The 144,179-nt window shown below is 41.8% G+C and overlaps 1 protein-coding gene across 1 annotated transcript; it reads right to left on the bottom strand.

Annotated features, from left to right (window-relative positions):
- Positions 1 to 60,574: 60,574 nt before the first annotated feature.
- On the bottom strand, positions 60,575 to 142,788 carry FSHR (follicle stimulating hormone receptor). Its single transcript, XM_033055649.1, has 10 exons — positions 142,637 to 142,788; positions 114,034 to 114,105; positions 87,611 to 87,685; positions 87,146 to 87,220; positions 79,644 to 79,715; positions 77,377 to 77,454; positions 74,028 to 74,096; positions 73,847 to 73,921; positions 68,872 to 69,057; positions 60,575 to 62,129 (listed from the first exon to the last, which is right to left on the bottom strand). Exons 1-10 carry the CDS (start codon positions 142,786 to 142,788, stop codon positions 60,902 to 60,904), a joined length of 2,082 nt encoding a protein of 693 aa, XP_032911540.1. The 3' UTR covers positions 60,575 to 60,901.
- Positions 142,789 to 144,179: the final 1,391 nt, after the last annotated feature.

Raw genomic sequence — 144,179 nt, 5'->3', positions numbered from 1 at the left:
TAGCTTTTCATACATTTTGATTAAAAATCCTGAAACTCTTAACCTCAAATGATATGGGTTCTTTGTTTTGTTCCCCCCCACACCATAGTCCAATCCTTTGTGTAGTCCTTGGTCCCAGTCTTTCTACTCTTTTCCAGGTGATTGCAGGCACTGGCATTTTATTTTTGGATTGTGTAATGGAGATAAATACAACAGGGTGGTAAATTAAACTTCACAGGTAATTTCAGACTGGAGACTCCAGTCAGCACCTCTTCTTTTGAGGATGTATCTCCACTTGACCCACGAGGGCATCTCATTTTGTGTCTGTAGAGCATGGCAGCTTGGCCAGACACAGAGCAGCATCCCATGGCACTTAGCACCTGGAAATACGTTTTGGTTTCTAAGACTGATAAAAGTCCTTGGGAATGATAGCTCTGGTGAGCAGCAAACTTTGGAGATAAATGGTACATTGACTTTGCCATTTGCATTTACTGTGCAGCTTGAGATGACTTTTAATTATTCAAAAGAGGCAGAATGTTAGTCACATCTATCTTTGCTTCTCTCCCTAAAGCAAACCCACTCTGTAAATTTTCCTGTGGCCACTATACCAATATTTCCCTACTGCAGCTCCTTTGACTTTCACCTATTTTTTTTTCCTTTCCTTTGAAATTTTTGTTAGATGTTTGAGATGCAACAGAATTCAGCTACATTGAGTTTTTTTCTTATCAGCTAACTCAGAGCAGATTGATCAAGTGTATTCATGCAGCGAACAAGGAGAGGAAACTTTCCAGTGCTACAAGCACATATGTAGAAAAACGATGTATCAGTGAAACAGCCTTGTGAACACTGAAAAACTCCATCATACTTATTCATGCTGGGGAGAGCAGGTGCTCAGTGCCAGCCTGCACACACACACACCTGGCAAGGGGAATGGGAGGGTAGCCAATTCCTCAGCATGTTTAGAGACTTGACCTCTGTATCTCTTCCTTTGGGCATGCACTGCTACCATCAGCATGGGCACCTTCTTTGCCCTTTTCTTTGTAAGACAGGATGTTATTTATTGCAATATTAGCCAATTTTTTGGAAAATGCACTGTGAGAAATATGCAAAGTAGAATGGAACTGAGTGTTCTTGATGTCAGATTACAAATATTTTTGGCCAGTCCATTTAAGCACAGAATGGCATTTGTTTGAGAAGCTTTGAAGGAAACAATGGAAACCATATAATCCTAAGAGAAAATTCATATTTTAATTGCCCAGGAGTGAGGTATTTCATCTTGCACATGCTCCATGAAGGAAATGGTTTCAAGTATTTACTTCACATCTGTGAAAAATGCTTCCCCCACCAAAAAAACCCACCACCACCACCAACCCCCCCGCCAAAAAAAACCACTCCCCCAAAAACAAAACAATAACAGAGAAAAAGATTGGAAAGAAAAAAAATAAATCACAATTTCTTAACAGAAGTTTTAAACACTGTAAACCATGTGGTGGTGCTAAAGTTACAAAAGAAGAATCCTTACAGACACACTGACAAAATGTGCAGAATGTGGCCAGATGAGATATGACAACAAGTACAAATTATAGCAGTGGCAAACCAGTAAACATGGAAATCTGAGTAAATCAGTCATTTCAAATCTATTTGCCAAACTGTGTTTATCCTCTGCAAAACCTCACCATCTCCACAGGAAGCACTTCAGAGCAATCTCTGCAGGGCATTTGCTGGGTGGAGTAAGGACTGGGATATTCCACAGCAGCCTTTTTTGCAGACATGAGAGCTGATCTTTCAGCCTAATTGAAATGAACAGTGATGATAACCGCATTTTTTTCCAGCTAGAGTACCCACTTCCCACTTTGAAATTGCTGCACAAGAAGACACTGGAAACTAGGGATAGACAGATAAAATGTTTATGGTTTAAAAGTCTGTAAAACTGTTAAAAATGTTGTTATTTTGTTTGTGTGTTTTTTCCTCATCCCTAAGCTACATGGATATCTTGATATTTTGCAACAAAAAGAGTATTTTTAGCAGATGTCAGGTTGATTTTTTTGTGGCTTCATCATTACAGTCTCATCAATTTCAGTGGAGTTCCTCTTGTATGTGACAGTGCAGGATTTGTCCTGCAATCTTCAGCTTGTTCTTTCTGTCCCACATTTCTCAAATTGAGAAAGTGCTTTGTTTAGAGGTTAACCCTGTGAAAGACCAAGACTCCCTTCCCTTCCCTTCCCTTCCCTTCCCTTCCCTTCCCTTCCCTTCCCTTCCCTTCCCTTCCCTTCCCTTCCCTTCCCTTCCCTTCCCTTCCCTTCCCTTCCCTTCCCTTCCCTTCCCTTCCCTTCCCTTCCCTTCCCTTCCCTTCCCTTCCCTTCCCTTCCCTTCCCTTCCCTTCCCTTCCCTTCCCTTCCCCTCCCTTCCCTTCCCTTCCCTTCCCTTCCCTTCCCTTCCCTTCCCTTCCCTTCCCTTCCCTTCCCTTCCCTTCCCTTCCCTTCCCTTCCCTTCCCTTCCCTTCCCTTCCCTTCCTTTCCCTTCCCTTCCCTTCCCTTCCCTTCCCTGGATTTGTGAGCTGGTTACAGAGGTCCTCAGTGATGAGAGCTGACACGGGCCAGTTAGCCTTTTAAAATATATTCTGTGACTAGGGCAGAATAATTGCATTTAAAATCCATGTTTAACATTCATTTACAGGCTTACAGGGAGGCACACTGTGTGTCCCATGCCCTAATTTGTTCCACTCTGGGAACATTTTCCCTTGTCTCAACACCTCGTGTTGCATTTTGTAGACAGAAGTTGAAGATCTGAGCACAGACCTGTTTCTGCCTTCGACTTCCTGTGTAACCCTGGGCCAATTACTAAATCTCTATGTATCAGTTTTTCCTGAGTGGTGGCTACTACAAAACCTGTCACGAAGGTACCTCGGGCTCAGCAGATTTAGACGTGGATGGAATATATCTTGGTGTTAATATGATATTCATTTTTCACTAGACTCACCAGAAATCTTCCTTTTTTCTGTCCTTCTTCCCTCTGGCTATGGAGTTTTCCTGCCAGATGGCCTAGAAATGTTAGTAGTGTTCAAGATATAGTGGGGCCACATTGGTTTTGATTGTATTCTTTCTTTCTGATTTACAGTAATTTCACGATTATAAGCTGCACCATTTTGACTAAAATTTTGGTCCAAACCTGAAGTGCGGCTTATAATCAGGTGCGGCTTATATATGGACACAGAACATAAAGTTGCTGTTTTAGTTTGGAGGACAGGTGTCTGCTGAGAAAGGCAGGAGCTTCTCTTTGAAATGGAGAATGTAAAGCCCCTCCCTCCAAATTATTATAATTTTGAAATCAAGAGGCTTTCAGGCAAAGATATGGGAATTAGGAATAACAGTTCTTTACTAGGGAAATAAAAAAAAAATACAGTACTACAAAGAAACAAACTCCAAACCCTGACAAAGTCAGAGTACAACCTGACACCCTGTCAGGCAGGGTGTTGGCAGCAGTCCCATTCCATGGTGGCTGCATCCTCCTGCAGTGACAGATGTGGCTCAGTTGGAGCAGTGCTCCTGTACAAGGTGCAGTTTCCCTCCGGAGGTCCAGTGGTGATGTGGAGAAATCCGGTTTTCCTCTGGAGTCCAGTGGAGAAAGGGGCTCCCTTAGTGTCCCAAAACCTCTGTTTTTATCTTGGTAAGGAATGTTGGGCTCTTCCCCCTGGCTGGAGCAACTTCCAATGGGATGCAGTAATTTTATCAGTCCCACAGTGGGACTCAATGGGCCATTAGCAGAAAATGACTGGCTGGAGGAAGGATGGGTTGTGAAAAGATAAAGAACAATGCCCTGCCTGGTTTCAATGGATGGCCCATTAGCAGAATATCTGCCATGGAGATAAGGATCACTGCCCCCACCCTCAACAGATGATGATAGAAGAGATACCTTTTATCACACTCTGTATTGTAACGTGCGGCTTATAATCAGGTGCGGCTTATGTATGGACAAAGAATGAAAAGTTGCTGGCACCCGGAAGTGCAGCTTATAATCAGGTGTGGCTTATAATTGTGAAATTACTGTACATGTTCTGAATTACCTACTTGTAATGAACACTGAACCATATCTTTATCAATGATCTATAAGTGCACCCTCAACAAGTTTGCTGATGACCCCAAGCTGAGTGGTGTGGCTGACACATGTGAAGGATGGGATGCCATCCAGAGGGACCTGGACAACTCTGAGAAGTGGCTCAGTGGAATCTCATGAGGTTCAACACGGCAAAGTGCAAGGTGCTGCACCTGGGTCAGGGCAAACTTGGTACCAACACGGGCTGGGGGATGGGTGGCTGAACCACTGGGCCAGGGGTGGCAGATGCCCCACACCTGGGAATGCTCAGGGTTGGACCAGGCTCTGAGCAACCTGGTCTAGTTGAAGATGTGTCTGCTCATTGCAGGGGCCTGGACTGTAAAGGTCCCTTCCAACCCAAACTATTCTATGATCTGCCATGAACCCAAGATTTTACTCCTCATGGTAGTGGGCGGTAAGCCATCATTTTATAAGTGAGGTTAGGATTCTGGGGTTCTTTTAGCTATATATTTTTTTCCATGTGTACCTGCACTGCATTTCATCTGTTACTGCTTGGTCACTCAGTCTGGCAAGGTCTTCAGGAGATGTTCTTCACAGACAATTCACCCTTACTACACTGAATATTTTCTTTCATAACTTATCACTGAGTTTCATCAGAAAACTGTGCCAATCCATTGCCTCCCTTTGCCCTCTACCTCCACCCCATTTCTCCTTCCTTCACCCATTTCCCAGAGCAGTTATGGACATGTTGGACAGCACAGACCCAGCATAGCCCAGCTTCCAGGAGAGCTCTCCTACTGACTTCTCCCTATGGCTGAGCTGACCTTTTACTGCTACCTGTGTTTCCTGTCCCTTAATCAAGTAATAATTCACGCAGGGGGGTTTGTTCTTATGCAACCACAACCTACTTTCCATAAAAGCCTGTGGAGCAGGATTTTGTTAAAAGTCATTAGGAAGGTGGATAGTATCTGCCTGGACCATGTACTTGCTCTTCCCTTCAAATACTTCCAATGGGAGCTTGAGAACTGGTAGTAATGAAACTTGATGATGAGGTCATCACTGGGTTGTGTTCCAAAATAGTGCTTCAGATGTTGATCAGCAGCTGATGTTTCAGAAGGTGATGCATGGAACCTGTCTGTGTGCATAAATTCTGCATGGCACACAAACTCAAGATGTTGCAATTATTTTACCTCAAGGCAGGATCTATCTGAAGGAGGAAGTGGAAAGGGGGACAGGACACTCTGAAACTGAAAAATACCACACAGAAGCTTGATCCTAAGAGATAGGTAAATCTGGAAAAGCAGCGCTTGCAACCTTGACAAATCGTCTATGTCATGATGGCTGGCGGAAACAATTGGAGTATTTGAACTTTTATAAATAAGCACATGTTTTTATTGATGAATATGTGCTTGTGCTTATATGTACTTTTTTGCTCATACATGAAGTTTTTATCTATTCTCTCATATACGAAATTATGGGGAAGTGCCTCTAATTTACCAAAGCACCAATTTCTTAGAGAGCTGCTTTGTTCTGAGATTTCCAACTAACCTGTTGTGCTATGGGCAACACTGAGAAACCTATCTGTGGGGAATTTCTGAGTCAAAGAACTCATAAAAAGCTCAACTGAAAAGCCTAAACAGGGTTTCATTTCCGTTTGATTCCTTTATTAAAAACCATATCCTGGATGCCCAGTTTCCCTACCTTTCCCCTGATGTGCAGTAAAAAGTCCTCTTATTTTCCTGGGGAGAACTGAAATCATCACTGGAGCCAGATCAGACCTTTCATAGGTCTTTATCAACATATTTCCAATATGCTTTATTTCAAATAATTTCCCTAAAGATAACATTAGGGATTTAGATTTCTGCTGACAATTTTTACCATACCCCACTCAAGTGGGAGATTTAGAATGGGGTACGACTCACTGACATTATAGTCCAGGTTTGCACTCCCTGTTTTCTGTGTGGTACCTACAGCCAGCATTTTCCAGGAGCAGAGACCCAACCTCCCCAGACCCCAGTGCGAGCAGCCAGCAGCAGGAGCACGCAATCACACAGCAGCACGCTGCCTCGCACAAAAACCTTCATATTCATAATGAGGGGTTTGTTGCAGAAAACATTTGTTTGTGGTTTTTACTCTTTCTAAAATGAGGATTCAATTACTGCTGGTTTTTTTTTTTTTTACCTGGAGAGCAACTGTTTTCACTGAGAAGTTATTATTTCCCTCAGCCTTGCTGTGGGATTGCTTTGCTACAAATATGCACCTTGGTGTCCCCGCCTTGCTCAGGTAGGCTTTTTAAAACCATGAGCTGCCTGAGTAAGTAAAACAAATTGAAGTAATAAAATGGAGTCCATGTCTGGCTGGCGAGTGCCAGTCGCTGTATCAGCACCTGCTGTCTGCTCAATACAGGTTTTTATTGTGTTTCCCACACATTGCAAGTGTTTGGCTTCTGTGGAACCATCCTCCCAGACCTGAGCCGTGATGAACCTCCCGTGCTCTTCTGCACAGCTTGCTCCCAGCAGCCCCCAAACCAGCTCTACTTCTCTTGTATGGCTGACAGCAGCTCCATAATTTCTGCACTGCCTTGTGCATTCAATCCAGCACCAACTCATGAGCCCATGGATTTTTTGGTCAAGCCACAGATACGTATTAATAAAGTGGAGTTTGGTGCTGCTGAATATAGCAGTGACATTTGTCTCATGTTTGTCGCTCTGATTGGATAAAACTCTGGCAAAGGCCTTTCTGAAATGCATCTCAGGCTGTGCTGAGCGAGATGTGAGCTGGGCTTTGTTGGCTCGGTGAGCTGGGGCACCGTGACAGACGAAAGAAACAATTATCTCACACTGCCAAAGTAATAGCTTTTGCTTATTCCTCAGTGCGAGCATAAGGGCCAAGTCCCCAAACCATTGAAGTCAAGGCAAAGATTCCTGTTGTTTCACACAGCTTCGGATCAAAGCCACTGTGCAAAGGCACATTTTTTCCAGTAGGTTAAAAAGAAAATAAGAAAATACTCTTTTTTTTTTTTTTTAAATCCAAAGAAAGAGAGTATGGACATGCTATTTCTAACTCAGCTATGCTGCAATAATGAGAGTGAAGAAGTTTAAGGAAAATTCAGATGAAGACATTTGGAAAAATAATTTACTCATCAAAATCCAGAGTTTTAGGGTGACTATTTATGTGTGGTGAATTCGAAAAAAGGACTGGGCAAAGGAGAAGTGTGGGGGGATTTATGCACAAAAATTTGTTAGAAAAATAGCATTTCATTTAGAAATGTTGCATGGTGCAATTTAAAAATAATAAAGCAACACTGGCTTGACCCAAGCACACTGTAGTAAATTATCCCCTTCCCCCAAATGATGCTTTAGCCTCCTTTCCCAGCTTCCCAGCCTAGCCATCAAAGGAAGGCAGGAGTCTGATTGCCCAGCTGTGATTGTAAGGAAAGGACTCAAACTCCGCAGTCGCTGTTGCCTCGTTTGTGTGAGCCAGAGGAGAGAGCCATGAGCACTCCCATTAACTGGTAGGCTAATCATTTTCTGCTGCTTGTTATGGAGAGAAACGGATGTCTCTGCCTAATCGGATGAAATTCTGAAAGTGCTTTTTGATTCCCGTGGCTTTCATCTTTGGTGCCAGGGTTTTCAGCCCTCAGTGGGAAGAATTAAGGTGCTTCCTTTTTTTGGCTCTCCAGAAAGGCAGATTGGTTATTACACCTGGATGCAAATTGAGCCATCTGCCTTTACTGGGACAAAGAAAATGAGAAGGAGCAAAAGGAACAAAAGCTCCCTGAGGTTGGAAGGACTGGCTCTGGATGTATGTGCAGGGGGCTGGGGGTGTGGGTGTGTGAAAGCAGGCTGGCTTCTTATGGGCTAAAAGGATCCATCCATCTTTAACCATGCCCCAGTCCAGCACTGCTCTGGAATGCTCTTGGCATTAGTTGAGAAGTATCACCTCCACTAACAGGACCCTTGCTGGGCTGTCTCCATCACCTCCTTTCATTCCACATCTGCCTTTTTGGACATGTTCAACCTTTCCTCTGCCAGTGACTATAGGAGATACTAAAGAAAACATTTTGAGAAAAAATATATAAATCAATTACCTACCCAAATTTCAGCCATCAGAAAGGCAGACATATGCCTCTCAATCCTCCAGTTTAACACTGTCAGATAAACTTTCTATCATGGATATTTATACTTTCAGCACTTTCAACATCCTGTGGTGATGAGATCTGTGTTTTAATTTTATACTATGTGAAGACAATACTTCCTGCTCTGTGTTTTAAACCCTCTGCCTAATAATTGTATTAGGTGCTCTCTAGTTCTTGGGTTATGAGCAATAGTTGCTAATCTTTCCAGATTGGCTTTACTGTGGTTGAACATGATTGCCAAGCTTAACCTGCCACATATGTCCTCTCTACCATCCTTTGTCACAGATTCTTTGCAGGGGCCTTTCCCTGTTTGGGCACTGCCATGAGCTTTGATGTTCCCAGTGCTTCCTCTTCTGGGGAGAAAAAAGGGTAGCAGGACCTCATGATATCCAAGATATGACCTGAGATGAAGGAATACAGTTTGGAAAAATGCTGGGATTTTAGTCCTCTCATTTCCTTTCCAAATACTGCAACCTTTTTGATCCCTGATGGTAACCTAGTTGGTATTTTCACAGAACAATGCAGAGCAGCCTTACATAGAATTAGCCAATATCCTGTTGTCTTACATTCATCCCTGGAGATGTTTTCTCAACATCCATAGCTTCATACATCTTATGACAATACTATCAGCCCTGTACAGCACTGGACTCAGAAATGGCTGCTGCGTTTTTTGTGATCAGTTTTCTCTCAGTGGTTTTGTCAGGAAGTCTAAAGCACACAGACTGGACAGAGGAGGAAGTGAACACACAAAGTTATCTGACACCATCACTCCCAGACCTGAGGGTGACAGGCACTGTAAACCCAGCTGAAAGCTCACCACAATTACCAGCATGGCTCAAGGTATTTTAATATAGATTTTTAAATTTTTTTGAGAAATAGGTTTATTTTTTTAAAGCAGCCTGAGAAAATACTGGAAATATATCCATTTCTCCACATAAAATAGCTATCTTTTCAGAAAAAAAAATAAATTCTTTAACTTTGTGTTAAAGTGTTTATGCTAGTCTAAAATCACAATGAGAAGTATAATTTGACTGAGTATATAAGCATGTTTCCTTCAGGAACAGACATTAAAATGAAAATCAGTTTGCATTTTAACCAGCTTTAAATGTGGTGCTGTGAGAGCAGAATACTGCAGAAACCATTTCTCCAGCACTGTAGTCATCATCTTCACTCCTGACCTCACAAAGTTTTTGGGCAGAGAGAAGAAAGAGCTGCATGTGGGTCTTGTGTACCTTGTGTGAGACCTCTGAGCCCCGAACTCTTGAGGAAATGGGAAAATGCACTTCTCTTCTCTTTTGAGGGGAGACTGACCTCATAAATGTGCTTTAGCTATCTTTAGGGAAAGCAGGCAGGGAATGATGAGTTTGCTCCCAGATCCCAATGGGATTCTAGAGGTGTTTGGGAATACAGATGCGAAGATTCTCAAAGTTATCAGGACATACACCCCTCAGAGGATGCCGTGAAGCCTAAAGGAAATTTACTGACAGATGTGGAATAACTAAGTTCTGAGAACCTGGGGCATCTCCCCGGCAAGGTGGAACCAGTGACTTTGACCAGTGATTTTGAAGACATCCTGGTTTTGTGCTCTGTGAGCCTAAGTCCCCTTGCAGATCAAGGCCTCACATGCAAACAGGGATGCTCTGTGGAAGACTGCCAAGGAGTTTAAATCCACTAGAAAATATAATGTATAACTGGGTGCTTAAAGACTATGTCACACAGAGCAAGGACTGGGATTACATGGATAAATTTAAGTTCAGGTGTGCCTGTCTTTGAATAGAAGCATCATAAATTTTAGCTCTATTGAAAATATTTTTGTGTGATTGATGGTGGTAGATAAGGAAATGTTGCTGGTTTTGAACATAAGCAATATTTATTGTAGTGGCTTTCTATGAGTCGAGTCTTTTCAGGATAGGATCTTCTGGTTAAACAGCAAACATCATGTTCCCTCATGTTTTCATTAAATGTGAGAGTACGATTATATCAGTGAGAACAACGATAACACTGTACAGCTTGCCAAGTTACGAGTCTTACAAAAGGCTTTAAAGATAGCAGTACACAGGGGGTGTGGGAACATGAGGTTTTCCTTGCTTTGGACTGAGAGGCTGTTTTCCAACACTCCCCAGTCCCCTGCTTGCCAGCGGAGACACTCCCAGGGTCACAGCACACCTACTGCAAAACGCTGTCTTGTTCTGAAGAAGGGGACATCTCAACCCTGATGGCAAAGGGTAAATATTCACCTCTCACTGCTTGCAGAGAAAAGGCTCTTTCGTTTTTTAAATCTATTAGGCAAACAAGAACAGTTGCCAGAAAGATAATTTTCCTGGGAAACGGAGTGTTGGAGAAGGGATGCAACGTTTTAAAGCACATATACAGTAAATTCATGAATACAAGCCTCACCTGAATATAAGCCGCTCTGTGGTTCGCAGCGAGGACCCGCGTGCAACAAAGTTGCCAAATACTAACAGAACCACGGCATGGTGGGGGGTTTACTGGCTCAACTAAGGCTGTGCAGGCTCGGCCCGCTAGGGGCTGCTGACGGGGCCAGGTGGCCCAGCCCGGCGCTGCCACTCGGGGCTGGCCGCCGCCTCTGGGTTCGCTCGCCCCGGCCTCACTCACGCCGCGGCGCTGGCCGGGCACAGAGCACCCCCTGCTCCCGCCACGGCGGCGGAGGACGGGGGCAGAGCACCCCCCCTCCTCCCTGGGCCGCAGCAATGGCGGCGCGCCCCCCGCCACCGTCCTCCCCGAACCGTGGCAATGGCGGCACGGGACCCCCCCGCTCCTCTCCGAGCCGCGGCAATGGCGGCGCAGGGTCCCCCCGTCTCTCCCCCGGGCTGCGGCAGAGGAGGGAAGAAGAGAGCTCTCCTGCCTCTTTCCCCGCCCCCCGTGCTGCCTGCAGGGAGCCAGGGCAACACAGTAACACTGTAACAATCGCGGAATGCCGGCTTTTACTGGCAGGTGCTTGGCTCAGCGCCCTGGCTGGCAGGTCTGGGGTTGGTAATGTCAGAAAATTATTCACTGATTAGCCGCCCCCGACTATTAGCCGCACTTCCGGGTTTCCACCAAAATTTTTGTCAAATTGCTGCGGCTTGTATTCGTGAAATTACTGTACTACACCTGAGCTGAGTTGTGTCACCTCTAAATGCTTTGGAATAGCATCCTCTAACCCACCCCATCATCTAATTATGAGTATTAATGGAACTTTCCAAAGTGCATCCATGGAGAAATGCACTGCATCTCTCTGTTTGTTTCTTTCACCATGACCCTGCTTGGGCACACTGTCGGCTTTATTGGCAACAGTTCTTCTTCATTTGAGATGTGTAAAGGTATATTCACAGTACAACGGTTTTAATTACTGATACAGAAGGGATAAAAGGAAAGGAAAGAAAGGGATGATCCATAATTGCCTATTTTTGTCTCTGATCACCAGGAATTTCATTAGTTTCCTCAGAATTGTTCCCCAAAGGAATGAAACGTATATAAATATGTAAGATGAGTTTTAATTACTGAAAATGCATCAAAAGCAGTATATGTTTCCATGACTAAAACCTTTCCTGGAGTCATGATAAGCATCCCAGAGAAAAATGGGCCACTAATTAGTAAAGAAAGTAAATTATAATAATGCATGGCAAGATCCACGCTAATGGAGTTGGAACGTGCCAGCGTTAATTTTGTAAGAAAGGGCATTTTAGGACTTGAGCTGCCACATGAACCTCAAATGGCCAAGGATGTGCTCCAGGATGTGCTAAATCCTCTCTGGTGACCATTGCCATCAGCACAACAAAGGTAAATCCTGCCCTGTTGCTGTAGTGGGAGATTTAGGGCTAGGTTTTAAGGGATGTGAAGCACTTGCTGCTCTTGGTGAAGCTGGCATCCAAATATATCTGCTTTTCTGGTGAAAACAGGCAGCTCACTGAAGCCAAATCCCTTCCATCTGGAGCAGATGAGAAATCTTATAATTTTATATAGGAAGGGAAAAAAACCCTCAGTAGTTCCAACCTTCCCAAATCTTTGTAAAATATGGAGGTGTGTCTGCCCTAATTCAGAACAGGAGCGATTTCTTTGAGAGCATAGAAACATCTTTAGGTCAGAGGAATTGTTTCCCACACATCTCTACTTATGAATTTATTTCCAGATACAAGGCAATGTTGTGTCTCTAGGTATTCTGGGAATGTGGGCTCACTCTCAAAATGTTCCTTTTTTTAGCTTTGTTTGCATGAGTTTTCCTTGTATTTTGTAGTTGATTAGTTTAGACTGATGCAATTAGTGTAATTAAGTGTAATTATGAATTTTGGTGCAAATTCATGTAATAATATATTTACAATGTGTAATTAGGTAATTGCAATATATAATTTGCAATATAAAATGTAATGTCATTGCACAATGCTGATTAAATTTCATATAAAAAAAGATATCCTGGCACAGGGAATGGATGATCTCAAAAGTTCATTCTTTTGGAATATCTTTAGGAAGTCCTTTCCAAATTTTCCAATCCCTTCTATTTCCCATATGGAACTAGAACCCTGCAAAAATCTGATTTTATAAAGCAAACATATTTCCTCATTTCACTGTAGCCAGCCAGAAAAAAATGCCCTCACCCTCCACCTACATTTTCCACCCTCTTTTCTATGCACAGACTTTAAAAGTAAAACAGACGAGAAGAGCTCCAATAAAACATACCAACAATTTGCAGCAGCAGCAAAAGAGCAGTAAGAAAGAGATTTATGTTTTGGAATTGTAATGATTTGTGCTCTGTTTTATCAAATCAATTTTTCTATGTAATATTTAATCTCCAAGCAGGGCATTTAAAATGCAGCAATTAAATGCCTTTATATGCTGATGCATCTCTGAGGACCAAAGATGAAATAAATGGATTCTGCATGTGGATACTTTGAGGATGTCTTCTGGGAAATGCAATCTCCATTTCCTTATCAGCAGTAAATATTAACTGAGCACCTTCACAGTCCTCTGTGGTGTGTTCAGAGAGACTGTGCATCCCTGTGGATGAGGACTAAAGGAATTCCTGTTGTGTTTGACACACATCTTCTCATTGAGGTCATTGGTCAATGGATGTGATGAGAGAAAGGAAAGTCACCCTCATGCTAACCTTGCAAACTATTGATAGGTCTCAACCTCTGCATACAAAAAATCCAACTCCTGGGATTTGGCAATATCCCAGCAGGCATTGCCCTCCACCTGAAAGACCAAAAGGCTCTTTAAAAACATCTCAATCTCTCATTAAGGTGTCTTTAAGCCTTTATACTCCAAAGTTCTAGCAGAAATCTCAATAATCTTTACAAATTATTATTGCTTGGGTAGTATCACAGCCCCATTTCTACTGAGCAATGAAACTACGAAACTCAACATGCTGAAGCTGCTTGTTGTCTTGGAGAAAATGTGATTTAATGTTTATTTTGGTCAAATCACCCCCCTATTCATGGTAAATAATTGAAAAGACGACAAGGCGCTATAAAATTTTGTTTTAAGTCTGATGTTTCTGGTTAGAACGGGCACAGGCAGAGATAGTTTCATCCATGCAATGGAACATCTTCCCCAAAACTGCAGAGCTTCTGCAGCGAAGGAGCAAAGGGTTTCATGAGTCCAAAAGGGGCTTTGAGGTGCTGTTCAGAATCTTGAGAGACTTTGGACACCTGCCAGCTTCTGGTGCCAAGCCCTCGGTGTAAGACAGGGTATATTGGGGAAATGCCACTGCATCCTTGCTAAAAAGTGATGTGATTCCAAGCAGGCATGAAGCCAGCAGCAGAGCCTGAAGAACAGCCGTGTCATCTGCTGCTCCATGTTGACAGATTTCCACTGCAATCAACACCTTGGCACAGCCAACACTTTGCTGAGCTCTGGATGAGAGCACTACATCTAACCTGACTACAAATCCTGCTCACCTTGCCAAGGAAAATAGGTCTCAAGTTCCCAACAATTGCATTGTGAACCACTCTGAGGAAATACCTTTCTTCACTGATTTCCAGTGGGGTCTTCTCTACCCTTGAAACAGAGGTTTGAGCAGAATCTGGTTTTGACTTTTATTAGGGCTGAAAATGAAGTATGAACAGGACCATAAGAAGAGAATAAGAACTGCTGAAAAGAGAGAGAAACTCATCAGCTGGGACACTGCTTCATGAAACTCTTTGAAAAACAAGATAATTCACAAGCTCTCACTGGTGCACAAGGAATTAATGCCACTGGTTTCCATTAATGCCTGTGAAGATTACCTATGGAAATATCCACTGCACAGATGGGAGAGTAAATTATGTAGCTCTCCTGTGAAATAAACGTGGAGGTTACCAAATAAAGGATAGGTTTGTGCATAGATCCTGTAAAAATCATTCCGTGATGTCTGAAGCAAGTCAAAGGGTTAGGTGAAGAGAGGATTTGGAATACAAATAAGTACACATAATTGAAATAAAGGGGAAGGGCACATCTTTTGACAGCAGAAGTACATGCTAAGATAGGAACTACCAGGGCCAGGAATTGCTTTTCCAAGATACAATAGAGTCCTTCAAAATGTCTGTCAAGAAAATAAGATTATCAGGATGGCTTTATCATTAGAAGAAAGGAATATTAAAAGACCTCAGGTCTGAATACAAAAGACAAATCTAAAGTAAACTGGCATGGAGTTTATCCATGGTTGGGTTTGCTGTAATAAAGTCAGTGAAGGTATAAGCTGTGTGATTTACAGGCAGTAAGCTTCTGTAAAATTTACAAACTGCTGTTATAAAATGTCACCTTTTATGATGCATTCCTCTCAGCCTGCATATATAAAGGGCACTGCAACAGAAAGAGTAGCAAAGGCAAACCAGTTTTCTCTCCTACTTGGCTAGCTACCTTTTTATGCTTCTACAGCAGCAGCAGAGATCTATCATCTGATGACCCCACAATAAGTTTTTTCTCATTAGTTTTTCTGTTTGTGTTGATACACTGATGGCCTTGCCACTGTTAATAGAAAATTTAGGGTGATTTAAATGAGAGTTTTTTGTAATATGCTCATGGAGGAATGAAGGAAGACTCCTCCCACACTCATCAGTGTTTATATAAAGAAGGGATTATGACAGAGTTGGGTAATTATCTGTTTTTTCTGCATTGATTTAGTTGCTTGGTCTAAAGCTCTGCAAAGCTTAGGTGTGATATGCCAAAATTAAACTTTTGGTTGATGCTCTGAGTTTCACCAGAAACTGGAAACTCAGTATCCATTTCCAGGCTAGCTAGTTGAATCTAGAAAACCTCCAAGCATGCCCCTCAAGGTGCCAAGTGTGCTGCAAGGCTTTGCTGGCTGGGTAACCAGGCATTTTCACCACACCTTTGGGACAAGTTCAGGTGTCACAGACAGGGAGAATTTTGCCTGGTGTTACCAGGTTTCTGGTCAGCCTGGCCAGACTGAGCTCCTTGCTGGTGGTCTGTGGTGACTGAGCTCCTTTGGAGTCACAGCCCAGACCCTGCTTCCTGGCAGAGACACACAACACATTCCTCTCATTTTCTGTGTCGACTGAGGGGGAATTCCTGCCCAGAGTTTCAACTCCAGATGAAAGCTTAGATATTCCTTTGTTGGGCTCTTTGCAGCCCAGTGTGAGTGACACAGTTACCTCTGACCTAAGGGGAAAGTCCTGATACTCTTATTTCAGTGCCAACATAGAAGAAATACACTTAGAATTTAGATTTTAATAGGGCTATATTCTGGAAGTTCAGGAAAATAAATCAATAATGGTGGTGATAAAACTGCAGTTTAATGGTAGCTGTTATAGTAAAACAATAGTCAGTGCACATCCATTTTACCACCCTATGGCAATGGTTTCTACAGTTTACTCTGACAGATTTATGGTTACCTTCATTTAATAATTTACTTCTCTTTAGCACAACCACCACCGTTATAACTTTAAAATAAGTTCTTTTTAATTTTACTGCACAAAACCCAATAGAATATATATCTACTGCCTCCCTAGGAAAATATTTGAATTTCAAACTGTTCATAAGCAGAAAGACAAATAAATACCGCTTAGGAACCACCTCTTTTGAAGGAAATTGGATGAGCCTCATCAAATTCAGCAGAGAAATGTGTCTGAGAGCGTGCAGGATGGAGAGTCCTGTGTCTGTGAACCTGCCAGCAAACTCCAAGAGTGTGCTGTGCAATGAATAACAACTAGCAAACTGGTTTAAATTCCTCATAAAGTTGTATTGCAGTAATTCAGATCTGGAAGTTAGGAGAGTACTGGCATATGGGAGAATCTGGAGTGTCCTAGAAGGAACAGTTTCATATTAAGTCTATAAAGAAAATACAGACCAAGGGTCATGCCAGTACCACTCCACAGTTTCGGATGCCAGGGAGGACTAAGAGTGGGATCATTTTTCAGCACTGACTTTTGTGGAAATACTGTGATTTGAGGTGGATTGAGTCACATATGAGTCAGAGAGTTACATGACAAGGACCTGGTATGCAAGCGAGACGGTGAATAAATGCAGTATAATCAAGTGGTATTAAATTAAGAAAAATTAGAAAATCAAAATGGGTAGGTGCTGTGGCTTTTAATGAAGACTTTTGAGAAGCTTTTTGAATGAGAACTTCAGCATTATGTGCTCCTCCTGCTGATATCAGTACTAACTTTCCAGGCAGTGAAGCTGCTATAAGGATGGACCTTTCAGGTTCTCATGCACACAAAGTGCTCCTTCTCAAATCATGCTTCAGGGGCTGTGCTGCTGCCTTGCTCTGCAGAGCTGCCCTGGGGAAGAGATCAGATTTGCTAAGTGCTGTGCCTGGCTGGGGCCAACAGGAACTTCATGGGTAAGGATGTGTCCTGTGGCAAAGGTGACAAAGTTTGGAGGCCGAAAAGTCCCAAAGAAGGAAAATTGTGTGCATCTCTTGGCATTAGCAATTGGTGTTTCTTCCTGCACTATCCATATTTCCTTGGATTTTGAGCTTTTGTGATATGTTTTGTTCCTGGTCTGGGGATTTCAGTGTGATCACTGGAAGCCAGAAACATGTTAAGTCTTCTAAAAGGGCTGACAGTAATTTGTGGAGCAGCCAGGTGAGCTTATAAAGCACAAGATTAATATTGCTGCACCACAGATTAGGTGACTTAAATCAGGATTGCAATGAGGCTCTGTGTCAGGACTAAAAATAGAGAACAGGCCTATGGGTCCCTTTTGCATAAAGCCATCCTTCTTCTGTGAATGTGCTGGCCTGGTCGTGTTGAAATAAATCCCAGAAATTCCTCTGATTTTAATGAGTCAGAACAGAACATGAGCATCTGCTCTTTCAGGTCTGTCTCCTGCACTAATATCTAGTTTGGATTTCCTTCTTCAGCATATGTTAAATGCTTGATAATAAAATATTTGAGCAAATCCAGCATTTTTTCAAAGGAATAACATAAATTAATGATGCATAGTTTAGCAGAATTATATTATTTCATCAGCAAATACAGAAAGTTGGCACTTCAAAGCACAAAATATTTAGTACAAATACATGTTGTACCCAGTTAGAAAGGCAAAGAAAAAAATCTTGATGTATGTTGGAGCACTTCTTCTCTGTACAGAGTTGCTCTAAAAAAGTCTTGAACACTGACCAAACTCCTTCAGCAACAAAGAACTTAGCACATGCCTTTTTAGAATCAAGTCTCTTTCCTTCCTTACTTTTGCTGTATTAAGGACTAAATAATATTAAGTTGTACTAGAAAAATGAATTTGAAACAAACTTATTTCTATACTATTGGGGACTGAAGCACTGCAAAGCCATGTTTGTGGGATAGATGGGCACAAACAGTTTTAGAGGTGATGGAAACACGTGTCTGATATTATTTCTTTTATTTCACCTTCCTATCCAATTATTTTAAGTCCCTTTCCTGTAAAAGAAGAAGTTAGAGAATTAGACTGCCTGTCCAAATCCAAATATTGAGTTTCTGTGCAATATGTACATGCCTGCACACTGTTTTTCCACAGGTTTTCCATATCTTCAGTGCACAGAAGAGTGGTGCTCAAAGTGGATGAGTGGATGTTTGCTAGTTCTGTTTTTCTCATTGTTCCCTGAGCAGCCCCATTAATTACTTGCACACACCATTCAAACCTTACTCAGCAAGCAATTGTAATTTTCCTCCTGGGCTCTCCTTTAATGTTCATTGCTACAGTATCTAAATGCTTCAAAAATATTAAGGTACTTATTTTTATCATTCACCTGGACATGCAATAACTCCACTTTTCTGATCATAAAATACAATTCAGGAAAAGAGGTTAAAAATATCCCCATCTGCATACCCAGATGGAGGCATGGGAGTTTGGTTTTCAGCACACCCAGGCTGTTCCTCCCAGCTGGAGCTGCACAAGCTCCAGCCTTCTGTCAGCACGGCTCCTGTGCCTTTCTAGGCACCTGGGGGTGCCCCTGGCACCAGTGCCACTGGAAATCTGCTGGGCAAAGGTGGGGAGGGGGTGCAGCTTTTTAAAGGGGCAGGGAGGCTCTAGCCCTTCTGGGTCTGAAAATTGGGTGTTGAGATGCCTTGATGTGGTATCACCCAGCCATGATCATGTAGATAATCTCACAACTTCATTAATCCCTGCTCCTTCTGCAGGAAAACAAGGAATAAACAGCTGGTGAGGACCCTCGTTGCTTTTCCTTGACACTGCAGTAGTGTGTGGCTGCTCAGTTTCCATCTCAGTTTTGTGGTTCAGCTCCAGATAAACTGGGATAATCTAAGAATATTTGAGAGGAATTCCAATTAATATACAAAACTAATGGAGCACCTGTGTTTGGCCTGGATCAAGGCGCCTGTGTGTGACCTTGGAGACGGTGCAAATAGTTTCTATAAGCACATCTTGAAGATAGATCAGCTCTTGTCAAGCAGAAGGTTGGATGTTCAGGAATGCCTCTTGCTGTGTCTCCTTGTTATACTGTGTTCAGTGCTCAGAACAGTGTCCAGATGGCTGAATCCCTCAAATCCACTGCAAGATCCTTTTCCAAATAAACAGCCCAGAGTTGCTGCTGAAGCCATAAAGAAATCTGCAGGCTGACATGTTTTTTATGTGGCTGTGGGCTGCAGAAAAGCCAGAAACAGGACTATTGCAGAGTTGATACCACTCTGGAAGAAACCTGTGGGTTAAAACTTAGCAAATAAAATTTGTAATGCATAAGATCTGTTCTGCTTACAGGATTTTTCTCAACAGCTGTTGGGCATCCACACTGACACATATTCCCTCCCATCAGTTACCAACCCAATGTGAATTTTGGACTGCACAATCAGGCAGAATCACAGCACCAGGCAGAATGGCCTCAGGCCAGTTTCTGCAGCCCGGTGAGCCTCGCACAGGCTCTGAAGTAATTTCTGGGAGCCTTTGAATGACTTACACAGAGGATATATTAAATATGCCTTAGGGGAAGAAAGGCAAAAGACTGAATTATTCCAAGACCTGCAGAAGTAATATTCAAATGTCTAAGGAGTGCTCTGTTGTCCTGAATTGAACCAGAGGAGAGGATCAGTTTTATCATGGCTGATGGGTCTCAGACATCAGCTAAACTTTCCCTCTTGCTCCCACACAGGAAAATAATTTTCTTGGCTTGGATGGGGGGGGAAAACTACCTGAATAGTAGCAATATTTGCACAGGGCAGCTAGAACACTTGCTAAAGGGATTAAAATCCCCCACTAAACTCTGTGACCATCCGTCCCCCCCCAAAGAAATAAGATGGAAGTGGGATTAAGGTACTTTAGGAAATTGACTGGTGGTTCTGAAGACATTACAAAAACCTCTGTCTCTGATATAATCTGTTCAAGAGGTAAGCACTTTTTTCCCCCAAAAAACGGGCTTTTGCTAACCTTTTATACTAACCAGTGAAAGGAACAGCTGTTGCTAGTGGTGACAGAGGAATTAGTCAAATGGTTGGTTGGTTGTCTTCTGGAGAAGCCCCTTAAAAGCATCAATGGTCATCCAAGAAACATTTAATTTTCATAGTTATCAATGAGAATTTGGACCAAACTTGTGAAAAGATACAGCTTTAAAACATAATTATCTGATAAGTTAAAAGGATAGGGAAAATAGACATTGGGGTGACAACCAGCCAGGATTTCTGACAAGAAATGGCTGCTAAGACAGAAATAATAAATATCAAAACTCAGTTTTGATATCCTGAGACTGTCAGCCTTTTTCCTGACTATAAAACCATTCTGCATATGATTATTTGATTTAATTTTTCAGGGTTAGAGGTAGTTTCTACCACAAAGGCGGTTACTGTCACAAAGGTTACTATCACAGAGTTACACAGCAATGACATGTTTTCACTGGGGAGGATTTTAGTCCGAAATTATTTATTTGGTGACTTTAGAACCACAAAAATTGATCGTATTAGGGAATGTGGAGAAGTAATAATGCAGACAGCTCTGCCAGGTGGCTCCTTCTGGGATGAATTTGAGGGTCATCATCAAGAAAAATCCCTTGGGGCAGCAAGATCCTTCTGCAGGACGTGGTAAGCGGGTTCATCCTGTAGAACAGATGTTAGTACAAATGTAGTACAGGCTGAGAAAACAAACCAACTCGCAGTGTGAGGAGTGCAGGCAGTGCCTGGATATGTACCCATCTGGCAGCTCATGGAGATGGGAGCAGATTTGTGGTGTTCTTGTGTAGTTTCAGCCCACTTGTATGGTGAGTGAAGAAGTGGCTTCCCTCCAGCTGGGCTTGGCAAGTGGCTCCATGTACTTGAAGTGGCTTCAAGTCACAATCAGTGTCAAGGAACCTGCATGTAGAAACACAGGACATGGTACCTTTGGCAATGATAGGTGAAGAAATGTGTGGGTGACAATCCTGTTTTTTTGTCAGGACTGCAGAAAAATGTGTTGTGCCATATTGCAGTAATGACTTATATGGAATCAGCATTCCTGGATTTTTGCAGTCATGCCATTGCTGAAATGAGAGGGTTTTTCTGTCAATGTATTCTTAAAAGTTTTTCTTTTTTTCCCCAGTCTGAGCTAAAGTGTAGATTTTGTGTGGATTTCAGACAGTTCAGTCTCAGTGTCTCCTGTTGTAACAGCTCAGTCTCACTGTCTCCTTTGTGTAACAGAGCAGCTACCTTAAATGGAGTAGTTTCTGGCTTCTGGCTGGGTAATTTAAAATTCTCAAATGGAAAGACTGGAAGATAGCATTTGCTAAATAATTAATCACATGTGATCTTGTTTACAGGCTGAATTTTTTTCTTGTGGGGATAAACGTATGCTTGCATGAAGAACAATCCTTTTGCACTAATCTGTCCAGACAAAACTTTGCTGTAGCCAATATCAAACATCATGGGAAATCAACATTGCTGCAATGAATAGCTGTTAAGAATATAAATGAGGGTGCTTAAGTTTTTTTTTTTTTTTGGTTATCTGAAATCCAAGCTGAATGCAGCAGCAACCCTCAAAGAATGATTTTTAAAAAAATATAAATAATTCACTGTGCACAAAGCCTGCATTTTATTTCTATTTAGCTTTGGATTGCTCAAGTTTATTTTTCTAATGTTTGGGAGGTGTGGAAGCATAGTATTGGCCCTATCTTTGCAAGCAGAGATGTAATTCTGGGAATGGTGGGAGAGCTTGACTCATGCCATGATTTCTTCCACAGAGCTTGAACCATGACAGCTTTTGATCTGCTGCTCGCTCCACTCACCCTTGAAAAAAGGCAGAAAGCAGGAAGAGTATTTTATGAACAGGGAGGGGAGACCAAGGACTTTTTTGTGCCCTGTGATCCTGCTGAGGGGAGGCAGCCATGGCTCTGAACAGCTCTGGGCAAGAGCTCAGGTTGCACTCCTCCACTCCTCCAAAATGCATGGCACACCTTGCAGCGCAGCAAACAGGCAAACCTCAAAAAGGGAAGCAATATGCTGCCTTTCCTCAAAGATCTTATCAGCTCATACAAAGGATTTCAAATAACTTTGGGAGTTTTCGCTGGTACTCCAACTTGCTATTCTCTTCACATCCCCCTTCAGTCCCCAAACAGCATCTCGGAGATCTAAAAATCAGAGTCCCCCGAACCTCCTGCTAGCATAATAAGATTTGTTTCCTGTTTATTTGAGTGTGTCTGTGCGTGTTTAGAGCACTAAGGCTGGGAGCAGGGGGCGAAGGGAGCCGATGTCAGGCTGAAGAACCCGTTTTCTGCTAAACTGCTGGGAAAATGTAATTATAATCAGCGCCTTAAAATTTCAAAGCATCTTTCAGAATTGCTTCCACTCCATAGCAATAATTATTGCTGTACAGTCATGAGGAAACATCACATTCAAGAACGCTTGGTGTAGTTCACTTGATGAGGACGTGTATTCAAAGACTAAAAGAACAATAAATGGAGTTATTCCTCTGAAGACATTGAAATTCATTTGAGCTGATGGCCTCAAATGTGTGTTTGTCAAATACAGGTAATGTTCAGTTGTGCTGTAAATCACAGACTACCAGAGCTGGTGCATACTGATGTTTCATGAAAAGGATGTGCTAATTCTGCTTCTGTGTGATTTTGTCAGTTCTATTTAGCCTTATATTGGTTGTCTGTCTAAAAGTGGGCTGAACCTGTATAATTTAATGTGTTTTTCCTTATTAAATGTAGGTTTGGTTTGGCTTGTGGCAGAGGTGTGAGAACAGGTCAGGCAGGAAGCTGTCTCAGAACCTGAAGGCTTAAGCTCATTTCACTGTTCCTTATCTTTTACCAAAAATTAAGCAATCTATCCTTTTGGTCTGTTCTTATAGTCCTGAAAAGGTGGTGAGCTGAGCTAACACTACAAGTCAAGGCCTTAACCATCTCCTGAAATAATTGTGCGTTTGCTAACACAAAATACATATAATTAAAAGGTTGAGGGTTTATACAACCCTCAAATAGTGAGATTGCTTCCAGTTTTTAATCACGTTTTTGAAGTAGAAATGGAAGAGTCTGTGGGAGTTTATTTTCACTGTAATAAATATTTCTTCTGGCTGGTTGTTCTAGGGGCTCAGAAATTGAGTGGGCTTCTCTAGGGTTTTGGTACACAGTTTATGTGATCCTCTAAGATCAATGTGATTAAAAACTGGCCTTGAGCTTTGTTCCCTACCAGTAACCTCCAGCATTGCTGAAGCCTCCTGCAGACTCCAAAGGGACTACTGGCCATGAAAAGGCAGCGTCTGAATATCTGAATCACTGGTGTAGCATTTGTCCCACTCCATTTTGGCCTGTATTTAAATACCATGTCTGCTGAAATGTCTTCTCCCAGTGTAAGCTGCTTGGTCCTGGGGCTGGAACAAGATGTCCCTTCCCAAATGAGCCCAGGGAGGTGCTTGGGTGAGCCCCAACCAGAGCTGAAACACACAGAGGTGAGATCTGGCAGGCACTGCAAGGTGCTCAAACAGCCATGGTTTTCCAGGACACAAGCAGAATAAATGCATCTATCCTTTTGGAAACAGCCTGGAAATCTAGTGAAAGGAGCTGGTAGTTCTAGAAAAGAATTAAATAACCTAGAAGTGCAGCTTTGGCTACCAAGGGAAATATTAAATTTTTACTTTTGAAAAAGAATTTTTACGCAACATAATTTTGCCCGAAGTTTTCTCACACTGTTTCTGCTTTTGGAAGAGGGTATGTGGGAAAATCAGGTTCTATCCAAGTATATGAGATTGTCTGAAGGCCATTTGTGAAAGTGCATGTCACTAAGAAAGCACTGGGTTCCCTCTTTATGGCCTTCTGCCTTTTACTACCATAAAGGAAAAGCATGAGATGTGTTTAGCATTTGGAGTTTTTGTGTGCCAAAACTATGAAAAAAAGGGGATGCAGAGAGGGACCAGACTGCATTACCCTCTGCAAGTCTTGCAGTATTTTGCCTCCACAGACACTGCTGCTTAGCTCAGTTTCTTGGGTTCATCAGTGCAGCTGTGTGACAAAACTTTACAGGAGGTGTCCCTAAAGGAGTTTGGTTTTGACAGTAACCTGCAATAAGTTGAGGAATCTCAGTGAAATGGTCTCCAAACTGTCAGAGATAAACAATTAAGGATAAAAAGGTTTTCTGCTTTTCTCTTGTTTTTTTTTGATATATAATTGGCTTCTAATTTTAACGTTTTGAAGCATTTTAAGCATCCACCCTAATGTTAGTTGACTCACAGTTGGTAGCATGATGAGCAGATGCCACTTACCTGTTCCTTGGCACCCTGAGCAGATATCACCTGCATTCTACAAGGCATCATAAACAGATTCAACCTGTTCACTGGCAATGTGAGAGAAAAACACTTTCTGTATCCCCTGGAAAAATGGGGAGCTGCCACTTGCCCTCTGCTTACTATCTTAAGCAAAGAGCTTGCACACACTTTCTGCCTTGTGTCATCAAGAGAGATCAGAGATTGCAATTTATCTCAGGTGCATTCTCACCTTTAGGTTCACTCATTTTTAAAGAACAATTAGTTGTAGAAATCATCTCAGCAATAATGATAGTGCTGTATTTGTGCCTGAAAGCCCAGTCTCAGCTCTGTTCATGAGGCTGCTGGATTTTTCCCTAAGTAAAAGTTCAGGAAAGGTGCAAGATGAGGTTAAGTAGTTTGTCATAATTTGAATTGGCTTGTGAATTGAGTTTATGGTAGTGTTGTACAAAGCTTGGAAGATCTCTGAGTGTTTTGGTCAGGGGTTCTTGATGCTTTTGAGATTTGCTTTCTCCCTCAACCAGCTAATCAACTGGTGACCAAAACAGGAGTTCAGGCTGCAGTGAATACAAATTTTGGCTGGAATGGGCCACTGGTAGCTCCTTTGCAGCAAATGAAACCTGGAGAATTTGCTGATGCCAGAATTAAAAGCTTGAACAGTTATAACCCTAAAAGTCTGGAGAAAAAACCAGAGTGACCTGGAGGTGTTCTAACTGTCCTATGAAATGATGTGAGAAGGACAGAATTCATCAGGGATTTTTCCAAATGAAAGATCCCGGTTTCACTCTCATCCATGTAAAGTATGCAAAATGGGAAAGCACTCTCCGTTATTTATGTCTTGCAGGTATCAGTCCCTGGTGCTGTGGCAGAGAGAATTTTCTTAACCAATCCCTTAGGCTATGTATTTCATTTTGTCTTTCTCCACAGCTCTCCCTTTGCTGTCAAGCAGTAAATACATTGTTATGTGTCCTCACTTCAGTGAATGACAGATCTTACTCTTAAGTATTATCTCTCATTAAGATGTCACTCCTGCCTCTCCCGCCCAAGGCAGCAGCCTCCAATGCCTTTGCCTTACTGGTGCCGCAAATGCTCCCCTGTCTTCTCCCATGCTGCCTTTCATTCCTGAATACGCTTCCTGTAAAAATTCATAAACCCCCTCATTATTTTCCTTTAAATCCCTTTTAAAAGCTCTCCTAGGCCATGTTACCCACAAGAAACTCCTTGATAACAGACCCCTGGGTGCAGAGGCCACAGCTCCTTGCAATGACCGCGGCGTTTTCTCCCAGCAGGTGACACAGTTCTGTACTGCCTTCATTTCTTCGGTGTGAATAGTGGAATTTGGATATGACCCAGGCTGGATAGAGCTCCTGCAGATTTGACTAATGGAAGTATTTGCCTCCTGGAGATGCCAGAAGAAGCTCTGGGCAGCACCAGAGCCTAAACCAGAGTGGCAGCCCAGAGGGATGGCAGCATATGCCTTGCTTGAGCCAGGACAAAACCATCTCAATTTGTTTTTTCCTGTTGTCAAGTTAAAGCTCAGTTCCAGCTTTGCTCTTCTACACAGCTGTTACAATTAGGAGCTGGGGCCTCTAAATGACTGACGAGGTTTTCACTTTAAACATTTGTGATGCTGGCAGAGCAATGTTAAGCTGTGCAAGCCATGTGGGCAACAAGATGCAGCTAATACAGAATTTCTGAGGATGCAGGCATCTATTTGAGCAAGCTCTTGGGCACATCAAACTGTCACATAAGATTTCCGTGACAAGTTGGCATGAAATTCAAATTATGGGCAACTATTACTTTCCAGTCTGATGACAATTTATTGGGAATCGCTCTGAGTCTCTGCTGCAGGCCATTCCTTTAGCTTAACATGACCTGACAGACAGTACCCAGTGCTGTGCTTCATGACACAAAACATCACACAGTGCCTCTGAAGAGAGAAGGGGGCAGTCCTGGGGGTAGAAATGCTTTTTAAAGGTTTTATAGGGAAGGAGGAATCTTTATTCACAAACGCTCAGGATGGAGGCACTATGCTTTAATTCCCCTCTATAACCTCAGGAAACTGGTGATGTGCTTCCAATGCAAAAATTACCACCAGTACTATCCTGCACCATGGGTGATGCTTGGAACAGCAGGATATTGAATGACCAAATCTGTTGCTTGCCTTGTGGCAGCACAGTGACACCCTCGGCCCAGGTGACAATCCTTGGGGCATTAGACACTGGGCATGCCCCAAGAGCAGCAATTCCCAACCTGGGCTCTTATGGCTCTCAAACTGAAACATGCCTCCAGCCCCTACTTCTGCAATACAAATGTGAATTGCATTTAAACTCTTCTTCCTAATTTAATTAGGAAATAATATAAATCTCTACTTTCTTTCCAGGTCAGAACTGAATGTGCTGCATCAGGAAAAGACCATGCCCAGAAGGGTAGTTTGGCACAACCATCTCCTTTGTGTATGAAATATCTAACTGCATTTCAGTCTTCATTATAATTTATCTTGCTCTTCCATTCTCTTCTTTTCCCCCATATATTAGGTCCTGCAAACTCACACAGCTTAATATGCGATAAAACTTTTTGCCACACTCTTTCACAAGCAAGTTTCAAATTAGACCAAATAAGAAACTTAGCTGACTCTGCCCAATATCTCAGCGAGCTTGGGTCCTCCCAGAAGGTCTGTACCTATAAATACCACGTTACTGCAAGCTCAGTAGCAAAGCATAGACATGCAAATGTGAGCTGGCCTCCCTCAACCTGGCGGTGGCAAGCACACCAGCTGCATTTGCAGGCAGTGGCATTGCATAGTGAGTAGGCACTTTGGAGCAGCTCCACTTGAAATTATCTGGGAAAGCCACTACCCTCTGCCTGACCACTGTGCCAGTAGAGATGTTAGTGGGTCTCTGGAAAGAATGAGCGTGCCTTTTCCAATTTCACCACAGCTGTGGAAATAGAAAAGCACAGCACTTTGCTGGGCAAGGGGATGCCAGCAGTTCAGCGCGGAGGGATGAGGAGCTGCTGGTGTGATTAGAGCAAGGAAAAGTTCAGCGCCAGTGGCCTTGCATGCAAAAGGCTGCAGGGCTGCAGGAGGGACAGAGTGCTCTGCATTCAGCAGCTGTGCTGCTCTGTTTGTGCAGAGAGTGGTAGCCTACAGGTCTGGGGATGTTGGCTCGTGATGATGGGTTCTGTTCAAAAGCAGAGTCACAGTAAAGTGATAAGGGAATCCAGAGGCACCATTCTGACTGAGTGGAATTAAGGTCTTAGGCGGATTTACATTCATTTGCCAACTTTGGATTTTCAAGATGTGTCTTTTCCTGAATTTAAAAGTTTCATCAACCAGCCTCAGCTCTTTGCAAATCAATCCCTCCTTCTGTCTAGTGAGAATGAAATCATTATTTGTAAGAGTTAGGATTATATAGGGAGCTGTAATTACCATCCATATTTTCAGTTCATGCTACAGCAGGGGGGAAAGGTCCATGTAATTTTCGAGTGTTCTTCATCCTCTTCTGTTTATACTCTCCTGGTAGTGAAACATGCCAAAATCCTCTACAGACCACTTTCTCCACTTGAATAGTCCTGCCTGTTTTACTTTATGGAGGTGGTGATAACACTGGTACAGTAATTTCACGATTATAAGCCGCACCATTTTGACTATAAATTTGGTCCGAACCCGGAGTGCGGCTTATAATCAGGTGCGGCTTATATATGGACAAAGAACAAAAAGTTGCTGTTTTAGTTTGGAGGACAGGTGTCTGCTGAGAAAGGCAGGAACTTCTCTTTGAAATGGAGAATGTAAAGCCCCTCCCTCCAAATTATTATAATTTTGAAATCAAGAGGCTTTCAGGCAAAGATATGGGAATTAGGAATAACAGTTCTTTACTAGGGAAATAAAAAAAAAATACAGTACTACAAAGAAACAAACTCCAAACCCTGACAGAGTCAGAGTACAACCTGACACCCTGTCAGGCAGGGTATTGGCAGCAGTCCCATTCCATGGTGGCTGCATCCTCCTGCAGTGACAGATGTGGCTCAATTGGAGCAGTGCTCCTGCAGAAGGTGCAGTTTCCCTCTAAAGGTCCAGTGGTGATGTGGAGAAATCCGGTTTTCCTCTGGAGTCCAGTGGAGAAAGGGGCTCCCTTAGTGTCCCAAAACCTCTGTTTTTATCTTGGTAAGAAATGTTGGGCTCTTCCCCCTGGCTGGAGCAACTTCCAATGGGATGCAGTAATTTTATCAGTCACACAGTGGGACTCAATGGCCATTAGCAGAAAATGACTCTCTGGAGGAAGGATGGGTTGTGAAAAGATAAAGAACAATGCCCTGCCTGGTTTCAATGGATGGCCCATTAGCAGATAATATCTCCCATGGAGATAAGGATCACTGCCCCCACCCTCAACAGATGGTGATAGAATAGATACCTTTTATCACACTCTGTATTGTAACCAAAGACAATTGCCAACACCCGGACGACACCCGGAAGTGCGGCTTATAATCGTGAAATTACCGTACTCGATGCAGGTGTCTCTGCCTGGTCCTTGAAGCCCTTCCTTCCTCTTCTGCCCTGACCCCAAGAGCTGAACCCTGCTGAGAGCAACTCTCGTTTTCCCTTCCTGACAGGGATATGACAGAGCTAGGGTCAATGCTGGGGGATTGAATTTCTAACTGGAAACAAGGTTTCATTGTGCAACTCAGTCTGGGACACATGGGAAAGGATTTTCCAGATCTAAGTCTGTGGAGCTGCAAGGATGGGGCTCAGGGGTGTTCCAAGGGAGGGGACACAGCACATATAGCACATGTAGGACATGAGTACAATGTCACAGGCATGTGCTTTCCCAAATCCAGCTCACAAAAGGGAACAGAAACCTCTTTGGAGTCAAGGACACTGATGTCCAAGATCTTACAAGAAACCCCCACCCTTTTGTTTGTCAGTTAGAGGAAAGTAGAGCACAAAAGTTGCTCTGCTGTTATTCTTCCTATCTTGCTTGGCTTCCTACTGTTACATTGTTTTTAAGCTATTCTTACCCTTACATGCCCCTCTATTCTTCATGCGAGACCTCTGAGTTTTTCAACCTGTCACACATCCTTGTTTTCTCCTTGTGCCCATCCCACATTTGCCTCCCCTTCCCTAATCCCTTCCTGCAAGAGTTTGTTTGTCACTTTCTCTTTGAAAAGACTTCTAAGCATCCTCTGTTCTTCTCAGATCACATCTCCTACAGATAAAATTCTGTAATAAAACCCCTTTTGACAGAGTTAGATGGTAGCAACATTAGTTTTTCTTTCCCAGGGTCCTGCCAGCTCTCCAATGTGAGCTGATGCTGCCTGGGTGTAGGTCAGATTTGGTGGCTATTGCATGTGCTCCCAGGCTACCCAGTGGATGTGAAATCTGGCGGCTAGACAGCCTTTCAGCTATTTGGCCTACACTAATGCAATTAGTTTGGTTTATGAGCACCATGCTCCATCTCTCCACAGAACTTATCTCTTCACTGGGTGCTGTTGGAAATGGTACTGTCATCAGGTGTGTTGTAGATGCCATTAACTGAAGTAATTGTTATTTGACCCCATTTGTGGGAAGTGTTCAGAGTTCAAGGAAGCCTCTGAGGATGACTGGGCTGTCACGGTGACAGATGGAAAGGATGAGATCTGACTGCCTGATTCTTGGGTCAGTATTAGAAGGACAGTGCGGTGCTCTGTCAACCTGTCACTCTTATCAGCTGTGCTCTAATGTCTCCAGGTGGAGCTCAAACCCTTTCTTGTAGAGGTAAAATAAATTAGACCCTGAGTTCTTTGAATACTGACTTTTAAACAGAAGAGGTTGTTCCCCTTAACTTGATTAGTGCACCTTTGCCTCTCTCTTACAACTGGTGTTTTCCTGTAGTGGTACCAGTCAGGCTTAGCTGGGGAGCTGTGTTAGGAATTCGGAACTTCTAGAGATCTTCTCACACTTCTGGCTGTGGTTCAAATAAAGATGCTGACTTTGGGACAGATTTACTATCCCTATGGATGATAAAGATAAAATTAGTGGAGTGGAGGGAAATGAGCAAGTGGATTTCACCCATCACAGGGTCTCTGGAGCCATCTATGATGGTGATAGAGCTCCTTCTTTAAATGGAGTGTTTGGGTGGGCACATTTGGTGCCCAAGGCAGAGCCTTAGGATAAACCACCAGCTTTACTGGTCTGGAAACGATATTTGGAGTCCACATCCAGCGTTTTACCAATGTGGTAACTTAGCTCAAATTAAGTTCATTAACACAAGTGATAAAATCTGAGGTAGATGCACTCATCTATATTCCTGACTGTTCATGAAAATTGAATGAAATAAAAACATTAATTATTTTATCCTATTTTATAGTTTTTTCCATCTAGATGATAGCAGACAATAAGAATGATTGGACAGTGGACTGGATAATGAATGTCATCAGTAACACCCAAAAAGCAGGCCAAAACCTCCTCCTTCCCTGCATTTCAAAAGTAGCAAGTCTTTTTCTCAAACCTATTCATGTGCAAGGGCTGTGCATAACTGCAGGATAGTGGAGGCAAGAATCATATTCCTGAAATACTCCTGATTCCTTAAAAGGCTCCAAAATTAATTCCCAATGTATATGTATCAGTTTATATCTTCAGTTTCATAGTCTTGAGCTGAGTGATTATCAATAAAAGAGTGAGTGATTGACTTACAGATCAAAATCTGTGAGTGAGGTATTGCTGTCAGTGAGGTGACCCCTCTACAGCTGGCTGGAGCTTTTGGCTTTGGATTAAGCAATGTCACCTTATATTCTTGTTCTTCACTATTTTCTTTCACTTTTTTTTTTTTTTTTTCTTTTTTTCCTTCCTCCCTCTCCCTAATTTCACAGTTCTTCTCTGGTTATCACTTCTGTCCCCTTAGTTCTGGGTCACCTACTCCTTTTATACATTACATCTGTTCTCTTGTGATTCTTCACTTTCTCCTCCACAAACTAGCAATGGACATAGGCAATCAGCTTCCTCTCTTTTTGCCCGTGAAGTTTCCTCTCTTCCAAGTACATATTTTAGAAGAAAAGGGGCAGACAAAAGCGATTGGGATCCTCCTTTGCTATCTGGTGAGACCATGATCTACTCTGGTGGGAAGGAGATGGGTAGGCAGTGACCAGGAGGGAGGCAGCTCAGAGATCCCTCCTTGGGGCATCCCTGGAGACTGGGAAGCAGAGCTTTCTGCTTCTCTCTGTTTCTGTGTTCTCCTGGAAGCCTTTGCTCTTGGTCCCTGTCAGAGGCAATGAGCTGAAGAGCCCCTGGTTGGCCAGCAAGGCCAGTCCTGGGGCTGCCTGCCTGCCTGCCAGCAAAGAAACTGGGCTGTCCAGATCACTCAGGCACTGGAGGGGAGCCAGACTCTTGGTGAACCATGATATTTCTTCCTCAGAGGCAGAAAGGGGCTCTCAAGTCAAGCTGTGACCTTCTGCACAAGCATTTTCAGCCACATCCAGGCAAAGTTCACATGGATGGCTGGGTCTTGCAGCTCTTTTCATATTAGAGGGATGCTTCTGCCTGGCCACAAAGAAATGATAGAACAGGGAGAGCACAGGGAAATACTTGGTTTCTTTGTTCAAGTTGTCTTCTCCTGGCCCTGGGAATCAGAAATGGTACAGTGCAGTGTATGGGACTGTGTTTTGTTTTGGGAATAGCCCAGGGAGAGTGAACCTCCAGGGCAGGAATGCAAGCGTGAGACATCAGCTGGGTGACCAGGGCATATAAAAAGAAAGCAGCAGCAGAAAAATTAGGAAATAAAATATTCTGTTTTAAAAGAAGCTCATGGTGTATTAGAAGGAAAACATTAAATTTATCAGATTTGGATTCTAACCTACTAAAGTCAGTCCTGCCAATATCTGCCCAAAGAAAACTACAGTACTGAACTTTCTGCAAAAGAGACAACCACCCACTGATAGTTCAGAGCCATGGTCATCCTCACACGTTAACAACTTTTTAATATGATACTATGTTACTATCTTAGCAAATATATTACTATGTTCTGTATAGATGTAGAAAACAGGACTTCGTTGCAAAAATTTTTTTCTTTTCCCACAGAAATTTGCTATAATCAGTAAATTCTGACCAAATATTTAATCTACAGACTAAAACTGATTTTCTTCCAGAATTAAGGCAAAAACTGGGTACTCAAAAATAAGCTTATAGGCATGGTTGTGATAATCTGATTTTAGATTTAGAACTCATAATTTTCTTTACACTGAGAATGATCGACAGGTAAGAAAATAGCTTGGCTGTAGCTCTCTATTCCAGCTGGCAGAAAGAATTCACTTACCTTCCACTAGAATTTTCAATAAATCTATATTTAGTATCGTTCACAGTCTATCACTTGATGAAATTACTTTCCTTCATGAATGTGCAATAAAGTTTGACAGTGAAATATGTAAGAACATTACATTCTCAATGGCCATGTTGTGAGCAAAGGTGATGTAACAAAAATAATATACTTTAAGGAGCAGACAGAAGGGCCTGTCTCTGATCTTATTGACAAGGCTTAACAGTGGTAGACCTCTTTACTTTAGTAAAATCATTCATTTATATGGATGTATGCGAGAGAAGCTTTTTCCACAGATGTGCTTCTCCTCTCCCACACAACCTTTCAAATATTTGATTCTACAAGTGTAAAGTGTATTATATTTTGTTAGATCACCTTTGTTCATGAGGTCTAGCTCAGTGTAAAGCCAGAGATAGAAATTAATAAAAGAAGAGAACCAATTAATTGAGTGATACAGGTTGAAAAAACTATTACCACCCCAACCAGAAAAAATATTCCCTTCAGGTAGACTATGATTTCCCCTATGCCGTTCCCTATTTATGTTTGGAAAACTAAAATTTGTTGTTTCTTATAGAGAGGAGAATTTTAATGTTGGTAGTCAAGTTTCTCTGAGTCCCTGGTGGTTATTATCTACTCCTCTGACGTGGTTAATAATCTCCTTCTATTTTTAGAAGTGAGAAAAAGACTAACATTTACTTCAGGATTATGGTTTAAAGTGATTGATGTGCTCATGTGTATTTTCTTATAACTGGGTATTTTACATATTCTCTTATTATCTCCACTCTCCCAAAGAAAACTCTCTGTCCTTGCAAAGCCTTCTGCTTTTCTCTCTCTCTTTAAATGGTGTGTGTTTATTGGATTTCATTTCTGGAGGACCCCTTACAGAAAGGTTTTTTCGTATCCTAGTTAAAAGGTGCTACCCTTTTATCACCCAGCCAAGGCTGAAATCAAATTTGAGCCCTCCTGTGTGGTATTCTTTATTTATGGTATCATTACAGTTTGTTTCAGAAGAGCAAACCCTCTGCAGAACTTTCAGAAAACTTATCTAGCAAGCACTGTCACCACACTGTGGCTGGGTCCAATCTGATGCCTTAAATACCGGCCTCACACAAAGATAATGCTTTTAATCAGAAAAGGGAGACAAGTTGTAAGAACTTGTTCGCAGCATCTGTCAGCAGGGAGCTGCAGTGGAATCAGGACAGAATCTTTGTTTCCAGAGAGGTTTGTTCCTTGGGCTCTGAGGGTTTATTAAACAGCAGGGCCAGGCAACTGCAAGGAGAGGAAGGGGAGCCTGCACTGCCCAAGCTTGTCCTTAGCAACTGCTGGACCCTGCCCCACCCTACAGAAAACATCAGCTGGGGTCCTCAGCTCTAGAGAGACAAGAGGCAAAAGCAGGGGCTGGGGTGAAGGCTGAGGAAGTGCTGGGGAGGTGAAGATCTGCTCTCCAGCACTGCTCAGGCACCTGCCTTGTGGCAGAGGTGGAAGCTGATGAGCCAGCAGAGCTCGGCTGAAAAGTGTCTGAGGTTCATCAGCTGCTGTGGGAATTATGGGCCAAATTTTTTATTCCTCTTCTTGTAAGCCAACATTGGATTTTCAGAGGAAAGGTGTTGGTTGAGGGAATTTGGAAATAGCTCATTAACCTGGTTGGTTGACTGCCTTTCGTTTGCAGCTGACATTTCCATTGTGGTACTCCAGGTTTAGTTTCAACATTTCCTCTTCTATAAGGGATCAGACAGGAACAGACAGAATTACTCTTTGCATTAGTGCAGGATTTACACATATGACTGTAAATTCCTCACTGGTGCATATCAGCCACTTTTGCATTGTGGTAATTTCTACAAGCTCAGAGTGATATACTGCTGATGTACGAAAAAAATTCTTAAAAAAACCCAGTCAAATACCTGACCCAAATTTCCAAAGTAAACATAAAAGCATAGTAACTTTCCTAAGATTGATTAAATTCTGCTGGAGTTAAACACTTCCTCACCATCTCTTTATTTTCCCTATAAAGGAGTATACAAGGAAGCACAACCCTTACAGTTTAAAAGAAGCAACTTTCTGTGACAAGATAAGGATAATTTTGCAAGTTACAGTTTTAAATATGTAGAATTCATTCATGTTAAAGCCTAGCTTTAGCCTTCTAGAAAAACAGAAATATTAATTGACTTTGAACAAAGGACAAATCAAAAGATGCTATCCTTAAACCCCACCTAGGTTTAGGTATGTATTTAGCAACACGCATAAAAAAATAACAATTCTTACATAAAATATCCATAATGGTCAACATAAAATTCCAAACCTTGCTGCCTTAGTCTTCACAGGAGTTTTTAGTGATATGGAGAAACAGAAATGCTGATGATCCATACCTTATTAAAGATGCTCCATTTTTAAGAAGACATGCATTCAAAATTTACAATTTTATATCAACTGCAACTTGGCTTGCTGTATGCCTACATCATGTAAAAAAATCACTGTAGAAGACAATATCAAGTCCAAATGAGAAAGGTAAGCACTTCCCACCTAATCACAGAAACAGGGGAAAATGCACCTCTCATAGCAGGACTCCTAAAAGATATAATCATCTAAGCAGGGCAGGAGTCACGTGTGCAGGTTTTAAAAAAACCCATTTCTGGTCGAAGTGATGAGATATTGTGTGGCCAGACCTCTCCCCGGGAGTTTGCATGAATCTGAGCCTGCAAAAGAGTTATAATGGCTCTAGGTTCACAAATGTGTGAGAGGTAGAAATTGAACTGGAGGTGTGAAGACATGGGAAAATTCATAGCACGCCTGGATGCTCTCACTCAGGAGTTTTAAGTGGCTGTAGATCTCTGTGGTTTATGCCTCAGAGAATTAAATTATAGTGAATTAAAAACTCTGCTGCACAAACTCCAGTGATTCATGTGGGGAAGATTTAACCGATTATCAGGCTGTTCCCTCCTCTGGAGACTTCTTCCAGCAGGGTCATAACTTGGCCTGCTTCCATCCTCTCCGCAGTGAGTGCAGCAGTTATCACTCTGTCTTATTAATTGCTTACACAATCAATTGCAGTTTGGATCAGCTCTTGGGGCAATGAACCGTAGCACCAGGAATTAGAACTTCTCCATCACCTGCACTTTTGTTTCGGTGCTGGGAATAGACAGAGAGGACAGGCAGGTGGAAAAGGCAGTGTCCTCTGTTATGCCAGCTAAGTCTTGCAGAGGTAATGTGTTAGGACCCTGAGGCCACCTCAGCACCTTCCTGCAGACTGAATGTGCTTTGAATGATGTGCATCCTCTCCTGCCTGCAGCAGGTTTGCTTTGACCTTCCTGAGTGTGTGTGTAAACAGGACCCTAAAAAGGAGGCACTGCCCTAGCCAGGCAAACGGGACGGGGAGGACAGCTGAGTGTTCCTGTCACCTCTCACCCCAGGAATTGTCATGTGGGAATGAACAAGCAACTTTGCTGTTTGCCTTTTTATGTTGTCTGGTTTTCTTAGGGAAGCCTGTTGCTACAGGCAGGGATGCAGAGTGACAAAGGATCTGTATTACCCACTTCAGGGTAAAACATGCCAGGGTGTGGTGGGTGTAGGAGGAGCTGAGCCCCATGGGGGTGTAGGTTTGGAAGTGTCCGAGCACAGCGTATGGAAGGAAAGGAAATAAAAGGGAGTGAGGGCATGAATAGACTCATACCTGATCTGGAGGGGCTGCTCTGCCTGCAGTGGCAGGAGAGGAAGATGCTGTGGCTGTGGTGTCTGTCTGTGCCTGCTGTTTCCCATGGAGGGATCTGCACTGGCTGTGTGGCAGAAAGCAGGACAGCTCTCCACCTCTTCTGCAGGTCAGGAACAGAAGTTCCACATACTGGAAAGACCAAAGCAACCAACAGGGCCACAAGACTGCCCTGAGTTAATTCTTATTTGAATTACAAGTGAATCTAAACCAACTGTTCAACCTTTAATGCAACATTTTGCTGTGGTGGAGAATCAAATTTACCCTTGGGAAATTGATCCAGTGATTTAATACAAATATTGTTTAAAAATTGTCCTGGATTTTGAGCACCATTTTCTTTAAGCCTCAGGTTCTAGCCATTTGACTGCTAGATAGGAATTTTTAGAATCTATCCAAGTAACCCCTCAGGCCTGATGGGGTAAATAGCTGGATCCCCTGGAGCTGGTTCTTTGTAAGCATACTTTCAAATCCTCCCAAAATTTTCAGGAAATTTATTAGATTCTTTTCCAACTTTTCAGAGTTTTTCTGAGTGGCAAATGCTCTATTTCCATCACAGATGGGTAAGTCTCATATGCAGAGAAAAATCTAAGCTCCCTGCTTCTATCAATAACCTTTAATTGTGCACCTAATGACCAGGTTTGTCCAGGGCCAACATGCTGTACTAAGAATTCACTGAACTGATTATCTGAAAATCTGTCTGCTGAAGATAATGTCTATTTGCTGTAGAGAGCCAGGGCAATGTTTATCTCACTGCTGCCTTAAAGCACAAACACTTTTTCTAGGTGGCTTTGCTAAAGCATGCAAGATGCCTCAGTCAGTGAGCCAGACTCTCTAGCCCAGCCAATATTCTGCACTGACTTGTCCGTGTTTTACCATGTGAACACAGGGAGGCTTTTGCAAGGGTGCCATGTGCCACACTTGGTCTGTGGACACGAGAAAGAATTTAAATAGGTTCATAAGCACCGAGGGAACAGAGGGAGACACAACACAGCAACTGGCACCGCTCTCACTCGATTTCCTATAATGGCTTTGTTATCACGACTAGATGGACTTGTCAAATTTCCTCTCCCCTGCAGAAAAAGAGAGAGAAAAGCTGACAACAGTACATCCCTGAGGGCTGCACACCCCGAGCTAATCTCTGCATCTCATCCCAAGGCTGTGAAGAGCTGCCTGAGGAACACCAGTTTGTGAAGGCAGCATAGCCAGCATGCAGTTTATTTATAACAGCAGTGAGACCAGGAGGAGCAGTGCCTGGGGGAGGGTAGAGCTCTCCATGTGGGTTTCATATAATACAGAATGAATATTTAGTCTTTCAGGCCACTCTTGATGCTGTGAGTTTGCATTGTGATAAGGTGGCTTGCCCACAACCTGCAGCTATTAGAAGAGAAGCAGGTCGTATCCTGGTGGTCATAATGCCTAACATCCTGGGGAAATGATGTGATTAATGGGGCTGGAGACACTTCTTATGTGCTACAGCAGTGAATTGCACAAACAGTCGTCAGCAAAACCAGCACTGTTAATAATTTCAGTGTAATAGGTGCATGCCACCGTGCTGTATGGGCATCCAGAAGATTTCTGCAGTGAATGCACTTGGGAGGAGGAAGGGACAGCTGGGCTTAGCATCATGAAATATATATTAGAGACATGAAGATACAGGAGGAAATATATTTAAGAAGAGGTTTGGTCATGAGATTCATCCCTCTGTGTGCTGGCACTGCGGAGCTGTGAGTGGCAGCACACCAGAGGGATGGCAGGGCAGTGTCTGGAAGATGTGTGCCTTGGGACTGAGACAGCTGCCATCTTAAAGCAGTGTACAAATGAGAGGGAATTAGGAAACACTAGCACAGCACATTTGCTCTGGCTGTGTTACTTAAGATTACAGTAATTTCATGACCATAAGGCGCACCGGACTATAAGGCGCACCCCCTGGGAGTCGGCAAAATTCGCAACTTTGTAGATCAGATAAGGTGCACCGGACTATAAGGCGCACTTTTTTTTTTGCAGCCAGGCTCTGCCCCCAGCTCCCCCCGCGCGGTTCTGGCCAAGGCCCCGCCTCAACCCAGCAGCCATGGGCCCCGGGCCTGTCTGTACCCGGCTGCCGCAGCACTGCTGGCTCCTCCCACGGCTCACGGCTCACACTTCCGGGGCGGCAAATGTCGCAACTTTGTACATCATATAAGGCACCGGACTATAAGACACACTTCCGGGTTCGGGGGAAAAAATTTAGTCAAAAGGGTGCGCCTTATAGTTGTGAAATTACTGTACAGCAGTGTAAAGAACCAGCGCACTGAAGCATTTAAAGAAAAGTAGATCTGTAGCACCCTCCCTACCAACACAAGAAGTTGGGCAGTAAATAAGAGGAATTACATGTGAAGAGAAATTGGATGCCCTCAGGAGTACTGAGAGCTATTTGGAAGCCCAAAATACCTGGAGTGCCCAAATACTGAGCACAACATCTGTAGAAACATTAAATTGTGCATTAAAATGTCCAGAAACATTAAGTGTGTGTTTTGGGTGCTTGTGACAGGCTGGAAGCAGCTCTCTCTATCTAAAAGGCAATTTGTACCCCAGAGTGACCTATTTCTAAGAGTTCTTACATGCTGATGGTCACAGTGTAGATACAGAAGGGTGGGAGGTCACTAAGAGGCCACCATCCCCTTATAACCTGAGTTAAGCAGAGGGAATAAGCAAAGGAGGTAAAATTTTAAAGCACATGTACATTCTTCCATTCACACCATTGACCTTAGAGCTTCTAAATATGACAGGTAGTTTCCTAAGGACAAAGAACCCCAAACATATTTAAAATATCATTTAAGAAAGCCCCAGTTGCATTTGCTGATCCTAACTGGAAGGCAGACATATCCAGCAATTTCCTCTCTTGCTTCCTTTCTGCTTTAAAAAGGAATTCTCAAAAGACAAAATGATAATGAGAAAAATTGAAACACAGAATACACACAGTAATAGAAAACTCTTCAGGAAATATTTATTAAATTTCAAGCCTCTGCAATTCAGCAGTGAGGGAAAAACAGGCCACAACCTCCTGCCGGTTAGACAGAAGAGCAGTGATTGTAAATGAAACCAAATGGGTGTAAACACATTCATACACATGCCCAGATAGGAAATTGGAATGTGGGGATCCTAAATTTAACACAAAATTCAGAATGTTGATAAAAGAGGGTAAAGACACTGCTGAACAGCCTGAGGAACAGATGAAACTGTAGCATTGGTACATGGAGAGTCATAGATAAGGATGATAAAATTTTCTTGACACTAAAAAAATGGAAATCTTTATCATGAGAGTGCTGTTGGAACCACGGTAGTTTAAAGATTTAGGTAAAGCATATTTTTCAGAAAGTGATAAAATCTTGTATTATATCTGCTATCAGCATGATCAAAACTATTTGATAGTTCAACAAAGATATTGCTTCTCCCCAAAAGCTTTGCCTCAGGACAGCTCAATAATTGTTTGTTCTTTGCCCATAAAGAAGGAGAATAGTTTCATGATGGTTTAATGTTAAGAACATGTGTGGTAACGCTTTCTCTTAGGTTCTTAAACAGCAACTACTGAAGTTAAACATTTTAAAATCTCAGGATTACAGTGCTTATATCCAGAAGCATTGGAAGTATTGCCTGAGGAGATTTATGAACTGATTGTGCTGATTTCTAGCAAGTCTTGGAGCAAGAGGGCTGAGGAATGCCAGAGCTAATATTATGTCACAATTTAAAAGGGTAAATCAAATGACCCAGCAAATTACAGACAAACTAATCTAGCAACTCTTTGGTGGAGACATAATGTAAAAATAGAAGAGGATCCATAAGAAACGAAAAAAAAAAATAATAGCAGAAGTATTGCTTTAGGTTTATGAAATATCAGTTTGCTCACCTTAATGATGTCAACATTTTGATTTCTGAAAAACAACAGGAACTTGCCATATTGATGGAAACAATAGTCTGGACATATTGTGGAGGGCCCTTTTTGAAAAAGAGAGATTAAAGTTGTTTTTATTACTAGGGTGTGTCTCATCCAAGGCAAAGAGGTAAGCTGTTCTCTGTATAAATCCTGCACTAGCTAGAGGAGAAGCTGCTGGTAAAAGCCAGCTCTGTAATGCAGCAGAAGAAAAGAGTAAGGACAGAGATGGGAGAGGTATTACTCAGGATGGACATAAATATATTAAAGCATGCTTTTCTTTCTTTTCTCTTCAAAGTGAGATAATCACCCATTTTATGTTGGGGTCACTTAGACTTCTACCCATGCTTAGGTACCTTCCCAGGGGACTCAGCCAAGCTCTGAGTTTGCTGCAGGTGCTGCTGGGTGAGGTTGTGCCAAACAGGTACCACTGTCAGTATTGCTTTCCTGGTCTTGACATTTTAGAAATGAGGACTGTCTCACTGGTTTAAATGAGCAGGGGCCTCAGTCTGAAGAGGTAAGCTCAGCTGGCAGAAAGCTGGGAATCTGCTGCAGGCTTGGGTGTAAGGGCAGTTAAATACTGTGAAGGGTTGGACTCTTTGGGCAAAGCATTCATTGGTAAAGCTGTTTACACTGACAGAATCACACCATATTTGTTCTCCTTTAGAATTCTAATCATCCTGTACAGACGTAACTTTGCAATTATGGGAAGCTGGTTCTTTGTTAAGAACACAAGTGCTCAGCTTGGAGATCTCAAGCCACCTTTACAATCTTCATCCCTGCAATAAAAATCTCTGGATGGCAAAAGCTGCAGAATACCCATCTAACTTTTATGAAATCAAACCCTTAGGCAAAACTCATTAAAAACAACAACAAAAAAAGCAATTGGGAAAGAATTATTTTATTTTGAAGTACTTTGCATTTTCCTATGCATAAAAGTATATTTTGCACTAATCTATTCCTATATTTGTGAGCAGGATCTAAAAAGAGATAATCTCACGCATAGAGCACAGTGACCTGATATGTTTACAAGAAGCCAAATGAAACAAGAGTGGTTTCAGTTCCATGTCAATAAATATGTATTTTAATAACAGCTAATGTCGGCTCATAAAGGGAAGCACACTAGGAGAGTTCTTTAAGAGAAGATTATACTCTCGGTGCAAAATCCACTTTCCTAGAAAGTGATTGAAAAGAAATATGAACTTACAAAATATCATCTCCAACACAGAACAGTCTCAGCTCCATTTCTTTTCTGGCTCCCTTAGGAGAGTGCAAAGGTATTATTAAGGCATATCAATCAATTTTGGTAGCACCTTTACTGCCTAATATTATCATTGTGTACATACTGATAATTTCTCCACATACTGTTTACATAGCACATTTTACCCATCCCCGATTCCTCCTTGTAACAATTACCACAAAAAAAGTGCATGATTTGAATAACGCATGTGCACCAAGTGCTCAGTGGTACTTTGACGTTATCCACCACTGGGAAAATCCATGAGAGATGTAAAGAAGAGATGGTCCGTTTCTCTGTAGTACCATAACCCTCACTGGACTCCTCACTGACTTCTCCTTCAGATTGTACCTTTCAGGAGAAATGCGTCACACAGTGGCACTCACAGAATAAATCAGAGGTGTAACTAGAAATTTAAAAACCTGCACTGTGTCACAAATCTGCTGTCAGAGCCTGGGTTCGGCCAGTTCAGTCCTATTTGATCTGAGGTTTCATCTTCACTCACTGCAGACTCAGAGTCATGTTCAAAACTCTAAGTGGTTGTTCCAGCATCCCTTTGTCTCTTACATTTATTGCTTGCTTAGCCTGCTACAAAATGAACTGAAGGAATGTAGTGGAAGACCAAAATCTCCAAATCCAGTGTGTCACAGGACACCTGAGGGCATTTCCAGAGACCCAAGACCTACAAAGATGAAGTTTTAGCTGGAGAAAAATCCCAGACTGCCCTGAAAAGGGGCCCACACCATACAACAGAAAAAGATGGAAAACAAGGAAACTGAAAACAGTCAACCAGGAAACAATGATTGTTGCAAAGCGATCTCTAGAAAAAAAAGGTTTGAGTCCAAACCAGTTGATGAATTTAACCCTGGACTAATCTGAACCCACCTGGAAGGCTTTAATATCACTGACCACACACTGCACTGTCTCCTATGGACAAGCTCTCCTGCTTCAGAAGAAGATGGAAAAAGATCAGCCCCTCAGAACCCATGTTGTTTGTGTATAAACACAAAGGAAAAAGGAAAAGAAGCTCCCACGCCCCTGTGCCTCTGAGAGATTTGAGGCATGTGTAAGTGCAGAATAAATAGAGTGTGAATGAGCACTATCAACAAGGGACATCCAATCCGCTCCCTGCTCTGCAGATATTGAGAATTTGGAAGTTTGATACAGCAATCCCTTGTCTTAATCCCTTCATTATACAATCTCATTAGTATATCATCCTCCTTTCAAAACACTGGGAGGTCCCACTTCCCACTGTCTTCTATGTAAGCTATTTCAATTTCCTTTTTTTTATTAATCAGAACCAGTTTTTGGATTCCCAGTCTGAACTCATTCTGATTCACTCATGGCTACTTGATTTTATCAGTACAGTTTTTAAACTATTATTATTCTCTTGCCCATTTAGAAATAATTATGACAATGGTGATGTCACCAAGAAAAGAGTGTTTGAAAAACAGAATTGGGACAGGCTGCCTCTTCTAGCAATGAGCAGTAACTCTTGACTGAGACTGTGACTACTCCTGAAGCTTACATTTTTTGGCTAGTACTACTGAAACACTCAAACCATTTCACAATAGGCCTCTTGCAAGTTGGAAGTGAGAAAATTATATAAGTGAGTCCAGAATTAGCATTTCAGAGACCTGGGCTCTCTTAGGACACAAAATGCAGTGTCTGCATTAGCATCTTCAAGCAGAACTGGAGTGTGTTTTGAAATTAATTTATGGCCCATTTCTCCTCACTTTACCTTTAATTCCCACTGTGGAGGAGTTTTGGACAACATGGCCTTTTCAGAGCAGGCACCTGATGTACTCTGCTTGTGAATGTGGGTCCAGCTTTATGGGCCCAGACCAGAAATAAATGCACAGCAAGGATTATCCATGTGGGTGCTTTGAACCCAACACAAATATCATGGACCTCTTCAGATTTTTGTCCCCACAGCTCCACTCCTCCTGGGCTGTGCTACTTGATCAATTTTAGATGTCCTGCATGACCACAGAAAGGTGATTTCGGGGTCTGTGCCCCATGTTTTCCATCTGTAAGACAGGACTAGCTTGTGTTTTTCCTTGAGGTAATTACAATTATTGGTGACTTGTACTAAGTGCTTACAGTGATGATCACAGCAATTTTTATGACCTCTTCCTCTTTGTGGTACCAGAAATTTCTCATTGCTGTTAATTAGCAAACAACTGAGCAAAGGAAAAAACCCAAACCAATGCACTGAAAATTAATTGACTGGAAAAAAAATAGGTGATTTTTGAAGAATTTGTTTTAATTTATTATTTATTTTTGAAATGAAAGAATTTTTTTCAATGTTTTACATTACTTTTTAAAATTTCCTCAAAACATGTTTTCCATTTAAACTTACCATAAATTTTGCTTAAAATATAAGGCCCAGTTATATAACAGAAAACTATATCCAAGAGAAAACTATAGCCAAAGCATTTGAGTTTTAGGTAAAATATGACTTTTGACCTCTTTGAGAATATATATATGGTTCCTAGAGTTTTCCTGTGACATTTTTTAGGTAAATGTAAATATTTTGATCTGACCTGAAACAAATTTCTTATCAATTTTCAGATTAAACACAAAACTGAGAAAAAAATTACAAACTCACAAATTTCTAAGTTACCCAACAAAACACTGAAACCGAGCAAAATAAGCCGAGAGTGAGATTACTTCTGAAAGAAAAACCCTTGCGTAACCTCAATACTCAGCACAAGCCTCCTGTGGTTAAACTACATCACTGGAGTGCAGCTTTGAATCCTAGAGCAGTCTTCGGTGCACTAATACATCATTAATGTGCCTGCCTTTGCTCTGAGCTGGCAGAGCATCTCTGCAGAACGGCTCTGCTGGAGACAAGGAGATGTGTTCCCTCTGGGAAGAAGGGTTTGCAGCTCCATGCAGCTCCAGCTCCAGCAAGTGTCTGTCCTCAGGGGGCAGCCACCATAAACAACTGGGGCTCATATGCAGATGTGCTGAATGTATTCACACATTTAAAGCATTCTCTTTACACCCAGTCAGACTTTGCTAATAACAGGAACAAACCCTTTTAGCACAATTTGACAACAGCTCAGACAGATTTCTTCCTTTTTTTAAATTTCCTTCTTTCTTTCTCTCTCTCTTTGTGTCATGAGGCAAAGACAAATATGTCTGAATGTCTTCCTTTTTATGGTTGCAGCTTGAAATATTTAAACTCAGTAGCTCTCTTCTACCCAGCAGTGAGAAAGATTTTCCATCACACCCAAAAATCATGTGGTACTCAACTGGTGTCTGGTTCTAGCTCCAGCAGGGCTTTCTTTGAGATCTCTTAGAGACTGCAAATCTCAAGCATACATTGCAAATGGAATAATTTAGCTGCCTCCAGAGCAGCACAAATTTCTTATGTCAGAATATCCATTGATTTGTTTCATGATCGTTAATAAAATCCACATGGCAAGTATTCTGGGCCTTCATTCTTCAGAGCTCACATGCAGGAGCTGATAGAATAGATTCCATGCCAGTCCCTGTTAGATATTTGTTATGTACCAGATTATTTATTTCCTTGTTTTTTCATACCCCTAGTGAGCTGAATGTGGAAGGCTGCCCAGGTCTGTAAACCACAATTCTCTAACCTGCCTATAAGGAATGGACACACTGATTAATTGCAGGGAGACAATTAATACAAGATTTTGATGCTGTAGAGCATCTGTTCCAGTAAAGACGGGCCAATCACCTCAGATTCTAGAAGAAAAACAATCATGTAATAAGTAGCAATATTTCTAAAAACTCTATTTTTGCCTATGACCCTCCAATCAAGCAGATAATAAAGAATAAAGAGTTTTTTCAAAATCAGTTTGGCTTGGTTTAGCCAGGGGTAACAGTTCTGGATGGATCTGAAGGGCTCTTGGAATTCTGCTTTGTGTCTGCATTTGTTATTTCTGTCCTCATCCTTGAGGCAGCAAAACAACCGAGGAGCCTTGAGCTAGCCCTAAGAGGAATATAGTCTTGCAGCAATCTGAAAAGCACTCTATGCATACCTGATGGAGAGCTGGAGAGTTCAGTCCAGGTTTACACCATGATTTAGGTAATGAGTTGCCCAGTTTTGTCCCTTCCTGAGTTTAAGATCAACACCTCGCTCTGATTGTGTTGTTAGGGTGCCACTCCGTATGTTCATAAGGTAAATAATATTTATGGGATGTGAGGTAGAATGTCCTTTGTCTATAAGCCTTCAGTAATCTTACAAGATCAGTGATAGGGAGGAAATACTAAGGAACCACAAAATCACAGAATATGAGGAGTTGGAAGGGGCCCATCAGGATCATCGAGTCCAGCTCGTGGCCCTGCGCAGGACACCCCAAGGGTCACAGCATGTCCCTGATGGCATTGTCCAAACCCTTCTGGAGCTCTGTCAGCCTTGGTGCTGTGAGCACTGCCCTGGGGAGCCTGTTGCAGTGCCCAGCCACTCTCTGGATATAAAACCACATATGTTATGAGCATATGAATAAAGCACACTTTTTGTTGCAGGTATTCCTTTACGATTGCTATACTAATTGCTAATTAATATAATTCAGGGCAATCCCCTTGGAATAAGTCTCTAGTCTGCGTGCAGTAAGAAAGGCAGAGAACGTAGGTATTATATTTCATGTTCTGATTTTCCTGTTCCACAAACCCTCAAGTACATTCCTCAGCAGACATGGATGCTCACTAACATTGCTTCTAATGAGAAAGAAATATTTTCCAGGGCAGACCCTCTGTCTATGATCCTGGAGACCACAGCCTGCAGTGTTAATGGGAGCAACCATCCCACAGTGAACCCCTTGTTCCTCAGACACTTCTCCCTTCTGAGGTCAGGTTTTGTTGTTGGCAACCTGGCTGTACATTTTCTTGGAGCCTTGTGGTTGATTGTTGTGGGTCTGGTGTGTTGGGTGGAAAAACAACACCCCCTGGGCACCTTTGTCTTCTGGGTGTCAAAAAGCATTGAAGGGTTTTTTCAGTTTGCTTTGGAGTGTTTCTTCTTTCAGAACATATTATTACATTGACTGTAGCAGTGTTGTGGGTGTTTGGGGTTCATGATGAGCAGAATGCTTGCATACATTCCCTCCCCAGGATTTCACACAAACATGACAACCTTTCCAGGAATAGCTCCAGGAACATGGTGGTGTTTCAAGTTTCATTTTCTGGGAGTTTTGCTGTTGCTGGTATAGTTTTCAGACTTTTCTCAATTCTTGCAAATAAATAATCTCTTACATCATTATAATTAATAAAGTGTGATCATGTTAGGTTAATATAGGATACTTATATTCTTGGTATTTTATAAATAGATTATAGTGGTATAGGTAGCAATACAGAAAAATTAAAGTAAGTTTCCTTATTAAAGAAGATTTAACACCAGTTTCTAAGTGTAATCACCAAAGAGTATCATTAAGCAAACTAAGGGAGAGCACCAGCAATGCAGCCCATTTAAGCTGCCTATATTCAAAATTTATAACCTGGGCATCAACTCTTGTCCAAGAACATATGGAAAATACTTATTTTCACAGTCTTTGCAAGGAAACTCAGAGATTCTTCTTCCTCCTGAGCATGTGGAATGTTTTGTAGGAGTTACAGGGACCTCACAGAGCTGACCTCTATCTATACAGGAGTTATAACCTCAGTATAGCAGAACTGACTCACAGAGCACATTATCGTTTTATTGATACAATTAATCTTTTGTCCCATAAGTGGAAAAACACAGAAATGCATTAAAAAAAGTCCTTGAAAGCATAGTCTAAGTCTTTGTCAGTGCAGAGAGAGAAATCCTGAAGTAAATCTGCATCTTTCACAGGGCTGAAAATAATCTGTTTTTCTTAATTTCCTTCTAGGTGCAATATTTATTTGAGATGGAGGAGAGACAGCAACAAAATGACATGTCTACAGCAGTCCGTGGCCAAAGATGCATCAAGATGAAATCTGCCTGTTTGCTGTGAGGGAATCTCTTCTGTCAGGCTCCTATAAGGGTCCATTCACGTGTGCAGGACTGTCTCCAGCTCCTCACCTGGTATTAAATGTCAGCTTCAACAGCAGGGGCAGCAGAATTAAAATTTGGGGTCTTCTACACAGGACAGAAGAAGCTACAGCCATGGTGCCAATGATCTGACTCAGCCCTGTCCCAGTTTTTTTCCTGTGCACATTCCAGTTGGGATGCAGAAGGCAGCAAAGGGCTGGGCACTCGCAGAATGGTTGCAGAGGGGTTGAATTCTCATCACCTGCCTGTGCTGAGGTCCTTCCAGGGATGGTTTACAGGGTTGACCATGGGTCAAGCCCAACCATGTGAGCGTCCCCTGAAGTTCCCTCTCACCCTCCCATGCCAAAATCGAGTATGAACTTCAGGGATCCTGATAGTCCTTTGCTCCCCTCAGACCCCCAGGAGATGCTGGGTGCCTCACTGCTTTTCTATAGCTGGGATCACAAAAATTTCCTTGCACACCCCATCCTAACTCCAGACAGTTGTTTCCCACAAGTGGGAAGCAGAGGAATAATGAGGACAAGGTCACAAACCAGGCTGGAAAAATCCAACCTCTCCCTTCCCTATCTGTGAGCACCCTTGCATTTTAATCATGCATTTTAATCATGCATTTTGAAATAAACTTTGTGCTGTTGTCCTTAAGGAAGGAGTGTTTCTTAGTATAGGCATGATGTAATGCTCCCTTTTTCACTCCAGAAAGAAAACAGGCATTGCAGTCTGTGCCTCAGTAATATCTGTGCAGTTAAATAGCTCACTGTGCAGCTGCGTGTGGGAGCACACCACAGTGTCAGCCTCAGAAAAACCCATTTTCCAGGCACAGCAGTGCCGAGCAGGAACCTCCCTGGCACAGGGCTGACCTGGATGGGGGGGAGCAGCCAGGAGACAGTGTCATGCCAGAGGCTGCTCTGCCTGCTGTTTGCCATCTGGGAGTGATGGTGGATCCAGGCAAATCTTCCCTACAAGGTGTTCTATGAATGTGAGCACTGTGGAATTGGCTTCCTCCAAGGGACCTGTCCCACATAGCTCATTCACCTCGGAACCTGTAGCAGGAGGGAGCTGTTGCCACTTTGTGCCCTCTGCGGGAAATTTCACACATTTCCCAGGAGCAAAACCCCGAATCCTGTCCTTTCCACCACCTTGCAAGCCTGAGGTACATGAAGCATGGAAGGAAAGTGTCAGTGTCTCTGTGGGCACTGGGAAAAATATCCCTCCATGTTCAGCAGCTTGAAACACTCTCCAGACACCAGGATAAGGGTGAACTACCCAAGCACCCTGGTGATTCCAAGCAGGTTGGACGTGCCCTTTGGAGTGCTGCTCACCCAGCTCTTTGGGATGATGCTCTTGCTCTGTTAATGCCTGTATTGCCCCAGGAGCCGGATGTTGCCATGGGCCATGCCCATCATTTGCACTCCAGCTTTCCTGGCTGCAAGCTCTTCTGTATTCCCAGAGGCAAAACGTCTGATTTTTATGCTGTTCAAAAGTTTTCAGTTACTCAGAAACTTCTGTCAGCTCCTGCTGCTCAGCCTTGGTTTTCATGTCCTTCTCTGAGCCTGAGCCTTGGGCATAAAAGCCTATTGTATTGTCACAAAGCAAACCCAGAATTTATTAGTATTTTTACTGTTTCACTAGCACAAAGTGACTGCTGTGAAAGTCCATCATGATAAATTCTCCTGGGATGTGATGGCCTGAAGCTGATCAAAAATGTTCAGGAAGCAGAGCAGTGAGTGAGCATTTCCAGCTGCTGCACATGTGCCAGGAATTCTGGAGTCCCTGAGGACTGAAGCAGAGCAGAATAAGAGGTGCCCAGCAGTGTCCTGACGGCAGCCAGCACATGGGTTTTACTAGGAAAAAGGGGCAGTGGTTTGCTTTGTTTAAATGTCTCACCTAAAGCTTTCAAGGTCTGGTATAATGAGCACATTTCCCTGAGATATGGAAGCATAGGATTTGCTAATGCACAATATTTTTACCAATCGAACTGGTTAGTAAACAAAAAAACCTCTCTGCAACTCTACAGAACCTTACTTTCTAAGACAGAAAAATAAATCAGAGGTCAAAATGGAACTTCGACCTGAGCAGCTGCACAAGTCACTACATTTTACTTTGCAACAATCTTGAATGGGTCAGGACCTTCAGTCTCTGCAGAAAACTCTGTGCCATTTGTCCAAAATGGCTTGGAGGTCAATGGAAGCTTGACTGAATATAGAGTGTGAAGACTGTTGGTCTCTAATCTCAAAGAAGCAAGCCAGGTCTGGCTTTTCTTTTAGTACCATTTAGCACATTTTCATTAGGCTATACTAAAATGTCACAGCTCTCTTCCAAATAAAATAGAAAAAGCTCTGGGAGGAATAGTTTTGGTCTAAGAGAAGTTTGGAGGAAGAGTGTAGCAGCTGCTTCTCCCTCAGTCATGGGAAGAGAAAGGGTTAAATGAGTTGTCCAGAATAATTTGGTGAGGCTAAGGCATGAGAAAGGAGAAGGAAATAGTCACTGCTCCTGGAAAGCCTGAAGTCCATTCCTAGCAGATGCATAGGTGGAATCTGGATGGGCAAACAGTTCCTGAGCAGCAGGGTAGCTAATGCCATCCCATTCAAATGCTAAACACCCAATACTGTAAAAATCCAGGGCAGCTGCTTTCTACTTTAAGAGGAAAGGGAAGCTTCTGAATTATTAATATGGATGGTTGAGACTGGGTATTCTATGCAAATGTGAGTTAATCCCATTAGGGGAAATGGATAAGAAACCACACAAAACTTTCCAAATACAAAAATAGCAGGTGGTCACAAAGCCCCAGGGTGGCCTCAGGCAGCTGAGGTGCATTGCACAAGCTTGCCCTGGCCCCTCCACAGCCAGCTGGTGAGGACAGCCCATCCCCAGGTCCCCATCTGGGATGCTGTGCCCTTGATCTCTGCCCACAGGGCTCAGCAGGCAGAACGAAAAGGTGCAAAGAGATAGGAGTGTGAAGAGAGGAAAATTTCATGTTCACAGCAATTTCCCAGCAACTGGCATTTCTGCTTTCTGGAGCAGCTTCTCAATCCTAAGAGCTTGGCTGGGCCACCTGTGGAGTGTAGGGTTTATACATCCAGTCAACCTGATTTTGTGGCTGCAGGCTGCTTAGCAGTGCTTTTTTAAATCTGGCAGCGCTTTTAAAGCACAGCAGCTTTCTTTACTATTCCTCTTATTAGCTGGAAAATGCCAGCCAATGTCCTGTAAATAATGTGATTGTTTTCGTAACTGCTAGCATCTCTGCCTCTCCATCATAATGTACATAAACCTAGTCCTTCTGAAGGGTTTGGTCTTGGGTTGCAAAAGTCTGTCCCAAATCAGGACAGATCCTTTGGGCTAGACCAAGGTGTATCCTTCCTCTTCTTTTTCTAAGCCCCTCAGAAAAAATTTGTCCTGCCTGTCAGTCTCTTGATCGAGCTCGGGCTTTCTGCTTTGAACCTCTCTAGTCTCCCCTCTCAGCTGCTTGAGGAGCACAGAATATTCCTGTCAGAAGTGAAACATCCAGGCTGGTTCAAAGAAGTGTAACAGAGAAGCAAAGAGGAGAAACAGAAAGCACTTGAGCAGAAAAGAGGGGAAGAGGACACGTGTGCCTTGAGAGGTGGTGGAGGAAAACAGAGAAGGGGATTACAGAAGAAGAGAAATGTGGTGCAGCTTGGTGAACAATGAGGGAGACAAGAAGGAGCTGTAATGGTAGCAGAGCTGCAAATGCTTCCTGCTCCTTGTAACCAGACTGTGCTTTCTTCTGCTCTGCACGAGTGGATGCTTTAGCTTTCAAAATGCTGTGCACAAAGAATATGTAGACCTGGGTCAAGCTCTGCCCCCACCCAAAGCCTTGAGTAGCTGTGGAGCTCAGCTTGCTTTCATGGACCCTGCACCTCGTGCCCTTGAGTAGTAAAGTTCAAGCACCCCCTTATTTCAGTGTCCTGGCTCTTAGCAAGGAGCAAGAAGAGTGCGCTAGCAAAGAACAACATGCTCATTTCCTCATTTCCTGAGCTCCAGTCTTGCTCCCTTGCTCACCATACGCACCTGTATTAAAAAAAATAAATTCTGCACTAGAACAAGGGACCTGTGTGAAACAGAGGGGAGGGCAGGGACTCTGCAGCCCACTGCCTGCTGTCCTCCACACAGCCCCCACTGTGTGTTTGGCTTTAATGCCCACACAGCAGGTGGGACAATACGTGCTCACTTATTTCACATGCTTTTCTCTGCAAGTCGCTCTGATGCACAGTGTGAACAAAAGCAATTCTGCAAAAGCACCGAGGTGTTGCTCTCATTTTGCAGCACCTACCGCTCTGTCTGGGGAGAGCATGCCTTGCATATACATTTTTAGGTTTGCCAGGCTGCGCAGTTCTGGTGTCCTCTGAGGGGTGAAGCAGAGGCTTGAGTCAGACCCTGCTGTGATTGCTGATATTTGATATCATTGCCCAGGAAGCAGAGAAGAATGGGCTCTCCTGGACTGCCTGTCCTGAGCAGGCATGAGCCAGGAAGAATTTACTTTGCCACTAGTGGAATATCAGAACCCTGAGCAGACATGACAGAACTGCAGGAGTAGTTTATTGCAGACTTTCTGGCACTAGGAAGGGCTGATTAGGAAAATATTTTTTTTTTCAAGAAAACTCTAAGGAGATGTAGAGGTAAAACCTAGAGGGATGAGGCAGTGAGAAAATTGCATTCAGTAGTGGTGAAAGTGGTGCTTGGTGATGAAACATGAGGAGTTCATTTCATTTGTTTCTAAGTAAAAGCAGATACAAATCCATGTCAGAAGCAATGACAAGCCCACAAGATTGATTTGGGGGGAGTGTCATGATCTTCCAGCCCTTTAACCCCACCCTCTTGCAGAGGGAAGGCTGTTGGCTTGAAGAGGCTGAGGACTGAGACACTCAAAACAAATGTTCCTTCCCTTTGCCCAGGCTTTCTTCCATCTGTTTAGTTTGTTTTTTATTTTTTTTTCCATAGAGCTTGAACAGATAGTATCTCAGGTGTTCCTGTAGCCTGCTTGCCTCCTTTCTGCGATTTTCAGCTCAAAAATGACTGCCCTGATCCCAAGCAATGGACAGGAGTCACCTGTCTTTTGGGGGAGGATTTTACCATGCATTTTACTTTCAAACAGCGTGTTGCTCTGGTGCTGTTCCATGATGCAGAGCCTTGGAGCCCAGAGTGCACATAAAAAATGTGTGTTAGGAGTGGCTGGGGGTGACAGGGCAGGCGTGGGCCATTTTTCAAAGGCGAAAGACAACCCTTCCCTCCTCAACATGCAATTTGCTGCAGTGCAGAGGGCCAGCACAAAACTTACACATCATGTCAGCCCCACTTTAAAAGGTCATTTTTTGTGGAAATAGCCCTTGTGCTGGTTCTCTGAGCAGGGACGGATATTGGTCTCTGTGCAGAGCATTGCTCGCTCTATTAGACCCAGCTTAAAACATTAAACACTGCTTTTTTTTTAAAGTGAGCCACTTCTGTGTAAATCTTTTCACTCCCCTCATAAGAATTATTTGTACAGTTTTACTTTAAATAAGAGAAATTTCATTTTCCTTTTCATCCTCTTTCCTCCTTCCCCAACACCTTTTCCTCAGAGTTTGCCAACATTGAAAAATAAGTATAAAGCCTTTGAAAGCCTCACTAAGATTCTCCTCAGACAGCCATGTTCTCTTTGCTGGCTGAAGAGCACAGGACATGGAAGATTTTGTTTCAATACCATCTGGTTTATGGTTACAGCCTTAAGAAAATAATTTGATTTCTGAAATACGGCAGAAGCTTCCATTAAGTGAGCCTTGTTTTCCTGGATACCATCCATCCATCCATCCATCCATCCATCCATCCATCCATCCATCCATCCATCCATCCATCCATCCATCCATCCATCCATCCTCCATCCCTCCCTCTCTCCCTCCTTACCTCCCTCCCTTATTTGGAATTCTTCTCCCTCTAGTAGCAGTGAGTGCTTCTCCAGGCTTACCCTTCAAAAGCCTTTTTGTTCTTTTGGTCTTTTGGGAGGGAAAGAAAACCATGAGGTTGCGAAGGGCACTGCTGCAGACCTGCCTTTGTGTCAGCAAGTATTAATTAAAATAGGGCAGATCATCGTCTTGTCTCATGTAAAACCTTTCCTCAAACAGTTTCCTGAGACTAAAGGGATGCTAAAACTCAAAGGAGCTCCCATGAATGTCCGTGAGCCCTGGACAGCTGAAGTCCCTCTGGAGCTCTCTGCCTACCTTGTTCACTGTTGTCTACATGCAAGTGTTACCTGGAGCTTTGCAGACCCGAGGGAAGCCTGGAGATTACTTTATGCAAACAGCCTCAGCTCCTCACTCACAGCCTCAGGCATTGCCATCTGTGCCTGCCTGGCAAGGGGACACCAGACACAGCACTGGTGGCGTTTCTCACCTTTTGAAACAAGTGACAAAAGGTCTTTAATTATTAAAGAAGTAACCAGAAGCCACTTGGGCTACAACTCAGAAGGGGGCTCTTCACAGAAAGTAAATAAATGTATTTCCTGATGAATTATTCTGAGAGAGGAAACAAACCAAATGATTCCTGGATGGTTATTTTCCAGAAATTAGGTCAGACCTAATTCATTGCATAATTAATTGTCTGATTGCCTAACTAGTTAACTGTTAGAGACCTTTATTGACTCATGGTGACAAATGCATGCATGCATGTTTTACAGGAGAGGTCCCACTGTGCTTTACAAACTGCAGCTCCAGCACTTTGGGCTCTGGGACACAGCACTGGTGGTGCTGTGTGATACACTGAGGTTTATCTACAGCAGCAAGGAGAGAGGCAAAATTGTAATTACATATGTTTGCACATGAGATTTGGCTGCCCTCCAAGCATCCTTCGAGGTGTTTGAGCAATGGTGAGGCTGTTCTGAACACAGGCTGCCTATTTCCTCCTGAATTTCTCATGACTTCACAGATCGCCCTCCTCAGGGACAAAAGCAGGTGTCTTCTGGTGAACATCAAAACAGGACTAGCACCCAGAATTAGGGCACCAAACTGGGAGGTCTCTTCTGAGGGTCTGAGAATGATGGCACCTGTCTGGTTTGCCCAAGTGCAGAAAGGACAGTGAAACCGAGACTAAAACCACCACCAAGCTCATGTTTGCGTCATAGTGTGCTGTAGGACAGACACTGAAGCTGAACACTAGTTATGATGGTATTAAGCGTGTGGAAAAATATTTTGAGTGTTGCCATGAAGACAAACAACACCTTTCTGGGGAAAAAATAGAGTATTGATGCCTTAAAGGCTTTTTCAGTGACTAATGAGTGTTTTGGTTGACTCCAGTGTAATCACATGAAATGACGTCACCGTTCACAGAAGGAAGGAAAACTAAAAGTGGTAGTTGTGGGCAGCAGTGGTTTTTGAAGGAAGGAAGAAAAAGTATTCTGGGAGAAAGGTGATGTTGTGTAGAAGGAGAAATGCTGGGAAAAAGACCCCAAACTTTGGTTAAATCGATCTGGTTGAAAACAGTACCGTGGATATGCCACCTCTAGAAAAAAGTATAGTTCAACACATTTTTTTGCCCAGTCCAGGCTCTCAACTCTGCAGAGAAACAGTGCTTCAGCACAGGAACAGCACTGGACAAAATCACTGTTTCTGGTGCCATTGTTAAACTTAGGATTTGGCACAGCCTCCTGACAGACATGGTTATACTCAGAGACCCCATGGAACACAGTGAATCCTCTCTGACTGCAGGCCTTGGTGGCAGGAATGAAAAAATAGAACAGCTTTGAGCTTTTCTTTGATGTGGGTTCTGCTACTTCTTGGAGCATTTGGGGGTCATTTAAAAACTGCCCTAATTTGGCTGTGCTTTTCTAACTTTTGATGTCCCCACTTTATCCACATGTGTTTCCTCCCTCTTCCTTCTGCAGCCTGCCCAGGGCACTTAGGGTTGCCTCATGCCACCCTGACATCTGTGGGACAAGGTAAAAATGCAGCTGGCAATGTGGGAGAGGAAAATTGTGAACTACCTATGTAAAAATTCGTATTTTTTTTCTTCACAACAAATATGTAGAATACTGGGAATATGTACAGTCAGAGAGAGGGATCTATTCATATCACCCTGATTTTTGGAAGTTGTCTGGCTCAGACAATGACTATTTCAAAGCAGACTGTCTCAAGCTTGGCAAAGGGCCAGTTATCCTTACAACAGTCACTCTAACAAACAACCAAAAACGAGAGAGAGAAAAGCTGGAAGGCAGCATAAGAAGACTTGTGTACCCTGGAACAGAGAGCTACAAGCAGCATTCTGGTCTTCCAACTGCTGATTCCTGAAGAAGTGTTTCTGAGGGATGTGGATTCTGTTCCTCACATGTCTGCAGGTAACAGTAGAGCACCTCCAAGCACAGACAGCACAAAGCATCACTGAGGAAAGGGACAAGACGGGGTAAAGCTGAGGCAAGGAAGAGGCAAGAGTACAGAGGCCCAAGGGATATGTGCCTGTCCACACAGCACAGCCAAGAAGAGAAACTGTGAGCATTTAAAGTTAACCAGGCATTTGTAACTCACAATGAATACACAGAATTGCAGAGCAAAGGTGACTGGTGCTGGTGCAGTGTGATGCCTGGATGGCCCCTAAAGGAGCTGCCACCTCTTTTTCTAGAGGCACAAACCCTCTCCTTTTACTGATCTTTTGCTTTTAAAACCCACTGACTTTAATTTTACCTTTAAATTTTATCTCTCCATAGGATTTTTCCATATAAATTTCTCTTACTTTTTTCCTGGGATCTATACTTCAGCTAAACTACCCCTTTAATGCAGAATTTTAGCACTGGATATTCAAATGACTAAACAGAAGTGTCCATATTGCTCAATTCTGCCCTGCAATCTTCCACCCACTCACAAATACAGCACGTTCCCATCTGTGCACTGCTCTCATTGTGAACTTGTTGAGTTTTCATGTTCTTTTTTGGTGGGGGTATGACTTGGTGCAGGTGTCCAAGCTGGGGCAACAAAGACCCAGGTAACACATGGCAAACTCTGCATGAGACAGAAAACAGAAAATACAGTGTTTTAGTTACAGTAAGGTTAAACAAATCATCTATCTGATGAGTTGGGCCTGGAAACATATTTTTGTTGCACCCAGCACCATTTCTGTTGGAAAACTAATGCTTTAGAAAAGATTTTCAATGGACTCGGAGAACTGGAGGAAAAAGGGCTCCTCTGCAGCTTCTTAATGTTTGAAATCCATTCCTGAGTACTTTCATCCCTAATTAAAGGTCACCTACTGGTTTGTGAACAACTGTTAATGAAGAGTTTAATTATCCAGATGACAGCTATAAAATCCTACTCCTGTGCTTGAATATTTTAAAGCAACAATGCCCAGATTTTTAAATATGTGCTTCTAGCCAAGTACTTAGACAAAAGCTCTCACAGAAGAAGAGTGTGTATGAGCAATTCCCATTTGCATACACAATGGGAGATTGCATATGCTCGTATTAAAGATGCAAATCTGTGAGGAGGTTTGTATGTGCTTACTTGACCATTTGAACCAGACCTACCTTTCTTTTCTGTTCTTTCATTTAGGGAGGGGAGGGATGGTTAAATTATTCCTTGAGGATAAATAATTTCGCATTATTAACTCTTCTTAACAACAAAGCTGCATAAATTAAATGTAAGATTATCTGCTGTGTCCTCAGTGGAATGATTAGGAGGAAATCTACAGGAAAGAAATGTGGTCAAATGATTTGAAGACTTGCTAAATGGGATGCAAATTTCATCTTGAATTCTTAACAAGCTCAAACACAGACCTGCCTTCTAATGAGCAAACTCTGCTTGGCATACCCCCAGAGCAAAGTTGTACAGAAAATGAATCACGGTTCATTTTCTCTACTGAGTCAAATTTTTGTTTTGGCACTTTTGACCAGGTGCTCCTGGTGCTCCTTTACCTATGGTGGCAATTTTCATGATGCTGCCTTTAGTCTGCCAGGTTGAAGTGGCCCCATTTCTCATTTCCCATCACAATACCTGATGAATGTTCCTTGGGGAGGTCAGGTTTGTGTTCTCCACAAGATACATACCTGAAGGAATGATGCTTCTGTCAAAAAGATCGAGAAATTGCTTTGTGTGTCCTCACTGCCAGTACAGCCTCTGTGTGTCACTCTGGTGATGGCACCATACGGGCAAAGAGAATCATAATTCTTTGAATCAGCATTTTTGGGGGCTTGGTGAAGACTGAAGTGCAATGAATGGTCACAATGAATGGCGATTCTACCCCTAATAGACCAATTCCCAGGTTTTTCCTGTGAATCAGAGCTAGGCTTTGATTCAGTTTCCTTGTTACCTTTGGCCTGTCTCTCCTACTCACAAGAGCATAGGTGAACACACAGACACACACTTATACTTAACAAAGGAGAATTACAAGCCTTGGCTTTAAAATTGAGGGGAAAAAAATTGGAATGCATCACATAAGAAGAACTGTTCATACGAACTAAAGAGGAAAAATATGCCTGAGTTCTGCAAATGGTTAATATCTTATTCAGAAAGAAATACAGGTTAATACAAGAGATTTGTTAAAACAAAGACAGGTCAGTCTTTCTCTGTTATTTGCTCAAGAGGTTTCAAGAACACCTTTCTGTGCTTTGTTAACTCTCCAGGAGGCTACAGGAGGGTTTTCTCTGCAGAGTCTCTCATCCGTAGGTCACAGTGACCTGACTGTGGGGGCTGCACTGCATAAATGGAGCTCTCCAGATAAGCAGCAACATTTATTACATACTTTGTCAACATATCTCTGGCCACACACTTGTTCTCAAGGCACTCTGTTTTGATATTGGTTTTATTAAAATAGATTTCACATACAGAAATGTAAAATAGTTTAGAGATTGCAGCATAAACATGTTGTTCAAGAGCTGAGGAAATCCATACCAAACACCAGCAGGCTTTTATTACAAGCATGGGCAAAAAGTATCATGAGGGTTTTTTTTCCTTATACTACTTTCTTCAAATAAAAACACTACTAGAAAAATGACATTAAAAGACCAATATCTTATACAGGGAATGACACAGGTCCCACAATGTCCCTCACAATTTGGAGGATTGTTAAAATTAAAATCAAAAGAGTAGCTAAAGCCAAGGAGATCTAAGGACTAGGAGAGGGAGAATTTTGTCTTGGTAACTGCCCAGTTAGTCTTTCAGCTTTGGAGCTGCCACCAGAGCTCCTGAGCAGCATGTGTGGGTAGGATGACATGTCCTCCATAAGGCAAGGTGTCCAGCTTTGCAGGCTGTAATTGCTCCTCAAATATCAACTCATGTGTCCTCTGGAGGAAAACCCATGGGCTAGATGGCTCAATTCCTTGGGCCCTGGTCTCTGGCTACAAGACACAACCCTGTAAAGTTTCTTTACAGGGATGTTGATTAAAAATCATATTTTACTGTGTGCTGATGCCGCAAATGTCTGGGCAATGGGTTTGCACGAAGTAGATGGTCTGGATCAAGCTCATGTGCCTGATGTGAGAGGATTTACTAGACTGGCATCTAGACTATACTGCCTGTGCTTTCCTGAGCTGCCAGGTCTCATTCCTGGTAAATGGACAGTGCTCAGACAAAAAAAGTGTGATGTGACACACTGCAAGAATTTTCCCTATTTATCATCAAAAGTGGGGCAGTATTTGCCAAAGAACATCCCTCATTTTTAGCCAAATAATAGATTCAGGACCCTTTAAAAATACAACTAGATTATTTGTCATTTTGTAACATCATCATTCAGTCACTTCCATTGGGATGGGTTTTAATGGCTGCACACCAGCACACTGCATATGATATAAAGCATTTGTGAAAAAAAATGATTCCTCTGAGTAGTCAGATGATCTTCCCAGACATAAAGTGTCTTTCCCACTTTTCTCTTTCGTTCTTCCTTTTCCTGGATCTTGGAGGGAGTGTTACTTGTGTTGAGTAATGAAATTTCCCCCGCCAAAATACACTGTCTTTGATCTCCCCTGTTTTATGCACTAGGGAGCTGATAGTTCTTCCCTAGCTAGGACTGAATGAATAATCACCTCCTGTTGTTATTCACATAAGATTCAGATGCTGAAATGTGAAGCTGATGACAGGGGAAATTATGGATAGAAGCATCAACATTTGCTACTGAAATTTTATGAGCTGTAGGTAGGAAACATTCAAAGCACATCACATTTAACCATGAAGACTCCAAGCTTTTATAATTTCATGGGGCAGAACTGTGAGTTGCTTGTGAGATGGGAATGAAGCCCAGACTGCTCCCCTGGTGGTTTCTTAATGCCCACATATCCACACACAGACACATAATCAGCATGAGAAAACCCTACCCATCCATGAATCTTTGTTGCAATTTGGAATGATGAACCATGCAAAAATTAGATATTCAAATCATGTATAAAGTCTGTACATAAACTGAGATGTTAGTAAAAACCTTTGTAAAATCAGGAAATCTTGATTTTTTTGTTGTTGTTAATTTTTTTTTTTTTTTTTTTTTTTTTTGTTGTTATTTCAACATATGCAGCTCATGATTTATTTCAGGTCTTCCAATCTGGACCAGCACGTGATAATGTGTGCGCCAATGATTTTTTTTTTTTTTTTAAGTGAAGAAGAAATTCTCAAAGGATTATGCAAAAATTTAGGATTTCACTTAACTTTTGTGCGGGGATTTAAAAGCAACATTTAGATCCATTGCCCCAGCTGTATAATACACAAATGTTGTAGTATGGCAAAGCTGCCTCACATGTCTTGATGGAGCTGCCCATTGGCCCATGCTGGCATATCCAAGGCTCCCAGACACACAAATGAATTCAACTTTAAAGAACACCCTTTTTATTATGAGGGGTTTCTCTTGCCCTCATTCTTGCTCTTTCTTACCTTGAAAACAAACCCAATACCAAACCAAGTCTTTGATACAAACTCAGACAAAACAAGTTTCTCTGAGCCTGTCAATCTAAACTAACACAAATACCACCTTGTGCAGAGTAAGGAAGGTCCACACAGTGTGGAACAGCAAAGATCCAGCATAGCTGGAGATGCCTCCTGCCTCCCTGCTGTACTCAACAGAAATGGAAACATCATGAGATATTCTCATTCTGAGCAAGCCTGTGCTGGAGGAGGGCTTAAATTGGTCTTCTGTCTCCTGTAACCCCAGGAGATATGATAAATGAAAAGAATCTAATTATCTGTACTGTTATAACACAATGCACAGGAAAAGAAATTAATTCTACATGTTTTTTGAAACTGTATATAACCACTACTTAATTCTCAATAAGCAACTAGCATGTCCCTAGAATGAAGGGAATCTCTGCCTGTATGGTGGGAGATACCAGTTTATGACCTCATTCGTTTCTTGAGACAGTTCTACATGAACACTCTGGCACTTTGTTCTTCAAGAACTGATGAAAATGACATGTCATCTCTTATGATTGTTCAATGAACAAAATAGGAAAGTAGAAATAATTATTTTTTGTCATAAAGCGTAGGTTTGCCTATTAGTCTGAAGTCATTATTCAGGTTCACATACTTGCGAGTGATCAGCACACTGCCTCAGACACAAATGTATGCAAGCGTTTCAGTTCAAGTGATTCAGGGGAACCAAAGAATAAATAGCGCCCTCATTGTTTTTTGACACAGGAGGGCAATGGCCATTTCTTGTGTGGAAAGTATGAGCAGATGAGGAGATCTCTGTTCTGTAAATCTGAGCTTGCCTTTCACAGCAACCAAACTTGCTCAAGAGAATGAAGAAATCCCTGCGGAAAGTCTTTGTGAAAATGGCATAGAGGAAGGGGTTAGCGCAGGAGTTGATGGGGTAAAACAAAACCAGGAGGATCTTGGAATTGGACACTGTGATGAGAGGAACCTTGAGGGAGGCTGATATGGCAAAGAAAGATATTGGTGCCATGCAGAGGAAGTCAGTGAAGATCAGTATGGCCATGCGTTTGGCAATCTTGGTGTCGCTGTTGGAAGAGATGACGTTGGGGTTTCGCACAGTGAAGTAGATGCAGGTGTAGCAGACGCAAATGATGACAAACGCCAGTACATTCAGCACCAAGAGAAATATAACGTAAGCCTGTGCAAACGGTGTTTCTATATCCATGGGAAGACAGATGCTGACCTTCATGTAGCTGCTGACCCCCAATATGGGAAGGAGCGCTACTGTGAAAGCGAACACCCAGCCGAAAATCATGATGATCACGGCGTGCCGCAAGCGCACCTTGCGGTGGAGCTGCATGGCGTAGGTGATGGTGTGCCAGCGCTCCAGGGTGATCACCGTCAGTGTGTACACCGAGAGTTCACTCGCAAATACCGTGAAAAATCCTGCAGCGTTGCACCCTGCCCCAGTCTGCCAGTCGATGGCGTAGTTGTAGTACTGGCTTTTGGTCTGGATGTCTACAGAGGCGATAAACAGCAGGTAGATCCCTATGCAGAGGTCTGCAAAGGCAAGGTTGCACATCAGAAAGCGTGGGACAGTGAGTTTGTATTGACTACTTATTAAAATAATCAGGACAACAGTGTTCCCAGTAATAGCTAAAATGTTGATGAACCAGATCAGGACTCTCAGAATGTTGTATCCCATGATATCTTCACATGGGTTGAAAGCATCAGGTTTAGGAGAGCAGGCTACATTAACTACTTCATTGCATAAACCATAGTCAAATTCATTCTCTGCCAGGTCAAATCCTATGCCGTAGTTGGAAATATCATCTTCAGCTGCAGACCTCCTCCGTAGTATTTTGCCAGACTTCTCCTCAAAGTCTTGCTTCACCTGAGATATGCTACATATGGGATGTAATTCTGTCCTGAAATTGTAAAAAGAGTAGTTGGAAGCTAAAAGACAGCATGAGGCAAGAAACAAACACAAAATCATTCAGTTTCCAATAGCAGCTCAGTTTTACTGGTAAGCTGATTTTATAGATTACCCTGGAGCCTGAAATTAATAGTGTGGCTGGTCCCTATTTATAAAATATTAAGAAAACATGTAAACATAGTAAACTGCATGGAAAAGGAAACCTTAATGTTTGCCTAACACTCACGATGCAGTTATCCACCTGGAAAACACACTCTGTAATAAGCCTCCCTCATTTGAAACAAATTTCTCGCCTAAGCTGTCATTGACAAGCTGATTTGTGCATGGGGGAAATGCATGACAATGAACACCAATGTAAGACTGAGCTTTGAGGAATGAGTCAAGTCAGCTGTGCTCATGAGGAGTCTGTATAACCACAATAATGCTACTGTCTCTTAGAGTTATTCTCAAATTCCCTTTCTCCTAAAGGTTTTGCCACCATCGTCTTGTAACTCTGTCAGGGCACATAACTCCATTTTGTGCTGTTCATTTTTAGTACCTCATATCATATTAGTGACTAGCCAGTAACACAAGTAAATAGCACAAATAAATACATGCAGCATTCTAAATAATTTCTAGACAACACATGCCAACAGAAACACAAGGCCCAGGAGACCATTCTGCTTAAAAACTGTTTATAGAAAGAAGTGCATTAGCAATCAAGTGAAGTGAAGCAAAATCAAACCAAACCAAACCAAACCAAACCAAACCAAACCAAACCAAACCAAACGGAATGTTTTAATGGAAACAGCAGTTGCTTTTGTTACTGTGTGAAAGTATTTTTTAAGCTTTTAAAGATTTTTTAGTAGCACAGGTAAATACTACCATTTTTTATAATTTTGTGTTTTGCTTTATTTTGTAGAGTATTAGCTCCATGCCCTTCTCCATGGCCAGACCTACAGAAGAAACATATATTTTTTGCTGAGATCATAGAAAGATGATCAACTCTAACAAGATTGTGATTATCAAGAATTATGAAGCATAAACATGAAATATATGGTGAGTGTTTACAAGAGCTCTTTGGCTGCCTTAGAATTTGGCTGTCCCATGAACTTGCAATCACGGTTATGGATGCAGACCTAATCTGAGTTACAGAATGAAACAGTTGACATTTTGTTGTAAAACCAATGCTGTTCACCTCTGCCCACATTCAGCTACAACCCAGTCTGCAGTTTAGGTGTGCAATTTCTAAGACAAGACCCCAGTTTATCTTCTACCCTGACTCAGAGTACAGTTGAGAGAAAAACTCTCTGGGCAAGTAAAGCTAAAATTTTGAACAGCTGATAGCAGCCTAAAAGAGAGAATTCTTTTTTGTAACCTAATTTTACCCTTTGACTTTCTGCAGTCACTACATCTTTGGAAAATTGAGTTTAGAGCGTCTGGAAGAAAGGAAAACTAATGAAGGTTCAGCACCAGAAGGTGAGAAACATTTCCTGTGAGATTCTGAACATCCTCTACTATTATCAATATTTTTTATCTTGCCTGTCAACTGAGTCGGAAAACTGATTTTCTGTGAGGTCAAATATGCACTATGAAGGTCACAGTAGCAATAAGAAGGCATTACATTTTGCTCTCCTGTGTTCCACTCGCATAAGGATGAGTGAAGGGTCCAGAGTATTGATCAATATATCAACAGTTCTCTGGCTGAAGGGAAATATAGGCTTCCAAGGAGCACTAACAGGAGGAAAAGTCCCTCATGTTTTAGTTCAACAGGCATTTGGGGGCACTGAAAGCTACAGCAAGTGATGGTTCTTTGAAAAGGAACTCAGAGAAATGTTTGTAGCCAATCATTTCCCAGCATGAGGTAAAAATAAACTTTTTCTAAAATTTTGGAGGCACTGGCCTGGACCTAAATAGCAAGAGTGCTACATAAGGACAATTAAATATTTCTGACTATTACAATTCATTAATTCTTGCCTTATTTTTACAACCAGTGTCCAAATGAAACCAGGGTCTCAAGGAAAAAGGTGTTTGCTCCAAGGAAGGGTAACGAGGAGTGTCCTGCTGGCTCCCTGCATTGGGAGCACGTAAGATGAAACTCCCAAGGGAGGGAAGAGTCATGCTCTGATACTGACTCCTTGTTATATCTTTGCCTGGTGTTTCTCACCCTTTGGGCTGTGCAGTGCACTCAGAGCAACAATTTAAAACATTATTTGCCAAGGGATGTGTGGGTCCTTGCTTCCTCTTGTGACTGTGGGTGTCACAATACAATTAATTTATTCCCTCTCTTTGTAAATTTTTCTTACTGTTTAACATTATTTTGCTCAGCTAAACTAGAAAAATAAACTGGAGAAAGGGCAACATAGGGAACGAAATTGGCAGAGTGATCTGAAAAAAATAAACAATAATTATTACCTTTGTACAAGGTGTTATTTAAATTGTTATTTTATGTGCCTCATGTGGATCTGGTGGCAACAGGATCTTGTGTGCTGAGAAACCTGCACAGTAGAATAAATAGTCTTGACCTGTGTTCTGAAATAAGTCCTATCTCAAACCAATCATCCTCACCAAAAAGTGCCAGTGAGTGAGTTGTGAGGAACTGATAGCATGTTCTTGTGAGACGAGATCCAAACATCATTCCTGATGCTGCCACACGTTTTGAAAAAGTAGGATTTCAAGTGACAGTTCCTCTAAAGAATAATGATCAAGTGTAAGGAAAGAGTCATATCAATGTCATTCTTTTGGGCAGAAGGTGATCTTTATGTCAAAGAAAGCAAAAATCTTGCTGAAGTTCATAACAGTCTATGTCAAGTGGAGGGTTTTAACATCTGGCCTCTGCCCTATCCACACTTCAAGGATATTATTTTCCAGTCACAGAAAAATGTGAGGGGAGTTCAACATACTGTACTAGACTTGTCTTAAGAATGTGACTTACCTTCTCTTAGGCAGCACCACAATATTCAAACTACAGATCAATACTTAGCATGTAATCCTGATTGGAATGAGAAAAAGCATCAAAACTGCTTTATGTTTTAATGTGTCTCTCACACTGGCAGAGCTCTGCCAGTTTTGTGCCATGTGGCATCCTCCAAAACCTAGAAAGCACTGCTGCTGTAACAGGTTTAATCTTCCCATTATCACAACAGCACTTGTTTGCTGCTGCAGAGAGTTTTTGGAGAGGTGATTGAGTATGATCTACTATGGTAACTCATTTTATCTGGGGTTTTGCTCTGGAAAAGTCTCAAAAAAGGGAAATCAAACATGAACGGGCAGCCAGAAAGGGCCACACATCCCTGTCTTAAATTCCTTCCCAGAGCTCCCATGTGAATGCCAGCTGCTGCTGTGATCCTTAGAAATGCACTTCTGGGGGTGATAAGGCATCCTTTTCATACTCCCTGGACTACCTGGAAGTATTTGTGAGCCCAATGGCCACAAGGAATGACTGTCTCCTGTGAAGGTGCACGACAAGTCAGGTCACACCAGGGTTCCCACCACAACAAGCAACGCCTGTGGCTCTGAGCTAGCACAGCTCTCACCAAAGCAATATCACACATTGTGTGATCAAGCACTATGCAAACTATTAATAACTTTAAAACAGCCTGAGCAGCCTTCAGTGCACACACAGCTTGTGCCAGCTGTCACGAAAACTGCTTTGAAATGAAAGAGGGTGTAGCTACTGTATGTGTGACTAATCTCTGCTGAAGTGTATGGTGATACTTGAAGTCTTCAAACCAAGCACATGTATCCACTTTCTTTAATCTGGAGAGAGGATCTCAGTTTCACACCAATTTCAGTACAAGAGACATGAATGTATGAAACAAATGACAATTTTTAATTATATTAAAAATAAACTGATATGAAGAGTTCATCCAAATAATAGGTTCTCATAATTTTGCATTTATGCTTAATGTTTGGTAGAAAATACATCTGGTAACTATTAAAGATATGGATAAATAGGTTCAATTTTGTTCTGTTGACCAGGGTGATAGAGCTGTGACCAGACTTGCTCCAGAAGCAGCCCCACCATGGCATGGTGTTCCAGCCCAGCCTGGAACATCCACGCTAGGGCTATGTGAGCTCTTTACAGACTTTTTGGCATTTCTTTGCAAAATTGCACTTACCCAGGCTATGGAGAGGGCTGTATTATGTTCTCCTTGCCTTCTTGCTAGCCAGAGAAAGGTTTCCAAAAGTGGGCTCTACTAAGGGGGAAGTGAGTGCTGTGGACTTCAATTCTGTGTAGCGTGTGGTATGGAAGTATTTCAAAGCCCAAGTGAGGGGACTAAATACTGAGAGTTCACCACAGGGTCAGGACTATTTCCTCCTGTAGCTTTTCTTCAATAGTAACTCTAACTTTCTTTTTGAAAAGTCCAACTGCCTAACTTAAGGGATGAATTCTGGGATTTGGGTCCTGAGTGGGCCCAAGCAGCCCAGAAGCCAAGTACAGTAATTTCACGATTATAAGCCACACCTGATTATAAGCCGCATCTCCGGGTGTCAGCAACTTTTCATTCTTTGTCCATACATAAGCTGCACCTGATTATAAGCCGCACGTTACAATACAGAGTGTGATAAAAGGTATCTGTTCTATCACCATCTGTTGAGGGTGGGGACAGTGATCCTTATCTCCATGGCAGATATTCTGCTAATGGTCCATCCATTGAAACCAGGCAGGGCATTGTTCTTTATCTTTTCACAACCCATCCTTCCTCCAGCCAGTCATTTTCTGCTAATGGCCATTGAGTCCCACTGTGTGACTGATAAAATTACTGCATCCCATTGGAAGTTGCTCCAGCCAGGGGGAAGAGCCCAACATTTCTTACCAAAATAAAATCAGAGGTTTTGGGACACTAAGGGAGCCCCTTTCTCCACTGGACTCCAGAGGAAAACCAGATTTCTCCACATCACCACTGGACCTTTAGAGGGAAACTGCACCTTCTACAGGAGCACTGCTCCAACTGAGCCACATCTGTCACTGCAGGAGGATGCAGCCACCATTTAATGGGACTGCTGCCAACACCCTGCCTGATGGGGTGTCAGGTTGTACTCTGACTTTGTCAGGGTTTGGAGTTTGTTTCTTTGTAGTACTGTATTTCTATTTTAATTTCCCTAGAAAAGAACTGTTATTCCTAATTCCCATATTTTTGCCTGAAAGCCCCTTGATTTCAAAATTATAATAATTTGGAGGGAGGGGGTTTACATTCTCCATTTCAAAGAGAAGCTCCTGCCTTTCTCAGCAGACACCTGTCCTCCAAACTAAAACAGCAACATTTTGTTCTTTGTCTGTATATAAGCTGCACCTGATTATAAACCGCACTTCGGGTTTGGACCAAAATTTTAGTCAAAATGGTGCGGCTTATAATCGTGAAATTAATGTACCTTCAAAAATAGGAATCACAGTGATATCAGTGTTCCTTTGCAGATCCAGAACTAAACATGCTTTTACTGGACTCATTGGAAAATAACACTTTGCCATCAGTTCTGGAAGGTCTGGACTCATTTCTGCTTAGAAGCCACCAGGCACTGTGTCTGCACAAGTGTGTGAAAACGTTGCCTGCTGATCAACTGTTCTAGTGGAAACTTAACATTTTGGATCAAAAATGGGTGATAGGGGATGGATTCTGTCAGATACTTCTGTTATCACTACAGTCTCCACCATAAACCTTGCACTCTTTACTCAGTTTTGTAAACACATGTAGATGATATTTATTAGATTTCAGCAAACTCGGTTATCTTCCCTTGTCTGGTGACAATACAATGCTAAAAGCAAAAGCAAAATAAGTGGCTACTAAGGGTATTAAAACAGAAGCAACTAACAGTTTATGCTTTCTCTGCATGGTTTTACTTTTCTTTGAAGTTTTTTGCCACTTCTGAAGATGATGTCTTGAATTGTAACAATAATTCATAATTTTTTTCCTGCCATGGCAAAGTCCAAGTCTTTCAGGACATCCAGTAAAGGAAGAATTTCAAACAATAACAAGGGTTTTTGAAGATACCAGTTCCTCATGTTTTCCAGTGGCACTGATTCAGGAGGTTCATTAACTACTAAATATGAACATTTCAAGACTGTTTGACTGAGGTGAAAATACTTCATGAGAATCACTGATACCTAAAGTCTCATTGCAAGTTGATAATAGAAAATTAAAAATAGCATGAAAAATTTCCTTTGGAGTCTAAAAAGACACCTTAGCCTCCCACCCTGCTCTGTTGATTTGTGTGAAATGGATCTGCTCAGAAAACATGACCCAAAATGCTGTGAATATGAACTCAAGAGTAATGTATTTGTGACTCTTGGCTGGACAGTGCTCCAACATCGATGGGGCTTTCTGAAAGAAGAGTTTGGGATCACTCAGTGGTCCTGTTGTTCCCCTGGAGTGATGAACAAGTGTTGACCAGCTTCTCTGCAAACACAGCCTTCCCTCTAGTTACCTTCTGAAAAAGTTTCCAAATGTTTTCTGTTTAATGTCTTCAGTGTGACTCCAGGCTGGTCCCAGTGAGAGATGGATTTATGACAAGTGAGGGCAGAGTTGTGTCTGGGGAAAGTGCTGATGCTATCAAAATTTAATAATTCTCTGCAATGGCGAGGCAGGGCACTGTGCAGCATGCATAAACCTGTAGGTATTTTGTATTCATTTATTTCCATCCATTTACCTACCTGCACTGAAGAGACCTTTTCTATCCACATTTTGAGGAATTTTATTTAATTCACTACCAACTGCTGAAAAGCACCAAAAAGAAAAACAAATTAAATCACTTACTTTTGTCTTTTCCAGTTTGTAAATGCACAGCAATGGCTAGGATAGGTGAAGTTTGCCTCAATCAAAGATCTAAATTTGCTTAAGTCAGGAAGCTTTTTTAAATTGTATGTAGACCTTGCTCTTAGCTTCTTAATGAGTTCTAATCCATGACTTGGCAGGAAACTGATTTTCGTGCTGGAAATATCCCTTTAAAAAAACATATGAAAATCTTGGTAAAAAGCATATCTACTTCTGCTCAACAATGGATATGTGTTTTAGACTACTCATTCTCAGAGTAGTGACTGGAAACAGATCTGCTGGAAATCTACTACACTGAAAAGATGATCCAGTGCTAAATTGGGTGCTCCTCCAGCAAACTGAGTTAATATCCATTGCAAACAACAATCAAGTGATGTTAGTCTGTGAGAACAAAAGTAAAAAATCCCATAATATTCTGATAAAAATTAGCAGGCATATAAACTATTACTGCCATATGATGCTCGGTTTAATATATGCCCAATAACTGCAGCAGTAATTCCAGAATACTGTTAAAGGACAAAAAAAAGGCTGAGGAAATCATAGTACAAGTTTGTTATATGAACACCACATCATGGGAAGGCTGCTGTGGAAAAGACAATAAAACACAAAGAGAAACTCACATGTGGGTACAGATGTGAGGACAGGTTAGGGATATCAGATTTTGTACTCATTAGGAAGAAAAACAGATTTAAGAGAGACAGGGGTGGCATTGTTCAGGCTGTTAGGAACAAAAAAATCCCAACAAAACCTTCTTGGAGGTTTAGAAAACAAATATAGCACAGACTGAAGTAAAGAAAAGGGTAGGATTGCAGGAGGTTAGGAGAGATGTGTTTATGTGGAAGGCAATTACTGTGAGAGGCAGCAATGGAATCAGCAGCCATGAATGTACTAAAGAGAGCATTAGAGGGGCTTTTAAAAGCAAACATGTTCTACAAACACTTAATCTTGACTTGTGCCATGCAAGTGAAGAAAGCAATGAAGGACCAAGGGTGCTCCATCTCCAGGCTGAGAGACTTGGGAATCCATTTCCACATCTCCAGACTGTAACAGCTGGGGCAAAACATTTCCACATTTCCCTTACTGGGACACAAACTGTGTCCCCTAGATCATGACAGCCTGAGACCAACTCCTTTCTCTGAAGAGTAAAAGTAACAGTGAACTGCACAAAATCACCCTTCCTTCTTTAAGCCCTGTGCCCTCACAGCCTGAGACTGATCCAGGATGCATGGCTGCTGAGGCTGTTCTGCTCTTTATTCTCCAAGAGAAGATTTCTTCCTAATCAAGGAACTGGATGGGCAATATTTGCAGTTTTCTCCATGTCCTCTTGAAGGTACATTTTCCAATTCATCTTTGACAGAGTGATGTCTGGACATGTTACTTGATCTCTATCACCGAACATGCACAGATAGTTTTTGTTATCACATTAATACCGGAGAGTGGAGTCACGTGAGGCAAATGCCAGGATTTAGGGGCATGTAATAAAGTTTAGACAGTTGCTATGTACCTCACACACATTTTCACCTCTGTTCTCTGGTCTAGAAAGCAAAATTGATGCCAGGAAAGGGCTCTGCTTGAGCACCAGCCAAGCCTAAGAAGTTCATAGGCAAATGATAAAGCTTGTAAAATTGGTAAAGATGATCTGGTAAAAATTGTAAAGCTGTGCCCACAACTAAGGCTTTACATCCAGGCTCTGAAAGAATGTGCCACCTTCAACAACTGGACAATGGGCTGTGGCAGCAGAGGAGCAAACACAAACTCCGCTCTGCAGCTCCAGCTGGGGACTGTGACCTTTACTGGAAGACACACTGGTGTATTCCAAAGTGCTGTGAACTTCTGCAAGGCAGGCTGAGAGAAGCCTCACCTCTGACAGAAGAGGTCCTGAGGTCCTGGGCCTGTTTCTACAGGAGCTAAAGCTGGCAGGGGATGTGAAATTTTATGCTATTGATTTCTGCCTTGGACCCTTGAAGAGGTAATTAGGTTGCAATGAGCAGCCTCAATTGTCACTCGTGCTGACTACTGCCCTCAGTGCTCTGCCTAATGAAAACTACCACCCAGAGTATATGCTCATGAGTCAAAAACTAAACAGCAGGTTTCTGCTTAAATCCACAGGCAGCATCACTCATGGCATCATTAAGAGAATGTGTAACTTCACAGTTCTGAACAAGAACACAGAAAATGTTTTCTTCTTTGGTTTGTTAGCTAAAAAGCATTACTGTGTCCAAACTGGTTTTACACTGTGTGGAAATAAACAAATATGGATAGGAACAGCACTTAAAAATATCTAAAAGTTTACTGAATCTCTCATCATCTCTAAACAGTTTTAAAGATATTAAATACTTTTTCCACAAAAAATTTTTCTTCTTACATAAGAAACTTTTCTTTTCATGAAAATTATCAAACATAAACAGAAGTGATTTAGGGAAAGTGCCTTGCATACCCCTGTGGGTTTTTTTCCCAAATGTCTGTAAGGGATAGCTATGGATAATGACAAGCCCCAAAAAGCAAAGACAGACAGTGTGCAGGTGGTCTAGTAAATTACTCCACTGAGTTACCCCATACACACACCTCAGCACAGAGGTTCTTTGGGATGCTGTTCTCTAGTTAAAGGCTTGATAAATTAAATAAGATGATGAACAAGATTATAAAGTGGCAGTAGGAAGTAAAAACAGAAGGCATCAGCAACTGAAATACATGTTCTTGTGTTATTTTTGCTTGGCTGTGAGACATCAACTTTGACAGCAGCTGGTGCAGGAACAGCAAAATGAATCTACCTTCTCTTCCAATCACTTCCCTTTCCCACTGGGAGTCTCTGTTGGATTAGCAAAAGTACTGACCAGCTGATGAGGCCTGAGAGGCACCTACAGAAATGGCAAAAAAATATCTCCTGGGGCAGAAATCAGAGCAGCGTAGGCAGACTGGGGAGAAAATTTTCTTTGTGCTTGCATCTAAACTGGTCTCTGGCTGCTCTTCAGGGACTCAGCTGTTGAGCTGGGGATCTGCTGGAGCTCTCCTGCAGCCTCCACATGTGAGATCACCAATGAAGGCAAATTGCAGAGGTGGGACAGGCCACAGCCATACCTGCACTGGGTCAGGACACAGCCAGAGAACTAAGGACACCAGCAAGGGCTGGTGCGAGCCACTACAGCTCTGAGAGGAGCACCAGACAGTTAAGTGAAATAATGCAGCTGAAAATTGAAGCTGTGAAACTCCAAGCTGGAAACAGAGGGTATATCTGTGTAGAAGGAATATGTATAGTTGTGGGATTTATTAGCTATTTGATTTACTGGCCTACTGTCAGTGCCAAAATCCTTTAACTCAAAATTTGATGTCTTTCCCAAAGCGAGATCCTAATTCAGCCAAGAGCTGTAAGTCTGACAGAGGAATTAATTTATGAAACTTTGTAGCCTGTACAAGCCCTATGATTGGTGCTATCTATTTGTGTTTCTTTCACATTACTTTAATATGATGAATTATAAAATAGAAGTTGGCATTAACTCTATAACACAGGTTCAGGAAGATCAAGAGTTAAACCACCTTGATGTTCTTTCTGTTAAAACACTGCAGTCTGCAACATGGATTTGATTGCAGCAACAGCAAAAACATAATTTGTCCCAGCCAAGATATGATTATGGGTCAATCATTTCCACAAGTGAAAGCACATCCCTGGTGTACACTACAGTGAAGGCTCTTCTTTCACGATCTCATCCAGGATAAAAAGGTAATTTCCCATCCATAGTGGATGTATTAGTAATGGAACAGAAAACTTTTTACACAAATAACTCAGTGTTAGAAGGTGAACTATCAAATGAATCTCAGCTACAGGCGAATCAATTTGATAAACCTCCAGAATACGATTGTATCAAGTATAGCTTGCAAAGAAAATGCATTTACTTTGTACTACAGGAAACAATGATTTCCCAAAGAAACATGTATGACATTACTGATGAAAAGATGCTCCAGTGTCAGTCTTTAAAAAAAAAAAAAAAGATGCTTTGAAGAAGCAACAGAAGTGGAGCAGAATGCAGTAAACACAGCTCTTTATATCACAGGTGCACTGACCATCATGCAAGGGAAAATCAGACCTTCAGAAGAGCGCTGGACTCAACTTATTTTTCCTCCCTCCTTTTCAGTTTTGGAACAACTCTAGCATCTGTGTGAAATCTTCCAACAGTTCCAATGACCCCCTCTCACTCGTTCAGGGTGACTTTTAGACCTCTGGACAATCAGGGTAAGATGCAAAGAGAGAAAGGTTCTGATGAATCAGTGAGACAAAAAAAGAATGCCACATCTCTCTTGCAGCCCTTACATGTGGTAGCTTGTGCTCAGAAACACAGGCAGCTGTGCAAACTCATGTATTTTTTGGACCATATGGCAAACTGTGGCTTGAGGTAATGGTGGCTGAGATCCATGGGCATCCTACTGCTGAATTTTCTACTGCTGCGTTCTGGATCACCCACCACAGACATCCTGCAGTAACTCTGTGGGATGCATCTCATAGCTATCCCAATCCCCATCCTTGTAGGTTGGAACTTTTGCTTCAAAATTAAGCTGTACAGACGCAGGGGCAGATCTTCAGTGGCAAGTCATTCAGATTTCAGCACTAATAACCACTCACCCAGTCTTTATTCTGCTCAAACAGAAAACCAGAAGCAGTTTTTCTAGAAGAAAAAAAACAAAGCAGAATGACTCCTCTCTTGCACAGTTTAACAAACCATGGAAAGGAACCTGGATCTAAACCTCTCAGCCTCAGTATTCTCAAAAACTTGAGGAAAAAGTGAAAATGAAGTTCTAGACTGAAATTTCAGTCGTGGTTTCCTTTTTTACATTCAGAACTAGACTCTGGTCTTGAACTCCAAGGTCTGCAAGATGTTGAAATCCAGATTGGCATTCATATGCTCTTCTCTGACCTTTTATAAGGAGTCAGTAATGAGAAAAATGTTATCCAAAAACTACTTACAAAACAACGGGTCCATTGGCTCCCTGGAAGACCTCATTTGGTAATTTTTCTAGGTTGTGATTATCACTTAGATTTCTGAAACACACAATATTTTATGATGAAACAATCTGAAACAAAAAAAAAAATCTTGCAGAAGTTACTATCCCCATTTTTCAGAATTGCGAAAAACAGAAATAGTTACAGCTCATCCAGGTATGTTCCATTAAATGCATGATTCTCAATTTCCTGAATTCCATTTTTATTGAGCCATCTGCAATAGAGAAAAGGAAAAGAGAGTTGTGTTCTTATTTATGCTTCATGACAAAAATATATGCCATTCAAAACAGGGAGTCTCAAACAAATAAAATCGTTAAATGGACAATGAAATGGTGAATTTTCTACAAATCCTGGCCTGTAAGATCTCAGTAGGTGGAGGAAGGCTTTGTAGGGGGAAGACATGAATAGGATGGATGAGTGCTACCGTGAGAGAGGCACCTGGAGAAAGCTCCTGAAGTAAGGTGAAGATGCTGGTGAAGATGCTGGCACTGCTCTTGGCTCCAGTGGGAAGGCAGCAGAGGAGCCAGACCAGTGTCTTTCCTCTTGCTGCTGCCAGGGCCCCTCAGTTTTACGCTTAGCAAGGTGCTTTTGAAATGCTGGGCCACAGCTCCATCTTTGCCAGCTATTAGGGCAAAAAGGCTGTTGTGTGCCATAGGCTCACATCCACAGCCAGGCAGGTAGAGGAAGGGGCTGACGGTCACTGAGCCAGGCAGGAGGGCAGGCGGGGGCAGAGCTGCAGGTGATTTCTCCTACACTGCTGCCTTGACAAATTACCCTGCCTGTCTGCTCTGCTGCCCAGTCCTACCTCCCCAGGCTCCTTTCCCCAGGAGGAGACCACAGGTGGTGAACCTGGCAATTGAAGCTCCTGGGGCTCTCTGCCAAGTTTTTCCTCTGGTGCATTGCCTGATTAATGTTTAACGACCTTCCCTCTGTCCCTTCGCGGTCCTAAAAATTTACATTTAGGTCAGTTATATTTATCATCTTTACGGTGCAATCTTTCATCTCGCCTTAAACGTCACCTCACAGCTCACGCCCTCTCCAACAGGCAATGACAGGTCTGATTGATGGCAGAAATGGCCTGATTTAATTAAACTGTCAGCAAACCTGGACTCTTTTCTAATTCAGTTTGAAAGCTGAGCATGCAAGTGGCCCACTTATCTGAGGTCTGAGGTGGTGAGCTAAGGTCAGCATGGAAATCAGTCATGGGTCTGGCTGAAAGGATTGCTCTTTTGACCATGACAGGCAGATGCACATAGCTCTGTGTCTATAATGTCTGTCAGGCTGGATCAGGAGAACTGTCACCGTCCCCTTCACTTGCCAGCACTATTAGACATGAGTGAGCAGGCACGGAGGAGAGACAGGTCCCTGCTCACAGCATTTGAAACATTTATTATATTACATTGATCTTATAAATTTGTAGCTGCCAGGCTGATAGATATGTTTTTAATCACACTATTAGCACTTACTGCATTCTCTCACTGAACATGATGTTAATGCAATGAGATGCTAAGGTTGTAAAACAGAGTCACTGTAGCCACACAGTGTGGACTATATACTCCTGTCACCTGGCTAATAGCATCTGAGTAGCAAAAAGAGCAAAAGAAATTACCCAAATCCCAAGACCTCATTATAGCACACATATATAAATTCCTGTGGATGCAAATTCTCCCCTCTTCAACCAGCCTCCTTATTGACTCCACTAACTTTTACATTAGCAAGGTGACAATGGAGGCAGAGATGCAGAGCTTGGACAGGGGGTTTTCCTTATCATTTCATGGCTAGAGCAGATTTTAAAAACTCTAAAATTCACCCATTTTAGAGGTCACTACCCCTGAGGTACCATTTACACTGTATTTCAGATCTGGAAAGATCTATCTTAGAGCCTAGGTTGCATGCAGACATGGAAGCAAGGTGAATTTCCTCCATAAATTTCTAGCACTTCATTACCAAATGTCTCCTCAGTTCCCACCTGTGCTGATCCCATGTACAGTGTAAGATCAGATGCAATCCAAATTACTGGTGAAAATGTGCTTGGAGCCTGCTAAGCCTATTAAAATAGTTTCTGTCTAGAATGAGGGGGTTCAGTGGGTCCTGGGTGGTTTTAATAATTTTGATATGCCTGCTTTCACTAAATGATGTTGCTGTCAGTCTGTTGAGCTGCTGGGACTTCAGTTTTGTTTAGAAAAATGGCGAATTTGTGCCTAAAATGAACTAAGTTCACTGCAGCACAAGGAAAGACTAATCAGGGACCCTCAAACGTTGCATGCAGGTCCTCCCAGTTTCAAACCCCCTGCCATGGACCAGTACCTTCCATTAGAGCAGAGTGCTTCCATCCAACCTGGCTTGTTGCACTTCCAGGGATGGGCACCCGCAACTTCTCTGGGCAGCCTGTTCCACTGCCTCACCCTCTCACAGTAAAGAATTTCCTCCTGATATAAGCAACGAAACATTTTGGGGAAAGAGGGAGAAACCAACTTCAAGCTGATCGAGTGGCCCAGAGAGGTCAAAACACAGCAAAACTCTGAGATATTTAACTCATCCTTTGGTGGTATTATGAAAATAAACACGGTATTTGTTGTGCAGTGCTTTGGAAATATATCCTTGAGAGAAGTCTATGTGTATGTGTTTAAAACTTCAGAACTTGAAGTAGAGAGAGGTTGTGCATAACTGATAGGGAAAAGGGAGAGATAAAGCTAAATGACTTGTTACTGACATCTCTTTATTATTGATGGTCTGACCTTGCTCCCCGCAAAACTGACAATGAGCTCAATCAGTCAATTCAAACCTTGCTTTTCTCTCTCAGTGTGCCAGGTAAACCACACTAACATGGTGGGGAATTTTTTCCAGTCGGGCTAAGTGAAAGGAAGGCAGTTTGTTAGCAAGCAAACAGTATGTTTTGATATACAGAGAGAAAGGATCAAAGAAGCCAGTTAGTTCATTAAAACACATGACTGTTCAAATCAAATGTAGCCATCTAACCATGCAGCTCCAAACTGCTTTGTGAACCCACCCATACCAATGCATTAACATTGGGTATAAATAAACCACATTGGGTATAAATAAACCACATTGGGTATAAATAAACCACCTTTCCACAACATCTTCATACATTCTGCCCAAGTGATAAACGTCTTTGAGTGATGTGTCTGACTGTAAATATTTATGAGTCGTGCCATCCTTTTGAACACAATTTGTATCACAGGGAACTGTAGCTGTAGGTGTTTAACCCTGGCATTGGTAATTACTAAATTGGCTCTCTGATGTGCTTCTAAAATAAAGAGCAGGATGAGAACACAACAAAAAAAATCCCTAAAACAGTCATCTGTTTCATGGCAGGGAAGCAGAATACAGAGATCTCACAAGCAAGGAGAAATGTAAAATCTCAAATTGAATTTGGAATGTATGAAAAATGTCCAACTCCTGGTATTCTTGACCCTGTTCTGGAAAAGAATTGAGCTAACAAGGAGAATAATGAGTTTGCTATGTCTACTCACAGAATCACACTTTCAGAACTCAGGCCCATGAATGAATTTCTTTCTATTGTACGTATATTGATATTGTCTTGAATATCTCTGAAAAATAAAATACAATAGAAATGACACCTTTTTGTACTTCTGTGAGCCTTTCAATATAATATGTTGCTTCAAACACAGTATTTTTTCCTTATATTCAATCTGAGGAAGCACTACAGACAGAGGGTAATAACCAAGTTTCCAAGACATTTTTTTCCTGCAGAGCACAAACCTTCCTGATAAAAAAGGTTGGAGCAAAGCATTTCCAACACCCCCATACTTTCATCCCAAATAGGCTGAAGACATTAAAATGCATAAAAGCTCAGGTCTATAACCCTGAGGTGGATGAAATAGCTCCTCCAGCAAACATACTCCCCAGAAAATGCAATTGGATGGGCTGCAAGGCCACCCCTTTTCCCAGCCTCCCAACCAGAAGGAGGAAAGCCATTAGCCTTTCTGGCCTGATTCAGCAGGGTACCTGCCAGCCCATGAATCATTCCCCAGCTGATGTCAACAGGGTTGCTTATAAGCTTTGTATGTGCTTAAGAACTTAAATGCAGGACCCCTGTCAGTGCAGTTTGTTGAACGGACAAGCAGGAATTTCTGTCTTTCCTCAGTTGTGACTGATAGGTAAAAAAAGGAATGTTCTGTTGCTGGCCTCAAAGAAGTTAAATAGTGTTATTCATAATTTAGACTGGGGATATGGTGGTTTCCATGCTGTTTCTGTTGGAAAGCATGAAACAAAATTAATTATCTGCAAAGCTTGAAATAAAGTGCGGTTCCAAAATTCTCTCATGCTGACAGCCCCATCGAGCCACAACTCTGCACTGAGTGACACTTATACAGAGGCTTCATTCAGCAAACTGAGGGCAGCAGAGGCAGGAATAGGGAGGGAACTCAGTACCCAAGCAAATGAACTGTATTCCTCCATTGAAGATCTGCCCTTTATAAATTTCAAGATCTGTCTTTGGGACTTAAATATTTGGCACAACTGAGGGCAAGGGGAATTTTTTTATTGACCTCAGAGGGACTGAGGTTTGAACCAAGGTCTAGTTTGGGACTCAATCAGTATCAAGGTCTATTTATTCTTACAGGGAAGTGAGGAGTTGCTCCTAAAAAATTTAAAGCTCCTGCTGGTACAGGACACAGTAATTCCAGTCTAGTTAAGACTAATGACAAACAAAAAGGTGTACAGGTGAAAGTCTCTGTAGTGCCAAAGCTGTTGCATTTCCTTGATGCTTTGGAGGAGAAATTAACTGAAGTTCTCAGAATTACCTATGTCAAATGTATTCCTGAAATGGATTTCTTATATATCTGTATGCTATATTCAGGCATCCCCCTCTATGTTTTATATGCATTTTTATTGATATTAATGGCTATTGCTAAGATATCCATTAATAATTGCAGGATTCATATTTCTGCAGGTTGAAAATTTCTAATCAAAGATCTGAAGATGCAGAACTTTGTGTGTGAATTAACAATAAATCTTGTCCAAAAGAATGCTTTCAGTTATACTAGGAACTGATTGAGAAATGTATGTAAAAATATTTTTCAGTGGAAAAGAAACCAAGTTTTTCTGACATGCATTTTTTCAATGTAAGAAGAAGTGCTTTAGGAAATTAACAGCCTGTTTTCACACAAAATTTTGCACAAATAATTTTTTCCTTGTTGGCACTGGAATTTTCCATAGTTTTCCTGTCAGGGGAAATCAGAAAATGGTATGGTAGATAATTCTCTGAGGTTTTGTTTTTTTTTTCTTTTGGGTGTTTTTTTGTGTTTTTGGTTGGTTTTGTTTTGTTTTGTTCCCCCCCTTTCTTTTCTTTTCTCTCTGATGTGGCCACCTCTGATGGAACTCAGCTCTGAGATCAGTGACTCTTCCCATGCAGGTCAGAAAATTTTCACCAGGTGGCAACAAATTTCCACTGCCACTATCCTGGTATGGATTTCAACCTCTGAAAGAGGAGTCAAAGGCTGCTATCTGTCCCCTGGGGCACCCAGACACGTGCTCACACTGCATTTAAAGGAAGAGTGGTCAGTAAAGTGCAAGTTTGAATGCTTTGTTGAAGAGAGACCTGGAAAGAACTGAGACCTGAGCCACATTATCATCAATGCCTGCAAAATTACAATCAACAAACCCCTGTGGAGCTAATAAATGAACACATAGCAAATCATGTCTTGAGAGGCTTTGCTGGTGCAGAAGAACACCCAAAGGCAGTTTTCAAAAGTGAAAAGCAAATGTTCAAACTTACAGCAAAACTTTCTGGAAAGAGTGAACCTTGTGGACAGCAGGTAAAAACCGAAGGCCAGTGTTTGATATTAACCTAAGGGGAAGAGAAGATGAAGATTATTCAGTTTGCCCCTGGAAAGAAGGCAGCAATTAATGAAGAAAAAAGAACATTGGACTTAACATGGTAGTTATAAAAAGCAGTTTAGCCACAAAAGTGGGGTTTCCCAGTAGGAAACTTGACATTGTAATTTAAAAATGTTTTTTTGACAAAGTACAAGCTGAATTCTGCCCCACAGAGGTAAAGAGAGAAACCCTACTTTGGATGATAACACAGTCCCTCCTGATGATCTCAATAAATTGTCCATATTAATTTCCCAACAATATTCTAAGAAATCAACTGCACTGACATGTAGATGTTTTAAGACAAAAGTATTGACCCAACACAATTTTAACCTTACACCACAATAGAGGACACATTAATTCCATTAATTGATGAAATTAGGAGAGAATTAGGACATTTTACTCCCCAGCACCTCTGACAGTGAGGAGCCAAAACTGTGGGAATATTTCAGCAGTTTGTGGAGCTGGAAAGGGACCCAAGCCTCAGTCCTTAAATACCTCTACCCTCCCAGTGCACTGACCATCACTGTGGTTCATGCCCAAGAAACACCAGCCCAGAACTGCTGAAGGACAACCCTGTGCTCAGTGATATCTAGGGTATCCACAGACATGGACCACATCTAATTTACACAAATTTTGTCATCCAGAGCAGCAACAAGGACAGGACAAATGTGATGCTGCCATGTAGCAGGAGATGACTGGTGGCTGCTGGAAGAGGGGCTGAGTGCTGGAGAGAGGAGTTTGACTGGACTGGCCTCTGAGCAATTGGGAGTTTTTTCCAGACACCAAAAAGTCTCATGTTTACCCAACCAAACAAAGAGAAAATTTGGATTCTTGAAAGTTTGATTTTATCTTTGTGTTTTTAATATATGAGATGGCAGAGAACGAAACCTTTCACTGAGAATATTAGTTTCTTAAGGAACATAGGTTTTTTTAATCCTGGAACTTAGAACAATATTCTTTTATTATTAGATATGGCTTTTTTTTTTCGTCTCTCTCTCTTTTTTTTTTTTTTTTTTTTTTTTCTTATTCAATCCTGAATAGCTGAATTGTGATCAAAGGACTGGTTGAGACTGGAAAAAGGTAACATTGTTCATATAATGTTTTTTTATGACCTAGATTGTTTCAGAAGAGTTGCAGTCTTTCAGGTTTCATAATTTGAACTGAAACTGAATGCCTCCATGTGACAACCAAATCCTACATTTGGGAACTCAGGGTGACACATGAGTCCATAAAAAAGTCATTCACTTGCATACGTACTGCTCTGAGCTCCCTGAGATGGTATCTGAGTATCCTCAGATGCTGAAAAGCCAACTTTGATCTGTCTCATCTTGTAACAGAAAGCAATACTTCTTATGCAGGGAAAAATTAAAGTAGTATTTGTGAATATTCAAGAAACCAATTTGGGAAAGTTGCTGAAATATCAAGACTGTTTCGTCTCAGAATTCAGAGTGGTCTGACGTTGCATTAACTTAAAAATAACAGCTGCCACATGTGACAAAGAAAGCTCCACAAAAATGCCTTTGAAAAACTATTACATATAGTTAAACAGAAAGCATGATTAATGAAGCAAGTGGATTACACAAGGCCCTTGTTACTTAAAATATTTCTGCACTTACACTTTGCAAAAGGACTTAGCTGAAAAAAAGTTAGAAGCAATAGGAGAAGAACTTGTAACTCCCCCTTAAAGTATTTTAAAACACACTCTCTAAATTACTGGAGATATGGAATACCGCTTTTAATTTTAAATGATTCGTATGCTAAAAATGAATGCAATCCTCTTTTACAAGCCCCTTTTAAACAAAAATTATGGCATACATTTCCCTCAGTAGGAAGGAGGAGACTGCCAAGTAGTGCATGACAACCACAGGACACAGAAGACATAAGAAGCTTTTCTTTATACCTTCCTTTCCCAGGAAAATCTCAGTCCTCATGGAGCAGCAATGCAAGGTGACAGGACTCAAACATGTGCTATTCAAACACTGCTCCCAAGGGCAATTTACTCCCAGCATATCAAAATTCCACATTGGTTATCAGGGCTTTCACTATACACATGAGAAAAAACATTCCCAGTGCCTTAGGTTAGTTCTGATCTTTCCAGTAATTCCAAAGTGTTCAGGGCTCAATTTTCACTGGTGTCAACTGAACAGCATGAGTTGAAGAGGAAAACATCTTTGACAAATCATTATATATTGAAGTAAATCTACAGGTGGTACAAGGCACTGATTGCACAGAGGCACAGAATGGTGTTTAGGAGCAGGAGAGGATGTTCTTTTAATTAAGTGCAGAAAAAGAACTGAAAAAATATTTAGCTAGACTGCAGCTTAGATCTTCCCTCTCTTTCTGTTCCACCAGCAAATCTCCAGAGGCGTTTAAGTGGATAATCTTTTTAGAATGTAGACAATCCAATTTACTGAATATCTTTCCTGCAGGACAGCTTTGTCAATATATTTACCATACAATGTATACATCCTTAGTAGTCTCACTTTAAACAAATGTCCTCTTTAATCTATGTTATAACTGAGTTCCCCCTTGCCATGCATAAACAGCTTGGTGAGAACCTTTTTTCAGATGGCTGATGGCTGCTTTCCAAGGTATTAATTGTCTTTCTGAAAAGGCTTACTGGAGTCAGCACTTAAAAAAACAGAGCACCACAATCAGCAGAGAAAAAAAAAATCAGAAACTAATTCCTGGAAGATTCTGTCTGCTTATCTCCAGATATAGCAACACGTCTGCTCTTTTTTGTGCCAAATTGTAGGAGCTATTCTGACAAATCTGGGAACGCAGTTTACCTCATCCATTTACTGTGGGTATTTGCTAAATTGCAAACTCAAGGTAGGCAGAGATAAACACAACTTCACTCAGGAAGTATTATCTTTGTGTCCCTTAGTCACACTGGTTACTTGATGGTGTGTGTGAGCCCGATTCCAGCGAGACATTCCTCTGCTTCATGTATCCCAGGCTTTAATCTGCAGTCCCCATTCCTGGGGGAATGCATTCCTCACATTCTGTAACTGTGAGGCGGCCATGCCAAAGGAAGGAGTGGACCATCACTTCTTTTAATTGAAGAGCCAACTCCAAGGAAAGGGTCAATAATTCTGTGGAACTGCTGCACCTGCAGCAAATGCAGATTTGTGTTTAGGAAGCACTAGGCAGGTACCAGCAGCTACAAGACTTTGGAGTTTGGCTCTGCTCCTTCTGGAGACAAAACACATGGTTTTGGGACCTGTTTTCCTTCCCTTCCAACAATTCAGCTGTATGCCCTGAAAGAAGTGTTACATTAAATTAACCTGAAAGGAGTGTTACATTCAAATCTTTGCGTTTTAAACTGAGATTACTTAATACAGGACATTGACGCCCCTCAAAAATGAAACAAAGGACACATTACATATGGGAACTAATTTTGGAAAGAGAATGAGTTTGAAAAGCCATCACTACATTATTAAAGATACTATGCCACAGGTCTCCCTAATGAGAACCAGATAAATAACCTTATAATGAAAAGGTCAGTAAGTTACCATTTTGAAGCAGTCTGTCTCTCTGGCATATACCCAAGAAGACCAATTAGCAATTCTCTTCAATGCTTCTGAAAGACTGGTGAGAAAGTTAAGGTTGCCTGTTTCTAGCAGGTTTAGGATATTCAGCACTGTGTTTTTTCAGCATTTTCCTCTCCTTTGTGTTTTTGCCATACTGGTAATGATGATGCAGGAGACAAAGGGAGTGGGCTGAGGAGGAAATATATCTGTCTCCAAGCTGACAGATATAAAAGCATATTAATATTAAGCAGCTGGTGGCCATAATGAGCCCATGAAGCTGATGAGGAGGCTGAAAATGCTAGCAAGAGCTTCTTGCCTGCCCATAAACATGACCTAGTGGCTACACAACTATTTCTGTAGAAACACAGAGAAAGCCATGAAAACAATGTGTTGCAAAGGTCATTAAACTAATGGGCTGTAGTACCTGGGCTCAAGTACCAGTAAATACAATTATTTTTCTGAAATATTTTCTGCATTGTCTTTTAAGACTTTTGCTACAGCCCCAGAACTGTGTAAGGAATCAGAGCATGTGTCTTGTACCCTGCCAGACTGTCCCCATGGCTGGGAGCTTCAGAAGAACCACAGTGATCCAGGGATGGGCAGGTACCCAAGTCCTTGTGCTTTGAGATGCTGGTTTCAGCTTGGTCTCTCTGTATCTCCTTACAAAGTCAGACAGAACCACCTAATCTGTTATGTGACAAGGTATTGACAAAACCATGTGCTATTCCTTCCTATTTTACAGAAATTAATGTGAAAATTAGGCAGTGATGTACAGGTTTACAAGTTTCCAGATTTTACAAGTTTCCTTTACTGGCCTTAAAATTTTTATCATTTCTGCAATAGCTGTTCCACACAGATGCTTTACCCTTTTATGAATTATTTTAAACTGTAGTCCCACATTTACAACCTTCTGCTTGTGTATTGTATAAGAAACCCTGGACAACCACCACAAAACCACCACAAGACCCCCCCTAACTGAACTGAAAAAACATCAATCTATTAACTTCCTTGACATCTCAGCTTATATTTTCAGTATAAAGTGAATATATATTTTCATGTTTTTCCTTGCATGTCACAGGAAGGTGAATATGAGGACTGGGTTACCTTTACCAGATGCTGTTTTACAGCCTTACATCAAGGTTTCTGCTTTCTCATTAAATTAACTATCCTACCCTTTCAAACACCAAAGCTTTCTGCCTTTTCAGTTTTCAAAAGGGCAAGCACCAGTGAAGTCAGGGGATGGAGAAAATGGCATCTTTCTTCCAGAAATGTAGGAGAGAACACTAAGGAGTGGCTGTATGTAGAGAGATCATGTGGGCATGATGTTACTCAGCATCACACCTGGCTCATTGGATGTAGAAAGTCCCCAACCAGAACTTTGTGTCCTGCTCCTGGTCCCTGTGTTGGGAAATGATGCAGCTCCACTGCAGCCAACAATATTGCACAGATTTATACCCCCAGCACATCTTCCTCAACTCTTGTTATAAAAAAACCCCTCCACATTCATCTGTTCAGAAACTCCAAGTCATGAAATCTGTACCTTTTGTACTATCTGCAGTCATACAAGACTGAGGGTTTTACCTCCTAAAATAAAGGCACAGAGGGGATGCAGCATAAATCCATTAGCGGAGTAAACACCAAAGATTGATTTAATGAATGTAAATTAGAGAAAATCTTTGGCACAAGGATGAACGTGAATTAAGGCGCCATGAATAAAACTAGAGGAAATCTTCTAGTCACCAAAACATTGAGTTTCTGGAAAAGTCTCTCCTGAAAAATGGAGCAAAGCAGGGAACAGTGAAGAGAATCAAGAATGTCAATAAAGCACTTAATTAATGGGATATACCTAGTGGATCCAGGAAAAAACAGGATGCAGCAGCTGGAGTCTTCTCTAGCCCTCCATGCTCACAAGAGAAAAAACCTTAGAAAAACTTCAAAATGTAGTTTTGTCTGATATCAACTAGCAAGTAAAACTAGCTGAAGAGGACAGGGGAATGGTCAGGTAGACAAGCAATCCTTTTCAATCCGTTGCTTTTATAGGGCATAGGACTGTTGCTGCAGCTGAGTTTTTACATAGATGGAATCTCTGAATGTTTGAGTCAACATGCATGGAAGTGTGGAATGACAAGTGTTCAGAAGAGGCAACATCCACTAGCGTCAAGAGAAAAACTTTCACTATTTCAGATATTTAAATCGTGATTTTACCTTCACCCATGATTTCTGTGACCCATATTTAAACAATCACTGAAATTAGTGTGTTCTTTATTGTGTCCACATTTCTTCTTCAATTTCATGTGAGATAAATGTGTTCTCATTCTTTTTACTCATCTGACAGCTGTACTCCCCATGGCAGCTTGTTCTGGGGGTTTTTCATAGGTGGTTTTGTTCTTAGGTGGCCAAAGTCACTGCTGAATGACTCAGGCTTGAAATGGGAGGAAAAGGGCATATGATTTCTCCTTATAACAGTGCAGACTTAGAGCTTTATTTCCCTACTGTCAAGTGAAAATCATGTTTCAGTTACGCAACTACAAAAGTTAAAGTCTACCAAGGTGCCTGATGAATTGGATAAAGTGGGAATCAGTCAAAATACTGGGAAGAGCGAAAATCCTACTCCAAATCTAGTCACATATTCCTGTTCAATGAGGGTTTAAACTATAATGGCTTCTGTAGTGCTAAATACACCTTATCTCCTAAAGGCCAAGTCTTAAATCTCAAATCTTAAGGCACAAATTCAAAGCAGTACCCCTAGGCATCTTTGAGCCCAGAACCTGTCAGATACTAGTGATTTTCAGAGACTTTAAACACTCCTTGGCTTACTGGAAGCTACGCTTATCAGACCACTGACCTGATTTCATACTGTCTTTATGAAATCTCTAACCAGACACTTAAATGCTTACTGTTATGCACTGAAATGTAGAAACCATGACCAGGTTTCTTGCATGAGTAAGGAAAACAGGGCTTCCTGTATGAATAAGGTTTCTTGTGTCAGTCAGGAAAATCAGATGGGGTTTATGTGCTCAGGTGAATGGACATACAAACTTTAACTTGGTATCCTGCTGGGTGAATAGACTGGCATCCTGCATCAAAGGGCAGGCACCACTTGAGCTGTATAAGCTGCGACCATTACAACCAGCTAGTTTTAAATGGTGTTTATTGGACTTCTATGGGGTTCTAATGCCGAGGACAGATTATTAGTCATGTTAAAACCATGCGCGAAAAGCTGTGAAAATGTATCTGAGTAACCAGCTTACTTTAAGGATGCATTCAGTTACCACTGAATTTTGATCAACTCCACAGAAGCAGGTGTGGCAACCACAGCGGTGGAAATGACATTCTTGATGAGGCTGGCTGAGGAAATAAAGCTGTACCATACATCAATATGTTTGTATTTTGGGGATCTAATAATCTCATATCAGGCATTTATTAAGACCATGGCTATAACACTAACTTTGCTAAAGAAAATATAATTTAGATGCCTAACACCATGCGTGTGACATATAACAGAAAGCAGCACCATAGCAAAGACAGATGAGAGATTTTTTTTTTTTTGTCCCTAAGCTCCCAGGAGTAATTTCAACCTACATTTGTTTCTATAGAAGTAAGAAAGGTCCAGCTCCTCCTCTTATCACTCATTTTCAACCTGAAAGGCTTGAGGAACTTATGTGTGGGACTCCTCTGTGGGAACCTTTATCTTCAGCTTTTCTGAGGGTTGTGGAAACATGAAAATGTGTATTGACAATGTACAACTGGTAGTGGGGAGAGGGAATCATCCTGTCTTATCACCCAAAGTGCTCAGCACCAGCTGGACAGACACACAGGTGTATAATTCAAAGTGACTCTAGGACTTGTAAAGAGCAAAAGATCTTACAAATATCTGAGGCTCGGAAGGTGTTGGAAGGCATCTTTATCGATGTACACGAGGTTGTTGGCTTTCTCAATTCTTCTGCAAAGTCGAAATGAAACATCAGAGAAAAATACATCAATATATTGATCTTAAAATTGTGTTTGTCCCATGATGTAGTGGAACAATATGCTGAGTTTTTCTTTTTGACAGCAGAATATCTGGATGATTTCAGGGAGCAGCCTACCATAGACAGGCAGACCCCACCACCTTTTGATCCTGGCAGTGATCTGAGGATAAATTTTCACTTGAACAGGTAAAGAAAGGGACAGCTAGATAAGAAGATGAAAAAGACAAAGGGAGATTTCAGATGCTCCTACAATGCTACAAATTCTTCAGCGCTTACCTGAACCAAACTGCAAAACCTTTGATACTTGCCTATAATGAATCTTTATAATTGTCTTCTTTGCATTTAGATTGCTCATTACTTACATTTCATGTAGTTTGGGAAGGTTGGAAAACACATTTGCTTCTATGACCTCCAAGGCATCATTCTGTGAGATCTCTCTGAAAAATAATTTAGAAGTCAAGATATTTCAAGTCATGGTGAAGAGCAGAAAATGGAGAAGTGAAAAATTCACAAGGAACTTCTTCTCAGATTACTGATGAGTTTTAAAAACAAGGTGGATGTCAGATAAGAAAACAGAAACACTGATGAGTACTGCTGTGGCAAGCAATACAACAGGAACAGAGATCTGAGGCTGAAATTTTTATCTGCAGCATCAGCCTGGAATGTCCTGCTGTCACCATTCCCTGTGTGTTAGAAGTCAGGGTCTATCCATCATGGGCTACTGGGCTTCTGACATTACTAATTACTGATAGAAATTTAATAAAACCTTTTAACTCGGCGAAGAAAAGAGGGGGTGAAGGTGACTGAAAACAAAGACAGCTAAAAAATCTCCCAAGAAATATGACACAACTTCAGCAACAGGACACTGCTGTCTTGAGCCAATGGGAAGTACAGAGATCAAAATTAAGCCACCAGCAGATGTGCCCTTGTTAACAGCAGCTGGAGACCACAGAAGGGAAGAAGTCTTCCACACCTTGGAGCAAACTGTATTTGACATGGTCTGCACACAGTTAATGCCCACTTACAGCCAGAGAACTGCAGAATATAAATGGACAGGGTACTGCTAGCACCACACCAGAATGCATCTCCTGCGAGTCCAGAGCACATATTTCTTTGCTTCCTTAATCTGTGGGATGGCAAAGGCAGGGCTCAGGCTCTGGTGTAATTTAGAGCTCAGGAATTCTCCTGGTGAATCCAGTGGGCATTACTGCAGTGTCCCCTGTCCCAATCACATCACTTACCCTGGCACTGACCAGGAAGGTCGAGGTAAAGACAGCCATGCCAAAAGATTCCTCAATGCCATTTTTTTTAAATGGTGCCAAAATGTTATTTTCTCAGGTTGAGGTCAGTTGTGGGAAGTAAAATTTTTAATACAGCTGTAATTCAGTGATAATGTCATGGTCTATTGCATTTTAATCGTAAGGTAAATCCGCACATCTTTGGAATGAAACCTGGGACAAATAGACTGCAAACTGGATGACACTTGTTCCTGGATATCTTTTTCTTTTGAAATTATGATGGCTGCAAATAGATTCAAATAGGCCTGAGGTAAAACAAGAAATTGTAATGTCAGGTGCACAGTCAAAAAATAATCACAAAAATTAATCAGCAAAATAGAAATGTGTTCCCCTCTCTTCCAAGTAACAGCTGAACCATACCTGACAGATTACCTGTCCATTTAAGACAAACAAAAGCCTTGCAAAAGAAGATATGCTTTTCACTTGATTCAGTTGTAAAAAAAAGCCTTAGCGGCTTAATATTTTTTATTTTAGTAAGAAGTTTTCCCTCCTGTTTTCTCAAGTTTTTATGGAAGAAATCCAGCTCTGCTCTGCTCCAGGAGCTCTAAACTGGGTGGAGAACAAGAAAATAAAAGTACATGAGGACTGACAGTAGGTATCCGGTGCATTAAGGACTGGGTTTGTTTAGCGGTGCATTAAGGACTGGGTTTGTTTAGCAGTGCTGAGCCATCAGCTCACATGTGTGTTCCTCTTTATTTTTTAATTTTCAGCAGCAACAAAATGTTTCAATTGAGACAGGGATTCTTTCATGCCATGTGAGATACACAGCCATTGCAAAGGATGCTTCAAATACTTATCATCTTCCTGTTTTCTTTAAAAGTAATTACAAGGCATAAATAAAAATATCCAGAAGAATAGAATAGAATAGAATAGAATAGAATAGAATAGAATAGAATAGAATAGAATAGAATAGAATAGAATAGAAGCAAACACTCCCTGTGAGGTATTTATATGACAGTATAAAATTCACTTGCCTAACTACAGTCTTGAAGATTTAACAACATGGGAGATGTCTCACACTTTTAAGGTTTGGTTTGGTTTTTTTTCATGTTCTTTTTGGGTGGTCAGGTATATATTCGACATTCATCACATTCTAAAAATAAGTTGTCTAGAAAAAAAGAAAATCTTCAGAAAAAGCATTGTTTTTAATACCAAGAAATACATTTAGCTAGAAGATACTTCATGCCACCAAGAAGTTCAGGGAAAAAATGTTGCAGATGTGCTGGCCTTATACAGGGAAAAAAACGGTTATTAAGAAACCATAACACAGTCCTCACCCAGCAGATAGTGTTGCTGAGAGTAATAATTTTTTATGATTCAATCTGCTATCTAACTTTGGAGCAACTTGGATAACACAGCTTTTTAAACGGGTTGCTTAAAAATGAATGTTTCTGCATCAGAAGAGGGTTCTGGCTTGCTAGGAGCGTGGTAGGTTGTTGGCTTTGTTTCAATTCAAGAAATGGAAGATACAGATCTGATTAAGGTAGGACACAAGCAGGCTGTGGCACTCTGGAAGGCTTGGAGAATGCATGGTGAAGGAAAGGAATGAAGAGAGGTAGGAAGATAGGAATCTCTAAACTGTTTTTGCAAGATTAGGTTTTTAAAATAGTAAGTTTTTTAGAGATTAAGTTTGAAACAGAATTAAATAACACCTGTGTGAGGGGCCTTTCAGAGATGTTGGAAATGACCTGGTTTTCGTCTAACATTCCCATTCACAGGTACAAAGGTGACAGTCTTTTTTTTTTTCTTTTTTTTAACAGGTAATGAAAATACAGACATATATAAATATGCCCATGAACAATGACTTTTTTCGTCTTCCAGCTGAAGAAAACCCCTTTTGCAGTTGTTGAGGTTGTAAGCATCTCAAGATGAGTAAAAAGAACAGAAGGGAAAATTGTCAGTGGCAAAAGGCAGTAACCCTTCTGGTACTGGGCTGCATCCTCTGCATTCAAGGGATTGCAGCGGTGAGGGGAAAGACCCTCTGTCCCTTGCAATGAACTATATCCTCTGCTACACTCTCTCCAGGAAATTGTGTTGGTGATGATCTTACTTATCATTGTTCCTTGCAGATGAATCCCAGTTTTGGGCTGCACATGGACCTGACAGGGCTGTTGTTCAGGTGAGAAGGATAAATAAAATAAAACCATTCTGTTTAGGAGATCAGTCACACACTGTGAACAATAGGCAGCACTAATCTGGGGTTTGGTTGCATAATTTGTGTGAACTATTTATTCTTACCTAGCAAAAAGTGCACACCTGCTCCTGGAAATCCCAAACAGCACTGTCTTGGATACAGGTATCTATGGCACTAAAAGTGCAAACCACTGCTGCTCACATCAAGCAACCAACTCAGCAGACTCAGATCCTCTGTAGAGGAGAGCAAATAATACCTGAGGCAGCAGCTACAAAGAGAAAAAGGGATTTCTGACTAGTGTTTGTGCAAGTGATTTGTCTTACAGTATAAATGCACACAAACAGATGATTGCTCATAATGCAGATCTGATTATATGTCATCAAGAGAGGAGATGGGGCTGTTATTACGTTATTTGTTTGGAATGAATGACACTATTAGTGCTACTGGTAGCTATGGCAGGAAACCCAGCCAGCAATCCCAGCACCACTCCTGAAACAGACAAGCCTTGGAATAGATGGTATGCAAAACAGTTAGGGGCAATTTCTTAAAAAAAACCCAAACATCCAAACCACCCAGTGGTTGCAAAGTGCTTAGGCATCTGCCTGAGCTTAGTTTTCACTGCATGCAGAGTTGTACTGAAATCAACAGAGATCCTTGAAAACATGAATTGTTTACTCAAATACAGCCTGAAAGACGAAAAAGCATCCAGCAAACACATTTTCCAAAGATACAAAGTACAAGTGTTTTTATTTTTCTGCAAAAACAATGTAGGACTCTAAGATGTGACATCACATGGTTAAGGAATTTCCTCTAATTTGCCACTAAAGCAGCAAACTGGAATAGATATTACCCATTCCCCAGCAACTGAGTGCAGCGTATAATTTCCATGTGTGGCAGTCAGAGCCCACGTTAGAAGAGAGAGAGATGGAAATTAATTTAATCTGCCTGCAAAATGCCCTTAGGCAAGGCCAGGGGTACAATTTCATGACATCTGTGGCAGAGCCTAGTGTGATCCATAGGAAGGATTTCTCTTCAAACCAGCTGCACTCAGAGTGCAACCAGTAAAAATCAAGATACATTGAAATGGCCTTTTAAACAATTCTGTTAGCAAGGGACTTAGAGTACATCGCAGATTCTTTGTAGTCCAATAAAGGAAATGTCTCTTAGACTACCCAAAGTCTTACAGAAAAAACAAGACTGTATTAAACTCACAAACTAATGACCTTGGGGCCAAGTGGTTTCATATTTCAAAGTAATGAAAGAATAATAGACTGGAAGTTTATGTCTTTTATGATACGAATTCAGGACCAGAGTGGAGCACGCAGGGATAGGGTATAAGGTAATTTCTTCTCCTGCTTGGAAATATGACTATTTTAAAAAAATGTGTATTTTTGTTTGCATGCCTATATACAGATACAGAAGGTTAACAGAGATCAGTAAGTGATAAGTCGTGTCAAAAGAAGAGCAGAGCATACACAAGGCAGAGGAGCAGCTTAGACCAGCATTAGCCCCTTGTATGATGCCCAGGGATATGTGATTTCGAGCATGAAGACCTTTAATTCCAGGAGCAGGAATGACAGAGAGAAACTGCTGCCCACCTGGTGAGCCTGGCTGTCTGATGGCCTGTCTTGGGTTGCAATACAGGATGTGATCAAAAGTATCTACTCTATCACCATCTGTTGAGGGTGGGGGCAGTGATCCTTATCTCAATGGCAGATATTCTGCTAATGGGCCATCCATTGAAACCAGGCAGGGCATTGTTCTTTATCTTTTCACAACCCATCCTTCCTCCAGCCAGTCATTTTCTGCTAATGGCCATTGAGTCCCACTGTGTGACTGATAAAATTACTGCATCCCATTGGAAGTTGCTCCAGCCAGGGGGAAGCCTTTCCTACCTGGATAAAAACTGAGATTTGGAACACCAAGGGAGCCCTTTCTTCCACTTGTTCCCAGAGGAAAACTGTATCTTTCCACATCATCACTGGACCTTTGGAGGAAAACTTCACCCCTCTACAGTACCACTGTTTCAACTGAATCACATCTGTCACTGCAGGAGGATGCAGCCACCATGGAATGGGACTGCTACCAACACCCTGCCTGACAGGGTGTCAGGTTGTACTCTGACTTTGTCAGGGTTTGGGGTCTGTTTCTTTGTAGTACTGTATTTCTATTTCAATTTTCCTAGTAAAGAACTGTTATTCCTATTTCCCATATCATTGCCTGAGAGCTCCTTAATTTCAAAATTATAATAATTTGGAGGGAGGGAGTTTACATTTTCCATTTCAAAGAGAAGCTCCTGCCTTTCTTAGAAGACACCTGTCCTCTAAACTAGGACATGGCTACAGTAAATGTGTGATTTATGGATTTCTGCATTTTCTCTCCCCATGGTGGAGTAGCACAGGGGCTGTCTTGTCTGTCAAGGCTTCTCTGCTCCTTGCCTGGTGTGTGCACCTTGCTCACAGATGTGGCACATGTGAAAAAGGGACTTCCCCCTTTCCAGGCACACAGTCCTACTTTGCGGTCCTGGTGGTGACTCCATCCCTGTAAACTTCTACAGCCTTCCTTAAATTCCCTTCCAGAGCAGGTACATAGACAGGCTGTACACTTGACCTTGTATTTCCTGTGATACATTATAATTGGGTCTTTATTGGCTATTATCCTTCACCTTTGGTGCAATTTTTTTGTGGCATAGTTATCCTGTGGATTCCCATGAATGTTTTTCCATCACTCTATAGGTACCTGCAATCAGCAGTGATACTGGAGGTTTAAGGTAATGATTCCCAGAGTAGGTAGCCTCACTGTGCTCTCTGTACTGCTACAAATCAACAGCATTGTGTTCATTTAAGGGAAAAGAGAAGGGAAAAAAGGCCAGCAATGCTTATTTTCCTTCCTTTCTACAAATATAAATACTCTTTAGAGCAATTTTCCAGGTCAGTTTTACTCAGTGGTTTGAATGATGCCACAATTTATGTCAAGCTTCAGAAGTAAATGTGGTGTTGCCCAGGCAATCCTGCCCAGCATTCACTGGGTGAGCCCCCACGGGACCAGCCTGAGACGTGTCTGAACTGAAATATTAAACACCTGGCTACCTCTGTCTTCTCTGTCTCTCTGTCATGGATGGAGTGGCTCTTATTTCTTCAGCCTGATCAGAAACAAGCTGCTCTAAAATCTACTTTTGAAAACTTCCCTCTGAAGTGTCAGCAAAATGCTACTACATTGATTTAAACAGGTTACAAAAGAAAAGCCATTTTTCTTAAAAATATTAGAGACTTCTGACCTTTAAAAAATAGATAGTTGACACTTTCTCCTGTCACTTTTCCTCGTGAACATGAAAAACTTGTCTCCCTACCATGATTTATTGAACACCAGGGAGTTACAGGGTAATATCTCTTAGCAGATATTGATGTTTTAGAAATGAAATCAAGGACTGACTCTTCTCATCACCTCTTTGCTTTGCTGAAGAGACACACACGTGTTATACTGGCCTTACTAAATAAGTGGAACACCCATTTAACCAACTGAACACTAATAGCAACTCCACACTTAGAGCCAAATAGTGAATCAATCGGGGTTTGAGGGAGATTATCAGGAGGTGCCAATGCTGTGCCTTCCTGTCTTCTCCAAAGGGCATGAACCCATATTCTCAAACAAATCCCTGCCAGCAAAGGAAAAAAATAAAATGCAATTTCTGCATGGCAGACAGAAGCAAAGGGGATTTTATTTCTCTCGGTGCTTTAGCACCATGCCAGCAATCCAGATGAAAGTCTGTGGAGAGTTTGGTTGCATCAAATTAATTGTCCATGTAATGGTTTTAAATTGGTCTCTCTAATCTGAAAAAGCACACGATTAGTCTGCAGAATTGGGACTGATAACAACCAGATCCAACAGACAAAGCTACATCATTACAAGAATTGATTTTATAATCAGTACAGTTTGGGGAGATAGATATCACCTTATACTCCAACACTAAGGGAGTGTATTACACTCCTTTTAGTTTATTGCCAGCAATGATGAAAATGCATGAAACTTTGTAGGGTCAAACAAGAAGCAGAGTCTTTGGTGGAAATGGCAACTTTCCATGGAAATCTGGCTCCACACAGGCAGCCCAGAGAGATGGGGCTTAGAACTCAGTGCCCTCCAGCCCCTGGGACAGACATATCTGCAGCCCCCAGCTTCAAGTAGTACTAAATTTTATCTTTGACTATGAAAGCTTGCAGGGAAGACAGAAAAATATGTGTGAAATAGAAACACTGGCACTTTTTCCCCTCAGGCATGATGGGCTCCAGAGGATGCTGAGACCAACCATGGCAGACCAAGATGGACGCTCAGGTGAGAAAGGGACCTTCTCTTTCAGAGATGCTGATCTTCCTAAATTGTAACTCCTTCCATGGAAATGGGCAAGCAGCATTTATTGCTACTTATCTTTTATTACTCATCTCTTGGCTTTAGTAGCCAGCTAACAATGAATAATTTATTAAGATGACCTGGGCAGATGAAGAAATTACATTTGAGACAATCGTTCAGGAGAGCAGCTGAATGAGGAAGTGCAGCAAATAATTTCTGGGAAAAATCAATAAGCAGACTGTCTTGGACTGGGAGAACATGTGGCTTCCAGAACTCAAAGTCTAGTGACAACCCTTCCAAACAGATCATCCTGAAGCAGATTCTCCCAGATTCTTCAGCAGACAGTTTTGAAATTCTTTAAGGAAGCACACATTCACTGGAGTCCTCTGGAGGACAGTTCATTACTAATTCAAACACATTACAGAAACAAAAATACCCAGAATAACAAGTGCCTCAGACAGGCACAATTAAACATTTTAGCTAAGAGAGGAAATACTAAAAAAAAAAAAATCATTCTCACTCCTCAATTTTTGCATTAAAAATCCTCTCATAACACAGAGTATTAGTCACCAGAGCAAATCATACAGTACATACACCCACTTCAGTGAAAATAAATCTCCATGACTTGACCCATCAAAAGAAAAATATGAGCATTGCCTAATGTTAAGTCCTATTATGAATATAGACATCATCCAACAGCTGTCAGCACCATGCACTACATCTTTCAAATATTCTCCTGAAAGGATATAGGTTTCTCTTATTCAGTGTTGAGTTCTCTCTGTGAAATATTCTTTTCCAGCACACAGATTTCCTTGTCTCTTCTCTGCTTGCATTCATTCTTCCCTTCCATAAAAGCTACCTACTATTCTTATGTTTTGTGTCTAACTGAAGCTTTGACCCTACAAACTCTTATCCTTGAGCTTTGGCACCAGGCTCAGCTGAGATGGTACCGTATAAATGTTTGCATGATTACATATAGCCTAACCAGGGAAAAGGATATGCTTTTATCCTTCCAAAATTAAATCCAAACCTCTGCCTTGAAACAGACTGCCAGAGAAAATACATGCACCACCAAGAAGCTGCTAAATCAAAAGCTTTAAAAACAAGTGTGCAACGATACTTATTTACCTAATTATGATACCATCATGAGCAGAAAAAAATTACCCTTAACCTAAAAACTGCAGGTTCTACATTGGAGGATGCAGAGATGACATGCAAACATGGGAATTACATACAATTCCTATTTTACAAATAAATGAACAGCTGTCCACTATGAAGCCTTGGAAAATCATATGCTTCCACCCGAGTTACAACCCTTATCAGCAAACACTGCAAGGCTGCATGCAGATAAGAAAGTCTTAACAGGAGAAGGTGTTATAAAATCCGGGCCAAAATTCACTGCAATAGTATGTTTCTGTGCTTGTGTGTGTACACACACAATATTCCAATAAAAGCAACAAAATAATAAACCCATGGCCACAGGAGGGTTCTTACTCACTGAAAGGAGGCAGCAGCTGCCTTTCTTTCAAGGAGGTTGCTGCCAGCACTGCTCTGTAACTCACTCTGGAGAAGCACTAAACAAACAAACAAAGGCTTTCTGCTCTTGTGGAGCTTTCACTAGGAAATCCTCAGGCTGGACCCAGCCCTTTGATGGGGAGCCCTCAGGAAGAACCATTCCATAGGAATGAGGCAAAATCCTTGAGAACCCAGAGGCAATTCTTGGCCACTTGGGAACAACCTCTTCCACCTGTGTCAGAGTACTTTGATCTACCTGGGAACCCTTCTCCTCCCCACTATCCTGGGTCATATATTCAGGGGCACAGAAGGAAGTTTGACTTAGAGATGATGCAAAAAGCTTTATTAGAATTAGCTCTTCCTTCTTCATCAAGAGATAAGAGGAATCTTCCCCCCTAGCCACAGCACTAAAGAAGAAGGCTGAAAAAGAAATGTGGTTTGAATTAAAAAAAAAAAAAAATCGTGTTTTCCTCAGAAGTTGCTGTGCCTATTCCTTTGCTGAACAGTATTGCATATACTTATATTTTTTTCTGTCTGACTTCCTGTCTTGACGTAAATAAAATGGAACTTACAGTGTTTTCACAGCATGCAAGCCTGGCATAACCTTTTTGTATTTCCAGTAAAACTCTTTGAGAAAATACTACTGATAAGGGGTAAAAACACCTCCTGAAGAGATCCCAAACCACAAAAATTACAATTTGGAAAAGTCACGTTTATGAAACATACTTAAAAAATAAATAAAGAAAATCCATAATTTCTGGTAAGCATCATTGCTTTAGTTGAGACTAAAGAATATTTCAGACTCTGCAACAGAAGGAATAAAAATCCATTGGTTTTAATACTGGATCTGTATTTACATTAACATTCTACATTTTAGAGGAATGCATATTTTCCTGCAATTTTGAATAAGTGTTTTCTCTAGAAAGCACACAGCTCAATCCACAGAATACAGAAGTACACAAACTTAAAAGCAATCCTTTGACAGTGAATTAGCTCAGATTTAAAGGAATGTTTTTTGCATGTTAAATACTGAGTTAAAACTAAAAGAAAAAATGATATCCTGTTTCTTTTTCCACCAGATGGGGGAAAAAGCATGCATTTCTGAATTATTTTAATGGCAAAATGAAGAAACAAATATAACATAATATTATGGAACATGATCAGAATTCCTTCTGAAAGATGCTTTGTCTTGGCATTATTCAAATTAGGACCAGATCCCTGGACAGAAGGGCATTTTTCTTCCATGTAGAAAGGTACAGCAAACAGAAAGCAACCAGCAGCACCAGCACACACCACATTCTACTACACAAAGGTAATAGAGTTGCATTATACCCTTTCCATTAGTTCCAAGGTGGCTCTGCAGTGTGGCTCTGGCTAAGAGATTCCCCAAGTGAATCCCTTGTGCTCCAAGTGAATGCCTTTCGTGAGGATAGATTATGCATCAGCTTAAGTATGGGGATTTTAATTTTTGTCTTTGCCCTGGGGGCTGAATTACTGAAATCATGCAATTGGTACTTTAAATTGGTAGGGTCAGGACAGTGGCACCAATTTAACTTCAGGACCACACAAAGCCCCACATCAGATGTTTCAGATTTAGTTGATCCTAATGAATTCAAATATTTTGATTTCTTTTGGTGTGGTTTGTTGTTGTTGCCTTTTTTTCAACTGACACACACTTCTAATCAATTTTATAACTTATTTTCAGTTAAACGAATGAACATCTGTGAGCATGCAAGTCCCAAGAAGCCCCACAGAGAATATTTATCTATGAGACCTGTTAGATTAATGCTACAAAATTACTCCACTTCTGCTCATTTTTTAACTGTGTGGTGCTAAAGTCACTTTCATCTACTGAAGACTGAAAGGGGCAGAGAAACTCCCCTGGAGCTCAAGGTATGACCTGAATTCAGGACACAACTCTCTCCCATCATACCTGTGACTCCCCTAGATACATTTTGCCTCATCATTCAGAGTCTAGACTAGTAGCACCAGGTTGCATGCCCTTATATCCTCCTCCTTAAAGATGTGCAGATGGAGACCTGTTAGGAGAGCTCAGATTTGTCAGTGACATGATTACTTAGCAAGGTGCCAAAGGAAAAGAAGGAAGGCTCCCATTAAACGGGGAAAATACACTTGATTTTGTTTTGAGTCACATTTAGCTAAAAGTGAGGTAAAAAGGCTTTATTGATGTGGATGGAAAAAATCTTCCATTTATCCACAGATGAGACACAGCGCAGCCAAAGCAATCAAACCTTCCCACAGTGCCCCACAAAGGAGTGTGGATACCCACTGAGACCCCATTTCAAAGTCTGGCCAAAAGAGGCTGCTGCTGCTGACAACCAGCTGTGGCAGCCTTAGCTTGCAATGAATCACCATCTCCTGAGGGTACAGGCTGAGATCACCCTCTCATGGTATGCTAGCCATCAGCCTACCCATGTGAAAATAAAACATTCATCACACACACACGGACTGGATATGAACAAATGACCCAGAAATCTGGGGGGTTCCAAGTCCTATTACCCTCTGCCTGAGCCATTCTCCTGTCGCATGAAATTTGTTGTGACATATTTTGTGTGGGCTGCTGGTTGGGGGTGGGGAACAACCCAAAGCCTACTTTGTCATTTAGTCCTAAAAATATGTATAACTTGTTCAACATACAAATAAAAGAAAAAAAAACCTACCACGAAAGAGGAAAGTGTGGTAGCAAGGAAAAAACTTCCTTGTTGCATATTAGGTCTTCATTTGAATTCTAGCATACATCTGAATGAATTATATTTTTTAATTTGTTTAACTATGCTAATAGTCACCATGCACTAGTGGTTTTAGCAGTATTTTCTCTTTATATGTATGACTCAAGAATTGCCATAGCAACTCGCCTCCTAATTAGCCTTCAGTTACTAACAATCAATACGATTAGACAAGGTCAGTGCTGGAGTAAGAGCTGGAGTAAGCTCTACAGATTTCTATAAAGGCTACTGAGAGTGAATGACAGCAAGAAGAGGAAGAGAGGGCTCCTAGATGTTCTTCCTCAAAGAATGGTGGTCTTCCCCCAAAGAATGATTGCTCTGCTGTAACTCACTCTCCTGTGAACCAAAGGAGTCGTGCAAACAAGAGCTTTGCCACTTGAGTGCAGAGAGCTTTCAGTTTTCTGCCAACAGATTCACAAAATACAGGGGATAGAAGCATCCTTACATGTGCAGATAAAAAGACACCTTACTGTTACATTTCTGGGACTGATGTTGACTGTACACCACCAAAATCAAGAACAAATGCGTCCTAGATTTTCATCAATATGAAATCAATCTCTCTGTGTGGAAAGGTGCCCGAAACCTGGAGATGGTCCAGTTCAGAGGAAGGTGCTGCCTGGGAGTTAAGCCTGTGCAATGCTTAGCTAAGATCCCATTAGGAGGCCCTCCCTCTGGAGACCTGAGTGATTGCCACTGCTGACACAATTCCCTCTTCATTTTTACAGCCCGTTTCAGCCGTTAACATGTTATCTGTTACCCTGAAAGCACAGTGCCTGGCAGCACAGTAGGATGGAAATATAATGTGCTATTCAGAGCTACTCTAGGTCCTGGGAATACAAAACAGGGTCCTTGATACTGACAGATGAAGCTTGTGAAAAGCCACTTTACTTGTTAGTGTGTTTAGGTCTGCTACCAAGAAACACAGGCAAAATCGAGCTTATTTTTAAATAAACAGTTTGTGTTGTCAATTATGCCTGGGCACATGGCTGTCGCAGATGAACTGAAATCCATTTACTTTCCTCTGTAGAAATTCATTGCCTCTTGGCTCTGTCCTCTGTTCCTCCCTGGAGGTTACTCCTCTGCTGCACATGTGCCTCCAGCCTCAGCTCACAGCACCAGGTCCCCCAACAGAGGGTTGGGATCAGGGAATGGAGGAGCCAGGATGTGGCACACGGTGAAAATGTAATGACAAAACAGTCTGGACAGTGCTGTGTGAGGGCACTTCAAGTCATGAGTTTTGAGGCATTATGTCTTGACCTTCCTCTGCACAGGCTGTCTCAAAGAAGGATGAAAGGATTTTAAGCTCAAAAAGGGCAGCTTTTATTAGAATATCAACTAGGATAATTAACTTTAAAGCAGAAAAACCTTACAGGATATTGGAAGAGAACTGAGAAGATCTTATATGCTCCCTACCCTGACATCCAATGCCTTTGGAGGTTTGGAGTTCATAGAATCATAGAATAGTCCAGGTTGGAAGGGACTTTTCAAGGTCTTCCAGTCCACCTTCCCAGATGGACATCTACTAGACCAGGTTGCCGGAGACCAGAATAACCTGACCTTGCCAGGGACAGCTCATCCACCACCTCTCTGGGCAACACATTCCAGTGGTTCAGCACTCAAACAGCGAAAAGCTTCTTCCTTATATGTAATCTAAATCAACCCTCTTTCAGTTTAAAACCACTGCTTCTTGTCCTGTTGCAACAGGCCCTGTTGGAAAGTTTGTCTCCCTCTTTTGTGCAGTCCAGCTCTAAACACTGGAGGGACAAGTTCCTCAATGGTTTGTTCCTAGTGGCACTAAGCTGTGCTCAAACCTCCTGTAAATCCTGTCCATGGCCCCTGGGGCTGCTCCCAGCTCTCCAGGGCAGACTTTGAGTGGCACATATCCATCTCTGACCTTTAACTCTCCTAGCACTTGCAGCCCCTCACAGCTGCAAAGCCCTTTTATCCCACAAAGGAAATACCCAACACCCCTTCCTCCTGGGAGTTCTGCTGCTGCCAGCTCTCCTAAAGAGCCCCATCTAATTGGAAACAGAAATAATAAACAAGCACGTTCTTTTCACTGCATTGTTCTCACCCCTTCTCACAGCACAAACGGGAAAAGCATAAATCTTAAAAAACCAGCACAAGAAGCCTTAAAAATGTGGGGAATAAAGATGGAAAATATCACTATGAAAACCTAATTCCAAATAAAAGATAAGATTGACAAAGGGATTAGGCATGTCTAATGAGCACCTCCACTTCATAATTACACTAGAAAGGATAAACATTTCCAGATAAAGATGTAAATCTTTGTGCTCTTGAGCAGAAAAGCAAGACAGAAGTAAACAATGCTTCCAAATAACAAAAACTGATTTAATTCTGTCCCCAGATGAAATTCTGCATTATTCCTGCTTTTAGTGAAGAAACTTCCAAGCACAAGACAAAATGGAGAGATCACTCCTGGAGAAACCCCCTATTTATTATGTGCATTTCTTCTCCTCAGAGGAGGAAGCACCCTATGAGGTGGACAAAACACATTCTCCATGTGAACGAACTACCCCACAGCTGTTCCAGAAATGACCTCTTGAACATCCTCCTTCAGAAAGTGCCATCAGCAGCTCTCAGAGGTGAGGTTCTGAACTGGGAAAGTCAAAAGCCTGTCCCTGTCCCCAGCTCCCAGTCTTCTGCTGACTACTCTGGGAAATTTACAGGCAACAAGAGCTCTCCAGCTTTCTGCATTTCTCTCACAACCATTTGTAATTTCCATCTGTGGTGTTGGCTCCCCAGGCATTCAAAGTATTTTCTGGCTTAGTATCTGTCTACCATTCTAAATTCTAGCAATTTAAATGTTTCCCAGACTTCTCTCTATGTATATGCCAGCACACATGCATGTATTTAAGTTTATAAGCACATAAATTCTACCATGTGGTGAATACTTTAGTCATGAAAGGTACACCACTTTTACTTATTTTTAAAGAATCATACACATGTATGGAAGTCTTCATCCAAACCAGATTCCTGCTCTAGAAATCAAAACAAATATACATAGTATTTTGTGAGCAAATTGTTCTTGGCTTGGTCACAAAACAATGAGCAAACAGAATCTCTGGTTTTACACCTGGGATGAATTAGGGCCAGCAGAGTCTTTGATAGAAAAATCAAAATGCAGCTCACTAATAATGATAAAATGCTCAGTTGCCTCTCCACTGAGAAAAGGAGCCATCAAACTAATGATTAAATCCACATCAATCATTTGGCATAATAAAAAGAAAGGCTGTGCAATATAATGTTGTCAGAGAATCAACATCTCCTGCTTAGAAAATAAATGTCTTGACTTCATCTCAACATTTGTTTTCCATAAACGCTGAGAGTTATATCAGCATCTGTATAGCAATGGGAAACACTCCTTCATTGCAACATGTCAATTCCACAAGCATTATTCCTAAAATAAACAGAAAAGCTGGATAAAATTAATATGGGAAGGTGTTTCTGAAATCCTCCTGAAATTGAATTGCCATTTCCAAGCTGGTGCCAGACTTCTTTCTACAAACAATATTTAGTAGTGGCAACAATAAATATTGAGTCAAATCCCATTTAGAGCAAATTGGGCACAATTTCAAGGAGGTCACACCTTTTGCATTCACTCACTGGTACAGTCACAACACGCTCAACAAGATTAATAGAAAAAAATCCTATAAAAACCTCTTCTATAGTTAGAAAATACCTATTCTTTTTTCCTTTTTTTTTTTAAAGAAATTTAGTTTTGTATTTATAGTTTTGTTTTCAGGCCAGTACATTTTAATTCTGAATTCTATTGAGATATGTGGGAGTTAACCTGTAAGTAACATACAAAAGGGAACATTTTTTGAAAATTATTTAGGGATATTAGAATGAATATACTGACTTCATCAAGAAAAAAATAATTATTTAATTCAGGACAATATTCTGCCACACATTACATGAGAAAAAACCGTATATTTTGTCATGCATGAGCAATGAATTATATTTGATAATGAAAAATTAATTACAACTGGCAATTCTGAGTTCTTAGTTCCATGGTATATGCAAGTAAATTTAAGCCACCTTAAGAATTATGTTAATTTGTAAATATGTATTTTTATATTTGTAAAGTCACTTAGATGGTCATTTATTCTACCTTGAAAGCACATGAATCTCATAACAAAATACAACTTGAAACTTCCTTTATTTCCAAATAGAGTGAATCTTCTGGAGGAAAGAGATGAAAACTGAAGAAGTGACAGATTTTGGGGAAAAAAATATGGTTTTGCCAGCATCCATGCTTCCCTCTTGGAAGAAAAAACCCACCTGAGATGAATGTCAAAAAGCTGGCCAGAAAGCAGACACAGCAGCCTCCTCAACATGCAGTGAGCATACCCATGGAAGACAAGAAGAAAGATGATGGGATTAATTCTGCACCACAGGATGGCAATCAATTCTGAGGCTCCTTGCTAGGTTTGCCAGTCACAATAATCAGCTTCATGCCTCTAATGCAAGGACCGGAGTGGGGCTGCCTGGCAAAACTTAATGATCCAGAGGAAGGAAATATCTCGGTGTGATGCTGAACCTCCAGCCCATCTGGCACAGCCCCTTGCTCTGCTGATGGCAGGGGAAGCCCAGCAAACTGTCTTAAGAGCAGGGCAAGCCAAATGACAAATTTCATCCTCAAATCTCATTTTGGATGAGTGAGGCCACTTGAAAGCCTACATTTATAGAAGCAAAAAGGGTATCTTAATTTAGCATGTACTTAGTTTTATTTGTTTTGTTAGCATGGAGGAAGGCAGAAGAACACTGGATAAAAGTTTCCTCCTGAAAGAGAGTGGGAACTCACACAAGCATTTGCCCATGTTTCATGTTTTATGAATTCAGGTAATCTGAACAGTATGCCACTAGGGAGAGGTATTAAAGCATTTAGCATACATTCAGACAAGTTAGTTCCCTTTTTTTTCTCTCTCTCTGTCTAGACAGCTGTAAAACAGGGACCTGAAATGATGTGCAAGATGATTCTTCCATTAAATACTTCAGTCTTTAATGCTGGCTTCACACTCATGCAGTTAACAAATAAAGATTCTGCTAACAGTTCATTACCACAAAGCTCATTTTTGCTCAACAAAAGCAAGTAATGACAAAATGTATTTTCTTTCTAAATTTATTTTATCAAAGAAAGCGAGCATCAAGATACTAAACCACATCGAAAGAATTATGGAATACTTCTTTCTTGTGCTCTGATGTGTTTCAATTAAAATATGCAAATATTAGCGTGTCTTTCTCGAGCTTTTTGAATAGAAAATTTAGAAAATGTTGATATGGACATTATTAATTGATTTTATATTTTCTAGCTTCTTTTTCTAAGGGTTTTTTACTTTATTTGTAATTTTGTTCCACCCAAGCATTAAGCAAAAGACTGAGATCAGATTATCTTTCCCTGGAATGTAGAAAAACTGTAATTAAATCTCTGCTCTTTGACATCGGCCATAACTGTCATAGATAACAAATTTCTCCTTCAGTTTTTGTAATTGTGCAAGGGATGACGACAGTAACTGCAAGTGGAAGATCTCTTCCACAGATAAGCTTTGGCAAGGAAAAGCAGAATACCAAGTGATGATGTAGCAAAAGGTTTATAGATTATAATAATGCCCCCCGTCTTCATTCATTGCTTATTGTGACTAGAACACAAGGCATAGTTTCTACAGGTAAGAAATAAATTGAATTTAGAACAGCAGTCTTCCTATATTTTCACACCAAACACAGAAGTTTGCTATTCAGGGGATGATGTTTCCAAAGGCTGCAGGAGGGTCACCTGAACCAATGGCACTGCCTGGAGAAGGAGAAGTGTTCTGGCAGCTCACAGAGACACAGCGGCACAGGGCACTTCTCTGTCCAGTTCCTCCACCACCATGGCACACAGGACCCCTGGGAGAAGCTCCTGTGGCTGTTTGCCTTTCACATCCCATTTGTGGGAACAGGGCAGAGCGGGCAAAAGGAGACTGACACAGCCTGGCTGCTGTTGGGCTGTGAAATGCACATCTGGCAGAGGACAAGCTTCGTCTTGTGATTTTGCTGCTGAATCGGAGGCCTGAAGTGCCACTAACCCCTCCACTGAGGAAAAGCCCTGTTCCAACCCACTGATCACCATCAAACACAGACTGTCAGTTGGGGTGGGGGTATCTGGGACATGCAAGTCCAGCAGCAGGAGCCAGGAAGCCACCTGTGATTGCTGCGTGCCCAACCACCAGCCTGCTGACTTGTACAGAGCTGCAGGGAAAGCCCCACATCACAGTAATGGCCTCATTCAAACATTTCTTCTTTGGGATAACAGGCTGAATATTGAATTTCTTTGCCTATGTTGGTTAGTTGCCTTAATGTTTTTGAAGAGTAGTCCTCTGTTCCCTGAGAGAAAATGCATAGACTAATTTAAATGCATTAAGCAGCACACTTATTTTGACGGCCTGCCTTCAAGATGCAGAAAGTTACACAGAAGTTCCTATAATGTAAATTAGAATTTAATATCCATAGAGTTGCACCTTGAGACTATACCCTGGAGCATTTGCTACCGAAGGATGACTTTTACCTTATTCAGTATATATTTTGGGACACAGAATGGTCTGTGTACCACTTTCACCTTAGGGATGTAAATAAATACTTTTATAAGCATGCACTATTTAACATACATCACAGCAGATCCTAAAAATCCATATTTTTCGGCTTGCAAAAAATAAATAGCAGGTTAATCCAAGTGATGCAATGAAAGGTAGAAAGCAACTCCTCCCTAGATACAATTTCCAAGTACTTTGGATACACTGAATCATAACCATTTTCTCAAAATAGCTTAAATGAACTTATTTAAGTCCAATCTTTTGCATATCAAATGAGGCAGCATACAATAGAAGAAAAACTGGAGAATCTGTGAAATGTTGAACAGCTTTCTTGGTAGCAGAAGACACAGATTACTCATCCTTAGGTGATTCTGCAATTCCTGCCTCCCTTCCTTCCCTCCCATGTCTTTGGGCTCTACGCTGAAAAGTGTCACAGAGTCAGGAGCAGGGGCTTAATGAAGATGATTTTAGGAGCACATGGGAGGAGTTAGCCACTTGCTAGCCCAGGCAGCCTGATGGCTACTGCTGAAGAAGGTCTGGATGGTGAATGCATCAATTTGCCAGGTTGTTGTAACTTGCTAAGGAAAATGAAGTCTTCGCATTATGCCAAATTTTCTAGGCGAGACTTACAACCAAGCCAAGAACTCTGGTCCTTCCTCAGCCACAGAAAGAGAGACAGCCCTTGATTCAAAATTCTGTCTTCTGGCCTCCATTGCCCACAAGTAGCTCCTCTGAGTTTAGATAAAACATAAAAGGTAACTCAGTGTGATCTAAATGAGCCAAAGGAAAGTGTGACTCACTTTTTAGCCAACAGGGGCAAACAGGAGAGATTTTAGCATCATCCATCAGGTTGGATGTTGTTTATAAAATAAGCTGGTGCTTGTGTATCTAGGTCACAGAGCAGCAGCGTTTGTCCTTAGGAACTATCACTGGATCCACAGTCTCAACAAAGAGAAAACCAGAAAATCTCGAATGCACTAAGGACAATAATTTCATGACTATAAGGCGCACTGGAGTATAAGGCGCGCCTCCGAGAGTTGGTAAATTTCCGAACTTTTGCCCGTATATAAGGTGCACCGGACTATAAGGCGTACTTTTTTTTTGCAGTGAGGATCCGTGCCGCGCTCAACAAAGTAATGAATTAGTAATGGAATCGCGTAATGGGGGGTTTGCTGGCATGCACTCAATTTGCAAACATTTTTCACAGATTGGCATAGCCTTTAAATGCAGTCCCAGGCACCCTCCCAGTGCCAAGGATGGCACTCTCGTCAGCCCCTGCATCCGGCGCCGGCTGGCGAGGTGTGGTTCAGCTTGGGGCTGCCCACGGTTTGGGGTTGCCCGTGGTTTGGGGTGGCTCAGGGCTGCCGTGGCGTGGCCGTGGCTCACACTTCCAGGTTGGCTCAGGGTGGCCGCAGCTCATGGTTTCTGTGGCCACCGGCTCCCTCCCTCCCCGCACGGCTCTTGCCGGCTGTGGCCGCGCACTCCCACCCCTCCTTGTGACTCGGCGCTCCCGCAGCACCGCCCCCCCATTGTGGCTCGCACTTCCAGGTTTGCAAATTTCACAACTTTGGCCATATATAAGGCGCACCGGACTATAAGGTGCACTTCCAGGTTCGGGCCAAAATTTTAGTCAAAAGGGTGCACCTTATAGTCGTGAAATTACTGTAATTGAGTAAATACATGATTCAGGGCTATTTTTCTCCACAAATTTGTGATGAAGTAAGCAGTAGATAGCTGCTGTCTTCTGTGGACAGAAGTGTCAGCTCTGGTGGATTCCCTCAACCCTAAAACTTTGGCCTTCTGCAATCTCCAGAGCTCATTAAGGGTTTAGCTCATCAATCTCTGTTATTTATACCATGGTTCATGCTCTCAAAATGGGACTTTCCCAGTATCTGTTAAAGATATATCTCTCCCTCCAATTACTCCAAAACAAAAACAGGGCCAGTAATGATGTTTTTCTTCCTCTGACATCTTCTAGTTCAAGAAGTACTTCATCCTCACAGCTGAGTTGCCTTAGGCTGCACACAGGATGGGCTTAAGAGCAAATGATGAACCAAAGCATTAAGTTTTAGCTTAAACTCTTCAAAAAGAACAAATAACTGATGATGGATTTTCAAGGGGATTGTGTCTCAGGGTACAGACATGAAGCCTCTTTTGCTTGCACAGGGTAACACAATCAGACCAAACTTCCTATAAATATGATGCCCAAATCAGGCCTTGTAGGATCAAGATTCACAAATCTACTTTGCCACCTTGTAATAACAGCAGGAAACTCAGCAACAGAAAAAGAGAGAATCAGTGTTGCTTCTGACTGTCTCTAGTCCAAATTAAGCTCTTTCTGTGCAGGTTGAGGATGACATAGCTGCTGCAGAGCATGTCAGATTGATTTTTCCAGGTATGTGCCTACATGGGACTTCTTTTTAATTTAGTAACTGAAGCGTTAATGGGTAAGCAGAAGTCCAGAAGAAGTGCCACGTTCCAGTTGACAAAGACCTAGGAGTGGACTAAACACGTAGCCAAAATAACCAATCCACTTTCCTGAACACCTATTTGCTAAGTTAAGATGAAGCCAGAGTTGTGCAGGAGTCAGAGAGCTGCTGGCAACAAGATGGTAAGGCTGTTCCTCAGACCTGTGGGATTCTGAAAGAGTTTTTTGTAGGAAAATTCAAGTTCCATGTTTAGCAAGAGAAGTCTTTGATAATTAGTGCCTGTAAGTTTATTTCATAACTTTCAACATTTTATTTAAGAAGAAAAGATCCTTGTCCCAGAACATACTTCAGGAAAGTTGCACCATATTAAACAAAAAAATTAAAATTAAAATAAAAACATTAAATTTTTGCCAAATTAAACAACAACAACAACAAAAACCCTTCCCACAAAACCAAAAAAACCAACCCCCCTCAAAAACCCCCAAAACCCCAACAACAACAAAAAAATCAGATGAAACCCAAATGATTTTGTCTTGGTAACTAAAACTGGAGCTTCAACAGGGAGCTCAGATCAACACTTCCATACCAACATTTCCAAGTCACACTGATCTTTCCATTATGAATCATGGTCATTAGTGTCCATTCTGGACAGTCCTTGGACAGTCCAAATAGAAAATAAATGAGACCTTGCCTGGATACTCTGACTGAGAAGTACAGTAATTTCACGAATACAAGCCGCACCAATTTGACCAAAATTTTGGTGGAAACCCGGAAGTGCGGCTAATATTCCGGGGCGGCTAATCTATTAACAAAATTCTAAAAGCTGCCAACACGGAAGTGAGAGCCCGCGGCAGCCCCAAGCCAAGCTGGAGCCCGGCCGGCCCCGGCAGAGGTGGGAAAGCCTGGCAGAGGCGGGGCCAGCAGTGTTGGGGGCGGGCGGCAGAGCCTGAGCCAGCAGGGCGGGGCAGGGGGGGCGGCAGAGCCTGAGCCAGCATGGCGGGGGAGCCCGGGAGAACTGGGGCTAGCAGTGCAGGGGAGCATGGCAGAAGCAGGAAGGCCGGCAGGTGGGGCTGCCTGGCAGCGGGGGAAGCCCAGCAGAATCGGGGCCAGCAGCGTGGGGGAGCCCGGCGGTGCGTGGGCATGCAGTGCCGGCCAGGGCGAGGAAACGCGGTGGCGGTGCAGATGGGAGGGGGCGGCCGGCGAGCCTGGCAGCGGCGGCAGTGCCTGGCCCGCCGCCAGGGCGACTACGTAAACAACGCAGCGGCGACGCGGCCGGCATGCCTGCCAGCGGCGGCAGTGCCTGGCCCGCCGGCAGGGCGACTACGTAAACAACGCAGCGGCGACGCGGCCGGCATACCTGCCAGCGGCGGCAGTGCCTGGCCCGCCGCCAGGGCGACTACGTAAACAACGCAGCGGCGACGCGGCCGGCGTGCCTGCCAGCGGCGGCAGTGCCTGGCCCGCCGCCAGGGCGACTACGTAAACAACGCAGCGGCGACGCGGCCGGCATGCCTGCCAGCGGCGGCAGTGCCTGGCCCGCCGCCAGGGCGACTACGTAAACAACGCAGCGGCGACGCGGCCGGCGTGCCTGCCAGCGGCGGCAGTGCCTGGCCCGCCGGCAGGGCGACTACGTAAACGCAGCGGCGGGGCGGTGCTGACGGGAGAGGGGGGCCAGTGAGCCCGGCGGCGGCTGCAGCACCACCCAGCCGGCCCCGTCGGCAACCATGAGCGGGCCGAGCCTGCCTGGCCCCGCCCCTAGCCAGTAAAGCCTGCTATGCCGCGATCCTGTTACTAATTGGCCAGTTTGTGAAAGCTGCGCACGGATTCTCGCGATGAACGAAAGTGCGGCTAATATTCGGGGTGCGGCTTATCTATTGACAAAGACAGCAACATTGTCGAGGCACCGGGGGTGCGGCTTATAATCCGTGCGGCTTGTATTCGTGAAACTACTGTATTTGACATTTTCTGGCAAAATACATTTAAAGGTCTCAGTAGTTTGAATGTCTGGAAATGCATAGAGAAAGAAGGAAAATATCAAGGAATTATTTGTCTTTGAAAACCAGAAAATTCAAAAGCCTTCATTCAATTTGAAGGGAAATATAACAGAGTCAGGAGTCTTAGGGAGGACTCATCTCTGATTTAACCTGGAATCATAGAATCATTAAGGTTGGAAAAGACAAGTATTTCATGGGATATTCTGAGTATAGAGGGTCCGTCAAGGATCACTGAGACCTCTAAAATCATCATGTCCAACCTTTGATCAAACACCACCATGTCAAATAAACCTGTGATGTCCAGTTGTTTCTTGAACACCTTCAGGGGTCATGACTCCACCACTTCCATGGGCAACCTGTTCCAATGCCTTAAAACCCTTTCTGGAAAATCTGAAATTCTCCCTGGTCCAACCTTGACCTCCCATGGCACAGTTTGAGGTCATTTCATCTTGTTCTACTTGCCTGGGAGAAGAGGCTGAGCCCCACCTGGCTACAGCCTCCTTTCAGGAAATGTTCTGAGGATAACCAGTCCTTCTGTTAAAGGCTGAGGCAAAGAAAGCATTAAGTACAGTAATTTCACAACTATAAGGTGCACCCTTTTGACTAAAATTTTGGTCCGAACCTGCAAGTGCGCCTTATAGTCCGGTGCGCCTTATATAATGTACAAAGTTGCAAAATTTGCCAACCCAGAAGTGCGAGTCATGAGCCAAGCCACGCGGGGAGGGAGGGAGCGGGCAGCCCCCAGTCAGCAGGAGCTGCGCGGGGTGAGCGGGACTGGGTAGCCCCCGGCCAGCAGGGGCAGCGCAGGGAGGGAGGGACTGGGCAGTCGCGGGCAGCCCCCAGCCAGCAGGAGCCGCATGGGGATGGAGGGAGTGGGCAGCCCCGTGCTGCCCCAAGCCATGGGGCTGCCCCAAGCTGCCCTGAACCACAGGCAGCCCTGAGCCGCCCCGAACCACCACGAGCCGTGGCGGCCCTGAGCCACCCTGAACCACAGCAACCCCAAGGTGTGAGCTGTGGCCGCCCTGAGCCCCAGCAGCCCCGAGCTGCCCTGAACCGTGGCAGCCGCGAGCTGCGGTTGCCCCGAGTCCCACCTCGCCAGCTGGGGGCGGGCGGGAGTGCTGGGGCCCGCGTTTGGGGAGGGCACCTGGGGCTGCGTTTAAAGGCTACGCCAAAGTGTGAAAAATATTTGCAAACTGAGCACCTGCCAGTAAACGCCACGATTGCGGGATTCCGATACTAATTCCTTACTTTGTTGCACGCGGCACGGATCTTCACGGCAAAAAAATAGTGCGCCTTATAGTCTGGTGCGCCTTATATAATATACAAAGTTACAAAATTTGCCAACTCCTGGGGGGTGCGCCTTATAGTCTTGAAATTACTGTACTTCACTGTTTTCCTCATCCTCGGTGCCAGTGTTTCCCCTGGGTCCACTAAAGGAATGAGAGGTTCCTTGGCCCTTCCTTTGTTGTTAGTATGCTTATAAAACCCCTTTTTATTACCTTTCACACCAGTGGCCAGATTGGATTCTAACTGAGCTTTGGCCTTTCTAATTTTCTCCCTACATAACCTAATGACATCCTAACCTTTCCAAAGGCCATAAACTCTATTTTCCCCCTGGATTCCTGAGAAAGCTCCATGTCAGCCAGGTTGGTCATCTTCCCCAACAGCTCATTTTTCAGCACATAAAGACACTTCTATGCTTTTAAGATCTCCTTCTTGAAGTAGGTCCAGCCTTTCTGTACTTCTTTGCTATTAAGGAGTCTTTCCCAAAGGACTCTCTGAACCAGTGTCCTAAATAGGCCAAAGTCTGCCATGACCAAGACAGCCTCTGACCATCACTTTTCCCACTTGTAATCAACTGCCTCATCCCCTATGGATGATTCCCAAGACCACCATTTCCCTCCAAATTCTGGGCTTTACCACCTACCCTATTCTCAGAAACACACTTAGGAATGATGTATTAGTGATGAAAAGCATGAGTACATCTAGGCTGGACTGCAGAAGATACTGTTTTTCTTCAGTAACACATTCAGGAAATATTGTCACTCTTCATTTTTAGCCTACTCATTTCTACACATACACTACATTGAGGTGTCTCATTTGTAATACATCAGTCCATCCACATTTTACCATATGGAGGTATCACATCATTAATAGCTGTTTTCCTTAAATAGGCTACAGTTTGCTTAATCTTTCTTTCTGTGCATGATCTTGCAAGAGTAAAAAGGCTTTCATACAAAGGCTGTGTTTTTATATGCAAATCTATTATTTGCTTACCCACTTTTTTTGTCCCTACATTATCATGAATTTCTGATGAATGTTTTATGGGTTAGGTTTAGGATTTGTGAGCTATCTCAAATTTTATCTGTTTGCTATATTATCTGCAAATACCACAGTTTTGTTGATGTTGATTGGTCTCATTTACATATTTATCACACTTTCATTTTCAAGGATGTTTTGCTATAAACTGACTGTCCCCATTTCTCCTTCATGTACTACTACTAGATGGATGTATTTTCAAATTGAGCCCATTTCCATATATATTTTTTTGGTTAACAATAAATCACCACTTAGAAACACCCCATTCAATGCCTTCATACACATCTGACATATGGTTTCTGAGTAATTAAAGATAACAGAAGCAGTTCACAATGCACTTTTCAACCCACTGCAGAGTCCAAACTGCTCAATGATTTTCCATAAGGACTAAAAGGAGCCCTCACCACCTTCTTCCTAAATCCCTTATTCATGCAAGAGTATGAGGAAGAAGGGTAGAAATGATGCAGAGAAATGTTCTTTGGAGTTTTCCCATTACACACACAGCACTGAAAAGGATACTGCATTTTAAGTACATTTACCCACTCCCACTCAGACTGCTCTTGGGTGAACAGCCAGTTTGTGATCCTCTCCTCTCAGGGTGTAAGTGCTCTTCTGTTTCTAAGCAAAATGTGATTTGCCCATACATGAAATATTTCCGAAAAATCATACATGAGGTAGAATAGTTCAGGTTGGACAGTGTGGGTTATGATTTCTGGTGCTAGCACCAGCTAAGCCATAGATTTTCTGTCACTAAAAAGAAGCAGAAAACATGTTACTAAGGGTTTTCCCTTCCAATGGTGGACCTGCAGTACCTCCACAATAGTGTACTAATGAATGTAAGATACATCTGTTCATCAAAGGTGCTCACAATTGTATCTCCAGGCTGATCACTAAAATTCACAGAAATGAGCTGCTTACACTCTTTGTGCACTAAGATTTTTGGATCTTTTTTCTGTAAGAAACTTCTCTCGCACATCCTGCCAGCTATCTATTATTACACAAATAGGATTCTAAACAATCCTATTTATTCCTTAGTGAAAAGAGAATCAGCTGACATTATTAACAGGAGCTCTTTCCTCCCTAATCTTTCCACTGTTTCATTCCAAAACTCACAAAATAATCAATTTCCTGTGATCTTCTATGCACTGTATTTATTAACTGCAATGACAATCCATGCTCAACCAGCCCTTTGACTGAAGACTGTCTAATTGCTGATATGAAAATGTATTTGTGACAACACTGTTCTGGAAGGTGTCAATGAAAAAGCAGTCCATCTTTTTTTTTAGACAGAAAGATAAAATGATATGAAGCCCAATGATGGGGACTTGCTCACAGGCTGTAAAAGGAGCTGCAATCAGAAAGTGCTGCTTGGAGTAAAATAGTTGTTTCCTAGTAAATATTGACAAAATACCTACATTTTCTCCAGGTCAACAAGTCCTGCAAAAGCTCCTTTTGGAATGACTCTCATCTTGGTGAGGACAAATCTCCTGAAAATAGAGAAAATGGGGTGATTATTTACTATACACAGCACAGGACTGTGCAGCAGCCTTGCCAGCACAGGAGAGGCCTTTCTCACAGGCACAAGGATGATCTCTGGGCTGAAGGCTTTGGCATCTAAATACAGCTGTAACATCCAAAATTACAGCACAGCACTGGGGTTCCTCCGGGCAAAAAACATCCATCATTAATTGCTGTTTCCCCGTTTGCTTCGGGAAGAAATCCAGACTTGCAGCTTCTCTGTTTGCTGAGAGGGAGCAGCATCTTTCTCATCTCAACTGCTCTTTTGAGTGATGCTCAAGCACAGGATGAAGCACCCCTGTGGACCCAGACTGGGATCAGGTGCTTACTCAAGGCTGTAAAGTGGTCCATCCATGCTCATGCAGGAAAATTCCTTAATCTGCTGCAGAGATAATTTAAGCAGTCAGCTACTTTCTCCCATCATTGCAACTTTAATAATTTTATGGCTTCTCACAGCCTCTCTTCTAATTAGTTCATAATGTGCCACAAATGTGGGCTTTGGAATGATCAATCACACATTCACCAGGACAATATTTTTATCATTTTTAAAGGTCACAGAATATGCTTTATGAAGAAAAGCCATTTGGAATATCATGTAAGCCATTTTGTCAACCTGGACTCATTTCCTCTAATTGCAATAAACAAAAAGGACTAGAAAACTTATAATGTCAGTCAGCAAATGATATACAGGGTTTCTACTGCTCCTCAGAGAAATAAGGTGTTATCTGTATGATTGTTTTCTTTCACACATTTAATCATTGATAAGAAGGTATCATGAACAAATGCATACATTAACATGACCTGCTCATCACAAGACATCCGACAATATTGGTTGCATTGAGAGACAGTTGTTAAAAAGGTTTTTTCCTTATTTAAAAAAGCCCCACTCACCCAAGTTACACATATGAACGTCGCATACATACATCACACCCTGTGATTCAGTTTCTCAGTCTATTTTTCTGTGGAAATGGAGATGAATTTTTTTCTGCATTACCATGGAAGTCTTTTTTCCAGTGAACACATCTGCCAGACAGCCCTAAATTTTCATAATCTCAGAACTGGTTATGCATGGCTGTTTGGGATCACCTTTCAGCTTATATGCTGTCTCATTGTAAGGTCTGCAGGAGGACAGAATGAGAATTCAGTCTGCTATTACCTGCTGTGCAGTCCTACAAATTTTAACACAATGTCTCAAAACTAGAGACTGACTTCCTTACCATTCACATAAAGTATTCATGCAATCCTCATCTATGTTTAATTTCAGATGATTAGCTGAGAATTTTCATGGGAAATTATCAGGTTTTAATCAAAATTTTAGGGGAAAAAACTATTATTCTGTCAGAGTACCAATGTGACAAGCTCACATTTTAAAATTGTACATCTTTAATAGAACCTACCCCCTCATGAGTTAATATTTACTTAAGCAGGACCAAGTGAATGCACACCTCACCTAGTTCTAGAGATGTCACTGTGATTGCACCATGGGTGAACTTGGTTCCACACTTTTTTTTAAACATTGAAGTTTATGGTATTCTCACTTGTGAAATATGATGAAGTCAACTTAGTATTTCATTATTCTTGTACTATCGTTAATGTAAATCAGAAAAAGCTTCAACATATTGTCACACAAGAATTACAGTATTGAGATCATTATGCAAATGTTAGGAGGATAAAAGAGCTTCCAGAAAAGGCCTAACCTGGATTAGGCAATTTGTAAAACCTGACTGAAAACAGGGCTGGTGTAATGCATGCAAAGCTGCGCCTGTGCTTCAGAGTGGATGGGTACAATGGATCTTTGCAGAACACCCAGCAGGCTTAGTACTACAAAGCTGAACCATCAGGAAACCCTTTAACTTTGATCTGCTTTGAAATCTCTCTCAAACTCTGCTTTGTAAAAATGCACGCCTAATTTCTGAGCCCTAGAAAAAGGGCTTTGTCTGAAAAGCCACCTATCATTTTTTTATGTCAGTGTGCTAAAATGAATCCTCTCTGTGCAGGCACAGGTCATTGGGACATTTGCAATTTTTAATTAAACACTGGCCTATGCCGTGCTTCACCACAACAAGAAATTGCAGTCTGATACAGAAACTAATGAAGAGAGGGGAATCTCATTCATAGATGGGGTTACCAATATGAGAAAAGCCACATCTGCATAGAACTAAAAATCAGACCTTGAATTTCTTTGTTGAAGGTCCTGGAATCCTCTGTTAATAAGGTGGCAGGATCCACGTGTCTAATACCCTGAAGCAGTTAAAACAGAATTGAAGTTTAATAGCTGAAATCTCACATTCCACTTTTAAAAAAATTAAGGTTAATTGTTTTTAAACATCTCTGAGTAAGCTATCTAAAGTCAGACTTATAGACATAACTAACAGTGAAAATTAGAATCAGCTACTCAGTGAATTATCAACTGTATAATGAATCTATTATAACTAGCCAAATTCTGTACTGTCAATAAATCTCACCAATTAGTCTCCAAGAATCAATCTGTACTTAACATGAGATACTGGTTGTTCTGAGGTACATGGAGAAAATAAATGGAAAGCACTTCTTTGGTTTTGTTTCTGGTGCTATTTTAGGGTCAAATAAATGGATACAGTCCACCTTTGCTAAAGCATGTTTCATGTCAAGAGAGGCAAGCAAAGAAAAGCTTCCTGTAAAAAATGCGTACTTAAGAGAGAGATGCAATATTTGGTCCTAAAAATTTATGTTGGCACTTAGGTACCAGCAAGCAAAGTATTGAAAGGCCTAAACGCTCAGTGAACAGTGGAATTAAAAACCCAGAGTCACGTGCCCAACCCAAGGCATGAGAAAGTCCTAGAAGGGACTCCAGTGTTGGACCCACCCAAAACTTAACAAATGGCACAGCAGGGAGCATGGAAAAAGGAAACAAGCCCCAGATAACATGGTTATCCTGCATTGTGTGAAGGCAATATACATGGCTGGAAACAGAAAAATGGCAATATTAACTACTGTTATTCACAATACAAAAGGATAGATTTAAGTCTGGCCCATTGCTTCAATACATGCCCTGATGTCCAGAAGAGGTTTCTAAATCCTGACTTAAATATCTGTTGAAAGTGATTATTGAGGAGTTTTCTGATGGGGACTGAAGTTGTCTGCTCTAGTTTTACAATCACACTCATACTTTCTATGCTTCTCTGGAATGAACATGCAAAATTCCCACATCCTTTTTCCATTTCTCACTTTTAATTATTTTACACATCTCTTTATTGCATCATTTTTGTTTGTCCCATGAATGGGTGTGAGTAAACTCCTCCATTGTGAAGCTACTAAAAACGTTGCTACTTAAAGCTAGACCTGTCAGGACGAGGACAGAAGTATCTCCTGTAGTTTTGTTTATTTATATAGGGACGTACAAACATGATGTTTAAAACAGTGAGATCTTGGTTAATATGAAGCCACCGACACAGATGACTTGTACTTTTTACCACTATGAAAAACAAACAATAGAAATGCATCTTGTCTCTGTATGGTTGTGTCCAGTATCACAGAAATACCATAGTGACAAATTAATCTCAAAGCCTATAGGGGACATGATGCAAAGAACAGAAATTAGCAGGTACTGCTAAAATGTTCTTGAATAACCCTCTAACATTTCCAGTTATGACGAGATTTATTGATCTTTTCTTAAAATAGAGCCTTCTTCGGCTGAAGTAGTTCAGACAGGCAGAGTATAAGACATGAAGGAAAAAAAATCTTCAGAAAAATTAATGTTCTCTCATCCAACCCCACATGATTCCAGTGGCAGAAAGGAGATTGACCTCATCACGAAAGGATGGAGAACTGAATGTCATTATTCAAATATCTGATGCTCAAGGTATGGGTGATTTAAAACACTTGTTAAATTAGAAGATTAAAAAAGTGGACCTATACAGGTCATTCCTGTTAATTGTCTCTGAAAAAAAAGTGCAAAAGAAACCTGTGAAGTAAAGCCAATGTAACCTCACTATGTTTGTGAGGTTACCCATCTGTGTTCAGAATGGTTTTTTTACGTATTTTACATATTCATCAAATGAATTCTCAGACCCTGGTCCCACAAGTTTTTCCTGAACAATTAATAAGGTGCACTTTATATAAATTTAATATAAATTTTCCACCAGAACTTGCTCCCACACTGCTTTGGTGTCCCCTCCTCAGCCCTCTTCCTTGGCAAAGGCTTCCCCTTGCCACTGGCAATAACTTTGCACAACAAAGAACTGCACTGATTATCAGAAATTAGTCTGGTTAAAAAAAATAATTCTGCATCATAAAGCCTGGTTGAATGTAGTCTTTCAAAACACTCGTTAAAACCCATTTCTTAGATCTACTTAAGTCACACACAGTTAATCAGAAAAGTGTGTGCATTGTAGAATTATCTTCCCTGCCTCATGTAAATTACAAATTCTTGATGTTAAAATGAACTATATCAAGCAGATACTATAAACTTTATAACTTAAAGACCAAAGGAAAATAAAATAAAAAGCCAAAAAGATTCAGTGACCATAATGCTAAATCACCAACTTTGGTTCCAAAGAAATAAATGTGATAGGATTTTGAAGAGCATTTTTACTTTAATCTCCAAGCTAATAGACTGATGCTATCACCTTCTAATCCTCTGCAGCAATGTGCATTTTTGTAAAACAAAGATTTACAGTGAAAATTAATTTACTCTCTGTAAATCTTTTTGTTGTTTCTTTATTGTTTCTTTGGTTTTGCTTCTTGCTTTCGAGATGTGCTGGAGGTTCTGGCACAAGCAACAGATGAATTTTTGCTTTACATCAGGGGAAGACAAAATGATTCTATGACCTATTTAATGTGGTCTTGATTAAATGCACAAATCAACAAGATCCTGCATCCTGGTGGGGGTTTTTTTCTGTTTTTGCTTGATTAGTCAATACAACAGTGAAGGATTATTTTGCTTTTCATGCTGCAATAGGAGACTAACAGATACTGCAGACCTCATCCCAGATGGTGCAAATCAATTGATCTGTGTCACTTTGGCCCTTAACTTCTGTCCTAATTCTCACTAGAATGAATCATGAGATTCCTTAAAGCTAAATGTGATTTAATTTAAATTTATGAAGAACATTGTAGGCCTCCAGCTTGCTGAAATGGGTCCACATTGTCCTATGATTTCACTGTGACTAAGGTCTGGTTCTAGTGAACATCTCAGTGGGAAGGGGCATATGTAAATGTATGGGAACATTAAGGTATTTCTCCTGCTCAGTTGCCTAGGTAGAAAATCTCTGGAATCTGTTAAGCAGGTTGTAGGTGCTTTCAGAAGAAGCAATATTTTCCTTTTCCTAACAGCAGGCAGAGAGGAGTACAAAATTCATAAATTAGATGCTAAAACATCAGGCTTCAAAAACCATCAAGCTAAATGCAAAAAGCTTAGGTTTATTTGCTTTTGGGTTTTAAAGTCTTCAGAGAGCATGCAGATCATGCTGCTAAGCTATTTTCAATACTCATGAGGCTTTAATTTAAGAACGGGTAAAGATTTGTATTAGTCACCTCAGTTCCATGGGATCTTAAAGTAGGGACTTTGTAAAGCTGAGTAAAGCAGGATCATGAGTAAAGGCACAAGCAGTGACAAAAAACATCTCCCGCCATCCTGCTGTCTCATCTTTTCAGAGAGATATGGTATTATTTTAAGAGAAAACCAAAGCCAAGTGGAATATTTTTCTAATAATGACTATTAATGTAAGTGCAGATTCATTTCAAAGAGTGGACCCTGATAGCGCAGGCACACTCAAATAACGGAGGATGAGCTTTGCAATTCATTTGTTCAACTGAGACATGATCCATGGATTTGTGTGTCTGAGGCCCTACTTCACACACATGTAAATGGATTTATGAGAGAAAGACCATAATCCCTTGCTAACATGCACAATCTGGATTGAAGCATCTGATCACTGCATCCACCTAATGTGCTTAAATCAGCTGCTCATCCCTTTTAAATGCTTGAGAAAGAAGTTATCTAGACAGTGCAGCTGGTTTAATTCCTCTGGTGGGATAATAAAAGCTAGTAAAGGTGAGTATTCCAAAGAAAATCGAGGCAATGCTCATTTCATGAAGGAGACAGAAGATGTAGGGTTAATCTGGGAGGGAAGGCTACTTGGGAATCTTCAGGTCTGTGAGGGATGTGAAGAGCATCTGTGAGAAAGAAAATATTTTGGTCTGTGAGCTATTAAATAAAGTATTGTACAGGCAAAGTAAATACAATTAGAACTGTGATGAAGTTATTAGTGATGTCCATCTGCTTTGCAGGTCTGAATCTAAAAGGCAATAAGTGCAGCAGCTGATGAAAAATCACTCCTTAATCTTTATCAGTGGCCTCCCATAAAAATCAATTTCCTTTTCTTTTTGGAATTCGATTAAGAAGATAATTAATGGTACTGATTGCATCCCTACTCTAACTTTAGCTAACACTCACCCAGTGTATTAATGCCCCTCAGCCACAAAAAGCTGCAGGGAAGCATTTTAAGATCACAGTCCCAATGCCATGTAGGCTTTTCGCTTGCAGCGTGCCCACATCACCGTGTCATGGATAACAACATGCCTGTTTCCCCAGCAGAGCTGTGATGCTGCTCCCACAGGCACACAGCAAATTTGCTGTGGGATTTGTTTTTCCCCGAGGACCTTGCTTGGGTCAGCTAATTAATTGCACACAGTGCCTGTAGGCAGCTAACAGCGGATAAGGAGAGATAAGGAAACAGAAAACTGTTGAGAAAAAACAAAAAAACAAAAAAACAACCAAGCATCTAAAAGACTGTAAAAGTGGTCAAGCAAAGGGCTTGTAAAGCTTACTCTCCCTCCTCCCTGCCTTAGTTTTCCAAAGCCATGGCATGTTTAGTCTCAGCCCTGATAGCCTTTTCATTTCTGGACAAAGCACACACTGTCCTCAGTAGCACTGCTGCATCCCCCCACGGCACAGCAGATAGCTTCCTTCTGAGGTCACACGTGCAGCCAGTTAAAAATAAAACTCCAAGGCGCTTTTAAATAGCTCTGCTTGAATAGGGTGGGAGGAATCTGGATATGGAAGAACTGGAAAAAAAAAAAAAAAAAAAAGCTAGGATGGCAAAACTCCCAATTACAAAAAGGAATGCAACACCAAGACTTTTACTCGTTCTGAGATATTTAATGGTCTACACTTATTGTAGTTATTTCAGTGTATTTAGGCTGGGTTGATTTACACTGAGGCAAAGCTGGAGAGGCACAAGACTTGTGATCATTCAGATGTGTTAACTGTGTATGTGAAGTCCCTGACAATCAATTTGTTGAAGATTTAGCTGCAAGTAGCAGTAGCGCACAAGATATGTCCCAAACACAAATGACATCAGGCAAAGCAGGCAAAGCAATGCTGTCTTGGCAGAAAGGATCCTGCTTTGAGCTTACCCAGAGCTGTAGTAAAGCAAAGCTGGAGCTCTGGGTTCCTCTACAGTACATACACACATAGAGAAAAAGGGTTTGCTGCCGAGCACAAATTGCAACAAACAAGTTCTCCTTGGGCCTCTGAGCAGAATCACGATTATGTTCACATCTGGGAAGAGTTTAACTGCTTGGAATGAGTTACCACGGAAAAGGCCAGCAGTTAGCTTGACAGCACAGTTAAAATTGCTTCTATTAATGTCAAAGGCATGCTGTGAAAAGTGTTCTGTGCAAGATGAGTAACACAAGTGAATGAAGTTATCCCACCTTGGTTACAGAGAGCCAGGATGATTGCTTTATTTTCACAAATAGCTATACTTTTATTAGTATTGATTATCCTGTAAGACACTATGCTACTTTTAAAAGAGCACATCCTTGCTCCTCACAGCTTATTCACAGGGGCCTTTGAGAAATGCACAGTGTGTGATGGATGTACAGCTTCCTTAAAACCTGACCTTGATATCTGCAACCATCTTTATGGTGAGGAGGAGCCATTAAAAATTAATTCACTCTGAGCACGTTCTTGGTGTTATATCTATTTATATTAATATCTCTGCATAATTTCCTAACAAAAGGAGCATTGTACAACCACTGGCTATTTTGTTCTTCCAAAAAGAATGTTTTACTTTGCGTTCTTTCCCATGGGCAACTTGTCAAGGCAAATACAGTTCTGGAAAATGTCCACAGTCCAATCAGATGGGAGGCTTTTTAGGTATTGTCTTCACAACTTTCTTCCCATCTTTTGATTCAGTGCAAGAATAACCATCCTGCTCACACACAGCCAGTCACTTAGACTCTTCCTGTCCCTAGAATGAGTTAAAAGGTTTTTACCTCACAGCAGGGAGAGAACAGGGGTTTGTTCATTGTCTGACATCGTACTCAAAAGGTGACAAGTGTTCTTTGTGCACAGTGTTTCTACATCTAAGACTTTGAGACTTTTTATGTTGGCAGGCCCACCACACATGATAATATTTGTATGGACTGAGACAAATCCTCCAGGGACAAAATTCCTTAAGTTCTGAGTTGGGTGCCTTAGGAAAGGTAAAAGAGAAAAGAGAGCTTTTCTGCAAAACTCACTGAGCCATCACTGGATAGCAAAACACCCAATAACTTTCCTGTGTCACTTTATCTTGATAAATTCATTAGAAACAGATGGAGTGCTTTTTATCTCCTTTCTCATCCATATCTTCATGGGCACTCTACCTGTGCTGCTTAATGGGACACGGATGAAGTATCCCAGAATATTAATGAAATAAAAAGACACTCACTGTTACCTTCCCTACTTAGCACACAGTCTAATAAGTAACAGGGTTCCCACCAAATATTTGGATTAATTTGGATACATGCAAAGGCTTGTTTGAAGTTGTAATGAGATACCAGATACTCCTGAAGCCAGAGCATTCAGAAACCATTTAAGAAACAGCACTTGGAGACCCGACTGCACTCCTCTTTCCTATCTGAATATAAGCTTTGCAAAAGTAAATATTCTCTCTGCTATCTACTACGTGCTGTATTTTCCAAAGAGCAGCACAAGTGTCAAACACAACTAACTCAACTGGAATTCTTGGGAAAACAGCCTCTCTGGAAAGAGAGGTCCCAGAGGCCAACAGCACCTACTCTGCTCTTCCCAGGGCACCAGCCAGACTTGAGCTAACACAGCTATCCTGAAACACAGAAATGAACTGGGCCTGTGCCACGTGCTCCTTCTTCTCCAGCACCATGGTAAGCGGAGAATTTACTTCTTTTTAACTACTGAAGCACACATGTAAATTTTAAATGCTCACGTTTTGAAATAACACTAAAAGTGACAAAGGGAAAAAAACCCCAACTTTGTACATTTTATTCAAGTCCTGTAAACGTTCCTGTTCACTGCCATTGCTCACCACACACTCCCATATCACTGGTCATTTTCCCAGTCACAGAGCTCCCATGGCAAGAACTTTTCTCAGCTCATCTCTTGCAGATTGCTGATATCACAGGGATATCAGCTGCAGGTGCCTAGACTCTTCCAACATTGTCCTGCATTCTACCAAGAGTATCTCTTCTCCCTCACAGTTTTTCTCTGTTATTGAGGTGTCTCCCCCATAGACATCACCAATTTGATAAGGAATGAAAAAGCAAGGAATTCGCCTTACTTCTCCATGTACAAAACCAAATAAATAATTACATTTCCTATTATTTTAGCAGGAATTATCTTGCCATTCCAAAAAGCTGAATTTGTCTATCTACGTTCCATTACGCATGGATTTATTTTCACACATTAAAATGATGCTCCTGACTAAATATAGCATAGCAGATAGTGTGCCACTATCCTTAAAAATACTAACTGTACTATTTCCTTTTAGACTGACAGGTCTCTTCTCAGTATTACACAGGACAAAGCCTGTACTGTTGTCAAGCATGGATCTTTATTGCATTTGAAAGTGAGTAGTATTGTTTCAGAAAAAGGCCACCTTGACCACTCTGGCAACTGAAATGCTAGGTTGTGTTTGGAATAAAGATGTGCTTCGTGCTTTCACCTTCAGAGTGCTTCTCAAACATGAACCCTCCATGGAGCACTTAAAAATAATAAACATACATAGTCCTCCTAAAAAGGGTGATAGAAAAGTGAAATAGAGATGGGAGAAACTTGACCTGCTCATGGCACAGCTGCAGATTATGGAAGACCTCTAAGAAAGAGTTTAGCAGTTATGCCTGGGAAAATATATTCTTTTCAACATTTAACCTCAGTGGATGAGACTTCTGCCCCCTTCCTACACACCCTTCCATCATATTTCTTGATTTGACTGTGACATCAGGTCTCTAAATGAACTGTGATAGGCATCTCCTTGCATAAAACTGGGTAAAAAAGGCATGTGGATGTGGCACTTGCTGATACGATTTAATGCTTTTCAGCACCTCTTCCAGACTCCCATTTCATTGCACAGAATTGGCTCCACAAGACACTACCAAAAATAAATGTGACAAGAACGCTTCAGCATTCCTTAATAATGAAAATATTAAAAGAATGTTTCAGCTTGCCACAAATTCTTTTCCTAGGTAACTTTGATAATCTATGTAAAATCAGACAAATTGAACTGCCAGTGCAAAATCTCAAGTTGGCCCTTACCCTTCTCCCAGGCCCTCTTTGGGAGGTGGACTAGAAGGCAGGTTGAGGCTCATAATCCTCTAAATGCTTAAGGGTTTTGTGTCACTTGTTTGCTGCAGTCCTTTTCTAAAACCTCCCCCTCTCTTCTCTACTGTAAAAACAGAGGGTGCAGTTCTGATCCCTTCTATCCCAAAAAGGGTATTTGAGATTGGGAAAGGTGAAGAGGAGGGCACTAGTGCTGATCAAAGACACAATATGACTTTTGTAAGAGGAATAACCAATTTTACTCTGACTTTTTTGGCATGGAAAGCTTAAAGGGATGTTACAGGTCCACACAAGTCCTGGAGAGGGTGGGCAAGGACTGTTGTGTTGATGCTTCAACACAAATTTCAGGCAACCCCTGGGCTGGAATTATTTGGATGCTGGAGGAGTATTGTGTTAACGTATCTTGAATGCTTGTCTGATTCTTAAGCTAACCTTAGCAGATCCTAAGACTCCCTGTTGTGCATAGGATACTTGATTCACTTACAGCCATAACTGATATTGCAGGGAGAGAGCAGGTAAAGGAGGGAGTCCCTACCTACAGAAGAAAAACCTACCATGATCTGCCTTTGCAGGGCTGTAACCCTGCCTGGAGACCTGGGGAATAGCATTAGCTGGAGCTGATGGGTCAAATCTGAGTGGCTGACCCATTGCAGAAGATGCTCTCTGGGCTCTACGATATCTCTGTGAAGGTTTGGGGCGAGATCACGTTGTAAACAAGCTGCAGGGAGTTTCTTTCTTACTGTATCTGAACAACCAGGGTTTTGCCTAAATGTTGGTTGTAGCAAGTGTCCCATCAATAATCTACCTGTTGCTCTCAAGCCAAAACAAAGGTACCTTCCTAATGCACTACATAAGGCATATCTAACCTACAAAGAAATATTCAGCAACACTGACTGCATCTTGCTGTGCCCATATTGATTCTGAAGTAAAGCACAGTGTTTTCAAGCTGGATCAAGGCTTCAGAGGATATTGCTCTATATTACCTTGCCCTGTTTCCTTCATGACAGTATCCTGAATGTCATCAGTCTTATTTTTGCCTGATTGATTCCAGCTGATAGTCCTGGCATACTGCAAAAGAAATTTTTTTCAAGATTGTGAGAATGACCAAGTAGACCTCAGCACAAATTAGGAACTGACTATGAGGGGGTTTTTTTACTGTGGAAAGAATACATTGCAGCATCAAACGCTGAAAGATACAGGAGGCACAATATGCAGTACCTGCCCAAGCAGGACACTCAGAGAGCTTTGAACCAGTCAAATAATTTGGAGGTTAAAGATTTAAATAATTGTGTTAAACTGAGGGAAGGAAGGCCTAATAGCATCACTAACAAAATGCACTGACAGTAAACAATATATCACTAGGTCACTAAATGCTGATCTTTGCCCAGAAACTCAAAGACAGTTTGGTGCTGAAAAATGCCTATCTCCTTCAGGTTTGTCTTTTAATCTGTTTGGAATAAGAAGGTCTTCATTCGATTTATCTAAGTCTGAATAAAGGCGTTTATTTTTAGAGAACTATCAACCAGCTCTTAGCAAACCTGTAATTCCCAGGAAGTCCCAGGAAAATCATTCCTCTGCTGGCCCTTAGTTTAGGAACATGGTGACTCCCATGAACTGCAAGATGGCAAGACTGAGTGCATTTAAGTAAATACATTTTTTTCCCTAGCATAAAGGCACTGCTTTGATTTAAGACAACAGAGAACAATACACAGTGGGCCACCTTCTGAACAAAACTGCATGAAAAAGAGTCAGGTAAACTTTCCTGAGTTCACTTCATGTATCAGAAAAAGGAATCTAAACCACCCTGCTTGCTTCACTGGAGGTGTGAAACAATATGCCTTTTTTCTCAGAGAGAAACAGAGGACCAAAAAAAGCCAAAATGAAACGCAGAACAGAGCTCTGCTTGAAAACAAAGTGAAAATAAATCAGCAGTGAATGGATTAGCTTCAGATCAGACTGCCTGGAGCAGTCTGATCTGGAACAGCAGAGCACTCAGGGCTTGTGTTTTTTAAATTAGTTTTAATAAATAGAATCAATAGCTCAAATTATGAAGAAGAACAAAAGAACAGATCAAATCGATCAAGGCTGTAGCTTATCATTATAAGCCAAAGGGTGTCTTCTCTTGTCTGAATGTGATAAGATGGCAAAAGAATCCACTTGCAGCTTTTCAGTATCTCTCCCAGAACAGCTGTACACAGAGCTGGATACTGAAAATACTCCAGGTTATCCAAACACAAACACAGACTCCCTTTCCTTTTCCCCAGAAGGAGAAAAACAAACCCAAAATAATAAATAAAACCCAAAAATAATCCTTTTTTTTTTTTTCCTGAAGATAAATGCAGAATTTTACAGAGTACAGAACTAAATAGATAAGCAAGCACCAAGTATCCTGCATTATATACAGGATTTAATTCTCACGTGAAGAGATGCTAGGTCAGATCAGTGGAAAAGTGTCTTTCCACAGAGCAGGTCAAGAAAGAATGTTGGAGAACACTCAGAAGGTCTCTCTAACCCCAGTGCTCAGCCAAGGGCTATCCACTGGAGGGGAACAAGGGAGGTGTTACTAACTTCAATCAGGCTTTGGGAAATGGGAGGAGACAGGTGCACACAGGCACCTCGTTTTCCCCTTTATGCTTTTTGTTTGTTTAGTTGGATTCTTTTTTCCAAAGGGACTTTGCTCTGAGAAGCTGCATTGTCTTACTAATGGGAGAACCTGGTCACTGAGGAGCTGTCCTTTCATCACAGGGATTTTATCCTGAACACTCCAGCATCAGCTCTGGAGTAAGTGCCACACAGAAAATTAAAGCACTTAAACACCCCCCAGCCCCCACCTTTTCCCCCCTCCAATAAAACTTTTTCTTAAATTTAAGCCAAGTACAAACTACCAAACCTTAATTTATTTTATCAAATACAGTAAAACTGAAGAGGTTTTTGACACAATCTGGGAGAACACCCTAGCTGTGTGAGAGCAATGCAAGGTGCTGATAACCTCTGCTAACTCCCATTCATCCTCAGGTTGAAAAGCTGGCATCAGTTATCTGGGCTTTGTGCTCACGTAGAGCACATAAGAGTCTTTTCCATTGTTGTAGGTGAATTATAGATAAACAGTAGAAGAGGAATAGTAATCTTGTAATAATAGAATATATGACAGGTGTACTACTGAAAGGCATTCACATGCTCCAGTAGTGAGCATGGTTCAAAGCCTATCTGGAATAGACTTCCATCTTGCTAATAAATATTCAGAGACTTTGTAGTCTTCAAGGACATAATATTGAACATCTGACAGAAAATTCAGTGTAGATCCATAAACATTTTTTATTATATTTCGATCTGAAGTAGATTCCTTAATGTTTGTAGCAAGCAGTGCCTTTGCCAGAAGACACAGAACTTTCCTGGGCAAAGTACCCAGTGGTTAACTTCAAGTCCAACAAAATAAGCAAAATACCAATTATGATTCAAGAGTAGTGTAATTTATTTCCTATTCAGTGAGGAAGAGTTGATTTCCCCAGCAGCGTCACTTACACTGTAATGATTATTGCACATAAGACAACTTAAGAAAATGATGGAAAAGCAAATTAGATGGGCTGCAGATCGTTGGTTTATCTTGGCTGCTCACCTTGAAGAGAGAATTAGGGAAACATAAGATACAGTACCAGATGTCAGGGTGCTTGAAACCTCTGCTCTCCTTCCACCTCCTTGATGTGTCATATTAAAATTTTAAAAAAGCAAACCAACATTTCCAGCAGGGATGAAACAGTGCATCTTGCCAGTGTGAGAATGTCTGCTAAATTAAAAACAATGATAACTTGCTGTGACAGAAGGTAATTAAAGGGTATAAGTTGTAAAAGAATTTGGCTATTCCTAATGCTTTCATTTTATTCTAAACATTCATTCATGAGTCACATGAGAAAAGCATTGCCACGACTCCTTGGCTTCTGTTAGCTGACCTGTCAGGGCTGATGGCCAAATGCTAAAGCAATGCAGTAAAAGACTTAATTGGGCCCAATATTACGACACAATCTAATAGACATCAATAGGAATTCTTCCACTGATTTTTCAATATGTACTGGACAGACAATTTACTGCATGCAGAAACCTGAATAATGGGAACAGAGGTTAACCAATCAGTGGTGCAGCGATAATCTCTTCATGCTGAGATGGAATTGTCCCAATCAAAGTTTCTAACAGAAAAAGATGAGTTGGCCTCACATTCTTCTCTGGTGACATCCACAATCAGCCAACGTTCTGTACATTAAGTGCTGCACATCTTATCTAGTTGATAGAATTTGCTGCAAGATGCTTGGTTAACCATGTTTGGTTTAGCTTAAGGGCAAGCAAAAATGACAGTCAGCATCAACCACTAAACCTGAAATGTCCCTGCAAAGTTTCACACTTGCCCTTCCAGAATCATTATGTGTTCCCTCAGATTTATTTCAAAGGTCTGCATCGTTACTCTACTCTAATTGCAGCTTCCTTGCAGAATCTTCTTTTTCCATGTTTTACATGGAAATCTTTTAAGTTTCAAAGACAAGTTGGCCTTGCAAAGAAATGTGAGAATGCATGGATTTTGTAGCTGATTATTTTGTCAAGAAAATGTGCTGCTAATTTATACCCCTTGACCTGTCGTGTGAGATTCAGTGCTTGTTATTTCAGCCCTTTTGATTATTTCGCCTCAATCGCCAACCACTTTTTTTTTTTTTTTTCAATATGACATTCATATCTATTCTTGCAAATAGATTGTTCAAAGAGTAGGTATGATCACAGTCATTCTCTCTCACTTTCTCAGATTAAGGAATGCTTCTGGCAATGAGAAAATGAATATTTGTTCTGAGTTTGACAGTTGTAAAGGATGTTTATTTCCAAGGGCTTTGTTTATAAGGCTGCAGTGTTTAAAAGAACATTCTCTGCTGCTTTTGGACTCCCTCTCCAGTCCCTGCCCCAGCTCCATTGCCCTTCTCTGGGGTCTCTCCATCCCCTCAATGTTTTCCTGCAGTGAGGGGCCCAGAACTGGCCACAGCACTTCAGGTGTGACCTCAACAATGCCAAGTACAGGGGGACAATCTCTGCCCGGGTTTTGCTGGCCACACTATTCCTGACACAGGCCAGGATGCCATTGGCTTTCTTGGCCACCTAGGCATATGCTGGCTCATGTTCAGTGCTGCCAACCAGCACCCCCAAATCCTTTTCTGCTGGGCAGTTTCCCAGCCATTCTACCCCCAGTCTGTAGCTCTGCACGGGATTTTTGTGGTGTAAGAGCAGGAACAGCACTTGCTCTTGCTGAACCTCACACTGCTGGTCTGAGCCCATCTATCCTGCCTGTACAGATCCCTCTGCAGAGCTTCCAGATCAACACTCCCACCCAGCTTGGTGCTGTCTGTGATCGAGGGTGCTCTTGATACCCTCATCCAGATCATCAATAAAGATATCCAACAGGACTGGCCCCAGTAGTGAGCCCTGGGGGACACCACCAGACACCTAATGGATATGTAGCAGCTGGATGTTCACCAGCACTCCCTAGGTCCGGCCATCCAGCCAGATCTTAACCCAGCCACAAGTGCACTCGTTCAAGCCGTGGGCTGCCAGCTTTTCCAGAAGAATCCTGTGGGAGACAGCATTAAAGACTGTACTGAAGTCCAGGCAGACTATATCCACAGGCTTCCCCTCATCCCCTAGGCAGTCATATCACCTAGTCATAAAGGATCAGGTTGGTCAGACAGGACATGCCTTCCCTAAAGTCCTGCTGACTGGGCCTGATTCCTTAGTTATCCTGCATGTGATCACACTGTGAGCACTTGTGATCACACTCAAGATGGTCTGCTCCATAACCTTCCCTGGCACTGACAACAGGCTGACAGGCCAGCAGTTTCCTGCATGCTCCTTCCAGCCCTTCTTGTGGGTGGATGTGATACACTGTGCAATCTCCAGTTATCTGGGACTTCCCTGGTTAAGCAGGGCTGATGGTAAATGAGGGAAAGTGGCTTGGTGAGCCCTTCCACCAGCTCCCTTGGTGCTTTTGGGTGAGTCAAACCTGGTGCCATAGACTTGTGAGTTTCTAGGGTCACCACCCAGCCTATCACTAATTACATCCTCCTGGATGAGAGGGGGTCTGTTTTCTCCCCACCCCTATTTACCAGGTCAAAGGACTGGCTACCCTGAGGAAAACTGGTCTTAATATAAAAGAGGCAAAAAAGATATTAAGCATCACAGCCTCTTCTTCATCCTATATAGCAAGAACTGAAAATACAGAAAGCCACAACCAAAATATTCTCTGCCTTTGTGTATGCTTTTTGATTTTCCTGTCTCCTTCGCTCAGGAGTAATCTTCCAAGGCACACAGATGTTTTGGCTGATTTTCCTTTATCTGGCAGAAGTAGCCTCTCAGTGAGTATTGCTATTTCAGCATGGAGATAGCAGGGAATGATTAGTGATTGGTTTGACACTTTCTGGACAGTATTTTACATCACCACTTCTTCAATAAGATCAGCAAGGGCAAAGACCATGCAAGCTCAGCATAGCTTGGAAAGCATCTCCTAGGCAGGCTGACAGAGGAAACATGGGCAGTAGCTTCTGTTAGGCAGCTGCTGAAATAGAGATACTGAGGCTGGAATAGGCCTTCCTCTAGAAGGAACTCAAAGCCATAGAAACTCCTAAACTGATGCTATGGTTGATGTTGAAGGTGAAATTTAGACCTCCACATAGTCTGTGTGAACCTTTTTTCCTTCTTTGGGCCATTTTTAGGAAACAGTTGGCATCTCATTGAAGCTCAAGGCTTCTGGGACTATTGGGTTTCTAGGACTGAGAGCCATCCTGAATCATTTGAGTTCAGACTAACAAAACTCTGTTGCTATGCAACAAAGGCTGAAGGCAAAGCTGTTCATAAAAGTAGGATACCAGCATGTGGTGTTTTATGGGAATCTGTAAACTCCTTTATACAATGGACATTGTAAAGATGTACTCTAGCTGGCAAGTTAGGCTAATAAAAATAGCAGTCTGCCACCCCACCAGATCAGAGGTTAAGAAGCTCTCTGTGGAATGCAGAAAATCTTCAAAGAGACGCAAGCAGGAACTTCTGAGGCACCCCTTGCCTCATTGCCTATTTTAGCTGATAACCACTGTGTGCACTCAGCCTGGAGGACACTAAAGAGATGAATCCACACCTAGAACCAAGGCCGGCTCCTGGCAGCCTGACACACAGGGAGAAAAAAAAGCAAAGTCTTTCAAAGCCTTGAACAAAGACCCCATCTCCCTGATTTCCAGTACCGCCAGAGCGTCCCTTCCAGACAGCGTCCACGCCTCTGGCAGACAAACTAAATGGCAAAACCTGAGCTGAGGCTGGTCTGCAGCCCTGAGGCTACAAGCTGTCCCCACCAGACCAGGGCATCAGCACATCCAAGGGCAAGCACTCCTCAGTGGGAACTTCATGGAGACTGCTGGCTCCATGTCCAGCCTGTAAAGTGCTCTGTTAAGCTCTGGACAGACGTGTGCCAGTTTCTAGGGTAAAGTGTTCAAAACCCAACATGATTTCTGGGGTGTGGGCCCAGGCAGTGTGCTCAGCCACACAGACATAACAAAGCAATAACTTATAGGGAAATGAAGGAAGTCAAAAACACTGTTTTTTATATGAATACTGTAAATATATATTAAAAGAATTCCTGTAGATGCAACATTCATGCATTTTTGAAGATCTTTAGCTAAGAAGAAATATACAGAGAGCAATTAAACTCATAAAAGGGTGAAAACCTTCCAATTAGTGCTCCATAGGCAGCCCTACTGACCACAACAGAGCCAACAGTAAGCCATAATTGAAATACTCACAAAAATCTCCACCTCAGCTGTCTTTAAATTACTGACTGTAACACTACTGTGAAATGCTGCTCTTCTAATACAGTGACAGAAACTGATACAATAAAAGTGCAGAAATGAAGAAAGTGGAAAAGGTGATGATGCAGATGTACCAAGTCAATAAAAATGCATTTGAGGGAAAAAACCCTGAAACTTTACGCCTCACTTGCCATTAAAAATAGTAGAGTTATAACTTTCTCTGCTGAGAAATAGTTATTAGAAAGAAATACTAATACGCAAGAGGTAATTTTTTGTTGTTTGCTATTTGGAAAAGGGAAACATTTTGCCATAGGAGAACAGTCTGGTGAATAAGGTGGGTTAAGCCTGTACTCTTGGGAAATCGCTCATCTCTTGCAACCCGTAGCTTTGCTTTTACTGTAATGGATAAAATTACATTTACATACTTACCAGGAATGTTGTGAAACCTGTTAATATTTATAGAAAGCTTTGTGAGCCCTAAGACAGTCTTATCAATTCCATGTGGTCCATGAAAACAATTAAAATCTCCCCTAATAATTTAAAATAAATGCAAGGTTTTTTTTAACCTATTTCATTTGTGCTTTCAAAAACTCCCATTTTATTTTTCCCCACAGTGGTTTCCTGTCTACTGCAATAGCACAAAGTCCTGAATCTGCAAATATGTGCAGACAGGTACTTTTGCACCTGCAATTTGTCCCACTGGGAAGCAGTGGAGCTGCCTGGGCAAGCAATTAGGATGTGTGTGAATGCCTGTGGAATCAGACCCTGGATTTTCTTGTAGGGTATTCCCTCACAGGGGCCACTAATGCTGATTTCAAAGGACTGGAGAATGAGGTCTGGGCTTCATCTGCTATGGCAACAATATACTGCAGATAGGAAATTACAGCTCATGGGATTCTGATACAGCGAGCATTTCCTCAAACCAGTAATTCCACCTAGAGAGAATTTTTCTGCCAAGGCATTTCTTGGTCTGCTGTCATTTTCTAGCACAGTCTGTGCTTCTTTTATGACTCTTCACTTACCAAAAATGAAAAGCAAAAATTTCCATAGCAGCGCTGTTGGCCAAAGAAAACTTTGGGGACAAGAGAAGCTTTTTAGCATCAACCCACTGTCTTTCCATGGGTTTATAGCCCCTCTACTTACACCTTGCTTGTTCAGAGGTTCATGTGTGTCTATAAATATTCCTGCTGGGAGGCTGGACTCCAAGGAAAGACTCTTCAGAATTGATTGCTTCCCAGTAGTTATCAAGAAGGAAGAAATGGATTTAGCTGATCTGTGCTCCTTTTTTTTTTTAAAGCTGTGGAGAGACGGGAGACACCAGAGAAAGCAGCAGAGGTGGTGCTTTCACTGCTGGAATAGATGTGCTTTCTTAGTGAATGTCTGTGGCTCTCACAGGCATGAATGTTTCCCATGGAATAGGATACCCTTTTACAAAGGGCCTGGCCCTCAAAAATGCCTATTGGGCTATTAAAGGCAATAGACTATGTGTTTATACCATGTGATGGTACAAGTGAAAAAAAGAAATCAAAGCTTAGCCTGAAGGTAAGCACTGAAATCCAAACCTCTCAAAGCCAAGTGTAGGCAGGACTGTTACACCAGAGATTCTCTCTAAGCACAAGACATAGCACAGAATATGAAACCATTAAGAGGCTTTCAAAGGTGTGTTCAAAAGAAAACCATTTTAATTCTTAACCTGGCTATGTGACAATCCTTTTCAGTGAAGAAAACCACCCTCAAATATCCACATATCACATCTTCCCATCCCATGCTCCTGGTTTTGGGAAAAAGGGACAGGCAGAGGGTCCCTCCTTCCATTATTACTCTCTCCCATTTTAGCCTGGGCCCTTTTAGGAGTTACAGCTACAGATCCATGCTACTGTTTTCCAATTTCATCTTCTTTGCCCGGAGCCAAACTGGTGGAAGAGGAAGTTAAACACAGACACTCTGTGCACATACACAGGTGTGTGGACATAGTTCTTGGGGTAGGATCTAGTTTTGGGGTAAGAGGGAAGGAAGATGTCTTTATCTCATGCTATCCCAAAGTTTTATGCTTAGAACATAAATATAGGACACCAGGAACTCTCCAGAAAACAAGCACCACCTTCTTTTCCAAGCTTCACACAGCCCATCCAGTTCTTCATTGCATACTACTATTTAAAATTTAAAAGAAAACTTCTGATCTTCATTTGAAAGTATATTCCCCCTTGCTCCACTCTCAAACAAAAGATGAATCAAACACTGAAAACTTGGAAATTTTCCCCACTGCATATTTATGCACATGGTGTTTTTGGAAAATCACTGAAGATTCACAGACTCCTGACTAATAAATATTTACAAATTAATTCCAATTAACTAGCTGTATTTGGACAAGGATTCATATCAGAAAGTACATCCTCATGTATGTGGATATGGGGAAACTTTATGTCAATAGGACCATTATCAGCATCATGCTCCATAGGCATCGACAAAACAGAATTTCCAGGCAAATATGTTAAAATACTGACTACTAATAGCATCCTTGAATAGATAAGAGAGTGAGTAGAACTGAAAGCTTCAGCCTGCAGCTCACCTAGTGGGTATATGCTTTAAATTGAGGCTATCTTGTCTACAGGAAGATCTAACTATGCTACGTTTAAGGATACAGCACTATTTAGTTAGTCCAGGCAAAGAGGGAGGCTCAGTAAGCTCAATATATTTATGAAAAGCAAGGATTCATAGAGTTGAGTTGGGTTGGAGGCTGTTTTTGTTTCACTCAGACACATATCTCCCTCTGCCTATAATAACAGTCTGTAAATTCTCCTCTAGCTACCCAGGAGCAAATGATTGTAGGTGGCTTGATAAGGTAATGGGAGATAAAAAGCATCCCTACCTTCCAGGCTGAGCTTCTGAAAGACTTAAACATAGTTGGAGGAAAACATCGAGCAAAAGTAAACAAGCCACAAGCTGTTCTGACCCTAGACCCCCAAGATCAAAGAAACTACACCTAAGAAAAAGGCAGAAATCAGGCTCCTTATTATAGTGCATGCAAGACAATTAGAAGAAATAATTTTCTATACTCTTACATGAAATCCATGCTTGGCCTGACCTATAATTTGAAATAAGCTTCATTTTAATGACTTAAATTTCACTGCTAATAAGAGCAGCCCAATCAAACTACAGGCAAAGTGTGTGAAATAATTTACAGAGTTTGTCTGAAAAGGTCAAGGTCTTAAACAAAGAAAAGTGGCTTTTCCTACCAGAGCTCTTTCCACTGACTGTCTAAAAGTAATAAACTACTATGAAAAATAATACCTGTCTTTTGTGCCCAAACTATCTTGTTTACTGAACACACATCCACACCCATCCACACCCACACACAAACTCATTCCCAATCAGATGCTGCCAAAATGAACAGTACATGGCTGAGAGAGGTCCCCAGTGCCAGATGGTGAAAATGAATGGAGTTCTTTCCACTGAAGTTAATGAAGCTATGACAATTTAAATTAACTGTGAGCCTACCCCAAATAGCTGTTAACTTGCCTGCACAAGAACTCAGGAAAGTTAAGCAGAGCGAACTAAACTGCCAAGAGAGGAGAGAGTGCGGCGTGTTGAACTCTGCATGGGTTTCTTTGGCTCCTCAGTTGGGTGTCTCATAGGTTTGCTGATTTTTCTTTGGCAGATAACTCTGCTTGGCTCTGCAGGACCCCCTCCTGCACACAAACTGCTGGCAGTCAGAGCAGCTCTCCCTTTGGGATGTATATTCTTACTTAGCACCTCTCCTCTGGGCCACTCTTTTCCTGTTTTTGTGGCATTCCTCATCCACTCTCTTCCGCTGTCACCCTTGTTAAACTCTCACACAAGAGTGTTTCCAGTGACATGTCAGCCTGATGAGACCCTCCAGCATCTGCAAAGAAAACCCTGGAGGGACACAGTAGACTTGCTCCTGCTGGCTTATGTCACACATTTTATGTGTGACACTCTTCCAGAGGAATGTGATTTGCAGCTTTTAAAGACAGGTCTCACTGGGGATCTCTCCTCCAGAAATCATCTCAGAAATTTATCTGGGATTATCAAGTATTTGAGAAGCTTTTTTTAAATTTTATTTTTTATTTAAGTTGCATGGCCTGGGATATTGAGGGAGATAATAAGCTTTACTCTTCAATACTGCAATGCTGATATGAATCTGCTAAGTATCTGATCTAGAAAATTATGAATTCAAATTCCCAAGATGCCATTTATAAACCTGACTGAGGAGCTGAAAGCACAACTGCATGGACAAATACAGGGATAACAGATGAACTGTCCTGGCTTGGTAACTCCTACAGTACAGCAATTTGTACCCTGCTGGTCAGAGCATGAAGGGCACCCACACTCATACCCCTTTCTGCATCCCTTCTTCATAAATACCCTGAACTGCCTGTCTAAGGGATGAGAAGGCAGCTCATTGAAGCTGAGGCTGGACCACATAAGCACTTTAATGTCACTCAAACTCATGAAAGCATTTCCCTAGAGCTCTGACTATGCTCTGCTCTCCCAGCTAGCAGGAGTCACCTTTGAGTGATACTCACTAGGATTCCCTGTGCCAGAGTGTCCCTGCATGGGATGAGAGATGGAGTTAATGCATTTTAATATTAGACACGAGAAGGCAACAAAGTCTGAAACACAGTGTTTTACTTCTGCAGAGTGAGAACTGATGAGTTGTAAGAAACTGTTGTAAGGGGAGTAAATGAAGCTAGGAAATCATCCATACTGTTGAAGTGTTTAGCCCAACACACCATTCAGAGCAAAGGAAATTAACTGCTGCATGACACCAGTGAATTCATGACTCCTCAAATCTGCTTAGTGATTCATGTTCTTGTTGGAGAAGTAAAAGATAGACCTCCATTCTACTTTGCAATGTCCCCTAGGCTTACCAGTTTCTCAATTTTTACCACATTTTAGTTTAAAACTGCTAATTTCAGACCTTAGCAGGGATTTTCTTTCCTGCTGTGGCTCAACACTAACTTTGGTATTTACCAGATCCCATCTCTTGAATAACATTACTGTCAAATTCTCCTGGGTTTTTAACTATATTCATGACTTGAATGGGGAGACACACAAGATGAAGACACCATATTTGAGACAAGAAAATGTAACTCCTACAAATTACTACTTTAATCTTCCAAACACTTTAGAAAAACATTTATTATTATCTCATTCAGTAGGCATGTTTTGATTCTTCATAGGAACTGAACCAGAACATATCCAAAATGTCTAACCGAGAGGCTTTATTTATTTCAGGACATGGAGCCCATCAGCCCAGAAGCCTATTTTGCCTGGTTTCAGATGTGTGGGGATGAGAAACAGGCTGGTTTGTGTGTGTGTGTAACACAGACTACTGGAAAAAACACAATTTATACAATGAGAGAATCTCTCTGTAGCTGACCCCAGTGAAGGGCATCAACTTGGTAACCCCAAAACCAAATGAAAACAAAATCAAGTCTTGGCTTTAACTGTTTCCCTGCAAAAAGCTCAGTGATTTAGTAAGTCATTAAATTTCAAGCGAATGCACTTCCATTTAAAATATCTATTTTATACATACATAGATAGACACACACATATATACACACACATATACATCTTCAGACTTGGCCATCCCTCTCTCTTATATGCATCAAGCTGCAGACCCTGTAAGTAAGGTGAGAGCCACGTGCAAGTATTTATTCATAACATCAGGAATAAGCCAGCAGAGTGCTGCACTGCAAAGCAGCTTCCATTGTGTGATAGCTCCTTGTGTTCAAAAGCTCCTGAAGGTTTAGAAATGGAATGTTTCTATAAAGATATATATTTGGTCATTTATACCAGCCAAGGATCTGTCCTGCTGAGTTTATTATCCTATTCTGTAATTTTCTTCTGTTTCTTTCTCTTCCTCTCTTATGACCTACCCATTTCATTTTATCCACCAAATTAAAATGTCAAATACAGAATCTAACCTAAGCATTGGACCACTGCACAGATATACAGACAGCAATCTTATAGCAGCTCTGTTGCTTTCTCTTTCAAAGTAGGAACCGAATATAAATTCAGGAAGAGAATAATGAAACTCTAACAGATGCAAAGTTGGTTTGAATTAAAATAATTTAAAAGGCTTTAGTCAGCATGTAATATGTTCTCAATGTGCTCTGCTGTGAAAACATTCTTTTCTCATTCCTGAAAAAATATGGGTTTATTGATTTACTGTATGATTAACCACCACAACACAGAGAATTCAAAGCTTCATGGGTCTTCATTTCGTTAGTTTACTTTATCCTCTCACACCTTGCATTTTAGTTAAGGTCAGTCCATCAGTATAAACACTCAAGCAAGAAGTGTAGCTGTTTGCAGGTTTCAGTGTAATTTCAACTCTAAGTGTGAAAGAATAATTTTAAAAAATCCTAATTGCAGCTGTCAATAACACTGTTGCAGCTACAATTCACATCATTTGCAGCTTCAGTCCCTGGGAAGCACATCTGACTCAGTACATAACACAGGACTTGCTATTTCTAGGCAGCTGATGTTTTAGTGCTCAGACATCTACTCAGCCTTGACTTGATAGCCTAAAGTAAATATCCTTGAGCAATTGTACAAAAACACCTATGCAGCAAACAAGTAAAAAACCCTGCTGTTTATAGTTTGCAGATGCTTGGGAGAAAACACTCTATATAACATACCTCTAAACTGCTCTGACAATGGCTAAACTGCCTCCTAGAATCATGGAATCACTATGGTTGGAAAACAACTCCTGGATAATTGAGTCCAACCGTGGAACCAGCACCACCTTGTTCACCACTAAACCATGTCCTCAAGTGCCACATCACAGCAGTGATTCCACCACTTCCCTGGGCAGTCTATTCCAATGCCTGATGACCCTTCCAGGGAAGAAATTTTTCCTAATATTGAACCTAAACTCCCCTGGCACAACTTGAGGCCATTTCCTGTTATCCTGTTACTTGGTGCTATTCAAATGCTTCTGCTTGAAGTAGTTTGTTAATCTTAAGAAGGATCCCTTCTGAGAATGTTATTTTTGTCTGCCTTACTATATCAAAGCAAGACCTCAAATAAATGAAATCCTGCTGAATACTGATGATGGATTACAAAACTCTACACTGGATTTTAAGGCTAGAATAGATCTTCAAGCAGCAAACTGTGCAGTTGCTACTGAGTCACTCTTTCCCCTCTTCCCCTAAGGCAATTAATTGGTAATACTTGATACAGGTGAGCCTCTGGTCTCTCCAAAGTTGTAAGTCAAAGCCATCTTTCAGGCATTTTGGTATCTATTAAAAAAATACCTACAATTCTTCTATCCAGGCAAAGATTATAAAGCAAACCAGCCAATAACTACAGCCTCCCCTGTAAACACTCGGAACATGCCAGCTGCAGACTGCGTGGAAATCTTCAGAAAGCAATGTACAAACCTAACCTGTAATTATCCTCTCATGAAGTTTTGGCCCGTAAGTGAAAAAGCAGATATGGCAGAAATTGGAGTGATGAAAGCCTGTGGATTCTGATCCCTGCTCTGTTTCCACAAAGTTAAGTACAAAATGAAATCACTCATGGTAAGAGGCCTTCCCTTTGCAACACCCTTGCTAAAGCAGACGCCAGTCCAGCCAGGATCAAACCCCAGTCTCATGCACCACCCTGCAGAGCTCATGTTTCCTTTGGAGCCTAAGCTCTCTCTCTTGGGAAGCCAATCACAAAGAAATCCCTTGTGCCAGCATGAGTTCTGGGCCAACCCTCAAACACTACAAAAAAACAGCTATTAAAAAATTCTGCAGTGGCAAAGAGATAGTTTCCAGTGAGGCTCAAATTTTTACCTTTGTCGTGGGTTTTCCTGCCAAGTGTCAGAGCTGGCTGCCACATGCCAGTGTCCCAACTTGAGACACAGCTGGAGCGAAACAGAAAAACACAGCAAAGGGAGATGTGCTTGAGGCTGAGCAGACTCCTGTTCTCACACTAAAGCATTCACCAGCAGGCTATTCAACATTTTAAAGGCACTAGGGAAGGACTCTAAGATAACTTAGGTAAGCTATCAAGATCATGTAAGGGAAGGTGAAGAGCTGTAAGTGTATTGAAGAAACCCTCTCCTTTTATATTAAATAAAAACAAACTGCATCCAGACTCTCAGAATGAGCCCTTAAGTGAAAAAAGTACCTTGCAGGAGCTGTACATAGCTGCTTGTGTCCTGTATAGGGTTCTTAGATACCATGACCTTCTGTGCTTAAGTTGGTGCACTGATTTAATAACCCTTTTCACTCATTGAGACTTTCTAAGAAAACACAAAGCAAGATTTTTCTGCTACCAGGAATGTACCTGCAGCATCATCTGGAGCAGTAAAACCTATTTTAGTCACCTGAATCACCCCACTGGGCACTGAGTGGAGGGGTGCAGGGGAAAGCACTTTTCTAGAACTCCTCTTTGATCCTGAAGAAAATATCTAAGATTTATTTGTCACTTGATGGCACTTCAGCTAATGTATCTAGCTTTGGTAATGCTAAGGTTTGGTATATTCAAAGCTGCTCTGGGCAGTTTCCAAATTTTTAAGGCATGCTGAAATCATTCCCAGGGCTATGCTGATGGAATGGGACCTGAATTACATACTGAAAAAAACAAAAGCTGGATTATTTTGAGGAAGTGAGATGAGAGTGAGGTTGAGAGAGTCTAACTCCAGTATTTGCACAGCAGTGGCAGAAGAAAGGATTTGTTTATTGTTTGTAGTGACACTAATGTTATATACTGCCTGTTTTAGAGAATAACACTCGTGCTAAGAACCCACAAATTTGGATCCTCAACAAACTCCTGAGAAGTTAACAAGGAGACAACAAATCCCATTTTACTAACAGGTGCTTTTCAGCGATACTCTACTTCTTTGCAGAAATAATTTAAAAATGCTTTTGCTTAATCCCTAGAAGGCAGACCTTAACTGTGTAATCTATAGAAACAATCAAAGCAAAATTAAACAAAATTAGCTATATATGCCTGGAGCACAGCTCATTCAGGATTTACATGACCTAAATCACAGTTGGATTAGTTTTTCCTCTAGTTGTGAGAATGATTTAAACTTTTACTGACCTATTGTGGTTAATTCAGACATTTCTCTCAAGTTTTCACTGCAGTCTGCTTAGTCAGTGAGCATAACAACTCTTGCTTCTGAACAAAACAAAACTTCTGCCCTAGGAAAACTGTGGCATAATAACCATGGATCTACTGTGGTGTGTAGAAAGGGGATGGGGGTGTATTTTTCTAACTAGTGACACATCGTTCTTCATTGTATTCTCCCTTCAGACTTACCACTCCACTTATTAATCAAAGGCTTTATCCAGGACTACTCCTTTTGGTTTTGCTTTAGGTTGCAACAACGCCAGATGTCTGTGGGGGTGTTGGCAAAGGGTGATATAAGTTGCCTTTAAACTATTAAAATGAAAACAACCGCTTGCAGTTACATACTTGCCCTTGCGCAAACTCCTTTGCTTGCCTGTGCTACTGACACAGAAAACAGCTGCTGCACACTATTGCTCATGTTAATTCTATAATAAGAATAATAATAAGAAATAATAATCAGAAATAATAAGAAGTTTTAAGAGAGACAAACCCCCTCCTCTATCTTCGCATTGTTCACTCCCTCCAACCACAGCCACGCTGCTCCTCTGGTGGAGGAGGATCCCCTCTGAATGTTTATCAGAGTCCTTTCTGCAACCCCTTTAAGATTTCAAAGGGAAAACATTAAGTTGCTGCTTTGCAAACAAGCGCAAACCTCTGGAAAGCTCCTGCAATACAAACAAACACTCATCATCAAGTTGTTTGGGGCAGACAAGTTGCTCTGCAAGTTCCAACAGCGCTAAAGCAAAGCAGTAGAGAAAACTTAGACTGTCAGAGCACCAAGGATGCTTGCTTCAAATTTAGCCTGCACTTTGCATTAGAACATGAAAAATCCTTTCCTGAGAGAGATCTTACAAAGAGCATGACCAGAGAAATGGAGAGGAGTTTCAAGGTGTAACTGAGTGCCAGAGGAAGGGCTGTGCTCTGCAAACAGCTGGCATGGAGTGTCCCAAGTGACTCCCTGCAAACCTGCCCTTTGGCTTGCCAAGCAGCAGCTCCCAACCACTCCCCTTCCCCACTTACAGCTCGGTGGCATTGGCAGGGATGTCCCGGGGAACCTGGAGCACCTGGCTCTCCTGGCAGATGAAGACCCTGCCCAGGCAGCGACAGGCGTGCTGCTGGCATCCCAGGCAGCCTGCCAGGAGCAGCAGCAAGCACGCCAGGGCTGCAGACATCTCTGCCTCCACATCTGTGCCCGTCTCCTTTATCTGGAAGGGAAGAACGCAGAGACCTCCCAGGCCAACTCCCTGGGTGGAAGATCCGCCCAAAAAGCTGGGACAAACCATGTGGCTCTTAGGGGATGACTTCTCAGCAAAGTCTTTAAGACTTCATGACCCCAAATTCCTTGTGGCGTTGGAGTGGGGATAGAGATGAGCAAAGCTGATTTTTAATGACACAAGTATTTTGTATTTGAAGAGGTGTCGAAATCAGGGGGCCCAGCTGTACTAACCAGGGTTCTTTTAATATGCTGGGAAAAGTTTCTTCCTTCTCAGCTACACTGCTTTTCATGTCTTGCTTGGTGAGACCAAGGGCCAACAAAGCATTTTTACTTTCTGCAGCCCAGGTCCTTTTTGTCCCTGAAGGAGAAACATTCTATTTATGGCACTATTTATGCTCCCATTCATGGATCGAAGGGCCCCTGCTTTTGTACTGCTCCTAGGCAAAAGTAAGATGTTATTATTTTGTGTAGTCTACTTCATGGGGTAAAAGCTCTCTGGACCTGAAGCCTGAGCTAAATAATGCCTTTTTTTTCCACAAACTATGGTTATTTTTCATGCAGTTGCTGATTCATCTCCTTTTCCCATCTCCTTTTTTTTTTTTTCCTTTGGCATCTTTATTGGAACCCAAACAGAAGAAAACTCCACAATCCAAATTGTCCCTGTGGACTGGTAAACTAATTTCATCATCTGGAACAGAAATCCCAGAAATATTGCCAAATGACTATATGTGATGCAACAGAAGGAAAACAGTTTCAAGAATATAATCAGAAGACATAGATGTTGAATCTTGTATTTGAGTCCCTATTTGTTTTGTTTCTGATGGAGCTAAAATATCTCACTACAAATATTAATCAGTGAGGAAGGGGCCCTGTGAGCTCTTTGCTGTCACTTACTCAAGCTGCACTTCTCTGCAAAGACACCTGAAATGAGCATTTGACGTGAAGGTGGTTTTGGGGTTTTTTTCTTGTTGTTTGATGGGTGGGTTTTTTTGGGTTTTTTTTTTTGTTTGTTTTTGTGGGTTTTTTGAGCATTTTGTTAATTTGGTTTTCTTTCAAACTGTAAATAGCTGTTTCAGACACACAGAGCTTATAAATCGTGTGCATTTTAAATAAGTGAGGGAGCCATGGGTGATTCTGCTGAACCTGACTCACATTTAATCCTTCCCATTGCTTGGAAGGATTTCTTAATCTTGTTAAAAGCTGCTGTTAGCTTGTTTGTAATGGATTTTAATTTTTTTTTCTCTTTCATAATCAAAAAGCATTAACAAATCAAAGAATCACAGAATCACAGAATGACTGGGTTGGAAGAGACCTCCAAGATCATAAAAACCAACCCATGCCCTAACA

The sequence above is a fragment of the Catharus ustulatus genome, chromosome 3 (genome assembly GCF_009819885.2).
Source record: "Catharus ustulatus isolate bCatUst1 chromosome 3, bCatUst1.pri.v2, whole genome shotgun sequence".
NCBI lineage: Eukaryota > Metazoa > Chordata > Aves > Passeriformes > Turdidae > Catharus > Catharus ustulatus.
The sequence above is the reverse complement of the archived record's forward strand: the minus strand, read 5'-3'. Positions and strand labels throughout refer to the sequence as shown.

Bases quoted from the DNA above. Each gene is read 5' to 3' on its own strand.
- FSHR (XM_033055649.1), bottom strand. From the start codon at position 142,788: ATGTCTGCAGCCCTGGCGTGCTTGCTGCTGCTCCTGGCAGGCTGCCTG. The intron at 77,455-79,643 runs GTAAGTTTGAAC...TTTATTTTTCAG, and splicing joins TCTTTCCAGAAAGTTTTGCT to AGATATTCAAGACAATATCA. The intron at 73,922-74,027 runs GTAACTATTTCT...TGTGTGTTTCAG, and splicing joins GGAACATACCTGGATGAGCT to AAATCTAAGTGATAATCACA.